Raw genomic sequence first — 144,179 nt, forward strand, 5'->3', positions numbered from 1 at the left:
TACATGAAAGAGAAAAAACATATACATCATTACAAGGTCAAGGCCACATAAAAAGAGTTGAATAACCTTGACCTTGTAAATGTGTGCGCGCACATGCGTGTGTGTGTGTGTGTGTGTGTGTGTGTGTGTGAGAGAGAGAGAGAGAGAGAGAGAGAGAGAGAGAGAGAGAGAGAGAGAGAGCACTTGCAAGCTCTTGCCTCATCCCCGCTTCTTGTTCCTGGATCTCAAATCAGTGCAAATTAAACAATAGCTAAAAATAGAAGAGGAGGGAGAGAAACGAAACTCATAATACTCATTTTATACCACATTAAATCCTCTTTTATTGCTGGTTGGCTAGGCTAGGAAGTTTTTAGACGTGGGCATGTGGGCACTAGGTGAGGCCACCCCTGGGCCTCACTTTTGTTAGACCCTTATAGAAAATAGTTTACTTGTTGGTGTAAAAAAAATTATACCCTAAACTTTGCTATTCGTGAAAACCTTCTCTTTTAATTTGAGTTCGCAAAAATTTCCATTCGCCTATAGCAATAAATCTCAATTTCTTGTGAACAATGTCTGGCTCGATTCAAGCACACTCACAACTTACAAGCACATGCATGAATGCACACATTAAAATCTCAGCTTGTTAAAGTGTATAAATCCCATCCCCACACACACACTCTCCCCCCCTCAAAAACCAAAATGCAACACTTGAAGGCTAAGCTAAACACATTAGAAAGAGAAACTAGTGTCATATAGCTATGGTGAGAGGAGATTTGAACTAAGGAGTTTGATGGCCTTAGGGAGCCAGGTGCATTTGCATGGGACTTGTTGGCAAGGGAATGATTTGAAGCCCGAAAGAGCACTTTGGATTTTGTTGGGAGGGGCCGCCGTATCAAAAAGAGATCCCAATGGGAATCATTGAAAAGGGGGGTATAATAATCAGAATTTTCGATAGACTCCATTATTACATGGGCGCATCATAATAATTTGTTTTAACACATATATATATATTTTTGAGCTATGGGGGCGAAATGATTTATGCGTGGGTGAAATGATATTTGCGTGGGTGAAATGATTTTTTGTGGCTGATCATAACGAACTCGTTAGGTGCTCACGACTCACGGGTGGGAGAATGACTTGGAAAAACCTTATAAAAATGAGTGTTAAAAAAAAAGACTTCAAAAAACGGTCAAGATATTGACAAATGTTATAAAAATTCGGTCAAAGAGAATGACCACACCTTGTGACATGTGAAAGCTGATAAATTCAATATTATATAGTTGATTATATATATAATATAGTTGATTATATATATATATATATATATACATATACTTGCCCACTTACAATATTAAGGGTGGCTTCCCATGCTCTGATGGTGATTGTATGCAACTAGTTGCATGGGTCATTTTTCTTCAATAAGGGCAGACATTGAGCTCAAGACGAACACAAAAAAGATCCAACATAGCATCCAATTCACATAAACATATGTCTAACTTGCACACAAGAGATTCTCCACCTACTCTTTCAGAAGCTTCATGACAATACCGACCCATGTGATAGTAGCAATTTCATGGCTAGTTTGCTCAAAAATGACCAACTATCCAAGCCTTGCCACCTCGATACCATCATCTAAAGCCCCTCTAAGGTAGCCATCTCGTGTACTGAGCCATATACACAATCATTAGGTTGAGCTCGAGGTGCCACTTCAACCTCTTCGTAGGCCCCTTGGGAGCGGGCTTCTTTGGGTTGGTTTTCATGCTCCCCAAAAGTGAACTCGACACATAGGATTTTAATATGTCGAGTTCAAAATTGGTTGCTTCCCCCACACAACCATGACCAATGTGGAAATTGGGCCTTTGCCATGGGAAGCTAGTATCGAGACCTCCCATAAGTGTTCTCGGAGAGCATTAGACATACTGTAGTGTATGTCTTCCCATCTCTTGACATGGACATAAGATGTTGCCAAAGTCATTAGCCATCCTCAATAAATTGGGTTGGTAGATGATTGCTTCTTTAGAGATGTCAACACCTAAAAATGGCTCTTCAATAGGATGCGCGAGCTGATAAGGAGACGACACTTGCCTCTCATTGGTAGGATGCTCTTGGTCTAGAGAAAGGTGCAAAAGCAAGATTTTTAGTGCAAGCTTTTGAGTGCAAGCTTTTGAACAATGACTTGGTCTTTATCAGTGTGGTGTCCTCCCCTCCCTTCCTCCCTACCCTCCCCTCAAAACACACACGCGTGCGCACGCGTCTTATCTGCCTTTCAGCTCCTTTGGTAACAACATTTGTTGTAATTTTTTGAACATGCAATATGGCACAATCTATACAGGATTAACTACAACCCCACTTTCTTCCACGTGGGCAAAGGAGATGGGACTATTTCAAAATAACCACTCCTCCTGCAAGCAAGCGTGAAGAAATCTCACATCTTCCAATGCAATTTTGAATTTGAATCTAAAAAGATCTCATCTCACATCTTTCAACAATGAAATCTTTGTATACATGCTTACATACTTATAGATACACACACTTATATATATTATGTATGTATGTGTATCTATAAGTATGTAAGCATGTATATATAAATAGTGTGCATGTGCATGTGTGTGCGTGTGAGAGAGAGAGAGAGAGAGAGAGAGAGAGAGATTACATGTAAGATGCATTTATTTGAGAGTGACCACTCATCCCTACCATTAAAATTTAATCTAAAATTTAATTAATTAGAATTATATATATGTGTGTAAATCTATTTAAGTGTGTGTGTGTGTGTGTGTGTGTGAGAGAGAGAGAGAGAGAGAGAGAGAGAGAGAGAGAGTTTATATGTGAGAGAGTGTGCGTGAAGAGAGAGAGAGAGTGTGTGTGTGTGTGTGTGTGCATGAGAGAGAGAGAGAGGCTGAGAATTTCTATGTAGGAGATAGTTTGTGTGGGAGGAGATAGTGTGTGTTTTCATTAGTGTATGTGCGATGTGTGTGTGTGTGTGTGAGAGAGAGAGAGAGAGAGAGAAAGAGAGAGAGAGAGACGACAGATAATTTCTACGTAAGAGATAGTTTGTGTGGGAGGAGGGAGTGTGCGTTTAGATTAGTGTATGTGCGGTGTGTACATGTGTGTGTGTGTGTGTGTGTGTGTGTGAGAGAGAGAGAGAGAGAGAGAGAGAGTATATGCATGCATGTGCGTACATCTGCATCTATGTGTAGAATGTGCGAGAGAGAGAGAGAGAGTGAGATGGGGCTGACCTGGAGGGAGAGAGAGAGAGAGAGAGAGAGAGAGAGAGATGTAATGAGGGAGGGTGAAAAGAGAGAGAAAGAGAGTGAGAGATAGAGAATAAAAAGTATCTTTTAATAAAATATAAATTAAATAAAAAACATATATGTATATGTGTGTGTGTGTGTTTCTATTTACATTTATATATACATACATACATACATACATACATATATATATATATATATGTATATATATATATGTATATATATATATATATATGTTTGTGTGTGTATGTGTGTGTGTTTAGATGTGTGTATGATATATCTATCTATATATTTAAAAGTGACCACAACATATCACCCATCTTCGCACATTAAAATTTAATCAAAATTAATTAAATCATGTCGATGTTTTTATTTATATTTTTAAATAAATGTATATATGTATAAGTATATGTGTCTATGTATAGGTTTATGTATCTAAAACATAATATTGTATATACTATATATTTACATATGTGTATGTGTGCGTGAGAAAGAGAGAGAGAGAGAGAGAGAGAGAGAGATTGAAAGAGAGAGAGAGAGAGAGAGAGAGAGAGCGCTTCTATGTGTGGGAGAGTGTAAGAAGAGAGAGGGAGTGTGTGCATGTGTGTGTGTGTGTGTGTGAGAGAGAGAGAGAGAGAGAGAGAGAGAGAGAGCAGGTGTGTATATGTGTGTGCATGTGAGAGAGAGAGAGAGAGAGAGAGAGAGAGAGAGTTTCAACATTTGAGAGTGTGTGTACGTGACAGAGAGAGGGAGAGGGCATGTGTGTGTGTGTGTGTGAGAGAGAGAGAGAGAGAGAGAGAGAGAGAGAGATGGTTGTAGAGAGGGAATAGTTCTTTTCTGGAACCTTGGTCGGCCGCAGCAACGCGCGGGTGCAATACTAGTGTTTTCAAATAGATTGTGTAAAAAAATGGAGTCTCTGCTAAAATATGAAAGGTGCAATGGGCTTCAAAGCACAATTTAGCTTGCAAAAGAAACCCACACTTTGAAAACTGAGTTTCAAAAGAAGACCATCCCAAGTAGATTTGTTGTCATCAACCACAACAATGCTGTACTTGGTGAAATTGCTACTACTACTAAAACCCCATGGGCGATGAGTGGCACAATGAAACCCATGGGCCATAGAATGGCATTCTTCATTCTGTGCCGTGGGAAGACCCTCTTATTTGTACAAGCATTTACAGGAGATTTAAAAATGTATGTAAGAGGGTTATTTTTGGGATGCAACTAACAACTTTTCACGCATTCTGAGGTCGAGAATTTTCGCGAAAAAAACGGCTGACGTTATCTGAGATTACCAGTAATTTAGTGCCATAAATTCTCATTGAATTTGTCAATTTGAAAGCTCAAATTAGAAGGCAGCTGACAAGTTAAAGGCGCCACCAAATTTGGCGCTGTCCGTTCGCTGGATTTGGCTGAGCCTGAGACCGCCGAATCTCGCCCTCGCCGATAAATCGATCAAACTTTCCGGCCCGTGGCTAGATTGTCAAACGTTGCAACTAAATGCGCACTAAAATAGCGGTTTTAAGCTAAATACGCGCTAAAAGTAGCGGCTCGTTGTTGAAACCCTAACCCTAAGGCAGACAGAACTCCTACAGAGAGAAACACAGGAACCCTAACCTTCCTAAGATCCACTTCACACGCCGCTGTCCTCGATTCCTGCTTTGCATTGCGCGGCCGGATCCATGCGACCCGCAGATTAAATTAAACCGTTAAAAGAAACGATTTTTACACCGCCCTGAGGACCTCAGGTCCTCGAGCTTGAGTTCCCATGGTAGCTGGTGCTCTAATCAATGATAATGCACATTAAATGGAGTCTGACGTGTGTGGATTTCCTCGCTTGGGCTGCGTTCAGACTTGACCCCACGTCCGGCCGCTCGTATGGAGCAGTAGAGAGTCCCCCTGCCCACCTCGATTCTGTCTCTTCTAAGCTGCTTTTCTCCGTATCTCTCACCCACGCCATCTCTGCGATTTCTGAAGCAATTGCCTTTTGGACTCTGCGGCCATGAAACCTCCGAGAGCAGCGGCTTTATGGGAACAGAAAAGCTGCCCCTCCCCCCCCGCATACTGCATTCCCAATGCTGCCTGGCTGCAGCTGGCTATGGCGAGTGGGCTGTACATTTTTTTCTCTGATCATGGGAGCAATGCCGCGTAGCCACTAGTAAAGCTCTCTATGCACAGTATGCCCTTCTTTGTACTGTAGTCCTTCTGCTATCAGCACCCTCATGAAGGAGCTTCGTAGTAGCAAGAAGAGAGGAACTCCATAGCAGCAGCAAGACGGGAGGGCTCCATTAGAGCTATTTTTTACTGCTTATTATTCTGAATTTGGGAATTAAGCAGTTTTGGCAATGTAGCAAATGCTTGGACTCTTAAAGTAGGAGGTTTTAGCAGCAGCGATGAAAGACGCAAAGAAACCTGCTGGCTCTAAGAAGCATAGAGTGGAGCTCATAAGCCCTGCAAAGGTTCAGGGTGCACGTGAAGATGGTTTCGAAAGGAATGGCCAAGCATGGTACGTCGCGTTTGTTAATCCCCTCTTCTTTGGCTGAATTAATCGTTACTGAGCAGCTGTTTGAAACTGCTGTCTGTCTTGCACGGGTGTTCAGGTGGGTCAGAGAGAGAGAGAGAGAGAGAGAGAGAGAGAGAGAGAGCTCATTTTTTTGGAACGCAGGTTTGTTGCAACGGAGCTTCAGAGTGACCTGCGAGTCGAAGTGGACGCAACACATTTCCATCTTCACAAGGTTCAAGAATTTCTCTTTTTTTTTATAATCCTATGTTTAAGCGCAAGTAATTGGGCTGCTGAGTACAGGCATAGGGATGCCCCTCATGAAGTCGCAGAACATGTGGCTAGAAGCAAAGCTAACCTAAGCTTGACAATGGTTCATGTGATTCTGCAGTTTCCGCTTCTGTCGCGGAGTGGCCTCCTCAACAGGCTAGTCTTTGAATCAAGAGACACTGAGAAAGATCACATCAATCTGGTAGACTTACCAGGCGGTGCAGAGGCTTTTGAGCTGGCAGCAAAGTTCTGCTATGGGGTTGCAGTGGAGCTCACACCGGCCAATGTGGCTGCACTGCGGTGTGCAGCTGAGTATCTAGAGATGACAGATGATTTAGAAGAGGGAAACCTGGTGAACAAAACAGAAGCTTTTTTGAGTTTTGTGGTGTTGGCATCATGGAAGGACTCCATCACTGTCTTGCAGAGCTGTGAGGAGCTGCTACCTTGGTCTGAGAGCTTGCAAATTGTGCAACGATGCAGTGAGTCCATAGCCTGGAAGGCATGCACAGACCCAAAGGGCATACGCTGGTCATACACAGGAACAGGATCCAAAAAACAATCTAGCCCTATGTCTCAAACATCCTCGGCTGCAGATGACTTAGAGAAGGCCATACCGCAGGACTGGTGGTTTGAAGATGTCTGCTTGCTCAGCACAGAGTACTTTGTGAGAACTGTTAATGCCATCAAAGCCAAGGGCATGCGAGCGGAGCTTGTTGGGGCTGCCATTACCCATTATGCCCTTAAGTGGCTGCCCGGTTTTCTGAAAGACCGGAGCCATTTCGACGAGAGCTTCAAAGGATTTATGGCAAAGAGTCCATTGAATAGTAAAGGAAATGCTATGGATGACAGCTTTCAAGGGTTTGGGCTCTTGGCTAAGAGCCCTTCTAGCGACTTTGAGGATTTCTCAGAATTGCAAAGTAACAATAGGATGTTGCTGGAAACTATCCTCAGCATTCTTCCTACACAGAGAGATGCTGTCACGTGCAGTTTTCTTCTCCGGCTGCTTAGAGCAGCCAACATGCTGCAAGTCGAAGCATCACACCGCAGAGAACTGGAGAGGCGTGTGGGTTTGCAGCTCGACCAAGCCTCCTTACAAGATCTTCTCATTCCTTCCTTCAGCCCCGCCTCCGAAATTGCATTCGATGTGGATTTGGTGTATCGCATTGTGCAGTACTTTGTTCTGCAAGACCATCCTCCTGAAGGGAGCCTCAAGTCTCCAAGGCTTGAGAGTGAACGTTCAGCTGTGTCACAAGATGCCACTCAGTCAGCAAAGATGAAGGTTGCCAAGGTACTCGATGGTTACCTCGCTGAAGTGGCAGGGGATCCCAAGCTGCCATTGCACAGTTTTCAGGCCCTCGTAGAGGCACTACCTGAGCATAGCAGAGTATGTGATGACGGGCTATACAAGGCAATGGACAACTACTTCAGGGTATGTGGAGATGCTACCAATCTATCACAATTGCTTTCATGTTGAATAGGTTTATGCAGGTATTGGTATAATTAAGTAGATTCGGCCTTAGCATTTCCTACATGATTAGTGATTTATTACGTATTTAGTGGCACGTGTCCTGCAGGTGCAGACTGGTGGGTTTGGAACCTGGGTTTCTGCCTGGTGATTCCAATCCCTCTAGGCTGCAAACCAACCAAGATTTGATGCTGGGTAGTGTACAGATAAGCACTAAATCTGTACTGACGGCTGCTTTCTCATTCTGAGTTCAATGCTAAGTGATATGCCCTTCCATTGTGCAGGCTCACCCTGACCTCACAGATGGAGAGCGGAAGAATCTATGCCGAAACATCGACGTCCCCAAGCTCTCTCTGGATGCATGTATGCATGCGTCACAGAATGACAGACTACCACTGCGCATGGTGGTGCAAGTGCTCTTCTCGGAGCAGGCAAAGTTGAGGAATGCAATCACAGGTGGGGGTCATACGGCAACCATGGCAGCCGAGGAACGCACCCCCCTCAACCTACTAATGCAGTTCGCGAGGGTAAGCACCTCGGACAGCGACCCACAGTCCTCTAGGGATGGGTGGTCCATACCCCACATGGACTTCCGGACATTGCAGCTTGAGGTCCAGCAGATGAGGTCCGAGTTTATGGGCCTCAAGAGCTACTGCTCAGGCCTGCAGCAGCAGCTGGACAAGGTGTCCAAAAGCAAGGGCTTTTTCTCATGGGGATCCAGCTTGAAGAAGCTCAACAGCAAATGGAAGGTTTCCAACCTTTTACATCAGGGCAAGTCAGCCCCTGCAAGCGTTGAAGCCCCTCCTGCTACTGTGGCTCCTAGCAGTTTCGAGGCGGGCCGGAAAACCACCACTAGGTGGCGAAGAAACTCTGTGTCCTAATCTAATGGAGGCTTTTGTGCCACAATGCCTCACTCTTGTGTTTCTGAAGGGAATGTATATAGGTAACACTTGGGTTTTTGGGGGCATACTGAGCTTCTCTCAACTTTGCTACATGGTTGCTGTGTTGTTGGGTGCTGTTAGGGTTACCATCGTACAATCCTTTGTATATTTTTCTATGTCCTGGTACACCAATTGAATGGGTTCTTGCATTTCCATGCCTTGCACTGCATGTACCACTGGTAACCCAGGTTAAGTTGTCAGAAAACCCATCACTTTTTAGGCCTAATTTGGGAAACATGACCAAAATATCTGAGGCGTGAAACAAAAATACTAACTCAACTTTAAAAAAGAGGACAACCAAAATAAAACCATAGTTATTTTTTATTTTTTATAACAAAAATTCCTATGGATTCACATTTGGTAGAAACATATTAGAAATGTCATTTATTGATCTTTCATGTGATTACAATACCAATTTTTCTTTTGTAGCATAAAGGAATTTATTCTAGGTTGTGGATGTTCTCCTCATTAAAAGCTCTTCTCAAAATGAACACCAAACCAACCTTACTCCAGCCAATTAAGTTTATAAATTTTTTTAATATATCTAAAAATATTTTCAATAAGGTGTCTTACAGCTTTGATGCAATCTTGAAACTCAAAGCCACCAAAATCCTACGTTGAGGAAGGTATGGACTGTTTCTCCCTCTAAGCGTTGTGTTGAGGCAATGATGTAGAGATAGGGCACGTTAAAATCGTGAAGGGCACGAGGCACAGGCATTATGGAAGGCACGAAGCACAGGCGAAGGCAAGACACAAGTCACAACCCTTTGACAATACGTTCATTTTCTTCATTGAATGGCCATGCATGCACTGCCCACCACCACAGCGCGGATAGATTGTATTTTGTTGCATTGGGTGGCTTCTGTCTGAAGAGCAATCATAAACTAGTAAACTACCCTTGATTGGGTGCTGAGACGATGAGAGGTTCCTCAGCGAGTCCGCACGCTGACATGGTCGTACCAAAGACGGAGAGATAGATCTGCACAAAATGCCGAGTAATCATTCTAATGGCGGCCTAACTTTGTGTTGAGCCAATGATGGTGGAGACAGAAGAGGCCTCAATGACTTCAACGGTTGCAACATTTATTTTTTAAAAAAACTATTAACAAAGGTTATCCCAACTACCCCTTATTAATTAATCAATTTTGATTTTTCGGTCATTGTAGGCCCCTATTACCAGGTGTGTCTACAAAGAAAATCTCGTCGATCTCCATGGATTGTGTAAGGTGATGCAATTTCATTACTTTCCAAATCACTGTAGGCCTTCTACTACTCATCCCGTTGCTTGTCTTTGGTATTATCCATGATGCAGCAAGGTAGTACTTGCCTGTCCGCAACATTCTCAGAAGTGTGCTCTGAAGCGATGCACCAAGTTTGTTGGCTACATAGTTGTCCATGAAAACATATGCTCTCTCGAAAAGGTTTACATGTGATAAACATACCTTATTTTTGAGATCAGCTTGACCGTACAGTGCATACAATAGTTTGGTTGTAGTTATCTCTTCTACAAAGACATTGTGCGAGAAAACTTAAAATGTGCTTTATGAAGGTCTTTCATGTAGTAACCAACCATGCCTTGGAATGTGTGCATTTGAATCTGCCGTAGACCTTTGCACATGACTATGGCACCTTCTGGTTTACAGAAGTCCCATCCTAGATAACGTCTGATCGCTTTGCCGATGTTGTTCAGCGAAGGAGCCATCATAGTTATCACCATTTGGAAATAGAGACAATTTAGAGTCCCTCCTTTTTCCAAGGCAAACAAGCCTTTGAGGCATTCCATCGTCACGAATCCTTCAAGTGGTTCCCATGAGCAAACATTGATATCTCTATTTCCTATAGCTACAGTCACAGAAACTTCAAACAATTTCATGCTTTTATCTGCTAGGAAACTAGGAATCTTCTGAACAGATGATTCAGATTTGGTATTCCTATCATTGGGCAAAGGCTTTACAAAAGGTGGGACTTTTGCCTTTCTTCCTTTCTTTGAAGCTTTAGATGAGCCTGCAAAATAAGCAACATGCAAATGTACAAATCAATCTTCAATTAAACTTCAAAGGGACAGGTTCATTGACGATATATTCATGCCTGATGATCGGGCTTTTTGCTTCACTGCAAGCAGATTGCAAACAACGAAAGAGCCTTTTGGGGGCGTTACAATTCTTGACGATGTAGAAGGTTCACCCTCATCACACAGTAAGGGAGTACAACAAGGACCAGGGCCCATCTCACGACATAGCATAGATGAAGAGCAAGGTTGTCTATCAATCTTTGTTACATTACTAATGTCATGAAATATGGTCTTCTTCTAGGAGGCATAACGAACAGAAATGACGAGTACTGCACATTTTGTATTCAGTGAACACACAAGCAGACAAAGTCCTTAAATAAGGAGAAAAACGTCAAGAAAAAAAAGGCCACACGATAGCATGCTTACAACTCATATGTACCAATCGCAAGCACATATGCTTTATGTAGGACACAAGTACTAGAACTTATAGCGTCCAGGAAAGGCAAAAGACAACACGGTATGGCAAGTGGGAGTGGCAACGGACAACACTTCGAATCGTTAGCAAATACGAGTTACTATACAAAGATGTTAATCCCTTTACTGACATCGATAATCCATGGGTATGCATGGATGCATATACAAAAAAAGAAAGATGAAGGAGGACACAAGAATAAAGGAAGGAGATGAACAGTGTATTAATCGTTTAGTGACAAGGATCCAACCATGCAAACATGCATGCGTATGCATGCATTACCAAAAAAGGAGAATAACGAACAAGGACGAACAGAGAAGAAACATTGTAGCTGTGCATATGCATACATTTCCAAGAAAGGAAAATGACGGACACGGATGAACGAAGAAGAAATAACAACACCGTGAAGATCGGAGCTTGAGCACGAACATGAAGGTCGCCCAGCCTACACATGCACCAAATCATGTTAGTAGACAAGAGAAATATGTAGATTCATCGAGCAAAAAATGCTAAGGTTCATAGAGGAATATTACAAAGAAACGATCCAGCTATGGAAGCATGCAGCAGAACGAACAGTGGTCGGAGAAGGAGGCGCCTCGGCGATGAGCATGCAAGAATCGACGATCCGCAGACTGGAAGCAACATGACCACCCGAAACGCTGGAAGCACACTGGAATGGAAGCAATCGAAGTAGCAGCTCCTAACCGCAAAACACGACCACCCAAAATGCTAGAAGCACAGAATTGAAGCAGTCGGAGCAGCAGCCCCTAATCGCCAGAACCACAAACGAATGAGAGACGACGAGAAAAAGGCAACCAACATCTACTGATACGCATGCAAACCACTTGTTTAAGCATGCGACCGCATGCCTCGTCTCTAAATCACACGGTGCATTTAAGAGGGGGTTCAAGTGGGATCGACGGCTGTGGGGGCCCGATTTTGGGCGGGCCCGATCCGGGCCGTCAGATCCCCGAAAGTAAACTAGGGCCGAAAAAAAACTCGGCCTGCGAAGTAAACTAGGGATCCTAGTTTACTTCGCAGGCCGAGTTTTTTTTTTTGTGGGATCCCTAGTTTACTTTGCAGGCCGAGTTTTTTTTGTCGGGGCTTTGCCAAATTGCCTAGTTTACTCCAGTTCCCGAGTTTGGACTTATAATTTTTTTGCCTAAGTCTCAAATTGCAAAAGAATGATTTGAACCCACGACGTGCCGCTAGAGAGGCCATAGTCTTACCATTAGGCTATAATTTCTGCTAGCTAGTGTGTTCGGCCTTTATTAATATATGTGCGCGGCAGCCCTAGTTTACTTTTGGACCCTAGTTTACTTTCGGGGATCCGACGGCCCGGATCGACCCCGCCCAAAATCGGGCCCCCACAGCCATCGATCCCACTTGAACCCCCTCTTAAATGCACCGTGCCTTTTAGACACGAGGACCGCCTGAAACCTGTATGAAAAAATAACACAAGTGTTCTACCTACTACATAGAAACCCCAAAAAAGATTAATGCTTGTCGCATTAATTATTTATACAAACCCCAAAAAACATTTTGGGTGCATATTTATTTATAGAAACCCCAAAAAACATTTTGGGTGCATATTGGCACCAAAATGTTTTTTGCATTTCTATTAAATATATTATGTGAGATTCTCAAGAATAAGAGTATTTTTCTAAGGTTTCACTTTAGTACGTAATGATTAATGCTTGAAAAAGTCAATGAAATGATGATCCCCATATCCTCTCTATTTAAGGTAATAAAATGATGATCCCTCATATCGTTTCTATTTGCATACATTCACCCATATGCTTTCTATTTGCAATCCTATCTATTTAAGGCAATAAAATGATGAGCGTTTCTATTTGCATGCATTCACGCAAATCCTTTCTATTTAGGGTCCACAATTCTCTATAAAAAGCCTCAAAGGAGTCACTCAACGAGTAGAGGGAGGGAGAGAGAGGAGAAGGAGAGGGAGGGTTGGGGGGAGAGAGAGGAGGAGGAGAGGGAGGGTTGGGGGAAACTCATCTTCTAAGGTTGAATATACGTATCAAATAATTTGTCTGAATATACATATCAAATAATATGGAATAAAATAGTTTATCTAGATTGATCGATAGAAGGCATAACAGTGCCCATTAGCTTGCATAGCAATGCCCTTGGAGCCGATTCACAAAGGGTCTATGAACTCCCCTTTGTGGGAAGTTCGGCCAATGGTGAAAGATGCCCAAGCGTTACACATTCACACAACGTCCGTACAACACACACAAACCACAGCAACCCTACCTTGCAACCTTGTATGAGGGCTTGGACTTCAAGAAGAAAACTTGCTTTTCTAGTTGGCTCTATGGGTGGAATAAAAGAACTTTTTTCATTGAAGTTCAACACTTATATTCAAGATTACAATAAATAGAGAGGTAAACATATTTCTTATGTTAAAAAACTGTAATAAGTCATTATTTTGTAATCATAGCATACTTTTAAACTTATCTACATCATTCTAAGCGCATGTGAATACGGGAATGTTGGGCTCTTGGGCTACTTAACCATGGCTACTCCTCTTAATGGGGGGCCCATAAAAGCATAAGCTAGTTGGACAATAGAGAGAGCAGAGCATTGATATTCAACAACTCCCCCTGAATGTCCACCTAAATGTGAACTACCTATGTGATTTGATGCTGAGTTGATGAAATTGTCACTCCATCTTGTCCCTACTAATAAGAGCCTTCCTAAAGATGTTTGCACAATTCTTTCTCGACCTCCTTGAACATGCAAAATGTTCAAGGAGGTTGAGACAATACTAAATCTCAATGTGTTTTGTGCGAGCATGAAACAAAGGATTCTAACATGCAACTCTCATTTGTCACATTGCAATGTTGTAGGCACCAACATGTCCTATAGACCACTTGGGACAAAACCTAACCAAATTCCTAATTGGATCCCATCACTACAGTGGTTGGGCGGTTGGCTAACCCATGGGACTGGATGGAGCTAGGCCGGACTGATGGATCCGTAAAATGAGACTCAATTCTGTTATAGTACAATAGATGAAGTAAATCCCGGATGGTAATTGTTCTATGGAAAAAGAATCAACGGACTGTGCCTCTCGATGGGGAAAAAAGAGTTGGTTTTTATGATCCAAGTGCAAGTTTCTTCCTTGATCTGACCAAGTGACTCACAGGTTTGGTCGGATCAGTTTGGTCATTAATGACCCTGACTACGTTAGAGGACAAATATCCTGGAGGAATCGTCCGTGCTTTCCGGTAAAGGGAAGTTTTTCCGGTTTCGATTTTTGAAGAACCAAGGGATTAGTCTCTTGTCCGGATATCCATGGGCGAGGCCCCGAGTGAGGGATCCTGCCCCACGCAAGAAGTGCTACTTCCGCTGCTAGGACCCCCGAATCCGTTGCACGGAGGGGGCAGGGATCTTTCATTGAGAGTAAGAAAAATCACATTTTTCGTATCGGTATGTAGAGTGCCCTTCGTAAACCTATAGGCATACTTCAACCTGGAGAGCGCCTTTCGTAAACCTACAAACTTTGCTTTCAAAATCACAAACCACAAACCCTAGTGGCTACTCCACATATACCTCCTCCTTGAGGTTTCCGTTGAGGAAAGCTAATTTTACATATATTTAGAGAACATGCCAACTACCAATATAAGGATGGTGTGGATTTTGGCCAACCTAGCTATGGGAGCAAAAGTCTACAAAAAAAAAATCAAAACCTTCAACATGTGTAAACCCACTTAGTGCCAATTAACTTTTGCCTCAAAGGGTGATCCCAAGATCCAAGTGTGGTCTTTAAAGGTGGAGCCATATTCTACTTGCATGGCTACCATCCAATTCAAATCCTTTCGTGCTTCAGCAAAGGTGGCAACCTCTTGAATCTTGAGTACCTTTGGCATGAGAGCATAATTCATAAGATACTCTTGAGCCCTATTTTTCTCCTCTAATCTTCTAGATCTAGAATGCCTTGAGGTGCATCCTCTCAATGGTGTGGCTAGAGGTTTTGTTTAGTCTAAAAGTTGCCTATACTGCTCAAGGAATCTCTTTCCCTTTTGTGGCAAAGCATGCTCTAGTTCTTCTTCACAATTTGTCTCCACAGTTACGGAATACCCTCCATATTGGAATACAAGAAAGTCCATGTTATGTGTGGCGGTTGTGTTGCTCTAATTATTCCTTATTGCATGATGAAATCCTTATTTTATGATGAAGAATGAAACTCCTCCTCTATCAACATGGTTATTCCTAGAATACCACATCATGCTATGATCTTCTTTGCCTAAGGGTCATGGAGCCGATATCCCCTTCAACTCCACGTTGTAACCCAAGAAGATGCATTTCTAGATTTTGGCATCCAAGGTGGTTCTCTAAGCATCTAAAACATGCACATAATATTCACACCCAAAAACTTTCAAGAGTGTGCGGCTAAAGATTTCTTCCCGAGTAGGCATGTAAAAATAGATCATCCCTTTGATAGCAGTCTTTGCACTCTTGTTAAGAATATTGTACATAGCCATGTTGATTGCCTCAATATTAAAGGATTCTTGTTAAGAATGTTGTACATAGCCATGTCGATTGCCTCAACCTAAAAGGATTTAGGAAGAATGTTGTGCATAGCTATGTACAACGTTCTTGTTAAGAATGTTGTATATAGCCATGTTGATTGCCTCAACCTAAAAGGATTTAGGAATAATGTTGTACATATCTATGTACAACGTTCTTGTTAAGAATGTTTTACATAGCCATGTCGATTGATTGCCTCAACCTAAAAGGATTTAGGAAGAATGTTGTACATAGCTATATACAACGTTCTTGTTAAAAATGTTGTATATAGCCATGTTGATTCCCTCAACCTTGAAGGATTTAGGAAGAATGTTGAATATACCTATGTACAACATTCTTGTTTAGAATGTTATACATAGCCATGTTGATTTCCTCAACCTAAAATTATTTAGGAAGATTTTTGCCATTAAGCATACTCCTTGCCACCATCAACACAATAGTGTGCTTCTATGCTCTACAACACCATTTTGTTTACAGAGTGTGATGAGCGGTGTGTGAGTGGTAGTGACCTATTATTATGCAAGCCTCTTTCCTTATAGAAGCCTCAAACATGAATTCTCCTCCTTGATCTATTGTTGTGGTAGTGAGCTATTGTTGTTCAAGCCTCTTTCCTTATAAAAACCTCAAACGTGAATTCTCCTCCTTAATCTATTTTGAACTACATGAACTACTTTAGAATGGTTCCTTAAAAAAACCTCATACATGAATTCTCCTCCTCAATTTGTTTTGAACTATGTGAATTGCTTTAGAATGGTCCATGTTTGAGTTTCAACCAATGCAAACTATTCCTTAAACTTTTTAAAATCTTGAGAGGAAATATACTCAAATCTCCTATAAGCATCTACTATCAGTGTGAAAAAAGTAGGAAGAAACTTCAAGTACAATAGTACAGATTTTTCCACAGAGATCAATTAGCAAAGCTAGAGACGATCCTTAGCCCAAAAACTGGCCTCTTGTGGAAAGGGTTTTTGGTGTTGCTCCTATTCATCTTGATTGTCAAAATTGGGGCCAAATACTCAACCTTACCATCTGTGAAAGAGTCTTGAGATGCCCATATCTCTCTCTTGCCAAATTTTTCTACTATCCAAATCGGCCTAGAGTGCAAATGCCAAAAGCTCGTATAAGTTGTTTCTCCAAATGCCCTTTGCATCTCTATTAAGAAAGATTGCACCATTCCAAAGTGAACGCCTGCAAGTCACAATCTATGGTGATGGCCTGGATAGAAAGGAGGTTTCTCTTCATATCTTGAATAACCCAAAGAAGATTTGAAATAATTTTTACACAAAGAACAGTTGAAAGACTTCACAGTATGTGGTGATGGCCAAGAAAGAAGGTTTCTCTTTATATCTTAAATTACCCAAAGAACATTTGAAAGACTTTTTACACAACGTTCTATGAAATAGTACTTGAACCTTTGGTTTTAGGCAAGTTGTAGCACTGTTACCATAATGTCATCTCCTAGAGGCTTTACGAAGGAATACCAATCCTTCTAATTAGTCACATGTGCCTAAAAGCTCCAATGTTGATGATCTAATACTTCTTCAATAATAATATTTCTATAGTATGATTGGATTCTTTCATTCTTCGAATCTACCTAATTTTTCTTGCATTTTCTAGTGTTATTTCTTATTAAAGTATCTCCATCCCTTTATCTCCATGCTTGGACAAGGTCAGCATTAGGAGTTACATGGTTACTATTTGTATCCATCATTGGTGGAGTGAACATCAACGCGAATAAATGTATTTCATAATTTTTTCATGCAGTGTTTGAATTGGTAGCTTAAAAGCATGCAAATCCAACAAAGAAAAAATAAAAAACACTTAGATAGTTGCATAACCACCATTAACAAGGAATAGGACCCTTAATCACCCTCCATCAAGTCTAAAAAATCTTTAAAAAAAAACTCCAAAAATGAGGCCAAACTAACTCTCGAGTTGGGGGCGTGAGCTCCTAGTCCCAAAAAAAGACGTACAAAAAAAGGAAGTAAGTACATACCTACTCATGTCTTTTAAGGAATTTCTTGTCATATAATTTGTACACTAGCTACAAATTCCAAGGAAATTTCTTGTCCTTTGCAATTATTGGGACATTAATGTACAATTATTTTCCAATAATTACACACCAACCTTGTCATAGACCTATTACATAAAAGTATTTGCCCCAAGTAGGCCTATTTCATAAAAATAAAATATATGAGCCTAGTTCATACGAAAAAAGTATGAGCCCACAAACATGGACATGAACCTATAGACGTGAGCTTGGACACGTGAGTCTAAAGGTGTGAACATATAGACATGAGCCAAAAAAATTTCAAAAATAAAAAATTCTCAAAACTTTAAAAAAATTAATTTTTTATGTTATAAGAAAAACACTTTTTTATAGTTTAAGCAGAGTAGACGTGTCTGAAATTAATTTTAGCCCTAGATTCATCAATTGGCTTTTGTAAATAGTACCATAAAAACTTCATGAAAAGGCCACTAAATCACTCTATCTTTGGGTGAATCTCTAATGAAGGAGCCAGAGTAGGGCCAAGAACCTCAAGGTTCCTTCACTCCCTCATTAAGAAGTGGTCAACAAACCATGTCGGGGGTGGACACAACACTATTTCAAACATTTGGTGTTGATCCTAAGCTGAGACCAAACATAGCCCACAACCGCAATTTTATGGCAATTGGAACATGTCTCCTTTGCTATACTATTCGGGACATGTGTTCCTCAAAACACATACACACAAAGTCCCACTTTCCATAGACTCTCATTATAGAAGTATCTTTACTAGGGAACCAAGTTCTAGTTCTTCTCTGTTCGAACGAGGAACATGGAACATAAGGAAGAGTAAAGAGCCAATGCCCAAGACGACCTCAAACCAAAGTTATCCACAATAACACACTCACATAACGTTTCCTTAGTCGCAAGGCTAGCCTGCAATCTCAAAGCTAGTCCTCTGATGGAGAACAAGTGCCATTGGAAACCACACAGTCTAACCCTATGAGGCAAGAAATCCCAAACCCTGAAACACAGAGGGTTTTGTGTAACCACTCCCTTATGTTCCACCGCCACATGAATATGTAGAAGATATGCTTAGGATGGCATTTGAGATGGGAAGGGGGATTGACACAAACATAATACCTAAAGGCTCAAAGTTAGGAAAAACAAATCCAATCCACATCTCAAGGATGATGACCAAATTTGATGGAGCTAGAGATTACATTCAGTAAATCTAGAGAAAGTTTGATCGAATTTGTGAAGCCATGGGAAGGATTGATGATCCCACCAAGTTCATTCAGGCTTTTCCTTGAAGGCAAAGCAGGCTAATGGAGGTCTCTAAGCCCACATAAAAAGGCTAGCTCTACGACGAGGTCTTAAGGCATACATTCATTATGGGCTTTTCACCTAGTGGAGCCAATGGAGCTCCATCACACAAATCTATAACCTCAAATAAGAGGGAGGAGAAACATGTGGGACTATATTTCTATAACCAAGTATCTCCACATGAGATGCATCCCCCACAAAAGACTAGATGACTTATCACTCATCATTGGTCAATTTATGATCGGTCTCAAAAGCAAGAGAATTCATGACCATCTCTATAGGTCTAGACAATATATCTTTGATTAGTGTTTCCACATGGTAATAGACCTAGTAATTAATTTGCGTGATAAGGATGTAGAAGTCATTTACCCAAACCAAGAGATAGGGGACGCATCATCCAAAGCCTCAACATATATGTTCTAGTCAAGGACATGAGCATGGATGAGTTGGCATAAAATCTTCTCAACCAAATAGGCTAGCAAAAGTGGCACGGTTAGCCATAAGGGAAACCTCAAGGCGAACCCCAACCGGCTCAAGCATGGCACCCACATTTATTTCCATGGAGAGGTATGGTTTGGTATACAATCTACCACCCAAAACCATACAAGCATGGAGTTTCCACTACTAAGGCCAAGAGAAAAACTAGTGTGCTCATTGCTAATGCCATGGGGACCACGATACAACCCATTTTTGGTATACTAGGGAAACCTAGCACCCTATACTCATGATATAACCCATCGTTTTGGTACCAGTGAAACCCAACACCAAAACCTATGCTCCCCGGTGCCTAGGCAAACCACTACCTATACCAAATGCTTCTTAATTGGCACATAATCTAATACACATTTATTAGAATCCAATACTGAGAGGTACGTACAGACCGCCACCACCGATGTCGTACCCACCTCCTGTGTATTACCACTCCACCCGACTCCTCTTGGAACTGCACCAATACAATAGTACTTGATGACTTTGTCGAAACGGACTCCAAAAGTCCAAAACATGAAATCTACAAGTCATATGAGTAGTTTGATTTATATGGATATCCAGAACATTGTCAACCCCCATCCATTGATGACTATAGATCCTTCTTGGAAGAAATGGTGCGAGACTTTAAAAACATGTCACACATGCCACCTTCCTCAATGTTTCCATTGTAAGATCCCACACCATTTTGTCGCCTATGTCCTTATAGAGCTATATCACACCAAGTGCCCCAACTCCGTCCCCAAATCCAATGCCAAATCCCAAAGCCATTCCATAAGAAGGAACATGTTATAAGTGTGGATTTGAACATGCTTTCAAGGATTATCCCAAAAAGAGTGTGTGTGGCAGAAGCATCACCCACTTTGATGAGCCTTACTTATTAAGTGTACAAGGAGGACATTCCCCCTTAATGCCATCACAAGTCTCTAGGCCAAGATGAGGACAGTTGTTGCCAAGGAAACATACAAGGTAGTTAAGAAGAAATCTCACAACCTCCAAAGCCAGCAACCCAAAGAGCCTGAGGCACCAGTCCCAAAGGTTGAAATAGCCCCTCAAAAGTCTAAAGGATCGAAATTAGAGGTCCAAAAGAAGAAAACCTCAAAGAGCACATGGAAATGCAATGCACCATCGGTTGTCAACCGTAGGGCAACAACATCATGACCATTGAAAGTGGTTTAGCCGATAGTTGTAAAGTTGCCTCTCTCTTGTAGAGACAACATGCAATCTCTTGCTCAAACTAGCTCTTCCTAAAGAGAAGAAACACATTCACTATGCAAATCTTCCAAAAAGAAACCTCAACCTTGTGTTGGAGAAGGAGAAAATGAAACAATCCCAAGCAATAAGAAGGTTGCAAGTTGAACTAGAGCCCCACTACTTAAGCACGCAGTCAAAATGAAACCACTAACCCCACTTGAGCATATCCCTGACCCCATTCAAGAGTCAATCATAAAAATAATAAAGGACCTTAGAGCATGCCAAAGGCCATAGCCAGACCCATGGCTATTCTTAAGAGTCGCAAAAAGAGCTAACTCCAGAGCCTCTATCTCTGGAACCAAACCAACTAGACTTCACATTGCTAGATGCAGTGGAGGAGGACTCATTGGGAGGTAAAATTTGGCCTTCCATGGGTCATCATAGTCACCCATAATATTTTCTTCAATGTGATAGATGTGACAACTTCACTTTGAACTTATGAGAGCCACCACCTCTCTTAGGAAGGATCAGTGCACATCCCCCACACATTGGCAGGTCCAAGCAAAGTGAGCATGAATATCGCATGAAGGCCATAGCATGCCTCACATCCTTCTTATTCTCAGAAGTTTGAAAGTACTCTTTTACAAGGAAATTCTCAACTTTGGAGAGACTTATCTAGCTTGATGACTAGGAACCTAAAAGCCCACTCACCAAACCTAAAGAGGAGGAGGATGAGCTATGCCACATTGAGATCTCTTCTTCCATACCCAAGACAAAAGTACAACCAAAATTGTCAAGGAAATTCTCAACTTTGGAGAGACTTATCTAACTTGATGACTAGGAACCTAAAAGCCCACTCACCAAACCTAAAGAGGAGGAGGATGAGCTATGCCACATTGAGATCTCTTCTTCCATACCCAAGACAAAAGTACAACCAAAATTGTCCATGAATAATTTGAGAAACTACTTTAAAAGTGAATGAACATAATGTTACATATCATTTATAATTTATAAAGGCGACGGTCTGTCAGCATAATCACTAAGGAATGCTAGAAGACCTGGGGAAGCCCGTCACTCATAGGTACAAGCCTCATGGGGTCAAGCTTGTTGATGGAAACATAGCTAAACCTTTGGGCATCCTTCATCAAGATGTAAAGATTAAAACCTTCAAGCTAAGCTTCCACCACACATTCGTGGGTCATACACTAGGATCCTCAAAAGTCCTTACATGAGAGTCACAAGGTTGGTTATGATTAGGAAACCAATCATATTTATATACTTAAGGGTAACCAGTCCTTGAATCTACCATGCATCAACAATCTAATGAACTTGACTCCCCAAGAAAAGGATTGTCATTGGTCAAGTAAATGTCAAAGAAGGCAATAAAAGAAATCAGTTGACTGGGATAAATCTTCGAGTTGGAGGAGTACACAAATAGGGGCAAACCCTCCACCCATTGCATACTGGGTACAGTCCTCACATGGGAGTAGAATCTTCTCAAGAAAGCTTGGAGTTAGGATCCATCAAACAACAAAGAGGACGGTACTCTATCATCCCAAATGTCTCCAGCAGAGCTGTTGTAAACATCTGTGCTGGCTAAGGAAAACTCCTTCAGGATTCTGATAGACCTCTATTTCAAGAAAGTAGTGAAGAAGTCCTAAATCAATCATCTCAAAAGTGAGAGCTAAATTTGACGTGAGCTATTCAATCTTGGCAAGATGAGAGCCAGTGATCAACATATAATATGATCAAACAAACAAATCAACTTGAGCAAAGACATAGATATTATTGTTTGCAAAGCATCTCTGGATGGCTAAGGAAAAGAAAGAATGCATCAATCTTATCATACCATGCCTTGGGCCTTGGGGGGTGTGCCTGTTTTTTCAAGCCATAAAGGGATTTGTGCAATCTGTACACCTTAACATCGTGTCCAGGAACCTGAAAACTTGGAGGCTATTCAACATAGACCTCCTCATGGCAAGTCACCATTGAGAAAGACAAACTTGACATCCATCTAATAAACCGGCCAATGAGGATGAGCAAAGAGAGCAAGAATTGTCTGGATAGTGGTGTATCTGGCTATAGGGGCAAAAGATTCCTCTTAGTCAATACCCTCAATTTGAGAATACCTCTTTGCAACCAATCTGGATTTGTGTTTGTCTAGAGAACCATTGATAAGAAACTTGGTCTTAAAAACAAACTTGACCCTAATGACCTACCTATGCAATTGTTGATCCACAAGTTCCCATGTACCATTCCTTTTATTGGAATCAATCTCGACCTCCATGGCTATGCCCGCCTCCACTCAAGAAGAGCAAGAGCCTCTTTAGCTATAGTATGCTCAAATGATTGCACCATTGTACTCATCAAGGCGAGGTTACAGGAATGACGAAGCTTTTGGAATCTCTGTGCCCATGTGAAAGGTGTTGTTAAGGACACAACAAGCTGATGATGAAGATCGACATCTAAGAGATGGGAGTCACGAACGGTGGCTTCCAACCAATCGGGGCATCCTGGGGGAAATCCTCCGTTGCACAAAATCAAGGAGGAGTAGGAGAAGCTAAAGGGAGGCGGAGAAACTTGGGGTGAAGAACATGGGAGTGGAGAAGTTGGGGGGGTGGGGATGCCGAGGAAGAAGAGGAAGAAGTAGGAGGATGAGGAACCTCTATGGTAAGCTCAGGGTGAGACTAAGAATCATCGGACGAGGGTTCAACAAAGTGAACATTGTGGGAAATCACTAAGGACTTCTACTGAGAAATGTGGTGACATTGAGCACAAGGAAGAGATAGGGAGTGAGTTGAGTAAGCCAAGCAAGAGCAAAGTCCCATGAGCAAAGGGAATTATCCCACATTGGTGTACAAGCCCAAGGGTGTACTTCCTCATACAAAAGGGGGCCATTTCAATGAAACATGAAGAAATCTCTTAATCCTCTATATGAGTACAAGTCTCAATCTTGTAAGCTAATTGTGCTTAAGTCTCCTGCTTAATTAGTTTAGCAATTAATCATCATGTTTATGCTTAGGTGTCACCCACCTTAGATTAGCTTAATCACTAGATTAATGTAGGATTAGTACTAATCACTATAGCCATGCACATGGTATCCATAATTTTAACATGGTATCAGAGCTTTCCCTATCCCCACATCCCTAATCTCAACTCACATTAGTTTAATTACTTTACTAATTATCTAACTACCCACTAATCTCAACCTTATCCAATCTTCCCATTTGTGGTCCAAATTTCAAGTGCTTGGCATTGCTCATTCTCTCATCCATTCGCCCAGCTCTTTTGGGAGGTTGTTGCTCAACCCTAGGCAAAATTCATAGCCTGGAGGATTTGCCGAATTTCGCACTATACGGCCAAAAATTGGTACATCTTTCTTGTTGACTGGTTTTTTTGACGGTTCTCCATGTATGCTACAAATTGCATCAAGCCCTTCTATCTAAAGTAATCCATGACCTAAGCAAGATTTTCACCAAAGGGTTTCTCATTTGGTGCAGCAGAGTGGCCAGGGCAAGCACATAAATAGTCACAACTATTCAACGGTTTTCGTCAATTTTTGACAGTTTAGTTTTTTTTTACTAAAGCCTCTTCATCTCATTAAGAGTAATCACTCTATGCAAGAAGCCCCATCAAAGCTCTCACCGTTGAGCTCACTTGAAGCCTCCAATATTCACTATGATTAGCACTTAATCACTATCATTAGCAATTAATTAGCAAAAAGTGAGCTTAATTAAAGTCAAAATTGGAAAATTAGAGTACTATTCCACTATGGAAAACCTTCTCTTGCATCAAAATCCATCTCATCCACTTGTATTACTCAATTTAAGTGAGTTTTTGTTGGAATTAAGGTTAGGGCTACAACAATGCACACACACAAGATAGAGAAGCTTGAGAGAAAAACTCACTAGATTAGAATGAACAAATGTGTGTCAGATACAAAAGATAAGTACACACCCCAAAATGAGTAGATAAGAAGGTGTACATACGCACGGGGGAAAAAACCTCCTAGTGAGGGAAAAAGTGCCCCAGCGGTCCTTAGTGTGTTCACACACATCACTACCATATAATGCTACAAATCCCCCCTGGAGTGATAATGTGAACATGTTGAGGGTATGGCCGATCAATCCTAAAGAGGCAGTAAGCCCAAAGCATTACGAAAAGCTTCGAACTTTTCACGAAAGAGCCTTCGTGAATAAATCTGCCATGTTGTCATGTGTAGGCACATAGACCAAGCTGATCTCTGCTGCGTGCAGAGAGTCTTTCCCTAACAAAGTGGTAATGCACCTCAATGTGCTTAGTGCGAGCATGAAACATTGGGCGCTCTGGCTGTCAGTGAAAATCGTAGTGCTAGATGACTGTCCAACATCCAAATCAGCCATAAGACGTCTGAGCCACACACACTCAACTGTAGTTGTAAAAGCTACCCTCTTGTACTCAGCTTCATAGCTGGAAGTGGCCACTATAGGTTGCTTCTTGCTGAGCCATGATATACATGAATCACCAAGGCGAAAGCAAAATCCGCTAGTGGACACTCGTGTATCATAACATCCAGCCCAATCTGAATCACTAAAAGCATGCAGCTATGACTCACCCCCTTTGGATAAAACAATCCAGAATACTGAGTGCCCTGCAAATAGCAGAAAACCCGCTTAACAGCCTGCCAATGCTTCGTACCAAAGGAAACAGGTTCCTCCTCATTACATAAAGTAGAAATGAGAACATGATCCACATGAGAATAATCTGCATGATGAGAACCTGCATGAGTTCTACTAGGTAAAGGAGCTGCCAACTTGCTATCCCTCAATGTATGCACAAGCCATTTTGGCATACTCCTAGATTCTTCTATGGCTACTCTCTCCTCATCCACTACATCCTCAATAATTGCCTCATCAAAAGATTGATTTGCAGGCTTATTTTGCACCTGCAAAGGCTGACTTTCAGCACTTGGTTGAGCATTCAATTGCTCTACATATGGCTGCTCTCCATTAAACAAAGGTGGAATCGAATCAAATGTCATGTGAGCACATTCTGTTGTTTTTTGCATGAAAGCATGGGCTAAACTGAGTTTTTTGACAAAAACAACATCTCTACTTACCAAAATTTGCTTTGAGGCCAGATGATAGAGTCTATATCCCTTGCTTTCTGAACTATATCCCACAAATATGCATTTAACTGCATTATCATCAAGCTTACTGCATTGTTGCTCAGGCACAAGAGCATAAGCAACACAACCAAAAACACGCAAATGAGCCACAGAAGGCTTTCTTCCATGCCAAGCTTTTCAAGGCCTTGGTAGGGCATTTGTTCAATACATAGTTTGTGCACATAGTTGCCTCTAACCAAAAACCATGAGTTAAATCTTGGGCTTTCACCATACATCGTGCCATCTCCCTGAGAGACATGTTCTTCCTCTCAGCCACACCATTTTTCTGAGGTGTGTATGGCACTGTAGATTGATGCCTTATGCCTTTTTCAGCCATATATGCATGAAATTCCTTGGACATATACTCTCCCCCTCCCCCCCCCCCCCCGATCTGAAGAACGAAGGGTGCCAACTTTACATTCACATGCATTTTCAGCCATGGATACGAAGTGCCTAAAGCACATAAAAACCTCTGACTTATTCTTTAATGGATACACCCAGCTATATCTGGAGTAATCATCAATAAAAGTGACGAAGTAGAGATATCCCCCAATAGATGGTGTCCTCATATAGAACCACATACATCACTATGTATAATCTGTAATTTCTTAACACCTCTCATAGATCCATCTTTTGGAAATGATGCCCGATGCATTTTACCAAGAATACACCCCTCACATACATGTCTAGTAGGGGTCTCAAGAGTTGGCAACTCAGACACCATATCATACCTTTGAAGGCGTAACAAACTGCCATAATTTAGATGGCCGGATTGTGCATTCCATAATTCTACATCAATCATAGCATGCCATAATTCTACATCAATCATAGCATGAGTCGTAGAGACTGAGCAAGCATCATGCTGCAACTTCTCAAATACATCCATCTTGTATAGGCCATGAAACAAGGTACCTGAGGCAATGATAGAATAACCATCATTTATATCCTGAACTGTACATCTGTCATCCACAAATTTCACCATCAAGCCTAACAAGGCTAAGGCTGAAACTGATAGCAAGTTCTTCTTAATGTGTGGCACATATAAAACTTTCGAAAGAGAAAATGCATGCCCATTTGAGCAGTGAACTCTACCAACTCCTTTGACAGGATATGACGAACCATTTGCACATGTGACGGTTCCTGCACTTGGGGACAGATTCCAGAGATGAGAACAAACCTTTTTGTGAAGTAATGTGCTTACTAGCACCACTGTCAAAGTACCAACAAGCATCCAATTCTGCCATTAACATGCATACATCTCATGAACAGAAGGGTCATAACTACAATGTACAGTTCATGCCCAATCATCTTGATTAAAACTTGCAGATTCCTTATTCTCTGCACTTGGTGTGCAGATGCATCAACCACAGCCATGCCCGATTCTTTCTTTTTCTCCTTCTCTAGCCTTTTCTTGCACTCATGTATGTAGTGCCCTAGTTTCCTACAATAGTGACACTTGCCCTTCTTTTTAGGCTTATCACCTTCTTTCTCTGCATCCTTACCTGAGGATTCTGATTTTGGCTTATAGCCACCATGCGAAGAAGCTTTACCTTTGGCTTTTTGATTGGCAACAAAAGCTTGGTCACACCAACTCGCATATTAGTTCTGTTTTGCCTAGACTGCCCTTCTTGCAAGAGTACTGAAACTAGCTCATCAAATGTAAGGACATTTGGATTTCCCTTCATCATCATAAGTCTAAGTGTAGAGACAAAACTGTGATAAGAATTCGACAATGCATTGAGAACTATGGGCACCAATGTACTATCAGGATATATCTCATCCACACTAGCAAGCTGCTCCTTAAAATCTTTGATCTTGGTTAAGAAGTTGTCCATTGAGTCTCCCTCAATTCATGTACTCAGACTCCAACTGTTTGCGCAGATATGTAACACGTGCTTCATTACGCACTTGGTATAATGCAACAAGTGCATCCCATGCCTGTTTTAAAGTCTTACGTGACCGAATATGAGGAATAATGCTTTGCTTCACAGAAAGTGCAAGCAATGCATGTGCCTATGCATCTCTTCCATCCCATCTTGTTTGAGAAGCAGTGTGGGAGGTACTGGTGGTGCATGTGGAGGAGCCACATCTGTATCAGATTCTACTTCAAATGTACCTGCAACACTTGGTTGCAGTGGTAGTTGTGAAACACGATGAGTTTCACTACCACTGACCACATTCCAAAGGCCTTTAGCAACCAATACATGCCTCATCAGGACCACAATGGGTAGGTAGTCCCATCAAGTTTGTCCTCAGCAGACAACGTGTTGAATACATCACTACTGCCAGCCACCATACTTTCTACCCAATGCAAAATCTTTCAACACACTGCAAGTACTCAGTATTCATTGAATGCAACCTTGGATGGCTGCCAACTGACTGAATCACCTCTTAAGTGTATGAAAATTAACACAGAGTGGAGAATAGAGTGCTACTGGGAGCGAAAGTATGATGGTTGATATTGTTGAAGACACTGTAAATGCTGCTGCACACCAAATCTTTACCGTCGCTACACATCCCAGACACCCAAAAGTGAGCAGAACCAATCCAAAATGATGCCTCTCCAGAACGTCTACAGAAACCTTGAGGTGCCCAAAATGTGCTCGAATCTCGCCCGGACCCCGAAAATTTGGTATACTTCGTATACATAACACTACATTATACACCTTCTTCTCCTAAGAGGGTATCTCAATCGGAGACAAAAAAATAGGGTCATGAGAAGGGAGCCAGATTACTAGATCAAGTGTCAAGGAAGCTAGCTCTAATACCAATTGTTGGAATTAGGGTTAGGGTTACAACAATGCACACACACAAGATAGAGAAGCTTGAGAGCACACAAACTCACTAGATTAGAATGAACAAATGTGTGCCGGATACAAAAGATAAGTACACACCCTAAAATGAGTGGATAAGAGGGTGTACATATGCACAGGGAAAAAACCTCCTGGTGAGGGAAAAAGTGTCACAATGGTCCTAAGTGTGTTTACACACATCACTACCATATAATGCTACAGCTTTCACTGCACTTAATTCAATTTTAGCACATAATTTGTATCTTAGTCACCTGCATCAGCTTAAAATCGTCATTGCCATGAAAAACAGAGCACATCACCAATCTTGTACGAGATTAGACACTTCCACTGAAGAAAAACACAAGCTCATTGGTAAGACCTTCTCAAATGGCAAGCATTTTGCACTTCAAAGCATCATTTGGGGAAAGGTTAAATCCTTGAGAAATTCGACATGGAAAAATGCATGTGCATAAGCATCAAATGCAAAGAAAAGATGCATTAAACACTATCCTAAGCATGCCCAAAGCACAAGTGCATGAGATGACAAAACAACACACAGTATGTCATCCACACTAAAAGCATCAAAGGAAGCATCAAAGCACCAAGCACAAAGTGGCAGCAAAAGAACCAGGTCCACATCAAAGAACTTGTCTCAAAAAGCCAAGGGTCAAGCCAAAGAGCAAAGACCAAGTGCCATGAAGCATTCAACAATGTGAGGAAGAACACGATATCAACATGAAGAATGAAGGAAGCAGCAAGGGATCTTCATTAAGAAAAAGCAAGGAGATCTCAAGCAAGCAGCAACACTGAGCAACAAAGGAGCTACCAACCACTACCCATTTCTTGAACAAAACTTTGTTGTAAAAAATACTACTTCCTACAAAAAGTGTTTGTAACCAGCCTCTGGAAGAACCGATGATGTACCCAAGTTGGAAATTCATCCCTCACCTAGAGCCAAAGTAGCATTAAGGGGGGGGGAGGGGGGGGGAGTGCAAAAGTAGCACATGAGCCAAAGTTGCTCATAGCACCTAGGGGAAGTGATGCAAATGTAAATCACTCGACCACCAGAGAGTAGCCAAAGCAGCACCCTAGGGGAGTGAAAATCAACCCGACAATATCTACAATAACCTTTGAGCTAGAGAGTAACCAAGCCAAAGAGCCTCTGAGTTACCTAGCAATAGTATGCGAATCGGGAGTAGATGAAAGAAGTGATAGTATCACAGAAAGATGAGAAAGTTTCAGACAATTTGGTGATGAACATAGTCTTTATCAGTAGCCTTGCTCCCCAAAGAGAGCTACTGCTTCTGAATGGTAACAAACTCCGTGATGGAATCCATGATGTTGGCAGTATCAAAGATCTTTAGGTTGGCAAGCTGATTCTCCACGGCAATCTTTTGAGTAGAGTTCTCTCTATGATACCTCCTTTGAATGGCATCCCACAATTCTTCTATGGTCTCATCATTATTGTCATCAAATTGACGAGCAACATAGATGGTTTAATGTTGAAGATGATAAACACATGTGCTCAAGCATCCTTATCAAGCTTGGCGTCAATCTCAGCCTGAGAAGAAGTCGCAATTGGCTCGACGTCGGCCTTGGTAACAATACCCCATAGCCGATGGTACCGGAGTCAAATCTTCATGTGCCAAAGACCGATCAAGGTAGTTGGTCCCATCTAGGATGGATTCCTTGGGAAGTTGGGGAATAGATGGCAATTGGTGTAGAAGCCATGGAATCGTCCTCTTGAATCTACAGTTGAAAGGCTACAACTAAGTACCCGGGGACTACCCACTCCTCCCTAGATGCTAGGTGAGGTGGAAGAAATACGTAGAGCTGTACTACTTCCACAGATCAATGCACACGGGTGAAGATGGGAGCCGACCCGATGCGTGATGAAAGTAAGAAAGGAAGAGGCTACTGGAGCAAGTGCATAGTGCTACCATTAGTCCGGAGTAGGGACGAAATACAAAAATTAGGGAAATAAAAACTTACATTTAAATAAATTGCCTCCTCTGCAAGGAGGGAGGGCTGGAAAAAAGAAAATGTTGGCTGATAGTCTTCCTATAGAGTGTAGAGGCAAGGCCTAAGAACTACAATGCTTTGATACCATGAGAGAATGATTGAAGGCAACAAGCGAAATTAGAGGAGAGACAATAATCATCCAACACTTCAACAAAATGATGAATGAATTAAATGGCAAAAATCATGTTCTTATATACAGCACAAGTAGCGTCAGCTAGAAGAAGAAACCCACAACTGGTTAAAAATATGTTAGGACTACTTGTGCTACGACTAAGGAAAAGTGCCTAAAAATGTTAGGAAAAAATACCCACGATTGAGGAAAATACATCAGATAAATATGATGTGTAGCATGATTCACTTATCATTAGTCTACTTGTTATGGTGACTTAGACATCATCATCTCCACATACAATCTTGGCAACCTTGTTACCTTGATCAAGGCATTAGTAAGATAATCAGTCTACTATCCCAACTAAAGGCTTGACACTCAAAATATGAAAATTGGTCATACCTCAATTATAGTGTCCACCACCAAGCTTTCCAAAACAATCTCTCTACGTTTAAGGTGTTGGTTGAGATATCAAACAAGGCATAAGGTATAAACTGAACATTTGTGAATAGCATTTCACCATGAAAACTAGCAAACAATCTGTGTATTGCTCCGTGTTTGTGCAATGCGCATATGTTTTCTTTGGTTTAGTAGTTGCACAAATCTTTGCTATTTATGTTTCAACGCAGTCTCTAGGTATATCGTGTGGCTGAGAGCAAGACATGATTTGGCTAGCACCACATTTTTTAGCTTACTTGAGATGCAGACACAATCACCCTTTACCTTCGAGTGAGTTGTAGTCTAGGTGTGGCATGGAGTTCTTAGAGTGGAGGGTTGCAGTGCTACACCATTGAAAAATGCCAAACCTCGATCAACCTTGCTTTGCATTCAATATAGAATTACATGTTGGTGATGAGGTTATGGTTCCTTTCGTGCTAGCCACAACTATCAAGCGAGCTCCTGATAGTCTTGAAATTGCTCATGAAGTGAGCACGAGGATACGATAAAGAATTTGCAAAAGTGTTCATCCTAGAGGGCTCTAGCCATCACATAATTCCATCCATTTCAACCACAAATGGCTTATATTGATTCACAATATGCAGCATTGGTGTTTTATACTCATGCTATGCTCACCAAATCCTATGTAGAATCTATAGCCATGTACTTAGTTGACTTGTACTTAGGGAAATATCCTTTCCCTCATTTCAAAGATTAATAAGAGGCAATGCAATCAATGCAAAGTTTCTTAAGACAAATGCTTAAAACGTCTATAAGAAGCCTAGAAATGACTTCACTTCCAAAAATTGTCCATATCAAAAAACTGTGATGATACGACCAATTATAACAGCTCTTGTTTAAAGGATTCACCCTTGCACTGCTTTGCGTGGTGCACTTCTTAGGAACCTTTAAAGAACTCGTAAGTGCTTCACATGTCCATGTGAATTTTGTTGTAGACAAAATCTCATCTGTTAGAGAGTCACTACCGGAAAACTCATGATGCCCATCTTCCCTTACATATATTCGGTGGTGAAATGTTCTCAAGTCAAGATGAGGTCAACTGTTTTGAACAAAGGGTACTTGCTCTTAACCTCACCTTGTGAAGACCCTTCTACAAACTCTATCCCAACCATAACACGAGTTTTCTTTGCTCCACCATATATGCCCCAATCAAAATTATTATATGACATCATCATCAAGCTCTCATTTTCTTTCTTATTGCTCAAACACCATAGCTTCGCTTAAATAGCATATAGATTCTTTAACATCAAACCTATGACCAGCAAAAACTCAATTCTATAATCAACACTCTTAGGAGATACGGAAGCTTTGGGTACACATTGGAAGGAAACCCCAATAAATCCATAAGCTTCGAAAGGTTGTTGTAGCCAAATTCATGGAGTTACAATTTGAAACTTCAAAAAGTGAAAATGAATTCCTCGAAAACCCATATCCATGAGAACCATATACTAGGTCTAGGTAACAAAAACCTCAGAATTTCTATTTCAATGGTTTTCTTTTGACACCAAGGAAGCTCATGCTTGTTTTCATGGCTTCACTGGACAGTGGATAATGCTTCTCAAAAGTTTTGATTAAGCAGTATGACAGCTTCAACAAGCTGTGAATTCTTCGCTTTTATAAGTGCTTTAATGGTTTGAATTATGATGCATAGTGTGTGCTCATCAAGTCATTTTTTTTGGGGGTGGTCCTCACTTAATACGAAGCTAAAGTAAGGGCTCAGCCTCGCTTGAAATTTGAGCCTCAAACAAACCTACATTCACCCTCATGGACGATATACGTACAGAGACCAACAATAGCTCTATCCCAGGCAACTTTGAGGCACGGGCCAGGCTGCCCACATTACCCAAACCTCAGTGTCCCACCAATAGAGCCTCATATCCGAGTCTCCAGCTAGAGCATGGTCAAGTTCCGATGTAGGTCGATCTTAGGCATCCTCCCTGATGGCAGTTATCTCACACTGTCCAGATTATCAAAGGCTAGCCTCATTATTAAAACCAGGATGGCTACAGATGTAACACAGTACAGGTCATTAAGACATCAAGAGAGTAAAAATAGAGAAAAGAAAGGCATATATACTATTGATTGAGTAGCAATGCTTTCAACTAAAGCACCACACTTCTGGGGCAGTACAACTCCCAACCGACCTTTGAATCCATTCTCACCTCCATACTAAAGAACAGGTGAAATCCCAGAAGACGACAAGGCATATCAAAATTTTGAACGAATTACTAGCCCTTTCCATGATTTCTCGACATTAACAGCTAGTCTCAACCGATTCTCTCTGCTAAAATCGCAAAGTTCTTGAAAAGAAGACCCTACCTTGGAAGGAGCACAAGAATATTAGGCTCTATAACCACCTACATGAAACCTTCAAGGTGCAGATCATCTTCTATAACCACCATATGTAGCATGATTCTCTCTATGTGATCTCTGCTCGGTATCACTGTGCAGCAGCTCTAAGACAGCATTCACCACTCCTTTGCCTTGGTCATGGATATCCAGCTGAGGCTGCTCGATTTTCCGCTGCAGAAGGCTATCAAGCTCCCTCCGGAGGTCCTGATAAAGCAAGAGTTAAAATCAAACATGACTTCTCTTCATTCCAATCAGACAAGTATTGAAGAGATCAGTGGCAAACAGGACTACTTACTTGCACTAATTGCGCAACTCTCTTTGTTGCTGAGAACTGCAAATAACCCCCTAGCATCTCCACACCATCTCCTTTATTGTTAGAAATCAGGCTGCCTCCAAACATGAGTACTGCATAGTCTGAGATATTGGTGGAGTCTCTTATATATATCCCTGTGGTCTTCACCTTCTCACTGTAGATTAGCCATGGATAGGGAAAGGAGCTCACGCGTGCATTCACAGATGCTGGGTGAAGGTCTACTTTCCCATCCTCTTTTGTAAAACATGCTGTCCGCTTTCCCCGTTGTTTACATTGGACAACACTTGGAAATAAGCCGGCGCAAAGGACTGCACGAACCATCTCCAAGTTTGCAGAGAAGCTATTGTATACCTGTGGTCATTTGATTACCCAAGAGGAGCAAATCAGAGCCAAGACCATAGCCCAAGCACAAGGGTGGTACCTCCTCATGGTTCTTTAGTGTGTCAGTTACTTCCTTTTTTTCGTGCGCACCTGTGGTGGTGGTGGTTTTTGTTTTGTATGTGTATGTGAGTGTGTGTGTGTGTGTTTTTTTTTTTTTTTTGGGGGGGGGGGATGTGATGGAGATTTTTTCCTTCTTACCTGTACACCCTTGGATCGATCATAAAAACCAGTGTCAGATAAAAGGTCCAGGAACTGATGACGCATGTCTTCCATCATGTTGAGAGTAGGTGAAGACAAGTAGTTTTGCCAGCAGTATTGACGGTCCCTCCCTTCGCGTTTAGACATCTGCCAGCCTTCAAAAGCTCGCAAGAGTGCAATATGATCACTGCAACTCAAGTATTTAGATCCAACAGCTTATCTTGAAATCATTCCAGAAACATCTTTGATGATCTCAGACTAGAAGGCAGACCTGTAGGACTCTCCTGCAAATCTTCTCTTTGCTTCATCAGCTGCTTCTTTTCTGTCAATTGGAAGAACAAAAGGATCTCTATGACCAAGAGCTGCTGCGATGGTCAGTGCAGGTCCCAAGCACTGGAAGACAGCTCCCATCAAAAGCATTTTGCCAATCCTTGGATCCATGGGAAGGGTTGCAAGATGACAACCTGAAAGCTTTTAAAGAATTATTATAGATTCCTTCCTGGAAAATATAAAAGCAATCTATTTCACCAGAACAGACAAGATGCTTGCCCAATGGTGTGAGCTCTTCAATCTCATTCAAAGCACCGATTGTCACAAGTAGGTCAACTGCATTCTGCACAGCAAGCGGCTCCGGAGGTTGAAGAGCTTTTGACAGAAACTCAGCAATGCGACCCAACTGCAAGCTCTTGATTTGCAGACATAGTTCCTGTAAAGGAGTGCGCAGGATCTCTGGCAATTGATACTGTGGCATGGCTTCAAAGATAATTTTAGGATAAAGATGGTAGCATACACCAGGCTGCACGCGCCCTGCTCGACCCTTCCTCTGCATCATGCATCAAACGTGGCATAGCTAAATTGCCCAAGTATGCATATTACCCATAAATTAAAAAGATTTGAATCAAAAGCTGCCTAATCAGAGGCTGCAATGATAGATGTAATCCTCCTGCACCTGAAGAGCAGAAGCTTTTGATATCCAGGAAGGAAGTAAACAAGCCAGCTTGTTCAATGCATCATAGCTTGTTTCCTTGGCTTTCCCACAGTCCAATACATACACAACATCATCAATGGTAATGCTTGTTTCAGCAATATTCGTAGCCAGTACAATCTTCCTGCAACCACCAGGCAAAATAAACCGATACAAATCATTCATAGTTGGGTCATACAGCACTCCAGAATAAGTTCTCTGAGACACTTCTTCCTCTTGCACTCAAAGCTCGCACTAGGTTATCAGGAAATCATAACAAAAGCAGCTATTGTAAGGTGACTTCACTTTCAGCATCTGCCACAGCTCACAGTTTTCATGCAAGGTCGTCGCCTCAACTGCTGCAGCTGGGAACACCATTAGGAGTGAAGAAATGCATCAAGGCAACTCCATGAGTATCACCAAACCCATAAGAGAGATGAAGGCCTGACACATAAAGTCCAAGACATAGACCAAAGAAAAATTTGAGAAGGGGTAGGATGGCCTGAGAGCAGCTCTCTGGCTATGCAAAAACCAAGGGCAGCTTTCTACACATTTGGAGCCTGCACCATTCTTGTATGGAGGTGCAAATAGGAGGACCCTTCTTGTATGGAAATGCAAATGAGAAGACATGGTGCTAAAGCCCCAACTGTGGCTCTTCCCCCTTCACATCCTCACATGTAAAGCCGTGAAGGAAGTCCACCCATCTCTTCAGAATTTTACCTCACTAGAGAAATTGTATCTGTTTTCTTGGCTTTAGTATACTAATGGAAACATCTTTTCTTGAAGCTGCCAGGAGGGCTCAAAACAGATTCTTTAGAACAAAGCTAAATGGTACTCACCTCATGCCACTTGGGGGTCTCTGGAAAATCTCGCGCTGATTGATGGTGGGCATTGAACCATGCAGAGGAAGAACCAAGAATTTATTGACATCTCCAAGAAAATCATTCTCTCTTAGCTTGTCAAGTAGCTTTGAGATCTCATCCCATCCAGTAAGAAAGACAAGGATAGCCCCCTGTCCCTCATGCCTGCAAATGTACTCAATACTTGCCTCTACCTGGTAAAAGCAAATGAGCCAAATATCAAGAACATAAAGGCATCAGAGACAAACAAAGATATACCAGTGGGAAGTTTAGGTTATTTCCTAAACTTAACTGAAAACCAAAGTGTGATTTCCATGCCATGAGAGTCTAGTCACAAAGCTTCAAGCCATCAACGTCAACATGCATAGCATAGACCATGTGCTATGACATCCCTACTCACGCAATCAGTGCCCAAGGTTAAGTGCAATATCATGCAAAATATATGTCCCGCTTAGTAAAAGGCAGACTTCAATCACTTCTCTGGAGGTAAAAGACAGACTCAACCATGATGAGAAAACATTCACACTCACATGCATGCACACACTTCTGTGCACACGTGCGCGCGTGCACACACACACACACGAGCGAAAGATATATGCTAACAGTAGTTTAAGTGCAGACACTTACAAGGCCTAAATCAATTTTCTCACTGTTCCACGCTTGAAGACTCTGCTTGGTAGTCCTGTTGTAGCTGCCGTATTCTTTCTCAATATCAGCCTCCTGTAGAACCACAAGCAGTCACTATGAAAAGGCGTTCCTGGCTTACAAAAACCAATCATAGGGTCAACCTACGACATCTGTAAATACCAAAAGAAGGGTTTAACATAAAACGTTTAAGGCATGCACATGTTGGCTAACCTCAAATAATTCCGACAACGCATCTTTTTTATCCTGATTTTTCCTGTCTTGATAACCCCGTCTTCCCCCTCCACTCTCTGTGCTAACCCTGTAACCTGTCTTCTCGAGGACGTCTTCTAGATAAAACTGTGTCACAGGAAAAGTAAAACCCTGCAAAGTTCCCAACAAAATCCAAGTGATTCATAGCATCCCAACTTGCAAGAACATGGGCCATTGCATTTTCTTGTACTTCTAGTCCTTTGAAACATGGGGTGTACATGCATGCATGCATGCAAGCTTTGGGGGGGATTATCGTTATGTCATAAAACTCACCGGAATGTGCATCATTGGAGCATTACTAAAATACTTCGAGAACAATTCTGCATTGATGGTTGCACTCATTAACACCATACGCAAATCAGGCCTTCGAGGAAGTAGATCTCGGAGTATGATGATCAAAAAGTCCTCATTCATCCCACGCTCATGGATCTCGTCCACGAGAACATGGCTAACTCCCCTCAAATTAGGATCTTGTACCTGAAATCAAAAGCCCCAAAAAGTAATTAATGGATTAATTAGAGATTTATGAAGGGAAGCAAGAAAATGCAGCAAGACAGACCACATCTATAAGGCCCGTAATTGATTCTGATTAATTTTCTTGCTCCATCTTGACTATTGTTCTTGATTTTTTCCTCCTGACAATCTGAGCAAGATAAAGTCTTGCCTGTCATCAGAGCCCAAGACCTCCACTATTTTTTGCACTCTTGCCATGTGGCATGCAGACTCCAGAATTGTACAGCTACATTGATTCCATCGAGACCTATCAAAGCTCTACAGACCTGCTTACTGCCGTGCGAACTACGCTGCATCAATACAAGCACTGTGCTGGCTGCCTCCACTGTTGATTCAGGGCTGTGCAATAACTCAGACGGAAACCATCCTAGACATCTAAGAGCTACTTAAGAATGACATTTGAGAAACACAAGGCTGTCCTCTCTGCATTAAGCCAAAAACCGCCATAACACCTTCAATATCAACCCCTACACTAAGCTTGCCATTGCACAGAAGATTTGTGGAGCAAACAACCTCAGGAAGCCAACACAACAAATGTGGCATTTGCACAATGATTGCCAGCACACTAAGTTCTTATCAGATGTACTGTGGAACGAGGAGATAACACAGCAGGTATGCTGCCTTGAATATGGGAGACTATGCAGCACTCTCCTGGACTGTGTCCAATTTGTCCTTGAATATGGGGGACTAAGCAGCACTCTCCTGGAATGTGTCCTGTTTGTACACACTTGCATCACGTCCTACAAGGGTTTGTTAACATCCACACATTTCTTTTGCAGTGTTCACAAGAGAAACCACTATCAGTTGTACTGTGGAACAAGGAGATGACACAGCAGGTATGCTGCCTTGAATATTAGGAAACACTTACTGGACTAGGCACATGCAGACCTAGCTAGACACTAGTTCTCTAGATATTTTACCGCAGCGGTAGCCATATGTTTGGGCGAGCTACTGCATTGCTCACGGAGCCACAGTTGGAGCCAGTGTCTTGGTGGGAGAAATACGGTATTGGGACACCCAACTTGGTAAGGTTTCTTGATTCTTGAATCTTGTATCTTTGTCTCCTGAGTCCCATTCTTTCAAAATCTACATTCAAATGCTACTCTCTTTTTGACTTAACATTCTTTTTTGTACAACGTAGAGACGGATTGCATTGAGAGTTCTCTCCCAGGATTGCAGTTCAGGGCCTTGTGAGAGAAACTGGAGTACATGGGCTCTTTTTCACACGAAAAAGAGAAATAGACTCTCCTCAGCACAATTGGAGAGGCTTGTCTTTTGTCATTGCAATCTCCGATTGCTAGAACAAAAGGGTCATCCCATTGAGCCTCGCCAAGTGAATCCAGATAAGATTGATATCATGAAGTGCAAGGAGATTCCCGACATTCCTCAGGAGGAGAGAGACATCTATTCTATGCTCTATGAGGAGATCATGGCTCCGGCTCGCACTACACGATCTTCTCAAGAGGCTAGTACTAGTGGTGCACCTGCACCTCTAGAGGATGAGGCATTTGAGGACTCGGCTACCGGCAGTGACCTTGAGAGTGAGGCTGCAGAGGCAAAAGATGCAGATGAGGATGAGCATGAGGATGCAGATGAGGATGCAGATAGTAGCTAGCAGCTGCCAGTATCATTTTATTTGGACATGTTATTTAGTTTGAACTTTGGACATGTTATTTATTTTGATCTTGGATTTTGAGTCATGACTCATCACCCACGTAGTGATCCTTTTGATTTCTGTTTAGTCATCACTGATCAGTGATCACCCACGTGATTTGTGATATCATCGTATCTTACATGTATTTTGTTTTTATTGAAATGAATTCAATGTGGTCTCTTATAAGTTATGTCAACAGTTTTTTCTTTTGTATATTTCAAGTAAAAAATATACATGTTTTTTCTATTTTGTATGAAACCTTTTTGTACCCGTTTCTTACCTTTTATGAAACGTTTCAAAACGTATGAAACCCGTTTCATACCTGCCGTTTCTGAAACGCCTGGCAACACTGGTTCAAACACCATGGTATGCCTAAATCCATTGTGGGGAACAAAGATCCCAAGACTACAAGCCTCTTTCGGAGAGCTCTCTTTGACAATATCGGCACTAAGCTGGACTTCTTGTTGACTTTTCACCCCCAAACGAATGGGCAGAGTGAGGCTGCAAATTTAGCTGTGTTGGATCTTCTCAAATGCTATGTTGCAGACCAAAAAACAGCTTGGGAAAAGTATCTACCATTGGTAGAGTTTGCATACAACGACACAGTGCATGCATCCACGAGAAAGGCCCCATTTGAAATTGTTTATGGCAAAGTGAATATTGCCGCCCATCCTACGCACTAAGGATGAGATCTTTGCAGCTCATGAGTATGTTAGAGATCTTGATGTTACCTTTGCACAAGTGCGGACAGCCATTGCTCATTCACAAGATAAGCATAAGAGGACTGCCGACAAGTATAGAAGAGAGGTAGACATCAAAGAAAATGATTGGGTATTGCTGAAATTTGAGAAAGCAAGACTCCATAAGAGGCTAGGAAAGGAGTGATGTAAGCTCTCTACTAGGTATTAAGGACCTTTTAAGGTGATCAAGCAGATCAATGAGGTTGCTTTCCGGCTTACATTGCCTCATCATTGGAAGATTCACAATGACTTTCATGTGAGTCTATTGCGCAAGTATGTGGGGCCAGAGACAGAAGAGCCTGTCACAGAAGATCCGCCAAAGGTTGATGTGCTAGAGGAAGTTCTTCAACATGAGCAAATTGTGTTTCACAAGGAGAGAAAGTTATCTGCAACAAGTAAGCTTTCTATCTGCAGGTAAGCTTTCTAGGAGATAACTTGTGAAGTTCAAAAATTATTTACCAATTGATGCAAAATTGGTTGATGAAGACTACTTCAAAGATTACCCAAAACTTCTTCAAGCATATTTGGAAGCTAGGGAGCTTCGTGTCGCCCGTAATGAGGCCAAGACTCATGTCACATACGGGAGGCCAGGCCTCGTGTCACCCATAGTGTGGCCAGGACGTGGAACCCACTGTCAAGGATCCCACTTTAGGCTTCCCACTGAGCAAGTTCCGTGCTCGAGAAGACCTGCTATTTACAAGTTCTAGGAACAGGAGATACATCCATTGCATAATGCATGTGCACGCATCTCTGCTTGCCTGAAAATGATTTCATGGTATGTGTTTTCGTGTGAATACCTGCTATGACGTGTCCAGTTCACGGGCAAGGGACGCCCACCTATGAGCCATGTGAATGTCCTGTATTCTGACATGGTTTGTGGCATGTTAACAAGTGGTAAGTATCCATTTAACCCTTATTTATTATTGTAAAGGTTTTATAACCTTAGCAGTTCACACTTTAATAAGTTGGGCATCGGCCATTGCCCAGTGCCCGGGGCCCAAGGTTAAAAGTGTGGCCAGCCCAAACTCTGGGCACCCACTCATGGCCTCATAATTGTGTGGACACTTAAAGGAGGTGCCCACCATTAATTATGGTGGGCTGTGCAAGGGGCTTGGACCCCTCCACCTCCTCCCCCCCATTCTTCTCCCACCTTTTTCCCCTGTTCCTTCTCCTGCAATCTGGCGCCTATCTCTCCCTTCCTCTCTTCCCTTTTCTGCTGGTCGACTGCTCCCTGCTGGATAGCTGTTGTACCTGCTGAAACTGCTGCACCCACCTGCTGTGGGTACCCTCTGTACCTGTTTTGTACCTACTGTGGGCACCTTCTGTACCTGCTATGTACCTACTGTTATACCTGCAAATTGCAATACCTAATGTACCTTCTGTACCTACTGTACCTGCAGTACCAGCCGTACCTTCTGTGCACTTGCTGTGGGCACTTGCAGTACCTGCTGTGCACTTGACTATACCTGACTGACAACTGTACCAGCCAAAACCCTAGCTGTACCTGCAAATACAAGCTGAAATCCTAACTGTACCTACAAGTACAAGCTAAAACCTTAACTGTACTTGCAAGTACAAGCTGAAACCCTAACTGTACTTGCAAGTACAAGCTGAAAACCCTATTTTCCCTGCAAGTACATGCTGACTATCATCCGACATCTCCACTACCAAATGTACATGCTATCTCCACTACCAAATGTACATGCTGTGAACCGGCACCAAGTGTACTTGTTTGAGTACCTACTATTGACACCACAAACCAGTACCTATTTGTTTACTCGTACCAAGGAGGCTTGAACCACGGTCTTTGCAAGGGTGTGAGCCAGGCTCTAGTACGAGAGCACCTGTTTGTGCGTGGTCTCAGAATGATAGTTCGGCGTTCACTTCCCTCCAATTGTATGAGACTAGTGGCCAGGCTATTTAGACTCATTTGACGAGTCCGGCATCGACAAACTACTCCGACATACTTCTGTTTGGGTAACTTGTCTTCATACTTGCATTGCATAGGATTATCTGGCTGGAAGGCCCTTGGAACTTTGTACAAATTTAAATACTCTAGTATTGAGGGGGGGGTCGGCCCATTCACGGCCCTAGTGATGGTGTACTGTGCAGTGTCTGTCCCTTTTGAAGATTATCTTGTGCAATGATATATCATTCAGTTGTTATGTGAAAAGTGGCTCTTACATGTTAAGTGTGACGTGTGTATTGTTCACGAGACAATGCCCAAGGATGTTCACACCTAGCCAGTGTAGTTTCAGCGGAAAAATGCACTTCTTTTCCAAAATGCAATCTATCCATCCACTGTGTGTGGGAGACTTTCCAGAGGCTTCTGGAGGCTAAAAACCAACCGTCCTAGAGACAGGAGTCACACCCAAAAAGGATGGTCCTCCAGAGTCTAGAAACCAACCACACAAGCGAGAAAAAAAAAATCTTTCTTTTTTTCTAGTTTTCTGAAGAAGGCTCTGATACCAATGTAACATGCGGAAGCTCGGTGGAAGAATTGGTACAATGCTCAGAATTCAGCAATCGTTCGCAACAGAGCACACACAACATAGAGAGAGATGTGCAGAGAGAGAGAGAGAGAAAGAAAGAAAGAAAGAAAGATTTTATTAACGTCTTCCAAAAGACCGAACTCGGCCTATGAGACAAATCGGTGTACCTGTATGGGGTATCCTCTGTCATCCCAACAAAATGAAAAAGTACTGAACTAAAAAGCTGAATCTGGGTGTGCAATAAGCACAATAAGTGGTGAAGGGGATGGAGCTCTACTACTAGGAGAATGCAAAGCTATATCCATGGAGTATACAATCATGATATGCAACCTAGCTAGCTCCATCCTGTACCATACTAGGGGTATAAAATGGTATACATCAATGAAGGGGGGTGTCCACAGCTCCCTGAAGAACATGCCTGGGTGTGCTCTGAAGCAAGCCAATCGCTCCGCACCCTCTCTGTGAAACTGAGCTCTGATCTCTGTCATCTCTCTCTGGTATAGGCGTGGTGTCCGAAAGCCAGGTGTCCTCTGTCTCATGCGGGCTCTGAGTGTCTCTGCTCTCTGGAGAGTAATTCCCTACCGTGTAGGGGCTGGGAGTGGGATGGATCTCTGAAAAAATGTAGTAATATGTCTGTCGTCCCCCCTCTGGAGCTGTCTGAGCCTGTAATGATGTCTCTCTGTGGCACTGTATGTCTAGAATGAATCTCCCCAGTATGCGCTGGTCTGCTGCCTCAAAGATCTGGCGTAGGGAATGTGGCTCTCTGAATAAAATGGGATATCTCTCTCTGATGGCTGTATATGCTCTGCATCTGCATACATAATGCTCCTCACTCTCCACCTCCTCTCTGCACAATCTGCATACCCTCTCCTCTCGGGGGATCCGTGCTGCTGTGCCAGTCTCAATCTCCAATCGGTGTGATGAAACTCTAAGCTGACCAATAGCCACGAGAGAGAGAGAGAGAGAGGGAGAGAGAGGGGGGGGGAGGAGAAGTGGACACAGTATTGGGTCCCGAATGAACACACAAGCCCTTTGTGAGTTATGAGATACTTGAACTGATTTTTGGCTGGGCTATTTATACCCTTCTAAACTATTGGTCGCTGGCTCTACTAGGGTCGGCCTGCTGTTGAAAACCCCATAACCAGTTTCCTATGCAAATAAATGCCTTTTATGCAGTCATTTCACACCGCAGTCTTCTGGCTGCCTTGCACTGTCCAGATCTACGCCTAGCTGCAGGGCAACCCCTGGGCCTGGCCAACTGGTTGCTGGGCAGCCTTTTAAGCCTGGCCACCTGGCTGCCTGGCCAAGCCCCTTGGGCTGGCCGACAGCCTGCCCAGCCCTTCTATAGGCTGGTGGGCAAGGCCTAGGGCCTTCCTGGCCCTTCTTGGGTGGCCTTAGCCTACTCAATGCCCACACAAGAGCATGACACTCTCTTCTAGGGTAGCCCTAAGGGCTCACCCCTTCTACATGCAACCTACATGCTGTTTCCTACAGATGCCAGGCATCTGCTTGTAAACCAAATGCTCAGGTCATCTGACATCAATCCAAAGGGAGACTCACAGTACGGACTGGCATTGCTTTATGTGCAAGACAATGCACACCTGACCTTGAATGCTTAGAGAGGAACCCTGGCTGACTCGTCCCAGACTAGGCTCACATGGGACTAGTTTCCACTCCTAGTCATGCACCTTCTTGTTCACATATGTCCACATGGCATCCAAGTGCAGGATGCACGTGACAAATGAATTGGCACAAATGCCCTTACATACACATGAATTTGGCCACACACTCTATATTTGATCTAGCCCATGGTTAGAAGCACGTCCACATCACACCTCAGAAGTGACATCCCCTCCTGCTTGGAGCACAAGTGCACATGATGTGCCTTTGCTCCACGCTATCAATAAAACTGGCCCCTTTGCCTCTGAATGTTGTGTTGACATGGTAGGCCCCACGGAAACCATGAGATTTGCTGAAGCACTCAGCTCATCCTCCTCCTCAACGGGTTCGGAGAGACATGCCTCGATGAATGTGATGTCCTCGTTTCGGAGTTGACGGTGGCTCTGCACAACTGGACATGTGTGCTCCTTGATCGACCTCTGAAAACTACCCTTGGTCTTCAACTGCAGCACTCTTGTCAACTTCCTTTGGCTTCACCACAACTGCTTCCACTTTTCTTGTTCTTGATCTCATTAATGCGGACCTTTGTTTGGCAAAAAACTCATCCAATACTTTCAAACATCTGACTCACTGCTCTTCTTGGAGTTGTGCCACTTTTTGAGTTGCTTCCTCATATGTTTTTCTATGAACTTCTGCCCGCTCCTTGGATTCCCGTCTTCTTTCGTCAAAGGCATGAATGCGTCAGTCTTCACGTTCCTTGGATGCTTGAAGAATATCTTCCCAAAAAGCTTTTGTGGCTGCCATGAAGATTGCTTGCTGCTTTGAATGAAAACACCTGGTTGGTGATTTGTTTCTTGGGACTGACTTGGTCACCATTATGTGGGGTGGATACGGACGGATACGAGACTTATCTGGGTTGATTCGGGCCCTGGGGCGCCAATGGGCTGTGTTTTTTTCTGCATATGACTGCCCCATTGTACCCTCTTTTGACCAGCTGTTTGGGCTGTGTTTTGCTGCCCTACAGGCTGCCCTTATGTGCGATAAGGTGTCGCCCTATCCTGGCGTTAACAGCCTCCTGGCCACCTTGTACGAGCCATTCTTGATGCCTTTGACTCAGAGAGGGGCTGTGTTTGTGTTCAGATGGCTGCCGTGATGAAGGGCGTTTGGCTGCTGTGTTTACAACCCTCTGGCCGCCCCTTGAAGACCTTGCTTGGGTGCTTATGCTCCCCCAAAAGGGCTTCATTTTGCTTTGACAAGCCACCCTGCTGATGGTGATGATGACCTTGAAAAGAACCTTGCTGAATGCTGATTCTGGGCGCACTTATACTCTCCTCCATCTTGCGTTGAGTGCCCATCGCTGGCCCCCCCTTGATGTGCCTTCTTGTGTGTGTGTGTGTGTATGTGTGTGTGTGTGTGTGTGAGAGAGAGAGAGAGAGAGAGAGAGAAAAAGATTTTATTAACGTCTTCTAAAGGGCAAAAAACGGCCTATGAGACAACCTGTGTACATCATCATCGTGTCTCGATGGACATCAAATGGATACAAAAGAAAAAAAAAATACAAAGTACTCTATAATGTGGAGATAAATCACATACAGGGCTCTAGTTAACTACTGTGGGGTGGGTGGCAGGGAGGGGGGTAAAATACATCCAATAAAGCATCTAGCTCCAACCAATGCCAATGACTGGGTGTAGGATGTCATACATCGGGTTAGGGGCAAGGTATCTCCCAATCTGTGCTAGATCAATCTGGGGTCTGTCCTCTCTGCTATGTCTCCTCAAGATCTCATCAATCTGTGCCAGGTGGGCGGGGGCATCTTGTGAGATCCCCCTGTTCCCACCGAGCAACGGATTCGGGTACTAGCAGCGGAAGTAGCACTTCTCGCATGGGACAGGGGTCCCACATTCGGGGCCTCGTCCACGGATATCCGGACAAGAGACTAATCCGTCGGTTTTTCCAAAACCGAACCCGGAAAAAAACTTCCCTTACCCGGAAAGCACGGGCGATTCCACCAGGATAATTTTTTACTCTAACGTAGTCAAGATCATTACTGATCACGCTGATCCAACTGCACCTATAAAGATACTCGGTCGGATCAAGGAAGAAACTTGCACTTGGATCATTGGGATCAACGCTTTTTTCCCCATCAAGAGGCACAGCCGTTGATTCCTATCCATAGAACAATTACTATCCGGGACTTACTTCATCTATCGTAATAACAGAAATTGAGTCTCGGTTTACGGATCCATCAGTCCAGCCTAACCCCATCCGATCCCATGGGTTAGCCAACCGCCCAACCACTGTAGTGATGGGATCCAATTTGGAATTTGGTTAGGTTTTGTCCCGGGTACCAAGGAAAAGAGTTCCAAGGCCCCCTAGCCGGAATTTCATGCAAACATAAAACTAGCCACACCACTTACACACCCAATATGAAAATTGCCTTTTTCCTAGCATCAGCTAACTTTAAAACAATCCTTTAATGAAACCATAGTACCACTGATCACAATCTCCCAATTTATCCAGTTGATTCATAATTTCCCATCATTCCTTCATCAGAGTATCTATGGCATCATTGGCAACTAGAACGCTCACCACCTGTCCACACAGAGGCCGTTTCCATAGTTCCTAGCCCATAATACTCGGCAATATAATCACTTATCAAGATGGACTCTCGTTGAAGATCAGCAAGATCAACCAACAGATCCATATAAAAGAGCCATGGACTCATCCGTTGAGGACCAGCAAGGTCAGTCAACCAGATCCATGCTCGGTTTCACAAAACAACTCTTACTCCTTGTTCCAATATCTTCCTCGACGCACGCGTGGGTATCCTAGGCGACCCAGAGCCCGAGCACCGTATGGTCAGCACCCTCTAGGATCCTTCGCAGGTGACCTAGCGCTTCACTCATAGGCCGCTTCCTTGGTCCCTCATCCACCGTACCGGAAGCTCACCATTTTAATCGAACCGAGGCTGGTCAAGACCTCGGTCGACCTTGCTACGCGAGACGTCCTCCATTGACTCTCCGTCAGCAGTTGCAACTTTATCAGTTAGGTCTCCACGACCTTAATCACAAGACGGTCAAAATGCTTCCCCAGCATTCTTGACATAAAACAGCCATTTACAAACAGCATTTACAAACAGTTTACAAATACAGTTTCTATATTAACTCTCATTTTTCCACATTATCCCTCATTAATCCACATTACTTATTCCACATTCCATGTATATGTGTACTCATCCAATCACCTCCTTTTCCATCTCTTCACTTCAGATTCCTTCACATCACATATCATATATTCACATCCATATCCACATCCATACATCCACATTCACATCCATGTTCACATCCATACATCCACATCTACATGCTTATCTCCATTTTCACATCCTCATTTATACATCCACATCCCATATCCACATTCATACACATCCATATCCACATTCACATCCATACATCCACATCTACATGCTTATTTCCATTTTCACATCCTCATTTATACATCCACATCCCATATCCACATTCATACATACACATCCATATCCACATCCACATCCACATCCACATTCACATCCATGCATCCACATCTACATGCTTACCTCCATTTTCACATCCTCATTTATACATCCACATCCCATATCCTCATTCATACATACACATCCATACATCCACATCTACATCCACATACATACATACATCCACATCCACATTCCACATTCACATCTATAATCCACATCCACATTCACATTCACATACATCCACATCCACATTCCCATACATCCACATCTATACATCCACATTCCACATTCACATCTACATTCACATTCACATACATCCACATCTACATTCACATTCACATACATCCACATCCCCATTCCCATTCACATCTATACATCCACATCTACATCCACATACATACATACATCCACATCCACATTCCACATTCACATCTATACATCCACATCTACATCCACATTCACATACATCCACATCCACATTTCCATTCACATCTATACATCCACATCCATTCACATCTATACATCCACATCTACATCCACATTTACATCTATGCATATACATCTTCATGCATATATCCATTTTCATGTTCATACATCCACACTCCCATCTCCATATCCACACATCCACATACATACATACATTTTCACATTCCCATTTATATAACCCCATATACCTTCACATCTAATCTTTTACATCACATCCATTCTCGCCCTATCACAACCCATATACATCTTATCCTATCACATACACTTCTTACCTCATCCCCCCCATACACATCTTAATTCATCTTATCACCTCCTAACTTATTTCATAAGCATCTTATCACCTCTTATCACACCTCTTATCACATCTCTTATCACCTTCTAACTTATTTCATAAGCATCTTATCACATCTCTTATCACATCCTATCACATCTCTTATCTATTTATAGAATACAAGAGAATTCTTACATTTGATATAAGATTTCTTTACACATTTATTTATGAATAAATTCTATTTAAGGAGATTAATACTTTCAAAGTAAAAATCAATCTTTTATGCATCTTCCTACGCATAAATTCATTTTTAATGAAAATGACACTTTTGAATTAAATTTTAATCTTTTATGCATTTTTCTATACATAAATTCAATTTAGATGAGAATGACACTTTTGAATTAAAAAATCAATCTTTTATGCATCTTCTTATGCATAAATTCAATTTGGTAGGAATTACACTTTTAGAATAAAACAATTTCTCTTATGCATCTAAGTTAAGCATAAAATCCATTTATGAGGAAAATCACACTTTTAGTATAAAAAGAATATCTTTTATGCATACCTATATGCATGAAATTCAATTATGATAAAAGTCACACTTTTATAATAAAATAATCAACTTTTATGCATACCTCTATGCATGAAATCCAATATGATAAAAGTAACACTTTTGATATAAAAATTTTTCCATTATGCATACTTCTATGCATGAAATAAAAATGGTAAAAATAACACTTTTGATATAAAAATTTATCCATTATGCATACTTCTATGCATGAAATAAAAATGGTAAAAATAACACTTTTGATATAAAAATTTATCCATTATGCCTAATATTAAAATTCAATTTCTCCATGATTGTAATGAAATTCTTTCAATTAATCTAGGATGATAATTCCTAGAATATGGTAGGAAGTCCTCTTTTTATGCTTTGAATGAGATTATTTTATGCATAATTTTTATAAAAATTTTGCCATAGCTCCGCTGCTATGACTGATAAATCTCAATTTTTCTAAGGGATAATGCTTATCATTAAGAAAATAATTAAAATAATCTCTAATTGGATTATCAATCCATAATGGATTGAATCATTAATATACATAAACTAAAAGCATAGAAAAAAGCCATTAATTTGGCCTCAAGCATAGCTTAATCTTGGGTTAAGGAAAAGCTTTATGAAAAGCTTGATTTGGATTGAGAACGGTTCATGAGTATGACCATTTCTTGAGTGAGAGAGAGAATTTACATAAAAATCATTAGAATTTAAACATAAATGAAAATTAACTTCAATAGCATTATGTAACTCTTCACTACTATTCAAACTTCAATAGCATTAAAAAAAAACCATACCAATTAAACTTCTCAAGCTTGAGAGGGGTTGAGAAGAGAGAAACATTGAGAAATTATAGAAAGATCAATATTCACTAATTACCTTACAACTTGCTTGATTCTTTGTTCACGGTAGAGGCCCCCAACCAATCAATTGGTTAAGTATGTTGATGGAGCCACTAATAGGGATTGAAGAAAGAGGGAAGCTCCAAAAACTAGTGAATTATTAAATGAATTCACAATTTCTGGCTTAGGTGGAGTAGAGTAACAATGCATAAACACTATATATTTTTCAACAAGGGGGAGGCTTCTATTTATAGGAAAATTTGAGCTCCTAACCAAACAAACTGATTCTAGAATTTTCTAAATCAGTTTGGTCAATATTTGACCATTTTTAGATCAGTTAAGCTAACTTTTTGGAACTAGACTTGAATGAGGAGAGAGGAGAGATGAAATATCTCAATTTTTATGAGTTTAAAACTCATTCAAGCATGTGAAATATGCACCTCCTTTAAAGAACTCCCCTTCCTTACATATGTGTCATAATGGAATCATTTTAATATTGCTCATAGTTTTTTTTTTTACTAATAAACCTTGTACATTTTCAACTCTTCATCTTATGTGAAATATGCACCTCCTTTAAAGAATTCCCCTTCCTTACATATGTCATATTTTTAATATTGCTCATAGTTTTTTACTAATAATCCTTGTACATTTTCAACTCTTCATCTTATGTGAAATATGCACCTCCTTTAAAGAATTCCCCTTCCTTACATATGTCATATTTTTAATATTGCTCATAGTTTTTTACTAATAAACCTTGTACATTTTCAACTCTTCATCTTATGTGAGCATTTAAGGGACTCCCCTTCCTTACATATGTGTCATAATAAAATCATTATACCCAAAATATCTCATATTTTTAATATTGCACATAGTTTTTTTACTAATAAACCTTGTACATTTTCAACTCTTCACCTCATGTGAGTATTTACTCATTTTTGGGTATTTTCTTTTTACAAGTTGGATTTATCTCCTCCCTACACATGGATTGATGCTATTGGTCCATAGGAACCTTAATTGGACCATAGTCTAAAGATTTCTGAAAATCTAGACCCTTAGGCTAAGGTTCTTTATAGCTATTTTCAATTAATTCCAATTGCACATTGGGAAATTCTTTTTGAATTTCTGTTTCAGGGGAACTCATCTGAATTAGAAGAGATATTTTTCTATCCAAAAATATTCAAAATCTGAATATTCTCTCTCTAGAATATTTTTCTCTCTCTAGGCTAAAACAGATAGAAACAAGGTCTTTATATTTCTGAAGAGGGATTGATTACAGGGAAAGATACTAGACATCAAAAAGGGGTTTGGGGGAGGAATCTTACATTCTACCCCACTTAAAAAACGCGAGATGTCCTCATCTCGCAAACTGGGATAATTTCGCAAGATGCACGAATTATGAGACTTAGAGAAAAATTTAAATCAGGATTAACCACCAAGAAAAAGTCTCAAAGATAGCAAGATTCAAGATAAGAACAAGATTTAAACTTTATTCATTCTCGGAACTTATACAGTAAGATAGAGGAACTCTTTACACTTCCATAAGCCCGTCCATCATATGGTCACAAAAGCAGTCCTCACAAGCTGCACAAGTATAAGGTAACTCATTTATGGGAATGATTCTGTGGGTTATTGCTGCGCATATCTCAGTGGTATGAGGTGTTCTAAGAAAAGGACCTCTGAGAGGCAAGCCAAAAACGGGGTAAAGGCATATCTTCTCATGAGGAAGAAAACACGCCAGTAAGAAGACCCGCTCAAAAAACCCAGGATGCCTTGATCTCATGACGCAGTAGTATCGGGGACCCAAACCCAAAGCTTCAATAACCATGGCCAAGCGGACATTGTTACGAAAGTGCTGCTGACCCCAGGGTGTTACCCTAGTTATGTCTTGATAGGTCCGCCATTTTGTCTGCGCTACAGAAGTTTCCAAGTGAGGGAAAAGTGAGCGCTCATACTGCTCTATAAAATCTTTCTTCACAGACTCCCTTGCGTCTCGAAGGTGAGAAATCATCATGGATAAAACTAATTCTTGTTGCCAAGCCATGAAGGAGATTAAGAAAGAAAGGAGATCGATGGAAGTAAGATTACTGTGAACGACAAGTAAAAGTTACGACTTATATAAAGGAAGGAGCTAGCGTAACTTAGAAGCCAACGGTAACTTGCCACTGAAGTTTTACCGTCTTTCCATGATTTGGGTTTGGCACATTTTTCTATAGAAGGCATTCAAACTTTGAGATGAGGAGATAAAAGAAGTTCGTAAGCTAAATCACCTACTTTCTTTGGTCCACAATATCTGGGAGATAACTTCTTCCCAAGAGATAAAGAACTTCTTTTGGGTCGTACTCGAGACCAAAACCTTGATATCCAAAACATCGATTTTCACTTCTGAACTCGTTGTTCTGAATTCTTAAAACAGGTGGGACTCTTGAGAAGTATTCAGGAAAAAGATTCTTCCTTTTTTAAACAGAATCTTTCTTTTATTATAGAGAGGGAATAATTATAAGATCAAAAAGGGAGATTCTTACTCCTGTATACCTCTAAGGCTGGGGGAGAATCTTACATTCTACCCCACTTGAAAAGTGCGAGATGTCCTCATCTCATAAAGTAGAGGACAACTCTTTTTCTTAAGATCCAATTTTATTCTGGGGTTCCTTATATTCTGGTCAACCCAACAGAATACTGGGATAAATATCCCTTAGAACTCATCATTAAATAACAATTCATTCAGATCATATCATTCATATCTTTAACATGATAAAGGTTCATTAGACCGAAAAATTTCCTTCTGAGCATTCCTCCACGGGAATTTCAGTCAAGTAAGTTCTCAATTTGTCATCCCTTAACTTGATCTAACGGTCAAGTGTTAACAGTAGCAATTTGACAGCACAATCCACTAATCTCATAGTGATTTGCTGAATCATTTTCATCATTTATCATTACAGGGACTCGTCCCAATCATCCACCTTGTGGTTTCGCTCAGCTTATTACATTTCAATCCATTTTCAGGGATCATCATTTTTCAATCAGAATCCAAATCAATTCATCGGTTTCCAAACAGAACTAAAAATCATATCAACCACATTCGAAATCATCATCTGGATAGCATTAACGCTTATAATTTCAAGTCTTAGATTTACTCGTATATACTATCAGTAAAGAGCTGCAGTTATACTCTCGGTATATACGGATAGTCACGGCCCTTGGAATTATAAGGTAAATACCATCATGTCTAGGCCTCAAGCAAGCCAAGGATTCTATATAATTGCGGTACTTCCATCTGAAGACCCAATTACCAAATTACGAATTTCAATTTGAATATCAAATTGTATGAATTATATCACACAATTACAACCTTTTTGTGTTTCTTGATAAATTTCTGACCTATTTGTCTTCTCAATTGATCTTTATTAACCAAATGCTCTGATACCAACTGTGAGATCCCCCTGTTCCCACCGAGCAACGGATTCGGGTACTAGCAGCGGAAGTAGCACTTCTCGCATGGGACAGGGGTCCCACATTCGGGGCCTCGTCCACGGATATCCGGACAAGAGACTAATCCGTCGGTTTTTCCAAAACCGAACCCGGAAAAAAACTTCCCTTACCCGGAAAGCACGGGCGATTCCACCAGGATAATTTTTTACTCTAACGTAGTCAAGATCATTACTGATCACGCTGATCCAACTGCACCTATAAAGATACTCGGTCGGATCAAGGAAGAAACTTGCACTTGGATCATTGGGATCAACGCTTTTTTCCCCATCAAGAGGCACAGCCGTTGATTCCTATCCATAGAACAATTACTATCCGGGACTTACTTCATCTATCGTAATAACAGAAATTGAGTCTCGGTTTACGGATCCATCAGTCCAGCCTAACCCCATCCGATCCCATGGGTTAGCCAACCGCCCAACCACTGTAGTGATGGGATCCAATTTGGAATTTGGTTAGGTTTTGTCCCGGGTACCAAGGAAAAGAGTTCCAAGGCCCCCTAGCCGGAATTTCATGCAAACATAAAACTAGCCACACCACTTACACACCCAATATGAAAATTGCCTTTTTCCTAGCATCAGCTAACTTTAAAACAATCCTTTAATGAAACCATAGTACCACTGATCACAATCTCCCAATTTATCCAGTTGATTCATAATTTCCCATCATTCCTTCATCAGAGTATCTATGGCATCATTGGCAACTAGAACGCTCACCACCTGTCCACACAGAGGCCGTTTCCATAGTTCCTAGCCCATAATACTCGGCAATATAATCACTTATCAAGATGGACTCTCGTTGAAGATCAGCAAGATCAACCAACAGATCCATATAAAAGAGCCATGGACTCATCCGTTGAGGACCAGCAAGGTCAGTCAACCAGATCCATGCCCGGTTTCACAAAACAACTCTTACTCCTTGTTCCAATATCTTCCTCGACGCACGCGTGGGTATCCTAGGCGACCCAGAGCCCGAGCACCGTATGGTCAGCACCCTCTAGGATCCTTCGCAGGTGACCTAGCGCTTCACTCATAGGCCGCTTCCTTGGTCCCTCATCCACCGTACCGGAAGCTCACCATTTTAATCGAACCGAGGCTGGTCAAGACCTCGGTCGACCTTGCTACGCGAGACGTCCTCCATTGACTCTCCGTCAGCAGTTGCAACTTTATCAGTTAGGTCTCCACGACCTTAATCACAAGACGGTCAAAATGCTTCCCCAGCATTCTTGACATAAAACAGCCATTTACAAACAGCATTTACAAACAGTTTACAAATACAGTTTCTATATTAACTCTCATTTTTCCACATTATCCCTCATTAATCCACATTACTTATTCCACATTCCATGTATATGTGTACTCATCCAATCACCTCCTTTTCCATCTCTTCACTTCAGATTCCTTCACATCACATATCATATATTCACATCCATATCCACATCCATACATCCACATTCACATCCATGTTCACATCCATACATCCACATCTACATGCTTATCTCCATTTTCACATCCTCATTTATACATCCACATCCCATATCCACATTCATACACATCCATATCCACATTCACATCCATACATCCACATCTACATGCTTATTTCCATTTTCACATCCTCATTTATACATCCACATCCCATATCCACATTCATACATACACATCCATATCCACATCCACATCCACATCCACATTCACATCCATGCATCCACATCTACATGCTTACCTCCATTTTCACATCCTCATTTATACATCCACATCCCATATCCTCATTCATACATACACATCCATACATCCACATCTACATCCACATACATACATACATCCACATCCACATTCCACATTCACATCTATAATCCACATCCACATTCACATTCACATACATCCACATCCACATTCCCATACATCCACATCTATACATCCACATTCCACATTCACATCTACATTCACATTCACATACATCCACATCTACATTCACATTCACATACATCCACATCCCCATTCCCATTCACATCTATACATCCACATCTACATCCACATACATACATACATCCACATCCACATTCCACATTCACATCTATACATCCACATCTACATCCACATTCACATACATCCACATCCACATTTCCATTCACATCTATACATCCACATCCATTCACATCTATACATCCACATCTACATCCACATTTACATCTATGCATATACATCTTCATGCATATATCCATTTTCATGTTCATACATCCACACTCCCATCTCCATATCCACACATCCACATACATACATACATTTTCACATTCCCATTTATATAACCCCATATACCTTCACATCTAATCTTTTACATCACATCCATTCTCGCCCTATCACAACCCATATACATCTTATCCTATCACATACACTTCTTACCTCATCCCCCCCATACACATCTTAATTCATCTTATCACCTCCTAACTTATTTCATAAGCATCTTATCACCTCTTATCACACCTCTTATCACATCTCTTATCACCTTCTAACTTATTTCATAAGCATCTTATCACATCTCTTATCACATCCTATCACATCTCTTATCTATTTATAGAATACAAGAGAATTCTTACATTTGATATAAGATTTCTTTACACATTTATTTATGAATAAATTGTATTTAAGGAGATTAATACTTTCAAAGTAAAAATCAATCTTTTATGCATCTTCCTACGCATAAATTCATTTTTAATGAAAATGACACTTTTGAATTAAATTTTAATCTTTTATGCATTTTTCTATACATAAATTCAATTTAGATGAGAATGACACTTTTGAATTAAAAAATCAATCTTTTATGCATCTTCTTATGCATAAATTCAATTTGGTAGGAATTACACTTTTAGAATAAAAAAATTTCTCTTATGCATCTAAGTTAAGCATAAAATCCATTTATGAGGAAAATCACACTTTTAGTATAAAAAGAATATCTTTTATGCATACCTATATGCATGAAATTCAATTATGATAAAAGTCACACTTTTATAATAAAATAATCAACTTTTATGCATACCTCTATGCATGAAATCCAATATGATAAAAGTAACACTTTTGATATAAAAATTTTTCCATTATGCATACTTCTATGCATGAAATAAAAATGGTAAAAATAACACTTTTGATATAAAAATTTATCCATTATGCATACTTCTATGCATGAAATAAAAATGGTAAAAATAACACTTTTGATATAAAAATTTATCCATTATGCCTAATATTAAAATTCAATTTCTCCATGATTGTAATGAAATTCTTTCAATTAATCTAGGATGATAATTCCTAGAATATGGTAGGAAGTCCTCTTTTTATGCTTTGAATGAGATTATTTTATGCATAATTTTTATAAAAATTTTGCCATAGCTCCGCTGCTATGACTGATAAATCTCAATTTTTCTAAGGGATAATGCTTATCATTAAGAAAATAATTAAAATAATCTCTAATTGGATTATCAATCCATAATGGATTGAATCATTAATATACATAAACTAAAAGCATAGAAAAAAGCCATTAATTTGGCCTCAAGCATAGCTTAATCTTGGGTTAAGGAAAAGCTTTATGAAAAGCTTGATTTGGATTGAGAACGGTTCATGAGTATGACCATTTCTTGAGTGAGAGAGAGAATTTACATAAAAATCATTAGAATTTAAACATAAATGAAAATTAACTTCAATAGCATTATGTAACTCTTCACTACTATTCAAACTTCAATAGCATTAAAAAAAAACCATACCAATTAAACTTCTCAAGCTTGAGAGGGGTTGAGAAGAGAGAAACATTGAGAAATTATAGAAAGATCAATATTCACTAATTACCTTACAACTTGCTTGATTCTTTGTTCACGGTAGAGGCCCCCAACCAATCAATTGGTTAAGTATGTTGATGGAGCCACTAATAGGGATTGAAGAAAGAGGGAAGCTCCAAAAACTAGTGAATTATTAAATGAATTCACAGTTTCTGGCTTAGGTGGAGTAGAGTAACAATGCATAAACACTATATATTTTTCAACAAGGGGGAGGCTTCTATTTATAGGAAAATTTGAGCTCCTAACCAAACAAACTGATTCTAGAATTTTCTAAATCAGTTTGGTCAATATTTGACCATTTTTAGATCAGTTAAGCTAACTTTTTGGAACTAGACTTAAATGAGGAGAGAGGAGAGATGAAATATCTCAATTTTTATGAGTTTAAAACTCATTCAAGCATGTGAAATATGCACCTCCTTTAAAGAACTCCCCTTCCTTACATATGTGTCATAATGGAATCATTTTAATATTGCTCATAGTTTTTTTTTTTACTAATAAACCTTGTACATTTTCAACTCTTCATCTTATGTGAAATATGCACCTCCTTTAAAGAATTCCCCTTCCTTACATATGTCATATTTTTAATATTGCTCATAGTTTTTTACTAATAATCCTTGTACATTTTCAACTCTTCATCTTATGTGAAATATGCACCTCCTTTAAAGAATTCCCCTTCCTTACATATGTCATATTTTTAATATTGCTCATAGTTTTTTACTAATAAACCTTGTACATTTTCAACTCTTCATCTTATGTGAGCATTTAAGGGACTCCCCTTCCTTACATATGTGTCATAATAAAATCATTATACCCAAAATATCTCATATTTTTAATATTGCACATAGTTTTTTTACTAATAAACCTTGTACATTTTCAACTCTTCACCTCATGTGAGTATTTACTCATTTTTGGGTATTTTCTTTTTACAAGTTGGATTTATCTCCTCCCTACACATGGATTGATGCTATTGGTCCATAGGAACCTTAATTGGACCATAGTCTAAAGATTTCTGAAAATCTAGACCCTTAGGCTAAGGTTCTTTATAGCTATTTTCAATTAATTCCAATTGCACATTGGGAAATTCTTTTTGAATTTCTGTTTCAGGGGAACTCATCTGAATTAGAAGAGATATTTTTCTATCCAAAAATATTCAAAATCTGAATATTCTCTCTCTAGAATATTTTTCTCTCTCTAGGCTAAAACAGATAGAAACAAGGTCTTTATATTTCTGAAGAGGGATTGATTACAGGGAAAGATACTAGACATCAAAAAGGGGTTTGGGGGAGGAATCTTACACATCTCCTAGATCGTAGCTCTCTTGCTCGCGCTGATGTCACTCCTCTACAGTAGATGTAGAGATAGTGCGTCTCCGAGTGACCCGGGTTTGGACCGAAGGAGCTTTGGAGGATGTCCCATCCTGAGTGGCTGGAAGAAGGTAGTGATCCGTGTCTAAGATGTAGTATCCCTCTGTTGTGGGAGCTGTTGTAATAGCCACTCTCTATGACGTCATAACTCCATCAAAAATCCCCCCAAGCATTTCTGATCATGAAACTCCATTAACTCTGCTGAGTGGACCGAATCCCTCCTTGAAGAGACAGTGGTATCTCCCCCAAATCTCATAGTATACTGGGCAATGGCAATCCTCTATCTCCACCTCTATGTGGCATAATCTGCAGATGCGTGTCTCCCTCAGGGCTCTTGTAGCTCTCCCTGCTTCTATCTCTAGAGTGTGTGAAGATACCCGAAGCTGACCAATAGTAGTGCACATGGCATGAGACATATATACATCCATGTAACCCGGTCTCTACACAAACCCATCCTCTAAGAAATGATCATGGTAGTGCTGCCTCTTCACAAGAAGAGGCTGTGGAGGATCAATCCATGTATGATGTGTGTATAGTTGTATCAAATCCTGACGTATCAATCAGTTCCTCTCTACACGGGAGAGTCTCATGGTTGGATGGTCCTCATCATACTGAAACGGAGGGAGCCAATCCATACTCATCCCATGTAGTGAAAACCATTGTAAAACCTCTGCATACCATGACTGTCGCCCTGATGCAGCTACTCGCTCTGATGACTCTAGGGCCTGTCTCGGTAATCTATTTGGGGGCATGTGCCTAACCCGCTAAATAAATGTCACTGTCTCAAAGAGTGCCTCCACTAGCATGGGCGAAGACGCAAACTCGGCCAAAACTATCTCATGTGGTGTCGAGGTTTTACTATCAATCATCCGTGAGAACATAAGTATCTGTGGGCACTCTAAACCTCGCCATCCGCTCGTTGATAGTCTTGGAGCCCAGATGGGGGATGCATACATCAAGGCTGGTGTGACCATGGTATCAAAAAGCCATCCTTTGTATGGGGTTCCTGAAAATGTGCCTGGTGACATTGCCTCTCAAGTAAAGCTAAAGCTGCATACCCTCTAGCTACTGTGTCCTGAACTGCCTATCTCATGAAGAACCTCCCCGCCAAGCTAGTAAAGGTGACACCCAAATATAGATATGAAGTCACTACATCCACACGTCTGCCCTGGTATATGATGTGGGTGGTCTCTCGCCCCTGCTTCGTGGTATTGAAAATCATAACCTTGGTTTTACCAAGATTGACCGTCATGCCCCTCTGATTACAAAACTCTCCCAAGGCATCCATGTGCCACTATAACCCCTGTTGTGTATCCCAGACAAGACTACATCGTCTGCGTAAAGCATCAAAGCTACATATAGATCTGCCAAAGATGATCCACTGCCCCCCCCCCCTTCCTGCACACAAAATCTGCTAGCTCATCAATGTATAATCCAAACAGGGTGGAAGATAATGGACATCCTTGCTTAACACCAATAGTGCTAGCAAGCTCCTCTGATAATCCGCCCAGGCATTGCACACGACCCACAACTCTCTCATACAAAGCAATAATCCCCCATATCATCTCTGATGGTACCCCAAGTGTTTGCAATCTCTGCATAAGTCTGTCGTGAGGCACAATGTCAAATGCCTTGCGGAAATCCACAAAGCAGCATTATAATCTACATCTCTGTGCCTTCGCCTCCTCTATAAGACTCCCAAGTGTGAAGATATGATCAAGAGTGGAGTGGTTTCGGCGGAAACCAGCCTGCCCAGTAGCTCTGAATCCAAAGATCTCTGCCAATTTACTGAGCTCATGCTCAATGACCGACCCATAAAGTTTGGCCAATATGTGGCCTCGGGTCCACAGGGTCGCCAACCTTATGGATGGGGGAAATAGTGTGTAAAGTCCATGCGGGCAGGAACCCCTCTACGATAGCCATGAGATGTGCTATAAATGGCGCCACCGTGTCGGCTGCATATTAAAAATGCTCACCTCTAAGGCCTGTGTGGTCCTCCTCGCGTCTGTGCTAGAGTCGGCGTATAGCACTCTCCACCATATCTACTGTAAAGAAAGTAGAGTGAGTGGGCCGAGGCTCTGAAGGATAGGGTATAGGCGGCTGATCTGGCACATCATATAGTGACTGAGCATACGTATGTGAGATCTCGGGGTCAGAGATAGGGGTGTGTGATCGGTGTTCCCGTAGCCTCCGCCAAGCCTCAGCTGAATCGTTGCTCAAAAATAAGTGGTACATGTCCCAGTGTTTGGTTTCATCGAACATGCGTTTCTTACGGCGAGTTAAAGATTGGTTAAATCTCTGTGCCTTGTGGCCCGAGATTTCACCTCTCTCTACCTCCCATTTGAGACGTGAACGAGTAGCCCAACACTCCTCATCATACCAACTATTTTGGGGCATCTTTCCAGTGTTACTCTTGGTGGTACTCCTACAAGAATGTGGGACGCTCAATAGGGCGGATGTATGTAATAAATCTGTAAGCTATGTAGTAAGAGTGTCAAGAGGTGAGTGTGGGTCTAGATGAAGAAGACCTCGGTAGATCACAATCATGTGCTAAATATATAGTAGGGTGAAGTGATGTACTAGTAGTAGGTAAAGTGGTAGAACTAGAAGGATGTGCTCATAACGATAGTAGCAGGTATGTATGATCCGCCCCAATAGGACAAGTAGGGATGGAAAAAGAGTCCACGAGACTCATGGTCTCTATGGGACCAAGAATGTAGTCAACAGTGCTCCTCCCTCCTCCACATGGAAAACAAGTGTAGGCTTTTGAGCCTGGCCACCTCTCAAAACCATTATAAATAATGAGCCGATGATGCACACCAAACACCAATAGCTGTCTCCCATGTTTTTTGATCTCCCCTCAATCCTCCGAAGATCTCTGTGTCCCAAGGTCCTCCTCATCCAGCCCCCTCAAATGTGGATCCTCCATGTCATACACCTCACACTGTCTACTCTGGGTCCTAGCATTAAAGTCTCCCACTAGCAAAATATCCCCTCTCCTCCTTTACTCCGTGATCCCTCCGACAATGCTATGAATATCTCCCCCTCCTCTGCTATAGCATCCTCCATCTGATCTCTATGACACTTCCCCAGAGCAAAAAGTGAGCCATCTGGTGAGAAATAGCACACAGCAATATATACCGCCCTCGTACCCGTGAGCTGCACTCTGACCCACATGAACCTAGCCGCCTCATCTCGGCTCATCACTGTAACACGTGGCCGGAGCTCCTCCCTAAAAAGTACAGCCACTCCCCCCGATCCTCGAACACCTCCTGCCCATCTAGTCTGTCCTCTAGGGGCAAACTCCCATGTATAGCCTGTCACCCTCGGCAAACTCCTCTCTTGACTCTGGTGTGTCTCTGTGAGAAAAATGATGTCCCGATCTCCAAGCACCTCCTCAAAACGCCCTGGATCTGACCACAGTGACCCATTGCAGTTCCACACTGCCATCTGTACCTTTGTCTCATAGGCCCCGAGTCCCTATTCGACGATCTTGCCATCAATGATGACATGACCATCGCGATAGAAGGCTTTTTTTCCCGCCATTCGTGTCGCCTTCACTTTGGGCATCTCTTGTTTGCGATGTGCCGCTTGTGCCTTGCTAAGGTCATCATCCAAGTAAATTCTGTCCCCAGGTAAACCTCTAGCTACTACCCTTTTTTTCAAAAATGTAACCCTTCCTGTGTCATCCTCAAACTGTAATATGAGAGGACGTGGACTAGAAGTGTCTCTACCTGCTCTCCAAGCTTTCTTGAAGGGTGTCTCACCTTCGTCATATCCCAATTTCTTGCATAGCATTTTCCCATCCTCTTCGGGAGTAGAGCCTTCCCCTTCGGGCATGCCTGTCACCCATACGTTCAATCGGCGTACCTGAAGCATTCTCTCCTCCTCAAGGGTGGCATTCATCAAAGCCGTTCGCCCTTTTGTTTGGACCACCACCCAATCCTTTTCAGCCTCTTGCTGAATTTCCTGTTTCACCTTAGCTGTCTCCACCTTCACCTCCTCCTTCACCACCTCAGCAAACCCCTTCTTGAGCTCGGCCTTGATTTCTTCGATGTCAGGGCTGATCTCACCTTCTCCTTAAGCTGAGAGATCTCTGTTTGCATGGTTGACCGTTCCTCTCGTAATGCTTTGATTTCACCTAAATACGTGTCTTCTTGCCATACCAGTATGTCTTTGATCACTTTCAACCCGTCCTTTGATAAATCCCCTAGCACACTTTTCTCCTTTGATAAATCCCCTAGCACACTTTTCTCCTCCTGTCCTGAAATGTGTTTTTCCATCTTGTCTATGATGTCGGTCAACTTGCCATACAAGCCCTCCCATTTGGATAATCGGGTAGGTGTAGGTGCCATTGTACTCCAAAAGAGGAGGCAGATGATGGCGCTCAAGCTCAGAGTGGTAGCTCTTCTGCAGAGGGCGCAAAAGAAAGAGAGAGAGAGAGAGAGAGAGAGAGAGAGAGAGGGTTATGTTGCTGCCTCCTTGGGGGCCTAAGAGAGAAAATTATGTTGCTGCCTTGGGGGCCTGAGGAAGGGTGGGTGGAATACAGGAGGCGGAGGGGCCCGGGTTCGCGTAGCGCCCAAGTGCGGAAGCCGGAAGGGTGGGTGGGGGCGCGCAGCCAGAGGGTGCAGGCGTGTAGAGAGAGAGAGAGAGAGAGAGAGAGAGAGAGAGAGCCCCAAAACGCAGGCACTAAATACAGCAATGAAACCCTAAAAATGCAAGCATGGTGAGCAGCAACTCCTAAATACAGCAGCGAAACCCTAAAAACGCAGGCATGGGTCCCAACTGAGTTAGTGTAGTGGTCAAAGCTTGCGACTTATAACCTCTAGGTTATGAGTTCAAGTCCCACTAGGCTCTCTCATGTTATAAAGGGACACCTATGCTCGCTTGATGTGTTTGGTTGCTCGGGCTCTTGCCCCTTGAACACTCGAGTGACTCCTCCTCCTCGGGTGGTGGATCACCCGAGATAGGAGGATCCAGACGAGACCCCTCCGCTGTTCCAGCGCTCGACTCATCACGGTGGTCATGGGGGATGCCTAATTCGTGGCTCTTGCCCGATGGTGCGTGGCCCTTGCCCGACCATGATAATTGGCTAATTGTTGGAAGGGGAAATCGGCTCCACCCACTTGAGTGGGCCCCAGGTGTGTACGAAAAAAAAAAACGCAGGCATGGTGTGTGTGTGTGTGTGTGTGTGTGTGTGTGTGTGTGTGTGTGTGTGTGTGAAATGAAATGAAGTGAAATGTTATATTAACGTCTTCAAAAGGCCATAATGACCTATGAGACCAAAAAGTTACATCATGGTGGATCTAATACAATGTCTGGATAAAAAACCAGAAAATGGAAAAGAAAAATGGAAAAGAGAGAGAGAGAGAGAGAGAGAGAGAGAGCACGGTGGCAGGCTACAGGGAAGAGAGGCATGAACAGCGGGCTGTAGCCTGTGAGAGGGAGGCGGGATGGAGAGAGAGAGAGAGAGAGAGAGAGATTGTATTAAGGTCTACAAAAGATGCGAAAGGTGTATGAGACCAAAAAGCTTTTACATGTGATCCATGAGTAAACTGGATGCCAAGACAACATGAAAAACTAAAAGACAACATACTATGTAGACCCCTCTGTGTACACTAGAAATAGGTAGCAGAAGAACCTCATGTGTCTGGACTCATATCGTGTGGTCCTTATGAGGACCTGGCCTCAATATCCACCACACGTGGGGCTGCTATCACCATTTGGGTCCCGAAGCATGAATAGCTGTGATGTAAGAACATCATTAAGTCCAAAAGCTCTTCTCTGGGACATGATGAATACTAGTGTGACTAGCCATTGTGTCTATCTTTAGCCAATATGAGTGGTGTTGCTCTAGGCTAGTATGACTAGTAGTGCTTCACTCTAGGGCTCTGGGCTCTGCTAGTGTGACTAGTATCCCTATCTCCTGTTTGACTGGAGCTTGCTAGTTTGACTAGCTGCTCTATTTGACTAGATGAGAGGCCAGTTTGACTGCACCAATTTGATTGGGAACACACACCAGAGTAGCCTATGCCTGTTGTATGACTGTACGGGTTAGCTCCCAGCTGTGTACGGACCATTCCTGCATGGTGCTGACCTCGACCAGCACATCTGTAGGGTCTACATACACAGTGTCCAGAACCATGCTTGCCAAGCTTGGGCAGAGGCTTAACTCTGCTGGGATTCACACTCAATGTTGTGTCCCGGGATCTCCAAGCGGCTCTGCCGCACGTGGCTGTATACCGGGCATTTGTTGGATCTGCTGGCAAGTCCTGAAAAGAACGGCTTCCAAGGGATAGTGCTAGATAAAGACAACATCACCGCCCCGTACTCCCGTACGAGCAAACCGTTTCTCTTGTTAGCTCTCTTGAAGACTGCAAGAAGGATTTCAGTGGACATGTTGCCATCCTCAGCAACTCTGCAGATTTATTTAGTAACCTGACCATAAGACTGCCTGGTGGGATGGTACAGGGTTGTATCAGTATGATCCAGATGGAAAACAGGCTAAAGCTTTTGAAGACATGCTTAGAATTCCTGTAATCTGCCATAGCGATAAGGAGTGCCAAACGCACCACATAGAGGGGGACAAAACAAACAAGGCAAGGTGGCCTGTTGGTGATTCCAACACAGCCAAACAAGGGCACACACACTAAATTATGTCATGATACATTGATGAATGTTATATTCCAACCTTATATGTATTCTTTCACCCAAGTCTCTTGTTGTTTGTGCAAAAGAGCAGATATATCAAGTAATCCTGTACTTTATAGGGCACTTCTACTACTTAATAGATGGAAAAATGCCTCTCTCAGATCAACAATGGATGAACCCATACCAATCTCCGAAGTAAAACACCAGTAGTACAGAAAAGCAGCCGGGTACTTGGGGAACGTTTAGATTCAAGCCGAATTTGATAGCCAACCGTTTCTCCCAAGCTATCGCCCCTTTCAGCTGCAACACGAGCTGCAACAGATAAGGCAGAGATACGCCGAGGCTGAGTACAGATGATGTTACAATCAGCCCCACGCCCACTGGCTATTTCATGCTCCAGAATGAACTGTGGTAGCTGAGTTGTCTTGCCACAGCCAGTTTCTCCAGACACTACCAGGACCTGTCATAAGCACACACGAAAGTCTACTTCAGCAGCTGGAAATGGGCCATTTTGTGTTAGCAACAGCTTAATCAAAGCGTCAATTCCTTGCAAAGAGACAGATAAATCCCACCATGGGAAAAAAATAGCAATAGCACACCTGATTTTTTGCAACAGCCTGTATAAGTTCAGCCCTCATCTTATAGGCAGGCAGCTTCTCTCTAAACGAGAGCATTGCTCTAACAGAGTCGCTTGCCTGCAGCTCACATGCAATGAAAAGCAGTTTGTTTGATTCAATCTTATAAAGCCCAAAACCTGCAGTTAAGAGGAGAGAATTGCAACATTTCATCTTCAATCTTTTATGAGACACAAAAAAAAAAAACACAGCTTTAGGATAGCACTTTGTACTCAACTAGGGCTGGATACTGGAGCACTAATGCTGGTTGCACATTGCTGAAGGCTGGATTTGAAGTCTAGAAGGCTAAAGCTTTGCAACGTTGTGGGTTGCTAGATCTTGCCCTCAATGGAGCTGGAGACTAAAGCTCTGTTGCCGGCTGCATCTTCCTGAAGGCTGGATCTGAAGTTTAGAAGCTTTGCAAGGTTGTGGACTGTAGAAGTTTAGCAAAATTGTGGGCTGCTAGATGTGCTAGAGGACTGCTCTCAGACCAAGCTTGAGAGGAGAGAACCCCCTTTTTACAGAAGGGAATTATCTAATGTAGTTCTTCACTGAAAAAGGTGACCCTTGGAGTTATTTATAGGGCCTTATCTCTTCATTTTATCATCGACGATGCAACCCATACGAACCTACACCACCTCATTGTTCACTTATGGCCATTTGATCTCAGCCTAACTAGCTCTATCCCATAATCCTCCCCATAGGAATATGAAGGAATGCTTAGTCCATATATGGCGGTGCCAAATATCCCTTCTGCATCATCTTATTAACTGCAACAACTGGGAAATTTTATCTGCAACCTTATTTGATACTCGAACAGTACTCAATTTAATTTTAATATTGGTACTGGCAGTAGTTCTGGGCCCAATTTTATCTTTGAGAACATATTAGTCTAGAAGTGATACATGTGATGTAGAGCAATACTTTGGAATAATAGCCTAACAAGAATATCATAAAGCACCTGCAACTGCTGTTGCTGATCCCTTAACTCCAAACTCAACTTGTTTTTGTCAAGCTTTGGAGCTTCTGTCTCATCATTGACTGGAACTTTTGACTGCTTTGACCTTGAACTAAGGTCATTTGAGCTATCCTGCCTGCCATTTGCACTGGAAGATGCAGAACCAGAGTCTCGGAACCTGGCAAGCACGTGCTCAACTCGAAGCTCAGTATCAGCAGACATTTGAATCTGTCCAAACACAACCGCATACATTAGGGTAAGTAGCCATGCAAGCTCCTGGCATGAACCTGAGAGAAATACCAGGCCAGGCTCCAGGAACATGAACATTTCTTTTCGCAGATGTTATATTGCCTCTTATAATGCACATACACAAGATAACCAAAGGCAGAAGGTAACGTTTGCCAGGAAAGGACCCATACCTCACGCTGACTAGACCCATGCCTCTTGTCCAAATCTGCACGGTAGTTTGGCAGGGGTACTTTGCTTACAACATAGACTGTGTTTGTGCCCTTGTTGTATGCATGGCTTTCTTTCACATACAAACAAAGATTATGCACGTGTCAGAAGCTGTGCAAGCATATTTCTGGCTTATACAAGTTAGTGCTTTCAATAATGCTAAGTAAAAATCCAAGACATGCCACAGAACAAGAAGTACTAGTAGGCCTAAAGTCTAAAGCTAAGGCTTCCATGAGTAGGAGATTCCTACAAGTAAAGGCTGGCTTCAGCAGCTAATCTTTCCAGCATTATTCCGCCACTGCGACCAATGTTTTCCTTCACAACAAGCTCCTGCATGTCTTTCTGTGTTTTGAGTCCTTCAATCTTGTCCAGCCACTCATCCTCATCCAATTTCACCTCTGGAGGACGCTATATAAAAGCAAAAGCCAAAAAGATGCCAAAAGTTAGCCATGATTGCCATATGCAATGAGCTTATCTAAGTTTGACTATGATAAGCTCCAAAGAATCTCTATAAACCTAGTAATGCATGCAATCCTAACATGCTTTCGCCGATCATGCAAGCACCCAGTCTCTGCCCAATCTCTGATTAGCACACATCACCTAGTCACTTTTACCCCCCAAGAAAAGTTAAGTCCAAATAAAACATCTGCTCATAAATGAAATTATAGCCCTCTGAGATCTAGATTACAATGCAAAAAATGAAGGGGGAGCTCCTTCAGTCCATGATATGGGAAATGCATGCTTGGGAGTGGCTTGACGTTGTATTCGGTTTGTAACATATGGTTGGGTGGAGAGTGCTAGCCAAACCCACCTGTGTCCTTGTAAAATTGTTCAGATGATGGTGATTGTTACGTCCCAACACGCCTAGGATTAGGGCTAGGGGCATGTGCTGATCCGAGATTAGGGTTAGAGTTAACCTAAGAATAGGGTTAAGAGCTTAGCTGGGCGGTGGGAACTTGAAGGGTTCACACGTGGGCTAAGGGCGCTAGCAAGATGAGGTCTACATTGGCTAAGAGCTTATAATCAATAGCATAGGGCTAATAATGGCCAAAAGCTTATAAATAAAGCAAGGGCCAATAATAGCCAAGTTATTACTATATAAGTAACCTCGGGATCACTTATTAGACACAAGAGGTCAAGTAGTCACATGGTGGCCTAGGGCTACCAAGGAAGCGTGCAGGATCTCATGGCCATGGAACTACAAGGTAGGTGATTCGGCCTAGTGGCATGCGGCGCTAGGTTGGGGCCATCGGTACCAAGCAAGCTTGCGGTAATTAGACCTCAGTGATTCGAGGAATTGAACCTACTGTCGGGTGGTGAATCGCTAGCCACAATCCATCGCGGTCAAGCGATGCGTACAACGATGTCGAGTCTTTGAAACCTCGTTAGGGTTTCGGTCTTGGCTGGGTAGTAGGGGGAAAGGTTGGCCATTCCACCTATGATCATGCTTAACGGAGGTTTTATGTGGGGTGAACTCGGGTGGTATGGGATGCCAAAGTATATTCTCATGTAGGATCTCCTAAGGCTTCACACGTTTCTTGTTTGAGACACTCTGTGCTTTGGCATAGTTGACCCTCTGGTCACTAAAAGGAGCAATCCTAGTCTATGAGAGTGAAAACAAGATAAGGGACTTTCTTGGTTGTCTAAGCATTATTGCCATGTCACTCATAGGGTGACAAGTTCTACAATTCACCACACACTCTCGTTATCGCCATGAAAGAGATGAGAAGGTTTGCTTTTTGGTCTTAGACTGAATGTCGAGACCAATGGACTATTGGACCATTTTATACTCCAAGGTGAACACAATTCCACGGGGTTATTTTGATTCAAGGACTTGGGTGGATTTTCCACTTGTTCGATGGGGTGTAACCCATGGTCATGTTAGTGGTGGAATACGTTATAACCATTGTCCTTCAGGATCTCTGTTAATGGGATTGCGTAGACCTTTGGTTTATCCCAATTTGGTGAAAGTGGCTGTTAGCTATATGCTTTCAGGTTGTTCAAGGACATGTAACATACGCGCAAGTTGATGGGGAGTTTTATGCTTGCCCTAAAGCAAACGTAAGTATCTACCGGTTATGTGTGAAAACACAATCTCCGTTCAGCTCAGATGAGGATTGGACAGGGAAGATCTTGTACCTGAAGTACATGGCACTAGGACTTCATTGTGCATTCAGTGGACTACTGTTTGCTGAGAACTAATGTAGTACCATCTGGTATGACAGTTGAGTTGTTTTGTGTCTGTGCTAGGGCTGTTACGGTAGAGCTTATTGCACTATGACTAGATGTCCTATTGAGATTCAGCTCGTGTACGAAAGTTGGATTAACAGTAAGCAATTGGATCTTTGCAGCAGGATCTATAAGAGGAGTCTTACACTAGCCTAGGTAACAGGCAATAGACTTGAGTAGATGCTATGGACGCATGTCCGGATCCACTTACATAGGCTTGTCTCCTTATGCATTCACGAGGACGTGAATTGAACAGAAAGGGAGAAGTATGTTACGTCCCGACAAGCCTAGTGTCACGTGCACACAGCGTGCCATGCTAATCCCTCATCTGGCAGTAGTGTAGGCATTCATTTAGGGCATGATATTCAGTAGATATATGAGTCTGCAGAATCCAGTGGTGCCACATCAACAACCCGACTCCACACGCATGTAAGCATAGCATAAAACATGTACTTTTCTCAGTCGTGTGTATTATCAGGCCGACCAACAGTTCCACAGGCCGACTTGCATCATGGGAGCCTATATAAGGCACAACCATCTTTGTACATAGGCAGTCAGTAGAAGGTCTAAAGTCAACCTTTTGGTCAGGCCAAAGGCCTCAAAAGGTGTACAGACATCATCATTTTTGTACCATACAATACATTGAACACACAGCTCATCTCTCTCTCCTCTCTCTGTCTAATCATCATTAAAGTTTGCATCATTGTTCTTTATCAGGCTTAGGGCTGAGGATCAAGTAAGCAAGGATTCCACGCATACAACATTGGTATCAAAGCATTTAGGCTTAGCCAAGTTGTCCTAGGAAGGTGCACAGAATCCGTAACAAAGTACAACAAAGGTAGCATTATAAGGTGGTCCCCAGCAAGCAAAGCTAGAGGAAAGCATTCTTTGGGAGAGTGTGCTCAAAGGAGGACACCAGTTAACTCTCAAATCAGTTCCCGAGGCAAAGCAACAAGCATGATCATTCTCGGCAGGAGACCATAGCTGTGTTAAGGGAAAGGGATTGCAAGCATGGGGACAAAGGGGAACAGATGCACGGTTCTTCAACTGGACTTGGAGTGGAATTTGAGAAGTGGCAAGGTGTTCAGGCAATCAAAGTCAAGGTCAGTGGTCCAAGGAGGTCCGAGGAAGGATGACAGGTTTCCAACCCGTCATCAAGTTAAGTAGGGATTCACAATGCTTTTCATGTGAGTCTCCTAAGAGCATATAAGGATCCCGAACCTTTGGAACCATTGAACCAGGATCCACATGTCACGTGCACGCCCCGTGCCATGGCTAAATCTCAGCATGAACAATAGAATCCCTAACTAAGTCAGCATTTAGAGCGGTACAAAAGGGTTGATAAATGCTTGTATATGGCTAGGCCCTTGGTCAACACCAAAGGGGTTAACCTCTGGCCCTACATATCCTGTACTAACTTATGAGAACGATGGAATGATGAATCTCTGCTGAATGAAATGAATATGATGACTTTTTCTTATATAGTATGCTGAGGTACAGGTCGGCCAGCTACAAATGCAGTCGGCCTATTGCATGGACAAAATACATAAAATATTCTGTTAAATGACTGCGCTGAATATGCTGCTGCCCACACTTGCTGCCATGCCTTAAGCACCTGGCCGCCTGCTGCTTGGACCTCTGTAGGCTGCCAACAATAGATTGTTGGCTGCCGATAGGGTCCCATGCCCTTATGGTGATGATGACGCTGTGGATGATGATGATGATACTGCTAATGGTACTGATTTGATGTTGAGGCTACTAATGCTATCGATCACAGAAAACCTGACACCAATCTCTCTCTTCTTCTATCTTCTCAGTCTTAATCAAGCTTAGGGTTGTGGATCAATATAGCAAAGGCTTCCGCGCATGCAACATTGGTATAAAAGCATTCAGGCTCAGCCATAGTCACAAGGGACGGGGGACGGTGACGGGTGACGGGGACGGGGACGGGGACGGGGACGGGACGGGGGACGGCCATAAGTAAGGAACGGGGACGGGGGAGGGAACGGCACTCAAAAAATACTTTTTTTATTTTATTTTTCTACTCTACACTTATTCTACTTTGGAAGTACATCAAAATGAGCACAAATTTACACTAAAATGGTAAGCTTTTGAGTCATATTAATAATTAAGTAGATACAAAATGAGTCATGACTCAAGAGTCAGGAGTCAGGACTAAGCCTTAAGGAGGCAGAATACATGGACGGACTCAAATGAGTCAATGACAAAAAAGTGCTGAAGACTAGACGCTAGAGGCTAGAGCTAAGTGTGTGTGAGAAGGAAGAATTAGGGTTAGGTCATGTGGGAGACATACACAGAGAAGAACAAGGGAGAGAGAGAGAGAGAGAGAGAGAGAGAGAGTTGTGGGGATAAGTCAACTCATCATGAGGCATGAGTGTGTGACTCCCCTATCACACATGTATATTGCACTAGTACACATAGTGCACTTAGTACATTAAAAGTACTAAGTGTACTATGTACTATAACTTATGGGCTTGTACACACTATAAGGGTGGGCATAACGTCTTTACCCCAACAACCTCCCACTTAAAGGCAAAGTGCCCTTGAGTAAAGGAAAAGAAAAATCAGCATGTACATGATAATATACAAGGCCAAATCAAGGCTGAAACTGGCCTCATCCAATGCCCATCAAGTGTCTGCAATGAGCAAACCGCTCCGGAGGCAAACTCTTTGTCAACAGATCAGCCGGGTTGTCATCCGTATGAATCTTAACAAGCTGAATTTGCTTGTTCTCTATCACCTCTCTGATGAAGTGATACTTCACATCCACATGCTTCGTCTTTGCATGAAAGACAGGGTTCTTTGCCAACTGGATGGCACTCTGACTGTCACAATGCAACAATGGAATATCCCCTGTATAGCCCAAATCAACCACTAACCGAGATAGCCATAATGCCTCCTTGCAAGCCTCTGTGGCTGCAATATACTCGGCCTCTGTAGTAGATAAGGCTGTGCACTTCTGCATCCTGGATATCCATGACACAGCACCTCCTGTGAATGTAAATACATAACCGGTAGTAGACTTCCGGTTATCTGGATGACCGGCATAATCCGAATCCGTGTAACCATGCACTAATGCATCCTGTTTGCCAAAGCAAATGCACAAATCTTGTGTGTCCTTCAGGTATCTCATGACACCTTTCACTGCTTCCCAATGCTTCTTGCCAGGGTTGGCCATGTATCTAGAAACCACTCCCACTGCAAATGCAATGTCCGGCCTAGTAGCAACCATGGCATACATGAGACTGCCACAAGCTGAAGCATACGGAATCTTGGCCATATCAACCCTGTCTCTATCTGACTGTGGACTGTCCATAGCACTGAGTTTCACATATGGAGGCAAAGGAGTACTAGTCTTCTTCCCCCCATCCATATTGAACCTCTGCAAGACTTTGCCAATGTATTCCAAAGGTTTGATGCAGCCTCTGCTTCAAGGTATCCATCTCCTTACGAGATTTCCCGGCAATCAACATATCATCAACATACAAGATGAGGATCAATAGACTGCCATCCAAAGCTTTCTTAGTGTACAAGCAGTGATCTATGTCACTTCTCCTGAATTTCTGAGATTTCATGAATGTATCAAATTTATGATACCATTCTCTTGGTGCCTGTTTGAGCCCATAAAGACTCTTTTTCAGCTTGCATACAAGCTTCTCCTTTCCACTTACTGCATAACCCTCTGGCTGTTGCATATATATCTCCTCATGGAGATCACCGTGAAGAAAAGCAGTCTTCACATCCATCTGAATCAAGTCCAGATCATCATGCGCAACCAAAGCTAACACAGCTCTAAGTGTGGTCATTTTGACCACTGGAGAGAAGATCTCCTCAAAGTCCACACCATATTCCTGCTTGAAGCCCTTAGCCACTAACCTGGCTTTGTATCTTGGCTTTGCATCTGGTGCAACTTTGAGCCTGTATACCCACTTGCATGGCAAAACCTTCTTGCCTGCAGGCAAATGCACCAACTTCCATGTTCCATTTTTATGCAGAGAATCCATCTCTGACTTCATGGCACGCTCCCATAGAGCTTTGTCTGCCCTCTGTGAAGCCTCCTTATAACATGAGGGCTCCCCACAGTCAGTAAGCATCAAGTAGTCAACCCCTGGAACAAACCTGTCAGGGGCTCTGGAGGGTCTTGTGGACCTCCGTACCCAATGACCATCATTTGCAGGTTGCTGTCCAGCCTGCATATCACCCATTGGTGGCTCCTGTTCCATGCCATAAGGCTGAAAAATCATGCCTGGTATCTCCTCTAACTGTGGTATATCCATAGGGATATCTTCTGCCATCTCTGGCTGTCCATTTGGACCATTTTCAGCACCATTTAAGGGCTGGTTTTCCTGCTGTAATGGCTGATTTACAGCCCTTTGTTGTTGTCCATGATGTCCATCATCATCAAAGATGACTCTGCCAGGCTCCTGTTCCCTTGCAGGCTCCTTATACATGCATGTTTCATCAAAGATGACATCATTGCTGCGTATAATCTTTCTATTCACAGGATCCCAAAGTCTATACCCCATTTCACCTCTGTCACCATATCCTAGGAATATGCATTTGTGAGACTTAGGATCAAGTTTGGTGCGCATTTCCCTGCGTATGTGCACGTACGCAACGCAACCAAACACTCTCAAGTGCTTGTATGACGGAGGCTTCCCTGTCCATACTTCCTCTGGCACTTTCCCACCAAGCCTCGTGTTAGGTGACCTGTTCATAAGGTGAACGGCTGTCATAACAGCTTCAGCCCAAAAACCATGAGGTAATGCAGCATGTGACAACATAGAACGGACCTTCTCCTGAATGGTCCTGTTCATCCTCTCTGCTGTCCCGTTTTGTGGAGGATCATAAGGAGTAGAGAGCTCCCTCTTGATGCCTTTAGCATCACAAAAGTCCTGAAACTGTTTGGACATATACTCTCCACCATTGTCGGAACGCAAAGCTTTCAGTGTTTTACCAGTTTGATTCTCAACATGAGCAACAAACTTCTGAAACACTGAGAATGTATCACTCTTCAAACGAAGAGGATAAACCCACACCTTGCGTGTGGCATCATCTATAAAAGACACAAAGTATTTTGCCCCTCCCAAAGAAAGCTGAGACATCTCACACACAACTGGTATCAGAGCCAAGAAGAAGGCCAGGGGTGATCAAACCTGCTGACCTGTAAGCCATGCCCACAACAAACACCAGCAGGTGACAGGCTGAGGAAACCAGCCGCTGGAAGAGAAAGCGAGAAGGCGCCAGCCAATAGAACCGGGAGTTGTCAGCGTATGCGCAGAAGCGCTGAATCCAATAAGCTGGGCAGCAATTCGTGAGCTGTGCGAACTCAGGCGATAGCACCACTGAAGCGAAAGCAGCGCCATAGGCGAGAAGCATGGAGTTCTAGCGCTGCTGGCGAAGACGGCGAAGTGAGCGTTGGCGAACAAACGCTACACGGCGAAGGCTGGCGCTAGGCAAACGAAATCGTCAGGCGAACGTGAGCAGCTCGCAGCAGCGACCAGATACACGCAGGCGAAGCAAAGGCTACCACAGCCGAATAGTCGCGAGAGGTGGCAGCTCGGGCACGTAGAAGGGCAAGCGCTAGGCGAAGGCAGGCGTGTAATCTTGAAGGGCGAATCCAAGGGGGCATTGGCGTGGTACCTCGATTCGACATTGGGAAGCGTGTAGCGCTACACGGCTTCAGCCACGCATCCATTCAGCAACATCAGCTACAGCAACCGTTGCCCTTATTGCTTCTCAAACGCCATAGCTGGTAGAGGTCTCCGCCTCAATTGTGCAGAAGCCGTTGCCCTTATTGCTTCTCTAATCCACAGCAACAAACAGAACAGCAGCAGCATCATCACCCCCCTTTCCTGCAACAGAAAATCAGAAATCAAGGTATTTGCCTCAATTTTTTTTTGGGATTTGCAATTGAGCAAGTGCAATCATTAATTGAGCAGATACAGGCGCCGAATTGCTCAATTTTTGAGCAAAATTGGCAAAATTGGGTGACATTGGTCACAATCAGGATCAATTTGCAGGAAATTGGTCACAATCAGGATCAATTTGCAGGAAATTGGATGTCGAAATTTGGGGCTTTTGATGTAATTGTGCAATTAAGCACTCATACATGCTGTATGATGTGAGAAATCGCACATTTGGGTAAAATTGCAGCAAATTGCAGCAAATCGCAGTGCAAATCAAGGGGCTTTTGTGCCGATTTGGTTGATTTGCATGCAGGCGATCGCATTTGATGCTGTGAATAATGTGTTGATGCCTTACAAGCACTCAATGTGCCTGTAAATCAAGGGGCTTTCATGTATTTGATGTATATGTGGCCAGGGGGAAGCATTGTGAACACTCTGGATGTCTTCATGTGCGTCAATGTACCATGTATGATCAGAAATTGATCTTAATTCAAGGGGCTTTTCAAGTTCGTATGCTTGTTGAGCTTGGCAAAGCAGCAGGCAAGACATTTATGCCTTGAATCCTCAAAAATCAGCTTGCAGTCAAGGGGCTTTTGCCCAATTTCTGTTCGGAACTGTTGTATGCAGTGTACGGGACTGTAAAAGTCTGATTTTCACTCATTTGGACAGCCAGGAGAACATTTATTGCTATTGTACCTGCCGGTACAGATTTGGCACAGCTTTGTGCAAGTTTTGGCATGGCTGTACACTGTTTTGAGTGACCAAAAGGTTCAATTTCAACTGCTGTACTTGCCGGTACAGGTTTGGTACATCATTGGTGAGCACTTGGTATTGCTGTACAGTACTTTGGAAGGGCAACAGAGCACATTTAAGGTGCTGTCCAAAATCTGCAGCAACCAGATTTTGGTGTTTTCATCACATACAGTGGGAGAAAAGTTGCATTCTTGCTTCCGCAGTGGGAGATAAAGCTTGGGAGAACAACAGTGAGCACTTTGTGTGCTTTTGGTGCAGTGTTTGCACATTTTGCAGGGAGTCAGGCATTGACAGGTTGCATTTTGCTATGGCAACCACAGGTGAGAGCTCTTCATTGCTTCACATCAAGAAGCTTGAAGGCTCGCATAATTATGATATTTGGCAAACCCAGTGCTACAATGTGTTGCTCCAAAAAAAGCAGCACAAGCCTATCAAAGAAAGGGGTGTAATGCCCGCTTCTCTTACTGCTGAAGAGTGGGAAGATATGGATGAGCTGGCAAGATCTACTATCATGTTGTCTGTGTCAGACTCATTACTTTTCAGCATTCGTGAAGAGAAGACAGCTTGGGGAATGTGGCAGAGATTGCAGGACTTGTATGCCCAACAAAGTGCCTCAAGCAAAGTGTATTGGTTGAAGAAACTCATAGGTCTTCAGATGAAGGAAGGGGCGTCTATGACAGCCCATCTAAATGAGTTTAATGGTATTGTCAGCCAGGTCATTAATCAAAAGTTGGCAATGGACGATGAGTTCAAAGCCACTTTTCTCTTATGCACTTTGCCAGAGAGTTGGGATACATTCAGGACAGCCACTAGCAATTCGAATGCTATGCTGTCATATGCAGATCTTGAGGGTGCTCTCCTTCAAGAGGAGATGAACAGGAAAAACAACTCTGTTGGAAAGTCCAATGCAATGAATGCACGTGGGAGATCCCAGCAAAGGGGTAAAAGCCAAGAAAGGGGAAGGAGCAAGTCTCGCTCCAAAAAGGATTTGGAATGCCATTATTGTGGCAAGAAGGGACACATTAAAAAGCAATGCTACAAATGGAAAAATGATCAAAAGGAAAAGGGAAAAGGCAAAGACAAAGAGAAAGATGAAGCCAAAGATGTAAAGCCAAAGAGCAAAAGTGGAGTCAAGATTGAAGAAATCAATGTGTCACATGCAGGTGGCAGTGAGGATGAGGTCCTATTTACTTCTTCACTTGATGCCCATTCACTTCTTACAGGTGGTCATGGTATGCACTCATGGATCATTGATTCAGGTGCCTCCTTTCATGTCACAGGTTGCAGAGACTTGTTTATCAGGTATACTGCTAGCAATGAAGGAGTGGTTTATTTGGGTGATAACCATGCATGCAAGATTCTTGGCAGAGGTGATGTGAGGCTTGTGTTTTCAGATGGCTCACAGCTTATGCTCCATGATGTCAGGCATGTGCCTGAGATCAAGAAGAATCTGCTTTCTACTGGACAGCTTGATGATGCTGATTATGTTACCACATTTGGTAGTGGAAAGTGGAAGATTAGTAAGGGCTCACTGGTTGTTGCCAGAGGCTCTAAAGAGGACACTCTTTACTTCATGCATGCAGGTGTTTGTCACCATGCTAATGTAAATGCAACCGAGCTGCCGGAAATTTCTATGTGGCATAGCCGGTTGGGACACATGAGTGTCAAAGGAATGGAGCAATTGTCTCGTTTGGGTTACTTGCCTTCTCTAAAGTTTTCAAGTTTTCAGTTTTGTGAGCATTGTATATATGGTAGGCAACTACAGTGCCCTCACAAGAAAGCTCTTGGACAGAAAGATGCTCAGTTAGAGCTTGTGCATACAGATGTATGTGAGATGCCTCAGCTTTCTTTGGGAGGGGCAAAATACTTTGTGTCTTTTATAGATGATGCCACACGCAAGGTGTGGGTTTATCCTCTTCGTTTGAAGAGTGATACATTCTCAGTGTTTCAGAATTAGGGTTAGGTCATGTGGGAGACATACACAGAGAAGAACAAGGGAGAGAGAGAGAGAGAGAGAGTGGCGCAGCGGAAGCGTGGTGGGCCCATAACCCACAGGTCCCAGGATCGGAACCTGGCTCTGATACCAGTTGTGTGTGAGAAGGAAGAATTAGGGTTAGGTCATGTGGGAGACATACACAGAGAAGAACAAGGGAGAGAGAGAGAGAGAGAGAGAGTTGTGGGGATAAGTCAACTCATCATGAGGCATGAGTGTGTGACTCCCCTATCACACATGTATATTGCACTAGTACACATAGTGCACTTAGTACATTAAAAGTACTAAGTGTACTATGTACTATAACTTATGGGCTTGTACACACTATAAGGGTGGGCATAACGCCTTTACCCCAACACTAAGTAGTAAGGCCCATGAATCATGATCCATGAATGATTCATGGATCATTCATATTAATAATTAAGTAGATACAAAATGAGTCATGACTCAAGAGTCAGGAGTCAGGACTAAGCCTTAAGGAGGCAGAATACATGGACGGACTCAAATGAGTCAATGACAAAAAAGTGCTTTTGAGTCATATTAATAATTAAGTAGATACAAAATGAGTCATGACTCAAGAGTCAGGAGTCAGGACTAAGCCTTAAGGAGGCAGAATACATGGACAGACTCAAATGAGTCAATGACAAAAAAGTGCTGAAGACTAGACGCTAGAGGCTAGAGCTAAGTAGTAAGGCCCATGAATCATGATCCATGAATGATCATCCACGTGAAGTGCTCGCCTCATGGTCATGGGTAGCTTGTGCCAAAGAAGCATCAAGCTCATCCTCAGTCTCATCCGCACTGGCATGCTGCTCCTGCACCTCATCCTCTTGAATCATGATCCATGAATGATCATCCACGTGAAGTGCTCGCCTCATGGTCATGGGTAGCTTGTGCCAAAGAAGCATCAAGCTCATCCTCAGTCTCATCCGCACTGGCATGAAGCCTCATCCTCTTGTTGCTCTTCTTGTTGACTCATCTCCCACTCGGTGAAGGAATCTGCCTTCTTGGTCACGCTCTTGCAAAGCATTCGCAAGTTCGCGCTGACGAAGACAAGGTCATTGTCTTAAGAGTTCATTTTGAGTTATTTTTTTTCAGTTTTATGCCTCTTTGGCATCGATACCCAGAGTGGAATGTAAATGGATGTACCTGATCTGTCCCATAGGTCGGATTCGGCCTCCCGTGGACGTTAATATAACTTTCTTTCTTTCTTTCTACCCCGAGTCGGTTCCTCGTCCTAGAGGCAATGTGGCTGTAGGTACTCCAAAGTTGCTCCAAGCAAGAGGAGCTGACGGCCTGGCTAAGTATGCGGATGGCAAGCTGCTGCAGCTCCGGTCCATCTAAACCAAAGTCCTCCCACCATAGAGCAGCACCAACTTTGGAGCGGTCAACCGATGCATTAGGCACAAGACGATCCAAGATGATCCTCCATCCAGCGCTCACCTCCCGGTCGCTCTCCTGCTTGTTGCCTTGGAATTCTGGATCCACCACATAAGCTGCTGCATGCAATGGAGAGTAGTAGGAATTCCACCTTCCTAGACACAAGGCATGGATCTCCTCGTATCTGTCTTCGTCAAGCACAAAGTCTTTCAACTTCTCTATCATGCAATCCATGGCCTCGTAGACCTTGCCTATGTGTGCATGATCCCGATCGACCACATGACTCCATTGTAGAGGCTTGAGTTCCTCTCCCCATCGTCGTGGGATCCACGGCCACTCATGGTGTCCTTGTCGCTTCGACCGCTTCGTAGACGCTAAGCTTGTCAAGAAGTTCCCGTCTCTTCTCGGGCGTGACATTCGTGCAAAACCTCACCTCATGCCCACTCTCATGCAAGAGGTGGGCTCGCACTTTGTCGGCGCCACCCGTTCGCCGGTACGGGCAAAGCTTGCATACCCATGGCCGAGAACCGCCTCCATGAACGGATGGGGTGTAGTTAACCTCCTCCCACCATGTCCATCCCGTTGTCCTTCTACGAGAAGCCCCGGTACGTGAGAAGGATGCCATGGTTGAAGATGGCTTGACTCTTGAGCCTTGAGGAATGAGAGAGAGAGAGAGAGAGAGAGAGGCTAGAGGCTAGAGGCTTGGAAGTTGGAAGACTCAAGAGGCTTGAAAGTTGAGAGAGAGAGAGAGAGAGAGAGAGAGAGAGAGAGAGAGAGAGAGGCCTAGAGCCTAGAGGCTTGGAAGTTGGAAGACTCAAGAGGCTTGAGGGAGAGGTGAGAGAGAGAGAGAGAGAGAGAGTCTAGATTCTAGAATCTAGATAGTAGGGCGGCGGCCCGCGGGCCTTGTGTGAGAGCCTAGAGGCTTGGAACTTGGAAGTTGGAAGCTAGAAGAAGCTTGAGCCTTGAAAGCTTGAGCCTTGAGAGTTGTGTGTGCTTGTAGCCTTGTAGAGGCTTGTTCTTATATAGATAGGCAAGAGAGAGAGAGAGGAAAGCCTCAAGGGCAAGAGAGAGAGAGGGTGTAAACCGGCCTTCAGAAAGCAAAAGGGCGGTGAAACAACATTTGCACATAAAACACTTCAACACCATTGAGGACCTAGAAAAGGAAAACAAACAGGGGGAGCTAGAGTGCTCCTGCAAAAAGTACACGGACACCGATTGGCCCCAAATCGCAGTGGCGCCCCTTGCGGTATTTCTTTAATTGAAAATAAGAGCTTTGATTACAATATAAGGCTAGCAACTCAGCCGTCCCAGTAGAACTCCTGAAGCCTGCAAAGAACCTGCATCTGGCTTCTAATCCACACGGCATCCACAAACAAGTCCAGCCATTGTTCACATCGAAAGACTCTTCTCACATTGAGTCTGCATACAGAAGCTTTCTCCCATGATCAAGGCTGCCACAACCATCCATAGCCTCTCACACTATGCACAGCATCACACCCTGATACATCCAGTGCTTCTGCATCACCACACAGACTCCCAAACTGTCTCTCAAAAGAGTATCACAGCACAGCATACCATACAGTTGACACACCTGTACAAACCCTCTCTACCATCCAAGGGTACTATCCATCTCTGTCATGGACCCCTGTCCTATCAGTAGCAAGGCTGTACCAAACATGTGTCCACTCCTGTACCTTCTGCCTGCATGTGACCTGTCTCCTGGAGAAACCCAAAAACATGTTTCCTCATCGAGAAACCTACGACCTGTTTCCACATGAAACCCTTAGGCCTGTTTTCCTTTTGAAACTTCTGTCCTGTTTCCATACATCTAGTTACCTGTTCCCTCATGAAACATCTGGTAACATAGAGATGCCCATAACTGTAGGTCCCACTGTTCCTTTCTAGCATGAAGAAAACAATCTGCTCCATGAGCACGCAGCCATGCGAGCTTGCATCACTTCCATGCCAAGAAACATAACCAAATAACCTTGTACTTGCAGCCAAAGACCCAAGCACATAGCTGAATTTGCAACCAAACAAAAACAGCCCGTAAACTGTCCCAAAACAGTCCCGAATCCAAAACAAAGAGAAACTGAAAGTTCCATCAGATGAACGCCATCGACATGATGTCTATGTTCATGGAAATCCAGCCCCTCCTTTCTGTAGAAACACGGCGTCCTCCAAAAAGCACACACCTGGCAGCCTGTGTGTCTAGAGAAACCAACCTGTAAGCATCTCTTGTGCAAAAGAGCATGAACTTCAGCCCTCTGCGCCTGCAGTCCAGCCCCGTATGCATGGAGAAAAACATGTGCTGCTCTGTCCAGCACTGCCTGCAATCCACCTGTTGGCATGGGAAAGAGAGAGGGCACACCCAGTTCTGTGCGCCTGCAGTCCAGCAGCCCCTGCCTGCAAGAAACGCAGCCTTGCAGCCCCTGCCTGTATGCGCCTCTTCTTCAGGAAACCCTCCACGCACAGCAGCCTGTATGCGCCTGCTTTCTGTCCTGTCCGTACAGCTGTCCGTACAGTCGTACAGACCTGCATAGATACTCCTGTGCGCAGCCATCATAAAAACAGTCCACTTCTCCTCCCCGCAGCCCACATGCACGCCTCCTCCAAAAAGCAAGAGAGAGAGAGAGTCAAGAGAGAGACGTGGGCCTCCAAAAGTGGTGTAACCTCTAAATATTTCTTAGTGGCCTCCTAAGGTTTTGAAACCTTTTAAAACATTAATTTTATGGCCACCAAAGGTTATAAAACCTTTTTAATTAATGTCTCTTTGCCCCCCTTCACACTTGGGGTTGTCCACACATGGGCTTCCATTTTCACTCCAACCTGATGCCATTCACACTGTCCACCATGTCCCCGTGCACACCTGCATACTGTCCAGAGAAAAACACAGGGTCGTAACAGAGGGCCAAGCCTCAAAGGCTCAAGGCTCAAGGGCCAAGGCCCAAGGCCAAGCCAACAGCCATAAACGGCTAGAAACAGCGAGAAACGCGTCGTGGGGGACGTCCGTCCGTCCCCGTCGCTGTTCCATCCCGAATCGCCGTCCCCGCATTCCAAGCAGCCGTCCCCTCCGTCCCCTGTGACTATGGGCTCAGCCCACTAAGCAAAAGAAGGTGCACAGTTCTAGCAGAAGAATGCAACAGGGTAGTAGATGGAGTGATCTGCAATAGGCAAAGCTAGAGGAAGCATTCCCTGAGGGTATGTACACATAACCACTACATCATTAAGCTCTCAGATCAGTTCCAAAGGCCTAGCAAGAGGCATGATTAGTTCCGGCAGGGGACCCGCTGCTGTGTTAAGGGTAAGGGATAGCAAACATGGGGACAACAGTGGAACGGATGCTTAGTTCTTCAGCAAGACTTGGGAATGGAGATCAGAAGTGGAAGGGATTCAAACAAAAAGAATCACAGTTAAAGTAGAGCAAAAGTCATCATATTGATTTCATTCAGCAGACATTCATCATTCCATCATTCTCATAAGTCAATAGAGGATATGTAAGCTCAGAGGTCAACCCCTTTGGGGCTGACCAAGGGCCTAACCATGTACAAGCATTCATCAACCTTTTTGTACCATATTAAATACAAAAAACCCTGAGACCAATCTCTCTCTTCTTCTCTCTCCTCTATCATAATCATGTTTAAATCAGAATCTTGTTCTCAGTCAGGCTTAGGGCTGTGGATCAGGATAACAAAGGCTTCCCCGCATGCAACACCACCGGAAGTTGAAGAGCTAGAGGAAGATCTTCAACCAGAGCAGATTATCTTTCATAGGGAAAGAAGGGGATCGTATGGCAAGGTTACTAGAAAGTACCTTGTCAAGTTCAAGAATTATTCGGCTATGGATGCCAAGTGGGTGGATGAGAACTTCTTTGCGAAGTATCCACAAGTTTTATAGGCATATCACGAAGCTTTTCAATTGAGGACAATTGCTTAGAAGCCGAGGGGATGTCACACCGGCCTTTGTATTTTGATATCCAAGGAACTAGGAACAAAGGAGAATGCTCAAGCTTTATATTCCACTGCACGGAATTGAGTATTCTAGAACTCAAGGGTTGTTGTCCCAGTTGTATCCAAAAGGAGCAACTCTGAGATTGAACAACACTAAATCTTTTGTACAAGAGTCATGGGACGAGCCATCTCATGGAGGCACTATTTATCAGTGAAGGAAATCAAAAATGAGTACATGGATATGAATACTATTAGTCTACTAGAGGCAAACACTGACATGGGTAGTTGGACTACAGTAGGAACTGGTGTACAAACCAAGAAATTAGTGTCGAAACCAAGGAATTGTTTGTGCATTCATCTGTTCATTTGATTTATGCTTGTGAGAGTATCTATGTATGTGTGCCAAGGGTCAAGGACGCCCAATTAGACCCAAGGACGAGCATGTGTGCACGTGTTTGTGTCTTCTGACATATAACGGGTGCATGTTGATCTTGACAAGAAGAGAATCATGCTCAAAAACTCCTGCCTGAGGGTGACCCTAGAGGTGCAATGTTAAGATATGTGCATCTCATGTGTCATGCGGGAATTGGGTCTTATATAAGGATTGGCATTTTATTGAGTTGTTCTTTATTATGCTAGTCGTGATGCTTCATGTAGGTCATGGTGCTTTATGGCTGCCCTATATAAAGGCCCCTCTCCCCTCTTGTTGTAATCATCCATTGTCTAGCGCATATTGCTAACGCTAGCTTTTGGTGAGTATTGCCCATTCTAGACCTCTTGCTAATATCAAGGTGATCTCTCTCTCTCTCTCTCTCTCTCTCTCTCTCTCTCTTCTTGTTCATGATTCCGCCTATGCACTCCAACATGGTATCGCTCTAGGTCCCGGAGCTTCACAATCGACCCCCTCCTTCCTCCTCCTCCTCCTCCTGCGTTTTTGTAAGGCTGTGTTTTTCCACAAGGTGGCTGCGTTTTTCTTCTCCGAGAGCCTCTCCTCATCAGCGTTTCTTTTCTCTAGCCGTGCTCCTGCCCCTGCACTCACCTGCAAGAAGGCGACGAGTTGCTGCCTAGTGGGCTGCGTTTCTACTGCTTTAAGCGTTTTCTAAAGCCGCTGCCAGTATTTTCTGCAAAAACAGCAGAGGAGGTTGGTTTTGTTCGTGTGTGGTGCTGCCCGACAAGCGGCTTTGACAGCCCTCCCTCTTCCCCGGCTTTCCTACCTTTCAGTCGGGTGTTCCCGGTGAGTTTTATGGGCCTGTTTCCTGCTGTCCAGCCCCTATCTCCCTCAGTTTTCAGAGGGGGCTGATCGGTTCTCACGGTCGATTCCGTTGGAAAGTGCTGGAAAGAAGTCGTGGAGCGCTGAGATTTACTTTGGCATTCTTGCGGGCAAAGTTCTTTTGCTGTGGATATGGGTTTGTACGAACAAGGAAGACAAGTTGGGACGGAACTAACTACCCTCGTTGGAAGCCAAATATGCGGGTCCATAGGGGTTTGTGGGATATTGTTCAAGGCAGTGAGAAGAAGCCCGAGCGTCCCCAAAACTTCAGGCGTTGGACCCAGGTTCAAGAGGATGAATTTCATGCAGAGCTTGAAGATTGGGAGACTTGTGATTCTAAGGTGCACTCGGAGCTTGTGCGGACCATTTCGAAGGAGATCTCACCAGCCGTGCAAACCCTAGGCAATGCACATGCTCGAGATTCCTCGATGCGGGCAGTTACTTTGCAAGGTCAACTCTACAATCTAGTGTTTCCAGTAGGCAGTTCTATGTAGTCATTCCTTATGAAGGCCAAGGTCATCCATGACTAGTTACTAGCACTGGGTGCTGCCTTGTCCTCCACTCAGAGGGCTACACTAATCCTCACGAAGCTTCGTCCGGAGTACGACGTGGTTTCTCAGGCTTTGTGGTGCCAGGTCACAAAAAGCAAGCTGGATTTTGATGACCTCAGCTCCCTTGTCTTGGAAGAAAAGTCCGTCCTCATCTCACAGGATAAGATCAGGGTGTCTCTTAATGGTCAAGATGAGGCACTTGCAACACTGTGTAGAAGAAAGTTTGGAGCTGGTGCTACTCTTGTGGGAAGAAAGGTCACTTGCCAAAGGATTGTTTGTCCAAGAATAAGGACACCAAGGTCAAGGACAAGTCTTCATCAAAGAAGAAGGGCAAGGACAACGAACAAGAAAGTGATTCTACTGTCACTTCAAGTGCTCCCAAGGCCCTCCCGACTCAAGAGGACCTAGACAATTGTGCTTCTCTAGCCAACTAGAGAAGACTTGTGGGCGGGGAGAGGGGGCTATTAGCATCTCCTAATATCAGTATTTTTTATTTTTTATGTTAAATCTAGCATGCAAGGTCAACTTTGGTAGTTATGGATTTAATGCGTTTCAAAATTCATTGCTTGGTGTAGCAGAGATTATGGATTGGATGTGTTTCAAGTTCATTGTCCAAGGTTTTGGGACGTGATGCATTCACAGTCCGCTTATGGTGTCCGTCGGCTCATCATTCTATACTAGGAGTTCACTGCACACTGAGTGTGGGAATTCAAAGCCAAGTAGATTTCTTTGCAGTTCAAGGTGACATTATGTTTTTAAGGAGACAGGTTGGGAGTGCATCTTCCGCAGTGTATCCAATATTTGCAATACTGGGGTGTCCATGGTCGCATCTTCATCAGCTTTTCTTCTTTAGACATTTGCACACTATGACCTGTAGAGGGGGTGTAAAATATGTGCATCTCCTGTGTTGTGCCGGGACTAGGTCTTATATAAGGATTGGCATTTTATTAAGTTCTTTATTTATGCTAGTCGTGATGCTTCATGTAGGTCATGGTGCTTTATGGCTGCCCTATATAAAGGCCCCTCTCCCCTCTTGTTGTAATCATCCATTGTCTAGCGCATATTATTCTCCATTGTAAACCTCTTGCTAATATCAAGGTGATCTGGTCTACAATCTCTCTCTCTCTCTCTCTCTCTTCTTATTCATGCTTTCGCCTATGCACTCCAACATGCAAGCGGTGGGAGTATCTGCCAAAGAGGTCAAACCCAAGGTCACTTTACGTGAAGGGTGAAAACCATGAGGGCAAGATGCTCCCTGAAGCCAAGCACAAGAGAAGAGAAGGACATTCCGCATGAAGAATCGTGTCTCAAGAGCCAAAGAGAGAAGAGCTAGGTGCACAACAAGAAAAAGCAGAGAAAAGCAAGGAAAAGCTAAGACAAGTACAAAAACGCAACGCAACAAAAAAAAAATCCCCAAAAAAAAACAACTTTGCAAAAAAAAAAAAAAGTGACATGGCACTGCCTAACATGGCATTGCCACATGGCAAGATAGCAACGCAAGGCCACCTTACAAGCTTGGAATGATGTGACTAGCTTTTGGAAAGCAAAAGATTAAAAGCTTTTTAAATACTAAAAAAAAAGAAAAGCCTTTATTATTAAAAAGATGCTTTTTGGGCTATGAGTTTTAAAGCGCTTTTCTCAAGTGCTTTTGGGCAAGAACTATAAATTCAGTTATTCTCTCGTTGTTGACATGTAAAAAGACAAGAGAGCTCTAGCTCTAAGAACTTGTACTCAAGACTCCTCCAAGGGGTTTTATCTAATAAATCTCAAAGGGGGGGGGGAGGGAGGGATTAGCCCAAGGTTATTCCGATCCCTACTGTGGTGTCTTGTAACATGCGGAAGCTTCGAAGAAGAATCGGTAACTTCAATGCTCAGAATTCAGCACTCTTTTCGCGACGGAATTAACGCACAAACTGAATGAAGATGTGCAAAAAATAGAGAGAGAGAGAGAGAGAGAGAGAAAGAAAGAAAGAAAGAGATTTTATTAACGTCTTCCAAAAGACCGAACTCGGCCTATGAGAAATCGGTGTACCTGTATGGGGTATCCTCTGTCATCTCAACAAAATGAAAAAGTACTGAACTAAAATGCTGAATCTCGGTGTGCAACAAGTACAATGAGTAGGGGGAGGGGATGGAGCTCTACTACTAGGAGAATGCAAAGCTATATGCATGGAGTATACAATCATGATATGCAACCTAGCTAGCTCCATCCTGTACCATACTGGGGGTATAAAATGGTATACATCAATGAAGGGGGTGTCCACAGCTCCTTGAAGAACATGCCTAGGTGTGCTCTAAAGCGAGCCAGTCGCTTCGCACCCTCTGTGAAACTAAGCTCTGATCTCTGTCATCTCTCTCTGGTATAGGCGTGGTGTTCGAAAGCCAGGTGTCCTCTGTCTCCTGCGGGCTCTGAGTGTCTCTGCTCTCTGGAGAGTAATTCCCTGCCGTGTAGGGGCTGGGAGTGGGATGGATCTCTGAAAAAATGTAGTAATCTGTGTCTGTCGTCCCCTCTCTGGAGCTGTCTGAGCTTGTAATGATGTCTCTCTGTGGCACTGTATGTCTAGAATGAATCTCCCCAGTATGCGCTGGTCTGCTACCTCAAAGATCTGGCGTAGGGAATGTGGCTCTCTGAATAAAATGGGATATCTCTCTCTCATGGCTGTATATGCTCTGCATCTGCATACATAATGCTCCTCACTCTCCACCTCCTCTCTGCACAATCTGCATACCCTCTCCTCTCGGGGGATTCGTGCTGCTCTGCCAGTCTCAATCTCCAATCGGTGTGATAAAACTCTAAGCTGACCAAAAGACACTCGGGAGCCGTGTGGTAAAAAGCCCTCCATGTATCTAGGCCTCTCTATAAATCCATCATCAGTGATACTCATGAAGTGATCTCTGTGGTAAAGCATCTTCGGTGGAAGAGGCTGTGTAGGCGATATCCATGTCTCTCGTGTATAGAGCTGCCATAGGTCCTGTCTCAATACTCTGTTCCTCTCACTATGAGAGAGACGGATATGTGGTGCATCCCTGTCATACTGGAATGGTTGTAGATGATCCATGTCTAGGCCATGCTATGAGAACCAATGTGTGACCTGTGCATACCATGATCCTCTGTCTCTTGCCTCAGCCAGCTGTCTAGATGCCTCAAAAGCTCTGTATGACAATCTGTCCTGTGGCATCTCTCTGAATCTGTCTAGCAGGCATATAGTCTAAAATATGTCCCAAATACCCTCTGTAGGGCCCCCACCACGGATGGTGTATTTGCTTTATTAGAATGATGTAAATCTGAAAGAAAATACAGAAATCCTTGACCTTTCTTCGCTGGAAATTCCCTGCCCTTGACCTGCAGTCCTTCACCCCTTTGCTAAGCACCTTCTTGGCTTGTCTAGCCTCTTTATGCTTGAGCTCTTGGTGAGAAATGAGATGAAATAATGGGATTATGGACTCTCCTATTTATACTACTCCACCTAGAGCAGTCGGCCAGCTGAAGTCCAGGCGGCCAGCATTAAATGTCCCACGCCTGAATAATTCAGCATTTAATGCTGAAAAAAATCACATAAATTCCATAAAATGCTGCGCATTGTTCCATATATGCTGGCCATCATGCGCCTAATTCTGGATGGGCTGGACAATGCTTTTGCAAACAATTTGAGGGCTGGGCAGCCTGTATGGGCTGCCCCATACCTGCCCTACAGCCATACAAAGGCTGCATCTCCTGAATGTCTGCCTTTAGCCTACCCCTAGGGCTGTCCTACAGCCCCTCCATGGCTGGTGGGTTCAGCCAGGGCCTTCCTAGCCCTCATGGGGGTGGTTTCACACCATCCCCATGCCCACACAAAGACCCGGGGTAGCCCTATGGGCTGGCCCCTTATTCTAAAAGCAAACCCTAACTAACTACTCAATGATCTGGCATCCAGTACCATACCAGATACACAGAATCACTGACATCATTCCAGAGGGAGACTCACAGCACGGACTGGCACTGATTCATGTGCAGGACAGTGCACACCTGGCCTTGGACTCATATGTGCAGGACAATGCACACCTGACCTCGGACGACTGAGATGGATCCCTGGCTGACTCGTCCCGGACTGGGCTCACATGGGACCGGTTTACCATCCCAGGTCCTGCACCTTATGTACAGATATGTCTACGTGGCATCCAAATGCGGGATGCACGTGACATCCCCTTCTGCTTAACTTGACGGAAGCTGCATAGCCTCCAAATAATCCGTCAATAACGCCGGATAGTCTTCGAAAAACTCTTTGTCAAGCCATACCGCTTCGTGGGTCCCTCGGTCCTGAAACCTCGTGAGGAACTGTCTTAGTCTTCGGCCTGAGCCATGCTTAAAACGGTGTAGTAGGATCTGTTCTGGAACCATAACTTCTGCTTCATCAACAATATCTTGTTCCGCTTCGTCTTTGACTTCTGAAGGGATAGGACCTGCATATGGCTTTAACCAACTGACGTGAAACACATCGTGCATAGTCCAACTCGGAGATAGCTTTAACTGCATAGACACCTCATTAATCTTTTTCCGAATGGGAAAAGGTCCGAAGCTCCTGAAAGACAACTTTGGGCATCGCTTGCCCACCTGTTTCAACCTTTGCTTCATAATCCGAAGATAAACCCAATCCCCTTCCGAAAACTTCATATCCCTTCGGTCTTTATTGACCTGTCAAGTGTAGGCCTCTAGACTTAGCCAATTTGTCTTTTACTGACTCTAAAATCTCTTGGTAAGACTCCATCACTCTGTTCGCTTCAGGTACTGAAGACGAGGTCCTGGTCAACAATGACTGGAAAGGTCTTCCAAATGCTGCCTCATATGGAATCCTGCCAATAGCTGAAGAAAAAGAATCATTCAAAACAACTTGAACTAAAGGCAAATATGATTCCCACTTACCTTGCTGATCGTGGACATAACACTTTAGCACATCGAAGGCCAACTGGTTGTATATCTCTGTCTGGCCGTCCATCTGTGGGTGGAATGCACTGGAAAAATTCAACTTAGTACCAAAGTTATCAAACAATGCCCTCCAAAAATGACTAGTAAACTTGGCATCTTGGTCTGACACTATGGTCCTAGGAATCCCGCCAATCGGGTACCAATGCCGAATGAACAACTGGGCAACATCCTCGGCGGTCACATTGGCCCTGCAAGGAATAAGCATAATAAATTTGCTAAATCTATCAACAATAGTTAAGCACTACGTATTACGCTTACTCAGACTGGGAGGCAGATTCGTGACAAAGTCCATGGAAATGTCTTGGAAAGGACCCTCAGGAATTGGCAAGGGCTATAACAACCCTATCTTCTTTCCACGAGGAGCTTTCACCTTTTAAAAATATCACAGCGTTGTACATATGTAAACACATCTCGCCTCATCTTTGGCCAATAGTATTGCTGTTCCAATTTCTCCAAAGTCGAATTCATGCCCCTATGACCACCTGTAATGGCGTCATGGGCATCATGGAGAAGAGCTACCCTGAACGACTTCATGACACATAGTCGGCCTTTGTAGAAAAGCCAACTATCGCGTATCAGAAAGTGGCATGGTCTTGTGGCATCCAATGCCTGTTCCCACTATGTACCGAATTCCTCGGAATCCGCGTACGTGTGCTTCATGTCATCTAGTTCTATACCAACAAGATCAAGTTTAGTGGTCTGAATCGTAGTCACCTGTCCCTTCCTGCTCAAAGTATCGGCCACTGGATTGGCCTTTCCTGGAAGATACTCAATCATATCACCGAATTGCTGGAATATCTAACTCCAGCAGTGTTGTCGATCACTCCATTGTGCACTTGGCATTGTCTGAATCCAGCGTAATGCCTGACGGTCAGTGCGAACCTCAAAGTCACGGCCATATAGAAAATGTTTCCAATGTTTCAAGACATGTGTAACTGCTAGGAGTTCACGATCATAGACTGAGTAGTTTTTCCTGCGGGCAGTAACATACGAGACATGTAAGCTACTGGATGACCATTCTGTTGCAATACACCTCCAACTGCGATGTTACTCGCATCGGTGATCACCTGAAATGGTTCGTCCCACGAGGCAAGTGCTAAACAAGGCGCTTCTGATAAAGCCACCTTGAGGTTCTTGAATGCCTCCAATGCTCGTAGAGTCATTCGAATCTTTTGCCTTCTAGTCTTCACTCCCTTTAGCAGATCGGTGAGATCTGCCGAGAGGTCAGAAAACTTGTCAATGTGGGTGGAATATGCCTGGCATATACCCACAAATGATCTGATGTCATAGGCTGTCTGAGGTACTTTCCAATTGACAATCTCGGCCACTTTAGCCGGATCAAGTCCAATGCCTTCAGCACTAATTATATATCCCAAGTAATGCACCTGGAATAGATAAAATTCCGACTTCTTTTCATTGACGTAAAGCTCGTTGCTTTCCAGCAACTTAAGGACTTTCTCCACATCAATGTCATGCTGCTCAACCGTAGCTGAAAATACGAGTATGTCGTCCAGAAATATGAACACACTTTCCAATCAAATCCCGGAAGACACGCATCATCATGCGGTTAAATGTAGCTGGGGCATTCGTCAAGCCAAATGACATGACCACAAATTCATAGTGGGCCCGTTCCGTACGGAAGGCTGTCTTGGGAATGTCCCGGTACCCACTCTTTAAATCAAGTTTCGAGAACACCTGCTCCATTCAGCCTCTCGAGAATATAGTCAATTCGAGGCATCGGGAATCTGCGCTTGATAGTCAGCTTGTTGAGTGCACGATAATCAACACACAAACGGGAAGACCCATCTTTCTTCTTGACAAATAAGATCAGTGCTGCAAATGGCGACACGCTGGGACAGATGAAGCCAGATTGCAACAATTCTTGGAGTTGGCGGTCCAACTCCGATTCCATTGCCTTGGAAAGGCGATACGGAAACTTGCTCGGGGGTTCTGAGCCTGGAAGGAGGTCAATCTTGTGATCCTCCGGTCTAGACGGGGGGAGCTGGGGAGGGAGGCTTTCCGAAGAAAAATCTTCTGGAACTTTTCATGGAGAACCGAGTACTTCTCGGAAGCACTGGCCACCGTCTGGGCTGTCTGGATGTAAATCATCACACACTGTCTGCCTTTCCTGACTGCTCGCTTAGCTTGCAAGTGGTTTATGAGCGGAAAGTTCGGAATTCCTGACTCACACTTAATGATCACTGGGGCATTTGACACATTCCGATTGATCTGGAACGTGTGCTTGTCCCACTTGACATCTGGAAGAAACTTGTGAAACCACTGAATGCCCAAAATTATATCTGCTCCTACAAGAGGGGCAACCATAAAATCACGCACAAATTCTATGCCGTGAATCACTAACTTAGCACCTAGAGCTTCATACTTGACGCTCGTTGTCATGCCTGTGCTAAAACCCTCAACCTATTTGTCCACCGAAGTCAGGTCGAATCGGGCACGTCTAGCGGCTTGTTCCTTGACCACATCCTCCGTGCTGCCGCTGTCAAACAAGACGACGACTCTCTGGCCACCTATGTAGCCAAAGCACTTGAGCAATTCGTTACGCTCATACTCCTAGTCATGGGTGCCCTTCTGCTTATCTTCGAGTTCCCGACTAATAATTGCTCCTGCTGAAGCACCGGGATTTAAAGAACTAGGGGTAGCCGCTGGGGTCTGTGTGGGAGCTGAGCTCACCACGAAAGCTGTGGAGGCGGCGGCGACGGGCTTTGGAGGCTTCTTCGGACAATCCCGAGAAGTATGTCCTTTCGTATGACAAAAGAAACATCTACCCTCCTCCTTGTACTGAGAAAGCTCCTAAGCACTTAACTTGCCACCTGTCTTTCCTGCCTCCGCTTTCTGGTCTAGAGTAAGCTTAGACGCATTGTTCGAGTTCTTGGAGCCAGAGGCTCCCGGGCTCTGTCCTGGGGAAGACCACGTCTGGTTCTGGCCTTTGCCCCCCCGAGGCGGTAGCCCTGGGAGAAGCCGGCTGGGAAGTCTTGGACTTGCCACCATTATGTTTCATTTCCGCACTCTGCGCAAGCGAGAGTGCGTCTTCAAAGGTGGCTGGCCTAAACATATGCACCTCCCATTGGATTTGCGTGTCAAGGCCATACAAAAACTGCCCTTTCTTGTCTGTATCAGATAAGCCTAATTGCAAACATAAGGTCGAAATTCTATTGGCAAACTGAAGGACCGGTTGCGCGTTCTGATGCGCTCCCCTAAACTCGTCTTCGAGTCGCTCAAGGTAGTGGGGTGGTAGAAACCGCTGCTCAAGGTCGCGGACAAACTCGTCCCACACATAAGCTGCCATACCTACTCTGGTGTGGGCATGAGCCCACTGAGTCCACCAAGGAATGGCCTCACCTTCCAAGTACCAACTGGCTAAGATCACTCTGTCAGTATCTGTTTTTCTAACTGCCGTAAAGTAAGCTTCAAACTGATGCAACCATGAATAGAGAGTTGTGGGATCGAGTTTACCATTATACTTACTGAAGTTCATTTTCTCGAGAAAATGATTCGAGGGCGCCGCCAGTTCAATCTGGCGTCCAAAGCTTTGAGGTAACGCTCGTGTTCCACGCGTTGCATGGCTTCGTCTTCTCGTTGTCAGATCTCCAATGCACGCATCTGCAACTCAAGCAAAGAGCTCGACTACGGCTGTGACCCCGCGAGAGGGTCCCTGTGTCGAGGATCTGGAATCTGGGATACGGAAGGAGAGGAAGGAGGAGATGGAAAACGCGACGCTGGAGAACGGGTACGCTCTTCCAGAGCCAAGATCTATGCCTTCTGCTCATCCAACTTGGTTGTCTGTTCTGCGATTGCTCCCATCATCTACTGGAACATGTCTGTAACACTCAAGCCTGGTGCCCTAGCTGGGCTGCTTGGTACACTCTGGTCCCATGGTTCTTGGTTCTCTCGTCGTCGAAGCTCGCCATAGCAAGAAAATGCACTTACTTTCCGGAACGCAATCTGACCATCCACTATCTGTGTGGGAGATGTCCGGAGGCTTCCGGAGGCTGAAAACCAACCGTCCTTCGAGGGACAGGAGTCACTCCGAAAGAGGTAGTCTGTCATATTCAAGCATGCAGAAGTTTGAATACACGTAGAGAGAGAGAGAAGTTGACGCAGAGAGAGAAAGAGAGAGAGGTTGGCGAACAACGCTTGAACTTGATTAGCAATGAATAGATTGATTATTACAATGGTGGGCATGGGTATTTATACCCTCATGCTGTGAATGGCCGACTCCTTTGTTACGACTTGATTCCACATGAGATACTATATTTTAACACCCTCTCTGTAGCTCATAGTGGGCATAGATGAAGAAACCAAGTCGATGCAGATGCAACCATGGACACCCTAGCGTGGCCTTTGCTAGGTACACCTCGGATAATGCACCAATCAACCTGTCTCCACAAGAAAATGCCATCTTGAGCTTTAGCTGCCACATAGAATAATGAATTGCAGACAACTCCACATTCATGATCCCCCATTCGTTGAACTGCGAACACATCACGTTCAAAAAATCCTCTGAACCTTGAACTGTCGACACATGACGCCCAAGATTCTCTGACAATGAACTAGGAACTCATCCCATCCATAGTCTGCTACCAATGAACTACGAACACATCATGTCCATAGATTTGTCAAGCTATTCCATGCCAGATGCATGTGCCTTGAACTCCGACACACGGGTCCAAATCACCAAAAAACGGGAGCACAGACTGCCCCTCTCTGCCACTCACATGCCTCTCTCTGGCTGAAGCACGTGGTAGCATCCATCCACCAAGCTAGAATGCTGGAGCATGTGCCAGTGTAGTCCTCGCCTAATTAGGGTAATAGTAGACTCGTCCAAGGTTATTTAAGTTCTCGTCCAAGCTCTATAGTTACTATAATTTGATGTGTGTATAGCATCCCGCCCATACATGTAGCCTACTTGGCATAATGTCAAGCCTAATCTAGTTGTCTCTTATCCATTTGGCCACAAATGTCCTCACTAAAATGTATAAAACTGAGCTTTGCCCATGCTACTCTATCCCAAGTGGCTAAATAGGAGCCTTATAATGTAGAGTAGCCCCAAGTATACCCATAAAGTTAATTATGATGAGGGTGGAGCATGGAATTCCCGAGCCAAATGCCCTCGCTTTCCGCACTTATTACAACGGCTCCTAGACTTCTTATTGGATTCCGATGCAGCATGTGCCGATTCTACATCCTTCGGAACTCGAATCTTGCCTTGGGAAATGAGCACTGCTTCCTCCTCAATGAGAAAAGAGCTGAGATCATCAAATTCCAGCTTTTCCTTCGTGACTTGTAAGCGTAATGCCCTCGAGACCATCTCGTACTCCTCAGGCAACTTCGTAAGAACCAAGGCAGCTAACTGGGTGCTAGTTAACGCACTATTCATAGCCGATAACTGATCATGGATAACCTTTGCCTTCATTAGAAGTGACTGCATAGAGGTCCCGGTTTCAAACTTGATGGAAAACAACTGGCCAAGAAGGGTTACTGCTCGCATTGTTGAGTCTCGATCAAACATTCCTGCAAGCTTTGACCACATTTCCTTGGCAGTCTTTAAAGTCTGAATGGCAGGGGAAATTTCCTTGGTGAGAGATTCTGCAATCGCCGACATCGCCTTCGCATTGTGAGCTTCCCAATCCACAAGAGATTTGAGAAACTCCTCCTCCTGAAGACGTGTGAACCGATTGCTATCCCTTCGGGGACGTTCCTCCGAGCCATCAACAATGTCCCATAAGCCTTTTCTGCTAAACCATAGCCTCATGATCAAGTTCCAATGCGCATAATTGTCGCCATTCAGTTTGTCATCCTTGCTCGAACACGGGAGTCCCATCTCGAAAACTCCGTCCACCTCTTCTCAGTCGACCCGGTCTGCCCGCTTCAAAGTTTGCCAAGCACAGAGAGCAGTAGCGTTTTTATGAAACGCTGCCCAAGCCACGTGTGTTGCTTCTTCTCCGCATACAATTCAACAGTTCCCTCGGGAAAACATGAATGATAAATCTCAGAACTCCATAGCAAGCTCTCCGGACAGCAAGACCACCTAAGAGTTTGTCGCGCAGGGATTCTGCCTGCGCAATAGCACAGAGGCCACGGTTGTTCACCTTCTCAGCCAGCCGCCTTGTTGCAGCCGCCAACACCTTCGCTATTGTGCTCTGCCACTTGAAAAAACACTGAAACGCTGCCGCCCTTTGAGGTCTTGTGTCACCTTCGAAACATGTAGCATAGACACGCGAGCTGCCCTCTGTCTCTCTTTGCCACCACAGTGCTGCAGCAGCCACCTTCTCCAACTCCTCCGTGTGCCCAAGAATCAACGAGCACTCAGCTTTGATACCATGTCAGATTCGAGCATGCGGAAGTTTGAATACACGTAGAGAGAGAGAGAAGTTGACGCAGAGAGAGAGAGAGAGAGAGGTTGGCGAACAACGCTTGAACTTGATTAGCAATGAATAGATTGATTATTACAATGGTGGGCATGGGTATTTATACCCTCATGCTGTGAATGGCCGACTCCTTTGTTACGACTTGATTCCACATGAGATACTATATTTTAACATAGTCCACCTACGTTTGAAAACCAACCACACGAGCGAGAAAAAATTATGGTTTCTTTGCTGACTCTTTGCACTTGAAGTAGGCTCTGATACCACTGTAACATGCGGAAGCTTCGAAGAAGAATTGGTAACTTCAATGCTCAGAAATCAGCACTCTTTTCGCGACGGCATTGACGCACAAACTGAATGAAGATGTGCAGAAAATATATATATATATATATATATATATAGAAAGAGAGAGAGAGAGGACACAGTATTGGGTCCACCTACGTTTGAAAACCAACCACACGAGCGAGAAAAAATTCTGGTTTCTTTGCTGACTCTTTGCACTTGAAGTAGGCTCTGATACCACTGTAACATGCGGAAGCTTCGAAGAAGAATTGGTAACTTCAATGCTCAGAAATCAGCACTCTTTTCGCGACGGCATTGACGCACAAACTGAATGAAGATGTGCAGAAAATATATATATATATATATATATATATAGAGAGAGAGAGAGAGAGAGAGAGAGGACACAGTATTGGGTCCCAAATACCCTCTGTAGGGCCCCCACCACGGATGGTGTATTTGCTTTATTAGAATGATGTAAATCTGAAAGAAAATACAAAAATCCTTGACCTTTCTTGACTGGAAATTCCTTGCCCTTGACCTGCAGTCTGTCATGTGCATGATCAATGCGGCTAATCCAGAAGGGGGCAGCCAGTAAAAGATGAGTAGAACCAGAATTTAGGAGCCTCAGGTGCAGAATCTGTGGTGGACTTGGAGCAGGGCATAGGGATCATGGAGGAGAATGCTATCGGTTGGTTCTAGGAGCTGTCGGCTGATTCCAGAGAGCAAAGGGCTGAAGCGCATCAAATAAAGGGGCTCTGCGTTTTTGTATTTATGCCAAGGCTGCTGGCCGACTGCTGGTCGGCCAGCTCTCCAAGGATTCGAAGGCCTATAAATAGGCACACATGCTCATTGTTAAGACCATTCAACCCTCTAGGGGTTTGGGTCAGTAGGAGTCCCATAGGGGGACAGTTTTGGGTGTTAACCTTATATTCAAGGCAGCCTAGGGCTGTGTGTAAGAGTACCTTTTTGTACTATAGCAATATACTGAATTTCCAGCATATATCTCTCTCTCTACTCTCTCTCTATAATTGCGTTTTGCATCAGCATGTTGCCAAGAGTGTTTAGGGCTGAAAGAAGACCCCTAGAGCTTCCGCATGTTACATTGGTATCAGAGCATCAGGCTCAGCAAAGCTAAACACTGATTCAGTCCCATATGATAGTGTACAGGTCCAAGGTACAGGAAATTACACGGATACGAAGCCCAAGGCAAGGAGCACAGAGGAAGAGCTCCCAGGAGGTTTGTTGGTGGTGTTCCACAAAGCCAAAGGGGATGGCAGTCCTGTGAGCCAGATAGGTTCTCGGGGAACGGTCCCAAGGGAGGTTTATCCTCCAAGGGTGATGTGAGAGTGCCAGACTCATTTCTCAGGAATGAAGACCAAGACAGTGTTCAGAGTCACGGCAGGAATGGATTGTGGACTAAATGGAACAGATGCAGAGACCTTCGTCTGAGACAGAGTGGTTTGGAGAATAGGCCGGGCTTTCAGAGAAAAGGGTTGCCAGGGATGGATGGATGACAGGGGGACTTCGGGAAAAGTATTGGGATGATGATAGTCATCCAAGAGCAGGTTGGATTCCCGTCATCAAGTTTAGCAGAGAGGGATGTCATGTGCATGATCAATGCCATGTACTTTCTCAGGGCTAATCCAGAAGGGGACAGCCAGTAAAAGATGAGTAGAACCAAAATTTAGGAGCCTCAGGTGCAGAATCTGTGGTGGACTTGGAGCAAGGCATAGGGATCATGGAGGAGGATGCTGTCGGCTGGTTCTAGGAGCTGTCGGCTGATTCCAGATAGCAAATGGCTAAAGCGCATCATAAAGATAAAGCGGCTGCCCACAAATAAAGGGGCTCTGCGTTTTTGTATTTATGCCAAGGTTGCTCGCCGACTGCTGGTCGGCCAGCTCTCCAAGGATTCCAAGGCCTATAAATAGGCACACATGCTCATTGTTAAGACCATTCAACCTTCTAGGGGTTTGGGTCAGTAGGAGTCCCATAAGGGGACAGTTTTGGGTGTTATTCACCTTTTATTCAAGGCAGCCTAGGGCTGTGTGTAAGAGTACCTTTTTGTACTATAGCAAGGCAACGGTCCCAAGGGAGGTTTATCCTCCAAGGGTGATGTGAGAGTGCCAAACTCATTTCTCAGGAATGAAGACCAAGACAGTGTTCAGAGTCAGGGCAGGATGGGATTGTGGACTAAATGGAACAGATGCAGAGACCTTCGTCTGAGACAGAGTGGTTTGGAGAATAGGCCGGGCTTTCGGAGAAAAGGGTTGCCAGGGATGGATGGATGACAGGGGGACTTCGGGAAAAGGATTGGGATGATGACAGTCATCCAAGAGCATGTTGGATTCCCGTCATCAAGTTTAGCAGAGGAGGATGTCATGTGCATGATCAATGACATGTACTTTCTCAGGGCTAATCCAGAAGGGGGCAGCCAGTAAAAGATGAGTAGAACCAAAATTTAGGAGCCTCAGGTGCAGAATCTGTGGTGGACTTGGAGCAGGGCATAGGGATCATGGAGGAGGATGCTGTCGGCTGGTTCTAGGAGCTGTCAGCTGATTCCAGAGAGCAAAGGGCTGAAGCGCATCATAAAGATAAGGCGACTGCCCACAAATAAAGGGGCTCTGCGTTTTTGTATTTATGCCAAGGCTGCTGGCCGACTGCTGGTCGGCCAGCTCTCCAAGGATTCCAAGGCCTATAAATAGGCACACATGCTCATTGTTAAGACCATTCAACCCTCTAGGGGTTTGGGTCAGTAGGAGTCCCATAGGGGGACAGTTTTGGGTGTTATTCACCTTTTATTCAAGGCAGCCTAGGGCTGTGTGTAAGAGTACCTTTTTGTACTATAGCAATATACTGAATTTCCAGCATATATCTCTATCTCTACTCTCTCTCTATAACTGCGTTTTGCATCAACATGTTGCCAAGAGTGTTTAGGGCTAAAAGAAGACCCCCAGAGCTTCCGCATGTTACACAGTCCTTCACCCCTTTGCTTAGCACCTTCTTGGCTTGTCTAGCCTCTTTATGCTTGAGCTCTTGGTGAGAAATGAGATGAAATAATGGGATTATGGACTCTCCTATTTATACTACTCCACCTAGAGCAGTCGGCCAGCTGAAGTCCAGGCGGCCAGCATTAAATGTCCCACGACTGAATAATTCAGCATTTAATGCTGAAAAAAATCACATAAATTCCATAAAATGCTGCGCATTGTTCCATATATGGCTGGCCATCATGCGCCCGATTCTGGATGGGCTGGACAATGCTTTTGCAAACAATTTGAGGGCTGGGCAGCCTGTATGGGCTGCCCCATACCTGCCCTACAGCCATACAAAGGCTGCATCTCCTGAATGTCTGCCTTTAGCCTGCCCCTAGGGCTGTCCTACAGCCCCTCCATGGCTGGTGGGTTCAGCCAGGGCCTTCCTGGCCCTCATGGGGGTGGTTTAACACCATCCCCATGCCCACACAAAGACCCAGGGTAGCCCTATGGGCTGGCCCCTTGTTCTAAAAGCAAACCCTAACTAACTACTCAGTGATCTGGCATCCGGTTCCATACCAGATACACAGAATCACTAACATCATTCCAGAGGGAGACTCACAGCACGGAATGGCACTGATTCATGTGCAGGACAGTGCACACCTGACCTTGGACTCATGTGCACGACAATGCACACCTGACCTCGAACGACTGCTGAGATGGATCCCTGGCTGACTCGTCCCGGACTAGGCTCACATGGGACCAGTTCACCATCCCAGATCCTGCACCTTCTGTACAGATATGTCTACGTGGCATCCAAGTGCGGGATGCACGTGACATGTCTTCTCTCTCTACTCTCTCTCCTTTGCATATTTTCAGATTTTCTTAAGGTTTTACGTGTGAATTTGTTGTTTTCTTGAAGATACCACGGCCCTTACGAAGGCCTATTTTACAAGATGTCACATGCACAACCGTGGACATGGATAACCTCATCATTAGTCCTGGATTCAGCAACGTCTTAAAGGAGGGTTACGGATAGATTTAGAGCCAACCCAATAGGCTCCCAAAATGCCCAAGACATACATCCATATATGGGACACCTTTTGGATACAATTTGGACACAAACGATGACTTTTTGAAGGAGTTTCGTGGGCTGAAAAGGCAAAAATGACTAAATTACAAATTTCCCTTTTCTTCCTATAAATAGTCAAGCTCTCATTTGTACACATCATCGAATCCCCCTTCGGGATCAGATCATAGGTAGTCGGTAGAAGGTCTAAAGTCAATCTTTTAGTCAAGCCAAAGGCCTCAGCAGTTGTCTAGACATCATCATCTTTTTGTACCATATAATACATTGAACACACAGCTCATCTCTCTCTCCTCTCTCTATCTAATCATGATTAAAGTTTGCATCATTGTTCTTTATCAGGCTTAAGAGCTGAGGATCAACTACGCAAGGCTTCCATGCATGCAACACCTAGGATTAGGGCTAAGGATGTGTGCTAATCCAAGATTAGGGTTAGCATTAGGGTTGACGGCTTAGCCAGGACGAAGGATTCACACGTGAGCTACGTCTAGACTGATTAATAGCCTAGGGCTAATAATGGCTAAAAGCTTATAAATAAAGCAAGGGCCAATAATAGCCGGGTTAGTAGAGGCACAAGGAGTCAAGTAGTCACTCAGTGACTTGGGGCTACCAAGGAACCATGCAAGATCTCGTGGAGTCAAGTAGTCACTCAGTGACCTGGGGCTACCAAGGAACCATGCAAGATCTCGTGGTACAAGGTGGGTGGTTCAGCCTAGTGGTATGGGACGCTAGGTTGGGGCTGTCAGTACCAAGCAAGCTCGCAGTAATTAGACCTCAAGCTTGGGGGTGGTTCGAGGCATTGAACCTATAGTTGGGTGGTGAGTCGCTAGCCACAATGCATCGCAGTCATGCCATACATACAACGATGATGGGTCTATAAAACCTCGTTAGGGTTTCAGTTCTAGGCCAAATAATCCTTGGGCGTGGTCAATGGAGACCTTACAATGACCATGGATTACATGTACTTGGATTGCTTCACTGATATGCTATCATGTATGTGGATCTTGGACGGACACTTAAGTGCAATTCTTGCTTTGGGGTGCAAACTCCACCACCAATTAAGACCCAAGAATTTCAAGCCTAAACTGGTAAATCAGTTGCTTGGAACTTTTAGGTGTTTGTCTTGCCCCACCGTTCATATTTTTTGTGCAGTGCATGATGGTAAGGAACAGCAAACTACCTCTCATTCCTTAACACAAAATGGGCGAGGCCACTTTGACCAGGAATGGGGGTGGCATCATGCGCGACTTTTCTTGCTTCTAAAAAACATGTACTCATAGGTACTTATAAACTTGCAGTCCTATGAAAATCATCATGGATGCACATTGATGCAACAATGGAGAACAGTCGATGCACATGAGATATAAGTGGATGTACATAAAGAGGGCTTCCCCATCCAAGCCCCCACCATCTCATAAACAGCTCACGGAATTGATAACTACCATGAAAAAAAAATTGTTGCATGTGATGCTTTATGTGAATGACTTGAGTGGAGGCACATAATGCAATGAAGAAGGAAAATGTTGGTGATGGAACAATCTATGAGTATCAATGGATACACACAATGCCTATGGGGCAAGCCAGCGCTTGGATGGGAAAGATTGCTTAGCCTTGTAGCATCAACAAATGGCTGGGATTGTTACATGTTTTTGGAATGGCATTAGAGAATACATCTCAAGCCAGATATGAAGGATTATAGGATAAAACCTATGGGCAATAAGTGTATGTGCATGACAAGGGCCTTCGCACATCAATCCCAATGCATGGGACATGCAAGGTATTAGACAGGGAAGAGTGCCCGTACATCTTCATCCTATGGATGGGATGGCCCAACCCCAGATAGGTCACATGCAGTTCTGTGTAAGGCCATCGACAAGTATAGCCATTCATATGTATAGTGTATGCACATGAGGGAAGGCAAAAATACAAAGATGAGAGGGAATGATAAAAAAAACAAGATGACCTACATCTGCACGCATTTGTTTCAGCTTTTCTGCTCGCCATTCTGGATCCCACCATCTCTGTTGGCCACCTCCTCTCCCTCCTTCACCACCTCGGCCGCCTCCTCTCCCGCCACCGCCTCTGCCTCTTCCACCCTGTCGGTTTGGACCTCCCCCTCCTCCTCGCATGGCCATGGAGAACGCTTTTGACAGCTGACTCCTATGTTGCACCACTGAAACAGGGGATGGAACCGGAGGAGCAAAGAGACACCAAGATCTACCAAGCACAACTATGTTGAGCTGCAATCTGCATGGGTAAAAGGACAATTAGGTCAAAAATCTGCAACCTGCAGCAACAACTAGGCAATCTGCAAGTGACAGCAAGCCACAATTAGGTCAAAATACGCAAGAGGATTCCTCATAGCGTCAAAAACGCCCTAGAATATACAGTGCGCTTTAAAACACGCTGTCTGAAATTCAACCATACGACAGATGGTCTACATTTGAGAGATGGTGACGGGCAGTCGATAGCAGGCTTTCGAAATGACGAGCGAAGAAGCTGGAGCACTCTCTTTACCTAGACATAAGTCTTCCAACGCCAAGGCTGCAGTTGGAGCTCTCACCTTTTTCACCCTTGGGCTTACGTTGGAGCTCAAACCTTTTTCACGCTCGAGAGAATATATATATATATATATATTATATTATATTATATATAACTTACATACATAAATAATTCATTAAAATTTATTGAATTATTTGTGTGTTTATATTGAATTAAAAAAATAATTTATTAAGTAATATATGTATATATTACTTATATACATAAATTTTTGTTAGGTGTGTATATTGATAACTTTTGTTTGGTGTGCATGGAAACTAATTAATCCATTTGAAACTAAGGTTAAAGTTATTAAAAATATCACTTACATTATTAGATGGTAGCACCACAAATATTCCATAAGACAATGATTGAATTATAGGAAAAGCATGACAACACCACCAAATTATTGGAGAATCATGGTAAGAACACATTTATTAATGGGTGAGTTTACATGTGTCACCAAGAACATTACATAAGTGAACTAAGCAAACCAACAGCACACTGACAACGAACTACAGAAAGCATCCCTCTTCCTCTCTAAGACCAACATATTTACATATGGATGGTGATAGTGGCACAAATTCATCACCATCCACGATTGCTTTTTTAAAACTTTGGGTTTTCTCCCATACAGACAAGTAAGATGCACTGTAGTCCTGTGCATGGGAGTTGTCATCATCATCATCTATAATGATAGGGTTTTCTCCCATACAGACAAGTAAGATGCACTGTAGTCCTGTGCATGGGAGTTGTCATCATCATCATCTATAATGATAGGGTTACTTTGACCTCCAAGTTGTGTATCACCATGTGCTTCATTATCCCTTTCATTCTCATCTTCATTGATGTCTGCATAATGGTACAATGGATTAAAATATCGACCACCAAGCGTGTCTACAAAGAAAATCTCATCAATGTCCATGCATTGCGTAAGGTGAGGTATTTTCATTACTTTCCAAATTGTTGCTAACCTTTTTCTACTCATGCTGTTTCCTGTCTTTGATATTATCTAGGACGCAGCAGGGTAGTACTTTCCTCTGCGGACCATCTTCAGAAGTGTACTTTGAAGTGATGCACGAAGTTTGTTGGATACATAGTTGTCCATGAAAACATATGCTCTCTCAAAAAGATTTACAGGTGTTAAGCAAACTTTATTTTTTTATCAGCTTGACAGTACAGTGCTTACAGCTGTCACCCTCTTGTAACTTCTTCCACGGAGATATTGTGCGAGAAGAATTTGAAATGTGCTTTATGGAGGTCTTTCATGCAGTATTCGACCATACATTCAAATGTGTGCATTCGAATCTAGCGTAGACCTCTACACATCACTATGGCACCCTCTGGTTTATAGAAGTCCCATCCCAGGTATTGTCTAATGACTTTGTGCTGATGCTGATGAGTGACGGAGCCATGATACTTATCACCATCTGAAAATGGAGATGATTTAGAGTACCTCCTTTCTCAAGCGTGAACAAACCCTTGAGGCATTCCATGATAATGAATTCTTCCAGTGGTTCCTAGTAACAGACATTGATGTCTTTGTTTCCAATGACCACAGTCAAGGATACTTCAAACAGCTCTGTTCTTTTTTCTTCTAAAAACTTTGGAATCTTGTGCACATATGGTTCTGACTCTGTGTGCTTTTTGTTGTGCTGCGGACATGGTTGAGATAAAGGCTGTTTGCCTTTAACAGCAGCCTCAGAGGAGTCTTAACAAAATAAGAAACAGAGGAAATCAGCTAAAGGATAAGCCAACATTTTTACGTACATCCATGCTCTATGTTGTACATAATTTTCAACTACATCAATGTTGTATGTACTGCTCATTGAGCCACTTTTTTATTCACATCAAAATCATTTCATTACAAATAATTTTCACCTACATCAATACTGTATGTACTGCTCATTGATGTACTTTGTTATTGACAGTATGCATACAAAATGTTCATTCATCAACGTGTTTTTTTATTGATAGTAATGATTTCAACTTGCAGTAAAATGTAAAAATATTTATACAGTGGACAATATCCATATCGGCACAGCAGACCTAACATTTTTAGAGGTCAAAACATTTCGAACTTCCAGTTCATTTCTCCATTTAAGAAATAAGATGATGAGGCAACAATCGATAGACAATTTATGTAGATAAGGATAAACAATTTTAAATCAAAGACTGCCCATTTAAAAATTCAAAGGACGACCCACTCACAGAACGTTTGGGCTGTATAGGCAACAACCGATAGACAATTTATGTAGGTAAGGATAAACAATTTTAAATCAAAGACTGCCCATTTAAAAATTCAAAGGACGACCCACTCACAGAACGTTTGGGCTGTATATATATCCGGTCTAATTACTACATGCATGCTATAATTAATTTAGCAACAATTGATTAAATATTTCAGAAGGTTTCATATCCAAGAGGACAAGCGATTCGACAGTCAGGCAGAAAAGTGATATATTCAAATTCTATTAGCGACATATGACTTTTGACTTAATGAACACCAGAACGTGATTACCAGAGAACCGTGCTTTCTCCTTCACTGCACAAAGGCTACGGACTGTGTGGCCACCTTCCGGAGGTGTCACAATTCGAGGGCAGCCTAGATGGCATTCAACCCTAGGCACAATCAATGCAGAAGGTTCGCTTGCAGAAGAAGAACCACGAGCATGTCCATCAAGGCAAAGCATGCACGATGATCCAATCTCATAATATTACTGATATCATCAAAAGGCTTCCTTCTAGGAGGCATGATGAGCAGAAAACAAAAGCACCTAAGGAGATTTAATACAAATTATCGAACGCAGTAATGCTCTTTAAATAACCCAAAGAAATTCCAAAAGGCGAATCATGCACGTGATGAAGCCAAAATAAGACCGGATCACCCTGACTCCAGAAACACGTAGAAGATAATTTTTGGACATGCATATGATGAGTATGGGATATTGAAATGGAGTGATCATAAAGCTCAGATTAGGGATATATCATCATGAATTAATACAAGATTAAGGATAATCTCATACAATGGCCATGATGCCTAAGTGAGTTAACCTCCCACCAAGAGGATGGCTATTAAGCTTGCCATGAGTCCTAGACCATGAGTGGCCATCTCCAAGAAAGGAGTCAAGATGTCAAAAGGTCAAAAAGGTTTCAAAAGGTAGAAAGGTAAAAAAGTACAATGATAGTCCATGAGCCCCCTTTTATACTTGAGCTCATGACCAAGGTCCTAGACCTAAACTAAAGGTGTTGCTTCATTGCAAACCATCCCTTCCTATAATGATTTCATCCTAAATCAAAGGGTGGTCATGCCCAAAGAAAAGACATATACAAGTGGCTATGTACAAAAGCCAAAAATCACATCCATGACTAAATGTCGATGAAGCGAAAAACCCATACATGAATCATATGACGTCCAGGGTCAAATGGAAAGGATGAAGGGCTCCCGTCGATGATGAGGCTATCTGTTAGATCGTTGTAATGCCACTACGGGCATTACCACAGGAGGGGACGGCCTCTGGTTCATCACCCAGCCATAGAGGAAGAATGAGGATTGCCCCTCATCCCCCAGGCTATATAGTGTGTGGCCTGCCGTCCACACTAGCCTGGCCGCCCATGACTGCATGGGCGTCCTCTCCCACTGAACCCCGGATGGCCACGTCCTTGGCCATTCGGTCTGCCCCGTCGATCACAGGTGTTACAGCCTACGTGACATTACCCCCCCTTAAGAAGAGTTTTCGTCCTCGAAAACAAACTGGGGAAACTTCTTGGAAATTGCACTACGGCGTTCCCAGGTAGCTACCTCCTCATCCCTGTCTGTCCATTTAACAAGTACCTCTTGGTACACTTTATGTCGGGTTTATCTATCACGATACTCTAGAATCTTTTTAGGTTCATGTGGTATCTTTGGTGGCTCTATCAAGTCCACCAAAATCTTTTTAGGTTCATGTGGTATCTTTGGTGGCTCTATCAAGTCCACCAAAATCTCTGGAGAAACTGTGTTCTCTAACCTGTGAACTGATTTCTTTAGTTTACTGACATGAAAGACAGGATGGACTTGAGAACTCTCCGGTAACTCAAGTTTATATGCTACGTCCCCAATCTTCTTAAGGATTTTAAAAGGACCACAATATCTCGGAGAAAGTTTATTACACTTTCCCGTTTTCATGGTTTCTGACTGCGCAGGAACCTTGAGGAATACAAAGTCACCTTCTGCAAAGGTCACCTTTCTACAACCTTTATCCGCATAAGTTTTAGCGCGATCTTGAGCGCTACGAATGCTCTCACGTGCGGCTCTGAGCATATCATTCATATCTTCAAGGAAATCCTTGACAGATTGAATCTTCTCCTTTTCTAGGTCTACAGCCATCGGAGATCTCGGCTGGAATCCATACATTAACATGAATGGTGTAAATCCAGTCGCTGAGTGTTTGGAGCTGTTATAGGCAAACTCTAATAAGGGCAAGTACTCTTCCCAATTAGATTGCTTCTTACTAATATATGAACGCAACATATCCTCTAGAATTTGGTTAACTCTTTCAGTTTGACCATCAGACTCCGGATGATCTGCCGTACTCATACTGAGAGTAGTATCCAACTTTTTGAAGACTTCCCTCCAAAAATGACTGTTGAACTTTCTATCTCTATCCGACACTATCTGCGGGGGCAGGCCATATAGCTTGTAGAGAGATGTTCAATAAAGAGTTTTGCCAACTCTGGCGTTTTAACAGTTTTCTTTGTGGCAATAAACTTTGCCATTTTAGTTAACCTGTCCACTACCACCCACACCGAGTCATTCCCTCAACTCATCTTGGGTAAACCAGTAATGAAATCCATGGAAATGCTTTCCCATTTCCCTTGAGGAATCTCCAGCGGATGGAGTAGTCCTCCAACCTTAAGACGTTCATGTTTATTGACCTGGCACTTATTGCATTTCAGCATATAAGTCTGGACGTCCTTAAACAAACTAGGCCAATAAAACTGTCTTTTTACTAGTGCATAGGTGTTCTGAATCCCGGGATGACCCGCACTTGGACTATCATGACTTTCTTTAAGAATTTGGGCCCGAAAGTCACCAGTAATTGGTACACATACTCTACCCTTGTAGAGTAAGTACCCGTCGTCAATGGAGTAATTAGCATATTTCTCCCCCCGACGAAGTTTATCACTCCTCTTTGAAGCTGTGGCAGTCAAAGGTGATGAAGGGCCTACGTCAGAGCTCTCCGGCTCCAAACTATACCCAGAAGACATGGCTAATCTCTCCGGACTAACTCTCGCTTCCCTTCCCGTTGCACCTTCGGCCAGTCTCTCCGGACTAGCTATCCGTGCCAATGAGGGAGGTGGTCGCGTCTGTGAAGAAGTGCGTACGCGTACAGCGCGCCAAACCTCTGTAAAAGATGGATCGTGCTCACATAAACCACGTAGTGACTCCAAGAAATCATTCTTGAAGACTGTGAAACTAAGTTCATTAATTTGTGGCATGCGACTAAGTGCATCTGCCACCACGTTATACTTACCTTTCTGGTAACATATCTGAAGATCAAACTCCTGTAGAATCTCCGCCCACCGAGCTTTTCTACCCTTCAATTCATTTTGACTTGAAAGCCATTTCAGACTTTCATGGTCCGTCCGGACCTCAAAAGTAGCACCATATAAATAGTGTCTCCACTTTTTCAGTGCATGAACTATCGCTAGTAACTCTCGCTCGTAAGCCGAGTAGTTACGCTGCGCACGATCTAACTTTTTACTCTCAAATGCAATTGGGCGTCCCCTTTGCATAAGTACGGCCCCAATGGTCTCATTACTAGCGTCTGTTTCCCAAACAAACAGCTCATTTGGATCAACAATAGTCAAAACAGGTGCAGCTGCTACGGTCACCTTGAGCTTATCAAAGCTCTTCTGTTGGGCTTCCCCCAACTAATATTTTTAGTTTTTGACTGTAACTGGTCAGTCAACGGGACTGCGATCTTCGCGTAGTCCTTCACATACTGTCGGTAGAACCCAGACATGCCAAGAAAAATCTACAGTTCCTCAAGATTCTTCGGCGCTGGCCATTTAAGAATAGCCTCTACTTTTTCTGGCTCCATCCGCGTACCATCGGCAGATATAATATGGCCAAGGTAGTGAATTTCTGTTTCAAAAAATTCACATTTGCTCTTCTTTGCAAATAGTTTGTGCTCTCGCAACAACTCGAACACTAGACGCAAATGCTCTATGTGTTCTTTCTGTGTCTTACTGTACACAAGAATATCATCTAGGAAAACTACTACGAATTTTCCCAGATATGGACATAAAATGCTGTCCATCAGCGTCATAAACGTCGCTGGAGCATTGGTTAGCCCAAATGACATAACCAAAAACTCAAAATGCCCGAAAACGGGTTCTAAATGCTGTCTTCGCAACATCTTCTTGTTTAATTCTAACCTGATGATATCTTGATCTCAGGTCTATTTTTGTGAAGTATCTCGATCCGTAGAGTTGATCAAACAACTCATCCATGCGTGGCATTGAATACTTGTTCTTAATCGTTATCTGATTAGAGCCCTATAGTCTATCTGATTAGAGCCCTATAGTCTATGCACATCCGCATAGATCCGTCTTTCTTCTTTACTAGAAGAATAGGCGATGCCCACGGACTTGAACTAGGCCGAATAAAGCCTTGTTCAAATATTCCGTCAATTGTTTTACCACCTCCTGTGCCTCGGAGTGGCTTAATCTATAAGCAGGTTTGCTTATAGGTTTTGATCCTGGCATAACTTCGATGCCATGGTCTACTTCACCACCTCCTGTGCCTCGAAGTGGCTTAATCTATAAGCAGGTTTGCTTATAGGTTTTGATCCTGGCATAACTTCGATGCCATGGTCTACTTCTCTAGATGGTAAACCATATGGTAAACCATCAAGAAAAACATCTTGAAATTCCTCTAATAAATTTGTTAAAGTATCTACGTACTTTTTCTTTAATGTCTCTTTCACCTTGGATTTTTTCTTGTTTGAATCACATGCATGCCAAACACGGTTTTCAAACAGTGGGTCTCGTCCAAGGCTATTTTGTTTTTCTTGTTTGTCTACGCAAATATCATTTACAGTTTCATCTATGGAAACAGAATTTAAAAGAGGGTAACAAGCATATACCTCTGCTATTTGGTCTCTGCAGACCGCTGTACACAGCTCCATGGGGAGGAAGTAAGTGGTGTGGCGGCAGGGACAGTACGGTCGCCCTGTAGGGTAATGACTCTACCTCCATGCTCAAAACATAGCGTATTATGTAAGTAATTCCGAGCTAGACTAGGGCCCAAGCCATACAGGCACTCCCTGCCTAGATATACGTCTACTCTGGCTAAGTGCATGACCTGAAAGTCAAGCGGAGCCTCGTAGTCCTGCATAGATAATGGGACCCCCAATACTACGGTATTCCATACCGTTTTGTCATGTCCGTTGGCTAGGCCAGTAATATACTCATGATCACTCCGGGTCTCAGTCAACCCCAACTTCTTGACTAACGAGTAGTTCAAGAAGTTGTGGCTCCATCATCATAGCCGTGCATTACCCATCCCATAGTTTATGTGCGCAACGGCACATCTCTACTACGTGAATTGCCCTTAAAAGAGCTAAACCAACACGAGAGGAAAAAACCGGGCGCCAAGAATAGTCGTTGCAAAAATGGGCTACACCCATGCTGGTAAAAGTGCTCGACGGCACATTGTGATCGGACTTAGGCATGAACGTGCTGAGTGGTGGAAACAAGGCTTAAGCTTAAAGCCTTAATAATGAAAGAAGGAAATTTTTTTTTACAAGGTTCATGGGCCCTATGTTCTTGCTGCGCCACGCAGCTTTATCTCCTTGAGGGTCTTCTACGACCACATGGTGGCAAGCTGCGTTAGCTCTCCTTATCTACATCAGCCCGGCACAGGTGGAACACGGCCTTCATTTCCTACAGCCCCGAATATGTGCGCACATGTGTTGACCTGCTCGGCTGCCTTTGCTCACGAGCTGCGTGGTGTTCCTTTTGCTCCCGACCTGCTACTGCTGCGGTCTACTGCTACACGGCTCTCCGCTCTGCTAGTCTCTTACCACAGGAGGGGACGACCTCTGGCTCACCACCCAGCCATAGAGGAAGAATGAGGATTGCCCCTCATCCCCCAGGCTATATAGTGTGTGGCCTGCCGTCCACACTAGCCTCGCCGCCCATGACTCCGCATGGGCGTCCTCTCCCACTGAACCCCGGATGGCCACGTCCTTGGCCATTCGGTTTGCAGGCGTTACAGCCTACGTGACACTATCTATGCAACTGCCTCGATTGAAAGAAAATCCGAGGCATGCAAAATCCAAGGCAATGGTCCCACGATAATCTAGTGCAAGTAGAAAGGATAAGGAAACATTGTCGATGACAAAGCTAGTTGAGTATCCTCCAGGATCAAATGGAAAAGACACTAGTGTGGCCCTGAAGATGAGGTAATCCACACAAGTGTGACTACATAAATGGAATGTAAATCCAAACCATGTAGGCTCTAAAGCAATGGCTCTCGAACAGCCTGGATCAAATGAAAACTGTAGAGAGCCAATGTTAGTGCCGCAGTCGGCTAATCCTCCTGGATCAAATGGATAGACACCATGTCGATGACATAACTCGCTATAACTTCGCCTGGGTCAAATGGATAGCCAAAGTGTAGACCATCTAACCACCATGAAATAAATGTGTCTACCTGGATCGAGAAGGAAGTATCCAAGATCCTTGTCCAAAGTGAAATGACCACTAAAAATATCATCAAATCCATGGCCCAAATAACTACTCAGGTAAGAATTTGGATGTGATGCATGTAAATCCACATAATGCACCATATAATCAGATACCATGCATCCCAAATAACATATAATGCATCCAAAAGTAAATGTCCTGGCTCTAAAGAGAACAAGATCGTGTCAACATATCTCAAGGTCGGCATCATGCGAGTGTAAGAGTGAACCAATGTTGTCATCCCATGTAGTATCACACAAAATGTCAAAGACATGTTTCACTACATCAATAGGTATATGGGCATGAGCCAAACCATGCACTACCTCCTCATGTGTAAAACCCTCTACGTGTGTATGATGATCTAAGATATCAATATAATTACCTCCTCATGTGTAAAACCCTCTACGTGTGTATGATGATCTAAGATATCAATATAATTACCACCATCATCATAATCATCACTGAAAATTGACGAGGTATCCTCACATGAAAGATAAATGGTATCATCTCCTAAATCACCATCTACGGCATCCCCAAGGTCTCCAAGATCATCCTCATAGACATGGTCTATCTCCAGCAATGATGCCCCTATGTGACCTATATCCCATGATAAATCTATCTCCAACAATATAGGATCTTAGGAGATGTCTAGATCAAATGCAAATCTCTCAAGATCTATGCCATATGATCTACTATGGAAATGGTCAATATGCATAATCCTACTACGATGTCTCACATCAATGAAATCATCACTATTCATGCACTATCCCTCACTGCTCAAATGCATGAACTCTATCCACACAAACGCTGCCAGGAATGCTATGAATACTAGGAGTAGTGGTCGTATCAGTGATATCCCCACAAATAGAAATCCTAGAAGAATAGCCTGATGCATCTGACATAGGAACTCAGGTCTATGCTCATAGGTGCCTCTGTCACCCATACGGAGAGTATCACGAACATCAAGTGTGCTAATGGATACATCACTAATCAAATGCACACTATCCTCTAGAATGTCACCATGATCAACTAGAGTATCCTCATGATATGTAGGAAAGATAATAAGCATAGAAGTGTCCATGCTCAGTATGCTCGTTTTGCCATCTCTACCCTCGAGATCATGCCCACATTATATGGCTCACATATAACACTATCGCATACATCATCATCGTGTGCATATGTGTCAATAGCATCACGTGCATGTCTATCACTATGATCATGTGTATCAATCAATATGTCCATATGTGTGTGTGTGCGATACAATCTCATATGTATGAATGAGATACAACATCATAGGTATGTGGGTGTGATACATCAATGTCATCACGTGTGTGTATGATCATCACCATGTGTACATGTGTCAACATCAATATTATCATCAACATGATGATCATCATCACTATCCACATCATCACCCACTGAATGCATGTCATCATGATACCCATCCTTGGGTATATAGTCATCTCTGCTCACGAGTGTAGGGCACTCGATCAAATCCCCACATACATCATCCCATGCAAGCAATCCCAAACCATCCATGTAAAGATAACCACATGGATCCTCAACAAAATCACCATGTGTAACGTCTGGACCATCTGGCGGACATCCTCCTCATCAAATAAGTGTCTAAACTAGCTAGGAAAGAATATCTCAAGCTCAAACATCCATATGTGACATGAATATGATGTGTCATCATAGCATGATGTCAGTGAAGAAGGATCTAGAGGTCGAAGCTGCGATGTGCCAAATGTATGTATGAATTGGGCAAATGGTATGCATCTCCACACCTGAAATGGTAGATCAAGATGATAGGCATGGAGCCAGAGTGATAGGATATGAGCGGATGCTGCGCGATTAGCGTATGGGGGGATAGAGTCGTCGCGTGATGTCAACGACGATGATGGTGGGTAGCACAACGATTGTAGGCGGGGTAGAGGTAGTAATGGATCTCCATGTCATCCGCCAATGCCCGAGAGTTAGGAAACACTTCTCCCCCTCCCCCAATGTACTCAAGAATGCCATACCGCGTGTGAGAAAAGTACCAATATGCTCAAGTGAACAAAGACCAAAACAATGACCAAAATGCTCAGAATGACCGCTCGCGTGTGAACAAGGGCCAAAACTGAATGCAAATCACCACCAAATGTCCAAAATAGTGTAAAAACCAATTCACAAAGTAGGGCTCACGAGTGAACACCCTCAAATGCACCAAAGTGGCCAAAAACGTGCGTGTGAGTGCCCAAAATACACCAAAGGACCAAAAACGTGTGTGTGAACGCCCAATTGCTAGGGTTTTTGGTAAGGTGTGAAAAGCAACCCAAAAAAAATGGCCCTTCTTCACTCTTCTCTTTCACTTTTCTCTTCTTCACTCTCTGAGCTAAAGTAAGCAGTGTTAAAAGCAATATTTTTTTAATAATGTCCTTCCTTCTCAAGCAGTGTTAGAGTTGAGAGCTAATTTTCTCTTCTCTCTCGCTTCAAATGGCTGGGCGTTCTCAGAAGGCTATGAAGCTGCTGCATTGTTTGAAACACTTTGTTTGCTCTCATGAGAGATCATTCACCTAGTTCTATTGTTATTTTTATGGACGTTTGTTAAGGCTAGCTACAAACTGCATGAAATTTTTGGGTGTGCCGAGCTGTGTAACACGTTGAGAAAGAGAAGTTGTGCTTGTTGTGCGCTTGCTCTGCTGCTTCGACTACCAAAGAACGTCTACTGATGCGCCCAAAAGATGCACTGACACTTGAAATGCTTAAGTCTAATTGGTGCCTTTTGCTGACCCGTGGCCATCTGCAAGCTGATGATGTTCTTCAAAGTTGAAAATTCAAGACTCAATAATGCCAAGATTCAAGCTGTAAATTGTTTTCCTTCTCATCCAAACTTTGCACTATTGTTTGGAGATCTTCACACTCAAGAAACCTTATATGTAAGTTAGGAGAATCTTGTGGTGTATGGGGCACACTGGCTCACTCTAGTGGATTGGGTTTAATTCTCAACAAGGCTATACTTGCAAACATAGTGTTAATCAATAAACTTTTGGAATTTTTGCACTTGAAATTATAAAGCTTGTACACTTTTGTATCATTTAGTTATCGACATGCTCTTTGCATAATATTGATGTCTAGATCTGTAATAGAAGAACATGCTATATTTTTTTTTTGATGGAAATCTTATAAAATGTTGTAATCCAGGATATGTGCTTTCAAACAATATAACACTTTTCTTGATGCCTTTACTTGCAAACATCAAGATTCATACTAATCTGTGCTTTCAAACAATGTAACACTTTTCTTAATGCCTTTACTTGCAATACATCAAGATTCATACTAATCTGTGTAGATTTATACGAGTCCAACAGATTTGTCATCTTTGTTCAAATTATTTTTGTAAAGAAGTGACAAGATTAGAATTATTTGATCAAGAATCACTTATTGTTCTATTTTTGTATCAAGATTTGATTTCAGCACAATAAACTTTGCATAAACTGAAAACTGCTTTGTTCTACATTGTAGATCTACAAAACAAAATTGTACTTTGCATTGTTCTTGAAATTTTGCACCCAACCTTGAAAATCTGTATCAGGGGCAGCTGCACATAAAATCTTGAAATCTACACCACTTTCTTGAAAATGTATTAAATTTCTTCATATTTTTTTGAAAATGTATCAAATTTTTGCACAACAATTTGAAATTTGTTTCTCAAAGAACTTAAGATTTGAAAATCTAGAGTTTGATCTTGAAGAAATTAGGGCTTTAAGGATTGATATTTGAAACTATAGACTTTAATTAAGATAATGTAAGAAAATCATACCAAATTGGTTGCTAAAATCTCTAGAAATTGTAATTTTAAAAATCTTTAAAATTTTAAGAAATCAAGATCAAGAAGATTAGGGTTTTGAAAATAGTGATAAATACAAATTCTAAAATGAGTAACATAAATTTTATTTTTAATCTTGTCAAAACAAAAAATTTAGTAAATCTAAAAATTAGGAAAAAGTTAATTTCAAAAATAATTAACACTAGTCATGATTAAAATAATGCATTCTAAAAAATTAGATTAATATTATTTCTACAATGATTATCATTAATCAAGAGCAAGAAAATGCATTCCAAAAATTGGATTAAGCATAGTCTAAAAATGACTTTTATTAAGGTAATGTAAGAGAATCATACCAAATTGGTTACTAAAATCTTTAGAAATGTTAATTTTAAAAATAAAAAAATTCAAGAAATCAAGATCAAGAAGATTAGGGTTTTTAAAATAGTGATTAATACAAATTCAAAAATAAGTAACGTAAATTTCATTGTTAAACTTGTCAAAACAAGAATTTAGTAAATCTGAAAATTGTGTAAAAATTAATTTCAAAAATAATTAACATAAATCATGATCAAAATAATGTGTTTTAAAAAATTAGATTAATAGTAATTCAATAATGATTATCATTAATCAAGATCAAGAAAATACATTCCAAAATTTAGATTAAGCATAGTCTAAAAATGATTATCATTAATCACTCCTTATACAAGGATCTAAGCCAAGAGTTGTGATACCAATTGAAATGGAGTGATGATAAAGCTCAGATTAAGGATATATCATCATGGATTAATATAAGATTAAGAATAATCTCATACAATGGCCAACCATGATGTTTAAGTGAGGTAACTTCCCACCAAGATGACTATCAAGCTTGCCATGAGGCTAAGACCATGAGTGGCCATCTCAAAGAAAGGAGGTAAGATGTCAAAAGGTAAAAAAGGTAGAAGAGTAAAAAGTACACTTGAGCCCATGACTAAGGTCCTAGACCTAAACTAAAGGTGTTGCTTCATTACAATGGGATATAACGTACACAACTTGGAATAGAAACGAAAGTTGGAGAAGCCAACATGCAAGATAGCCGACACCTCCACGGGGACGATGAGAGGAAAGCAAGGAACACAATAGACACCGGAGAAGATGTACAATTGTAGATGACATGAAAGGCACTTGCACATGTTTGCAGCACATCAAACGTGCACAACAACAAATCAAACAAGAACATGAGTATGGGACAGAGAGAGCTATACCAGATATGAACATACAACTTGAACGAAGGTTGGAAAAGTCAACATGCACGATATCCGAGACCTGCACATGATATTGGATGAAGACGAAAACACATGAAAGCGACGAACACAATGCAAATCGGAGGAGATAGACAACTACAGAAGACATGAAAGGCACCTACACATCAAAGCTGACCAACAAGCAAAGTGGATGAGCCATAGCAAATGGATAGTTGTAGACGACGATCTCACATGCACACTTCCTGAAAAAGTGGTAGAAGATACATCTAAGATCAAAAGACACTGCCTTCCAAGGGTTTCCAAAAGCCACGTGGCAGGAGGCCAAAAAAAAAAAAAAAGAATCATCACCTAAAAAAATGTTTAGAGTACATATATACATAAATAATTCATTAATACGTGGTCATTTAATTAATCCAAGGTATGAACGTTTGGTTTGCCACGTGAACTATTGGAGCTCTAAGAATTGATTATACGGATGCTTGCGAGCATATGCATGTGAATTTGTATTGCACATTTTTGTTATGTCTTGTATGGAATGTGGATGCATTATGATGGTGGAGCCTTGTCACCCATTTTCTTTGCACATGGATATGGAAATAACCATGTTGGATGTTTCAAGGGAAATCTTTCAAGAGGGCTACTGCTTGTAGAATGGGTCCAGTGATCATCCTTATTAGGCCCTAATTTAGAGTGTTGTGATCATGGGTCCCAGGTGAGTCTAAGTGAAGTGACTTGGGTGGTGCATATTGGACTTGTTGGTAGGCCAAGCAGGCAAAGCGACCCCCCCAAGTGCATGGGGCTCAACTCTAGGATCTCGGACACGGCTTTAGAGGGGAAAAAATTCATAAGGAAAGCACAGGGAGTTGAGTAGACTTGATTAATATGGTGTAAAGGTTAAAAAGATAAGTTTTTAATTAAAGGAAAAGGGAGTTAAGTAAAAAATAGAACCCCTAGTCGTGCCCATATAGGTGTGCCTTTTTCCAAAAATTTGAGAAAGAAAGGTGCCGCCAATTGGCATACCTTCTTTTCTTGGAGCTCATTTCCTTAGCCTATACATAGAACACCCCCCCCCCCCCCCCGGCGGCCCCAAATTCCCTCCAAATACACTTGACCCTTTTCAAAGTTCACTTCCCCAATTTTCACCTACTCGGTAAAGTTGGCCATTAACTAGGAAAGTTTTCAAACCTATGTTTACCATCCAAATGTTGTCCTATCAAGATTTTAAACTTATGGACATACTCTGCTTGTTGAGAATAATATATTTCTTCATTTTTTCCAAACTTCAACTTTCTCTCTCTAGAATCTACACACGAAAAAGAAAAGTCATGTTTTATTTACTGGCTTGAGAGGGATCTTACAGATAGGGTACGACCATACTCTCTCTCTCTCTCTCTCTCTCTCTCTCTCTCTCTCTCTCTCTCTCTCTCTCTCTCTCTCTCTCTCTCTCTCTCTCTCTCTCTCTCCTCTCCCCAACAGGATAAGGAGGATGGTAGGACTTATCTCTCTCTAGGAATAAGGTCTCACACTTTTTGCCTCTTTTCTTGTTTTAACATGGGTACGAGTTTGGATGAAGGGAAACCACATGGCAAACCCAAGGTACAAGTTTGTTGAACGGAGGGAAACCACGTTGCAAATCCAAGGTTCATACCTTGGATTAATGAAATGGCCACATATTAATGAATTATTTATCCATTTGTATGAAATATGTGTATATATTTCTCCAAAGAGTGAAATAGGTCCAATTGGTGAAAAAAGTGAGAGCTTCGATCCACTTGGCAAACCTAAGGTTCATACCTTAGATTGCTTTAACAGTTGTGTATTAATGACTTATTTATCATTTGTATAAAAATGTATATATATTAAGGTGAGTTAACATATCAACCAAAATTCATAAATTCTTTAACATATCAACCATAGTTCCATAATTGAAGGCAAACAATCTTCTTGTACTCAATTTTCATTTTTTCCATGTTTCATTAATTCCCTATCATTTACGGTCACAAGAGAGGTTTCCCACTTAAACTTCCATCTCTTTAAGTCTTCCAATCCTTAATTGGGGATAATATTTCTTAACCTTTACCAAGGTGATCCAATCTATGCTAATGAACCTCTTATTATATACTTTTATTATTTAAAGATTATACTTTTATGTCTAGTTTGATCAAGGAGTATTGAGCATCTGCGTCACCAACATTGGCACTCTATATTTTCTAATCGATCTTGGTGGTTCGAGGGCCATTTCTTTGGAGTCTACATGGCTTGGATTTCTCTTTTATATCCAGGCGGATGCGGTTATATGGATTACCTCATCTTTGACATGACACTCATATCATCTCCATTTGATATTGGAGAGGAATCGAATAGCTTTGCCATCAATCGTGATTCCCTATCTTTTCCATTCGACCCTGGAGGATACATGGTTAGCTTCATCATCGACGACGATGGTTCCTTATCTTCTCCATTCCATTACGATCGTTGTGGAGCCATTGTCTCGGAGTTCACATGCCTTGGATTTTCATTTGATTCAGGTGGATACTTCATTAGCCTCATCATTGAGACAGGAGTCCCTCATCCTTTCCCTTTGACCCTGCAGGTCATACTACTCATGTTATGGTATTTGGGTCTTCCATGATAGCGGTGACTTATGTCATGATTTTTGGCTTTTGTATATAGTCTTTGTATATGTGTGTAGGACCACCTTTCAATTTCGAGGATGAAATCATTATAGGAGGGGATGGTTTGTAATGAAGGGATTTTAGTGAGCACATACATATGGGGGATGGGCCTAGGCACATGGGGCTTAGGGACATTTACACATATGTTGTATAGGGCATATGGGGGCCTTGAGTCTATAAAAGGCACTAACCTTAGGATATTGTCACATTTGGTCTCAGTGAGAATATTGTTAAATTGTTTCAGCTTGCTTAATGAGTTAGATAGCCTCTCTTTTGATGAGATGCATATATTTATAAGGGGAGGTATGATCATGTTTCACTTGGATATCCAATTCATTGCTTGTTGGAATGACCTCATGCACTCTCCTTTAAAGTGCAAAATATGTCTCATACCTGAAAGGTGGACATCATGGTAGTGGGCCAAGAAGGGTTCCACAAGTGACATACCACCTACACCTCATACTTGAAAGGTGGACATCATGGTAGTGGGTCAAGAAGGGTTCCACAAGTGACATACCACCTACACCTCATACCTGAAAGGTGGACATCATGGTAGTGGGCCAAGAAGGGTTCCACAAGTGACATACCACCTACACCTAATACATTTATTGACCTCACCAACAATGAAGCAATAGTGGAGCTTAAAGCAACAAACAGAAAATCCTCGGTTGATGGTATTGCATGGATAGTCATGATGAGAAACCAAAGTGATAGACTATAAACCCCAATCAAAGATAATGACTCCCATCAACCAAAGCATATGTCACAAGAAATGTACTTGGCCCAAGACATGTGCATGGGGTATTTGAAGCTGAAGGAAGTGTGGAGATAAGCATCCATTCCTCTAAGTGGGATATTCGACATACCAACCCAGTAGGTTAAATGTCAAGGGTTTCTTCATGACAAAGGAAGAAAATGTGATGCATTTATTCACAAGAAAGGAAGAGTAGGGTTGATGGGTGTACAAGCTCCTTATTTTGAAGGGATGATCTCTCTTGTAGGGTATATTGAGAATTTGGTTTTCTGTAACTAACATTGATCATACTTGGGTGGTGGTCTCGACAATGTGATAGAGAAACCTGCAAGCTGTCCTTTTAAGTGGCCAATGGCATGTGACTATTCGAAATAAAGATCAAAGTTTTGATGGATGTAATAAGGCTTTTTAACCAAATAAAAAGAATTTAAATGAATTTATTTATTGTGAATATCAACTAAAGGGATTCAAATGGATATAATAAGATGTTTTTTACTAAATAGATATTTTCACGAGATTTCTCTACCATGAATATTAAAATCTTGTACTCATTATCTTATAACTAAATCAATTCTCGGGCAAGTGGAGATGCCTCGTGGTCCCCATTAGAGTGTTGAACAAAATATAATGACGTCAAGGAAGCTCTCACAAGGCTCAACCATGACCTTTTAAAGGTGAAGTGAAAATTTAGGAGAGACATTGGAGACTTGGATTGGCTCTATGGATGTGTATTTTGATGTGGCCGATTATAATGAAAGAAGTTGGCTTTTGGCCGATTGAAGGTCGAAGGAAATGCCAAAATTGGATGGAAGAATTATTGTGAGTCCAAACACTTAGACCACAATCACTTGTGTTGGTAGGTTATGAAGGAATAACTTCGCGAGAGATTTTGCCCTCCAGGATTTCGAGAAGATAACATGAATGAGAAGTCTATAGAAGAGTCTAGCCTTTGTGTGGGACTTCTCCGATTTGCTCTTGCAATGGATGAAATAACTCTTTTGTTTAGAAAATTAATATGCCCATGGATTTCTTATTCAAGAACGCAAAGCCTTTCTTGATCTCTAAAGCTATGACCATGGCACAAGATTTTATTGAGATTTTTCTAGTGGAAGAGAGAAATGTGAACCCTTCAGCTTTAGTAAAAGAGGCCCTTGCCTCACGAAATGCACCCAATCCTTCCATGCCTAAGAGAAACCAAGTCAAAGTCAAAGCTAAGGATCACAAATTGGACCAAGAAGGAGATCTTTCTCTTAGCAAGGCAAGTGCCAGATATGCCTTTTTTACTCCTAGGCAACATAACAAACTTTTTTGAGGGAATAGATGTTTCAAATGGAGTAGGGCCATCAGATAAAGGATTTCCCAATCAAGACCTAGTATTTTTATTCAGGGACCTCCTCCTTAAAGGTGAGGAAATCCCAAAGGAAGATCCCCTAATCAATTAGCTACTTCCAAAGCTATCACCATTGTTGATGAGAGGAGAGCAAGAAAGAGGTTGGATTCACACTCCAATAGAGCAGCAAGGATAGAACCAACATTTTTCTATGATTTAATCCCTTGCAAACTATGAAGGTAGCTTTTAATTCATTTTGGTAGTGATGTTCATTCATATTCCATGGATGCCAGCATAAATTAGTGTTAGATCAAAGGAAAGGAAAACTAATAAAAGTGCCCTTGCCATGAGGCAAGAAGATTTAGTTTGCTAGATGGGAACTCCATCGAATGAAAATTCAAGGTCTTACCCTTAGGATTGCATGATAGAACATTTAGAATGGATTGGCCCATTCAGAATGAAGTCGGCATCCATTGTCACAAGGGGAGTATTTCCTTGGTAGATATTAGCAAAAATAAGGTGCAGGGGAATATAACATTAGGATCTCCACTACTATAGTTGGTAAAGATTGTTGAATTGTTGAAAGGACTCCAAAAAAAGGTAATATATGTTATCAAACTAAACCTAGTAGGTAAAGAGACACATACCATAGAATAAGAATGGGTAACTAAGTATGCAAATGTATTTTCAAAAGAATTGATTGAGATGATGCCACCACTCATGATGTGGTGACATCATCTTAGTGGACCATGAAATACACTTGGTGCCCAGAGCCCAACCTACAGCCAAGCCAGCTTATAAAATGGATGTATTTTCATGATGTGGACCATGAAATACAATTGGTGCCCAGAGCCCAACCTACAGCCAAAACGACCTTATAAAATGGATGTTCCTGAAAGAAGTATAACTCAAGGAGTAGTTAAGGTAACTTTTGGAACAAGGGTTTATATAGCCTCGCATATCAACATCATGGGGGAGCACAAATCCCCTTTCAGCAGAAGAAAAAGGACGGGATGCTTAGGTTATGAATTGATTATAGGGGGATTGAATTAGGTGACCATAAAACATAACTACCCTATCCCTAGGATTGGTGAACTTCTAGACCGATACATGGTTCTCAAATGTTAACCAAGATTGATCTTTGAAATCAAAGTATTATCAAATCAGCATTAAGTAGTGAGATATCCCAAAGACGATCTTCAATACTATAGATATGGACATTTTGAGTTTATAGTGATGGCCTTTGGATTGAAAATTTCTCTTACTACCTTTAATCGACTATGCAAGGAACCTTCAAGGACCAATAGGACGATTTTGTTATTGTTTTCTTTGATGATATTATGGTCTACTCTAAGAATTCTACCGATCATGAGAAACATGCACGTAAGGTCTTAGAAGTTATCAAAAAAAGCATAAGCTCTTTGTTAAGAAAAGTAAGTGCACCTTTTTCACTAATATTGAGTACTTGGGATTTTATTGTTTCCATGGATGGAATATTAGTTGGACCCAACCAAGGTGCAAGTGTCCAAAGCCAAAGTCAATAAGTTAAGTTAGAATATTTTTAGGGCTAACAAGATGGTATCAAATTTTTATACCTAAATACACTAAGATAGCATCTTCTCCATTGATAAAACTATTAAAGAAGGATACCTCTTCCGCTCCTACTTGATGAATATGAGTGACTCTTGGTGGAGCAAGTTGAGGAGATGAAATTGGTAAAGGCATCTCATCAAGTCTAGCTCTCCTACTCCCATTACTATTGGTAAAGGCATCTCATCAAGTCTAGCTCTCCTACTCCCATTACTATTGGACCTTAAGTTCCATTACCAGCAGTTGGTGTGCTACTGGTAAAGCAAGTGTCCTTTGAGGAGCACGCAAAGCGAGAGCCAAATTAGCTTTAGGTCGGTGGTCAAATCTATAGCAATGGTATGTGTCATGATTTCCCATTCAAGCATAGTAGCCACACCATAAATTAGGTATTGGTTTAAGGTGCAGGCACTCTATTGTGGTATGATTAGATATACAATCTGTATACAAACCATATCCCTCCTTGGGTAGAGATGGTGGTTACTTGATTTTTAGGAGTTATCTTAAACTCGTCTTTCAATTGCTTCATCAATTTGTTTTGCAACAATGAGATCAAGTTTTTCTCCTTTTTTGCTATTTTTTCTTCCCCTTGATCCCATTGCCTCTCATAGAACCTATTGTGAATGATGCTCCCAAGCGGAGGATTCTTTTTGGTGAGCATTTTCTAGCGAGCGTTTTTTGGGAATTGGGCAAGCGGATTCCAAATAGAGACCCTCCCCCCCTCCATCAAGAGAGAAAGGGGAAAAGAGACTTGGAGAGAGTTTCATGACATAATTGTTTGAGAGGGAGAGGGCGATAGAGAGCTAGAGGGAGTGAGAATAGAAAACATGATAACATCACATCCTATGCATCATGGTTATTGCTTTAAATTGAAAATAAAACCAAGTTCATTCACGTACAACTTCCAAATACAGAAATGTGAAAACCATCATCTTTACTACTATGGGCCTCGCTTGTCCTCCGGGGTAAAGGCACAAAGTAAGCGAACGGTGTTCGTAGCCTTCCGTACTTCCTCTAGCAAGACACGCTCAAATGATTCATCAATAAAACCATGGGCTTCCCATATTGCAAATAAGCCCACCACTTTGGCCTTCACTTGAGAAATAGCATCATCGTTTACTAGGAAGTGGAAAGGATGCGAGACCCTTCCATGCTTGTGCACCATCTATGGTCTTTTGCTTGACCTTCACATTGGTGGCCTCTCTCTGTATACGTGCAGCAACAACTTCAATGATAATATTTAATAAGGCCACCAGAAACAATATAAAGGAGGGTTTACGGTGGTGTACTCTACTAAAAAGTCTTGGTGGGGCAATGGTGATTAACAAAGTGCTTTGGAGCTTACCTCTATATTTATAGTAGTGGGAGAGGTGTACTCTACTTTTGCAATAAACAAAATAAAAAACAAATTTTATCTTTTTGTCAATAAATGCATATTTTCTCAAGTTTCTACACCACAATAATAAAGGCATCTTTTGTTCTTTTTTGGGAAAGAGAGAGTATGCATTATTGGAGCACCTTCACGCTATCACTTCTCTCTCTAGCTTGTCGTTCCCCTCTTATTTCTGTAGGATTTCAAACCGATGAATGCTCATAATGTGAATACCATTCTTTAATACATGACCACGTTTTACAATACCAGAATTGCTTGAAAATGCACAACCCATAGGCAAGAGGGGAAAGAGGGAGGTAGGGGGGAGAAAGATATTGCACAATCAAACCCTCTACAATGAGGTTGTAGGCATTGTAAAGTTGAAGGTCCAATAAGATAGGTTGGTGGATGAACATATTCTCGTTCTAGCTTGAGCCTAGCACACACAAATAAATAAAGTAGAAGTGCTTACATGCAAGGTGCGACTTCTTCTTGGATTCTCTATTTGCAAAATCTGGACACACACAACACAGTTTGTCTTTCACATGCACATCATATTTTCCCACATGTGCATCATCCTCCTGCAATTCGATCTTGAAAACTTCATACTTGTGCTCCAGTCTGTGCACTTCTTCTACCACCATAACTTTCATTTTTAAAGTGGCATTTATTATTATTTTTTGCTGCTTCCTCTGATATTGATGTGCGGTACTTGACCCTTATGTCATTTCGCATACATGAGCCACTAGTCTTTGTGTTAGTAGTAGACCCATATGGCAGTTCTTTGGAAGTTGCAGAACACCTTCTGCATTCTTACTCTCCACCTGGTATCCACCTTCCCATTAATGAATATACCTCCTCGTCTATGAGGTAGCCTTAAAAAGATGGTGTAGGCACACCCTTTGCAGATCCGGCTATGTGTTGCCCCCACCTCTTACCCCCATGAGGCGTTCCGTTGCATGTGACCTTGTTGCCAATGCATGTCCTTTGAATTGCCCACATTGCTTCATTGACCTTGCGCTCAATGACACTGCACTCTGTGACTTTCGCTGTTCTTTCTGGAGTACTGCTTCTATTATGCTCCTTAAAAATGATCTTTCGTGGCCTCCCAGTATACTTACAGTCTCGTACACGTGCATTGTACTTTGGTCGTGTGTGGCCTGATCAATATCAATGACCGTAGCCAGATGACCGTAGCTAGCGAGCAGTCTCTTATGACATGAACTTTCTTTGTCTCACTAGTGAGAGGGGTAGGCACCTTATACATGGGTGTTCCTTCAGTTTCCTGATTAACTATTTGGACCAGTTGGGCTCGGCTTGTAGACAGTTAATCAGTTACTTGATTAATTGTTTGGACCACTTGGGCCAGGGCTTGTAGACAACTGTTCTTTTAGTTCCTCCAAGCTTGGTCCTCTCCCTATGTGCTTGCCTTGAGAGTAAGAGACCGCCTTAGTGCTTTGCAAAATTGCATCTGCCATATAGGTAGACATGCATCATAAAGAGAAATCTTGCGTCTATATCCTTCCCCTATAATCCAACTTCCATGCTTGATTTCTGCTAGGTTTGTTCTTGGGATATTTGGATCATCATTACTTCTCTTTATTGTTGTCCCACGACTGAACCCCAATGTGCTCTGCTCACCTCCCACCAGCTCAACCAAGAGTCCATTTGCTAATATATTTCTATCCATCACATGACCATTGCGCCACCATTGACATATCAATCGAGCCTCCACTGGTAGGAGCCATGCGCCACTTCTATCAGGGATCTAGAAAATACTTGATGAAGAATAATACAAAACTCAAATAATACCAAGAATATGACCATTCAATTGAATACAAATTGACTAAAAGTAAACATGAAATAAATTTGCAACAAGAGATAGAGATACAAGGTACTACACAAGACAAGATTGGTTGTAATCTCCCCCCTCAAGTGTGTAGCTCCCACTTCCATGACTTGAGTATTTAGAGAATTGTATTCCATAAAAATAGCCCAAGGAGCTAATAATAGTTGTGCGTAAAATTTACGCTTGCTTTTCCCACTTTTAGGTTTTGCTTTACATATTATTACCCATATCAAAGTTCCTAAGGTTTATACATATCAAACCTTTGCCCAAATATGAATGCTAATGGGGCTTTACACGAACTAACCTTGTGCACACTTGCACGTTAAATAACTAGCCATATGAAAGGCTATAAATAATTTTATGAAATTATAATACATGATTAAGTGATCACCATCTTCATGCCACCGCTCAATCCACTAGCTATATGATACCTCAATCGGTACCCTCGTATATTGCGACACCTCAGTTGTTGGTACCATCGCACATCTCATGCCACGACGTGACACCTAAATTGGTAGCCTCGCACATCTCGTTACCTATACTCATAGACACATTCCATGTTAGTTAAAAAATTAATTAAACACATCAATTAATCCCAATGTCCTCATGAGATATAGGCAACCCTAAAAATCAAATTACACATACCAATAGGCACAGGTATATACGAGTGTCCCTGATATAAAAATATATAACTCCTAGTAAATAAGAGTTAATTCTCATATCATTCCCTCTTGCTAGGGTTGCAACTATCCTCATTTGTGTAAATGCATGAGAGGATGGCTTCATGATTGGTTTGGGAGACTAAATTAACACATAATGCATATGCAATGAACCAATCAAATGAATGTATGTGAAATGAGTCTAAGTGTCTCATACCACAGAGGCACATTGCACATACACACATAGGATGGTAAAAGATAGAAGACATAAATGTGGCTGGAGAGTAAAATAGCATTAAACTCACGAAATTTTCCCACAACGTCGATTCGTCCATTGAATAGTAATAACACACATTCCAATCACCATATCAACAATCCACGTGCAAATCATCAACACAAATCAATAAAATAACATTTTTATTAGTAAATATTAAAATTTACTTAAAAAAATTACCAAAAATTACAATAAGAAAAAAAAATCAACAACAATTAACTAGAGATTGCTCTAATACCACTGTTAAAACCCTAAGATCTCTCTAGATAATTGTTATGCATAAACATGCATAAATCAGGCATAAACTCAACCACCCAACCACCCTTGAGCCTAAGGGATGCACACATGAAATATAATGAAATACATCATACCTCTACCTTGATGTCCCATACCATCAAGAGGTATAACTCCAATCCAATAGCATGAAGCTATAGTGTAAAATGGTAGGTGAGTAGATATGACCCTCTACACAAGAGAACATAACGTAGCCTTAGCCTCACAAGCCCAAGCCTCCAAGCCTCCCTTGAGTGTGCCCCATGTCCCTATTATATAGGAGGGCCCTCAAGTGACTCTTGACTCTCTATTTCCCATGTGTGACCCTTGGATGCCTGACCCTAATCTTAACCCTTAAGGTTAGTCCTAACCCATGCTCCACTAGAGCCTGCTTCCATACTCCCATGCTCACAAGCCTGCTTTCATGCTTCCATGCTCCCATGTGGGTTAGCCTCCTAGTATATGCACACATAATGTGCATATAACAGCTAGGTTTGTGGAGTTTCATAAAATCTTGGAGCTCAGTGATATCCTCGGAACTTATGTTAGGATATTCAATATGTGTTTTATCAAAAGTGTAGAGGACGTTGGTTAACATGGATTCTAAATGTTTGTAGATATTATGATATAGTTTTAGAATACCAAAAGGGTGATATAAGGAAGATTCACATCAATTTAAGTGCTGGGTGAGTATTATATACTTCTAGCCACCCATGGCTTATAATCCATTGATAACTCTGTGCTACCACCTCGTAGTTGGCCGGTGTTTTGAGAATATCATATGGAATAAACAAGTCTAATTTTTTGACACTATTGTCGAAGATTTCAGAGTTCTGGAGCACTTGACACCAACTACAAAGGTTTAGCACAATAGGGTGCAAGGGATAAAAATAAATATCATGTGGATTAGTTAATACTACATCCCCTTGAAAATTCCCATAATGATAGTAGGATCAACATCACGTTCAGTATTTTGCTTAATGAGGGTTAATTCTCCTAGGATTAGGTCCTTAGACAGATTTATATCATATTGAAGTAATGAGAGAGTTAGTGTAGAAAAAAAGAGAGTAAGAGTTTGAGGAGGGGCTCGAGGAGTTACTGGCAAAACTGGCCTATCTTCAAGGCTCGCTCAAGGAGTAGGCGCATTTCATCTGTAGGTTCTTGTCTTTGACTTTGGTCTTGTATGGCCACTTGATGTTCCAATTCTTGGATACAGGAGTCCTTGGTGCTGAGGAGGTATGATATATAGCTGTTTCTGTGATCATTCTCGTAGCATCTAGCTCCTCGAAGTGCCTTGTTGCTTCTTCTTGTGCACGTCTGGCAGTAGCCTCCCTTCCCTGAGCTTCTGTGATCCTTTAAAATCTTTTGGTGGCCAATCTTTGACTGTCTTGTAGTTGTTGGGTTATTTGCACCATTGCTTCCTAGTGTGCAATAATAATTCTCTGCAGGTGCTCATGGTGTCATTAAGCGCTCTTACCTTGTCTGCATATGCCTTGTTGTTATGTTCTCTTTCTTGTTTTGCAAGTGGGTCACTTTGCTTTTTGCTTCCTTCAGACTTAAGGATAATGTTTGGATCTGGCCTTGTAGCTCTTCTTCTTTGGCTAGGGAAGTGTGCTAAAGCTCTTGTACCTGCTGTAGGGCATGGATGGCTCTGCTAGCTCTTGGTTATGGGTGACTTCCTTCTAAAGTTGCTCTTTAGCCTGCCCTAGCTGTGCTTTCAGATCCATATTCTCTTTAATTCTTTAGTTTGGCTGAGAACCAAATTATTGTTTTCCAATGCTTGGTACCTGGCCTCTTGCTCTTTGGTTGCCTTTAAACTCTTCATCCCTATGTGTGGCCTCTACCGCCGCCGGTGTTAGGTGTTCTTGCAAGGTCTGTACTTGGTTGTTTGACTCTTGAACTTGCTTCCAGAGTTTGGCATTATGATCATGAAGCATATGTGTCATGAGGAGATGGCACTGCCATACTCATTGCTCCTGCTCCCACACTGATGCACTTGTTTTGCTGCCCCTTCAAGTCTTGCATATCGACAAATTTAGTGGCTCATTTAGTCCTTCCACCATCTCCTGGAAGAAATTTTCATAGTCTAGATTATGTAGGAATGACGGCTTTGGTATCATCTCTTCGTCCTGCAGATGCCTCCTTTTGCTTGGACGACTGGGTGTATCTTCAGCCCTTGGCCTTTTACCTGTATCCAATGGTGCTATTGGGACTTGTACACCACGAGCGATGTTGCTTCTTCAAGCTCTTGGGGTTCTTCCATTGGCACTGCTTCTGCTTCAATCTCCACATAGTAGAATTCTTTAGTGGAGATAGGTTTTTGAAGATTAGCTAAGCTGGGCTTTGAGGAGTCATCATTTGTTGTGCGTCTTCTTGTGTGGCCTCCCTGACCGTGGCTTCTTGCTGCTCTAGTACTTCCTGGTACGACTTGATTTCTTGTGCGAGCTCAGCTTCAATTCTTTGTGTTTCTTCAGCCACATCTGGTATAACATCTCTCATCTTTCTTTCGGTCTTCTTTTTTCTTCCTCTCTTAATCTCCTTCATTAGTGCCTTAGTCTCCCACCATGAGGATAGCTTGCCCTTCTTGCGTTTCTATAGCAGTCAGTGCTGGTTGCTCTGTGAGGAGTGCCAATTGCATTCTCTCTTCTGGCTCTAGTTATGGGAGAGGCCTCCGAGCCACATGGTTCAATACCTATTTTATCAGGTACAGGTTGCATATCTTTGACTGATGCACTTTAAGGTAGTTCTCCATCTCCCTGTGGATATAATATGCCCAATGTTCCTCCTTTTCTTCATGCACCTTTGTGATTCTGTTCAGTGGTACCCTGTTGTACCGGTCCACTGGCTTCACCTACATGATCAGTGACATAGCCCTGTATGCCTTCTCTGTGGCTTCATCACTGATGTTCTCGTATTCAACTCCATTAGAGTTGTAGGAGCTCTTCTTCAACATGGCATCTTGTCAACTTTAAGGTAGTTCTCCATCTCCCTGTGGATATAATATGCCCAATGTTCCTCCTTTTCTTCATGCACCTTTGTGATTCTGTTCAGTGGTACCCTGTTGTACCGGTCCACTGGCTTCACCTACATGATCAGTGACATAGCCCTGTATGCCTTCTCTGTGGCTTCATCACTGATGTTCTCGTATTCAACTCCATTAGAGTTGTAGGAGCTCTTCTTCAACATGGCATCTAGGGGCATCTTGTCAAAGGCATGTTTATGGATCTTGATTGGTGGTGGGAGTTGCAGAGCCTCACGTATTAACTCTTCTGTGATCAGTACTTGTTCTGTGGTACGACCGGCTTTTGTTACTGTCCCCCTCTTGGTGGCTTTGTCATACATCTTTATATATTCTTAGGGAGAACTTGTGCCATCCTACCGAGGCCCACCCTTTCTAGCTTATCTTTAACTTCAGCCTCTTCCAGAATTTGGAGGCACTTTGGGCTGTGATATTGCAAGGCCACCTTTCCATGTGCTGGTTGGATCTCCTTGCTAATGATGGCACCATGGAAAGCCTGGGCGTATGGACCTAGGTAGTTCATCTTTGAGCCCCGTGTTGGTCTTTTCTTTTGGCTCACCGGGGATCCCGTAGCATTGGCTTGTGTTACCGCGCAGGGGTCTCTGCAGCTTCTGGGTCTGAGGTTGACATCTGTACATGTAAAAAAGATTAGTCTATAGACTGGTGGGGCATGTGCCACTCCTTGTTGTTGTCTTCTTTTTCCTTTATAAAAAATAAAAAATAATTGGTAAGAAGGTTAATTGTGATGGGAAGGGTGTTAGTGGTGTGAGCAATAAACAAGGTATGTTAGCTGTGATATGACAAGGTCAATGAAGTGTAGGTGTTAAAGCTGTGAAAGTGCATGTCATCTCGTGGAGGGGTAATCTCGTGAGACGGAGTAAACCCATGAGTTAGATTTCCGTGAGAGAGATGGAAATCCGTGAGATGTAGTTTCATGAGAGTTAGTTTAGTGAGGTGGAAATCCGTGAGATGGAGATCCGTGAGATGGAAATCCGTGAGACATGAGGTGGAAATCCGTGAGACGTGAGGTGGAAATCCATGAAATGGATTTGAGACGTGAGGTGGAATTCCATGAGATGGATTTTTGTGAGAGTTATTTCCGTGAGGTGGATTTCTGTGAGACAGATTTCCATGAGATGGAAATCTGTGAGGTTTAGTTTCGTGAGATGTAGTTTCATGAGGTGGAAATCCATGAGATGGAAATCCATGAGGTGGATTTCTGTGATGTTGCAAGTTTTGGCCGTAGCCATGAGATTGCAGGTTTTGGCCATAGCCGTGAGACTGTAAGTTTTTGTCCGTGAAGTAAATTCGATTAATGCATTATCGGATCAGACCGCATAGCGGAGTTTTGTGTAAGGATGATCGATCCACAAGGCAATTAATGATGATGAAATTGATTGACAATCAAAGATCTTTGTTGAAATGTAAGAACTTGGTTTGACATGCAAAGACTTTGTTTGTCCAGCATTTAATTGATTACAATCAATGTTTGAAAAGATGAAAGAAAAGAAAAAACAAAGAAGGGCCTAAGCTCCCACCCCAACACGTAAGTGTCGATTTGAACTCGAAGAAGCAAGGAGGGAGGTGATGCAAAGAATGCGCGATTGCATTTGTGCACATGATGACATGCGATTGCAAAAGGACAGAAAAAGGAAAGAATTTCGAATTTATGGCACAGTCATCGGACAGGGTGACTGTCGTAATGAAGAATGCCATGTGTCATCCTACGATTGGTCCAAAAAAAGTAATCGTTTCACAGCGTGAAGCACTTTGGACCAGTTCACGATATGAATTGTTTTGGATCAATTCACGGCATGAACCTGTTTGTACTAGTTCACGGCGTGAACCTTTTTGTACCAGTTCATGTCGTGAAGCATTTTGGATCAGTTCACGGCGTGAACCTTTTTGGATCCTGTGTGTGCAAGATTGATACCCTATATTTCTCTTCATGCTCAGATAATTTACTCATATAAGAATTTTGCTGTTGTTCGTGCATCAGCTCGCTTAGAGGCTTTGGCTTCTACCCATTTTGTGAAATAGTCCGTGGCTTGTGTGAATGGATGCACCGCTGGACTAATAGGTCCAACAAAATCAATCCCCCATTTCTCGAAAGGTTGTCTTACAATAACAAGGGTGAGCGACATCCTACTCCTTTGTTGTGGGATAGCAAATCGCTGACATTCCTCGCACCTTTTGACAAACTCTATGGCATCCCCGAACAACGTAGGGCACCATAGTCCTACTTGAAGTACCTTGCGAGCTGTAATCTCTACAGCAAAATGTCCTCTGGCTATCCCTGAATGAGTTTCATCTAGTATCGTTTGACGAACTCATCTTCTCTCATGCATCTTCTTAGGACATTGTCCGTACCTAGCTTATATAACTCTCCCGCATTAATTGATAAGGTGCAGCAAGCTTGATAAGCCACTATATTTTATCTTTGTTCAAGGGTGTTTCTCGAAAAATCATAAGCTAGATAAGGTGCAGCAAGCTTGATAAGCCACTGTATTTTATCTTTGTTCAAGGGTGTTTCTCGAAAAACCATAAGCTAGATAATCGAATATCTCCTCACTCCATTTGGGCACCATGTCTAGTTTGAACAAATAAGCATCAGGGAGGTCATCATCAACACCAGTTTTGCTGGTTTCCCATTTGGAATTCTTGACATATGATCGGCCAACACATGTTGTGTCCCCTTTCTTACTGTAATTGTAAAGTCAAATTCTAATAGTAATAGCAACCATCGTGTGATTCTTCCCATGGTGCAAGGCTTGTTTACCAAATATAATAAGGCTTGATGGTCCACGAAGAACACAAATTTGTTGGCCAATAGGTAATGTCGATACTTCTTGACTGCATAAACCATGGCCAACCTTTCTCGCTTTGTGGTAGTGTAATTCACCTCTGCATCATTCAATTGACGACTAGCAAAGTAGATTGGGTAGTCCAATTTGAACTCACCAAGCTATGCTACGCATCCAAGCACAGTTCGATGCATTGATATGCACATGAAATATAAGCTTCCATTTGGGTGGTCTTAGAATTGGCGTGCTAGCCAAAGCCTGCTTTAATCGATCATATGCTTCCTGGCATTCCTCAGTCCATTCAAGGACAATGAGTAGCTTGTACAATGGCTTGGCGATTTCAACATAGAAGATTATGAAGCGGCGGTAATACCCAATGTGGCCCATAAATCTTTGCACACCTTTGTAATTAGTGGGTGGTGGCAGTTCCAAGATCAACTTGATCTTGCTGTCATCCATGGCCCATAAATCTTTGCACACCTTTGTAATTAGTGGGTGGTGGCAGTTCCAAGATCAACTTGATCTTGCTATCATCCGTGGATATACCGTTCTTAGACACAATGTGTCCCAATATCACACCGTGTTTGACCAAAAATTTGCACTTTAAAGGGTTTAGGGATATAAAATATAATCGACATCTCTCAAATACCTTCCTTAAGCAAGCCAGATGGTCTGCCCATCGAGAGTGTGTACACAGATCATCAATGAATACCTCCAACCACTTTTGCAAAGTAGTCTTTGAAGGCTGTGCACATTAATCGTTCGAATGTTGTTGGGGCATTGGTGAGACTAAAAGGCATGACTTTATATGCAAACATCCCCCACATTGTATTGAAAGCTGTCTTATGGTGGTCTTCTGGTGCTGGCAATCACTCTCTCTCACTTTCCAACACAAGCATGTAACATACAGGCATAGAAGAGGCACAAGTGCTAGAATGCTCTCTCTCAATCTATCTCAAGACACAAACAAGAGATCTCAATAGTAAAAAGGAGGATTGTGTCTATTCATTATGAGAAAATGCCTTATATATAATTGGCCCTTATTCATACTTGGGCGTCCAAAACTTACTCAACTAAGGCCTTATTCATACTTGGGCGTCCAAAACTTACTCAACTAAGGCCTCGGGTGGCCAATATCTCATAATGTACAACTTTTATAGTGTCTTTGCATGACACTTATTAATGTCCTCAATTGGAGTAGCATACTTGTTAATCCAAAATGGGATCAAAATTCCCCCTTATACCTGATGTAGGTTCTGTCCCTCAAAGCTTGTTACCAAGGTCGAAAGACCTGGTCATCAAACTCGTGTGACGGTAGAAGTTTCGGCATGATTGAAGATTTTTTAGGGTTCTTCGGAATGCCGAGTGTGATCTCCAGAACCTGGTGTCGACCATGTCCTCGAATGTGACATGCATGTAGGCACGAAGACACCTTAGGTGATGATAGTACAACATCATGACTCTGTTAGAGGGACCTTGATTCACACTTGGGTGCCCAAAACTTACTTAAGGCCTTGGGTGGCCAATATCTCATAATGTACAACTTTTATAGTGCCTTTGTAGTATGACGCTTATTAATGTCCTCAATTAGAGGAGCATACTTGTTAATCCAAAATTGGATTAATAGGGAGATGATGTGTTATGGGTGCCTCGGGGAAAGATGGGCATTGGAGAAGGTCATGGTGGCGGTATGTGTCAGTGGTTAGTTAGGGGTGGTGCCATCAGTAATGCATGGTGCCTGAGAGGGAATGAGGGAAATGTTATAAATGCATTTTGGGTTGTCATTGGCTCAGTGGCCAATTGCGTGGAATGGCTTTCTTGCATGTTGTCATCAAGAAAGATCGCCCATTGGTAGGCTTGATCAAAGGTGGAGGGGTCCTTCACCAACATGTGGTCATGAAGCCTTGGATTGTGCAATCCCAAGAGGAAACAGTCCATTAAGTGCTTGTCACTCAATTTTTCCCTTTCTTCGCAATGCAAATTGAGGTAATTAATGTGTGCAATGTAGTTGCATAAGGTTTCCTCTAGTTTTTGTTCCAATTCAAACAGTTGGATTACAGGGATCCATTTGGGCCCGTAGGGTGCAAACCCAAGAATGAAGGCCTCTCTTATTGCTTTGAAAGTGCCTTTGTGCTGAATTTCCCAAGGATTGGGACCATTGCATTGCCTTGCCTTCAAGGTTGAGTCCAAGGAGATGGACTTAGGTTGCATCGTCAAGAATTTCAAATGCTTGACAGATTTGGTTAAAGACCTCTAGGCAAAATACTGGGTCTCCAACTCAATGGAATTTCGGCATAAGTTTGAAATTTTTTGCCCACCTGGGTTGTGAATGTAAAGTCTGTGGTGGATGCAATTGTTGTCTCCCCATCCTATTGCTTGTGCTAAGCTCGGAATGTCAACTTGTGGAGGTGGTACATGGGTGGGGGGTGGGAATAGATCCATTGTTAGAGGTGGATATACGTGGATGTGCTTGGGATATCTATTCACGTCGGGGTGCATGTATGAAGGTGCACCATTAGATGAGGGCTCATCATAAATTATTTCGCCCTTATAGCCAAACGTGTTTGGCGTGGTGATCACATGTGAATGTGCAATGGTGGGGGTGCCGCCCAATGGAATGGAGGCAATTGGGACATGCAACCATGATTGAAAGGTGTCCATGGTGTGCGTCGAAGGTTAGAAAAGCTCAACGAGGCATGCGCAGACTTGAAATAGGAGTTTTGGCTCACTTTTGCCTCGCATGTGAATGCACCCTTAAGGTGAAAATGGTCTTTTTACGTGTTTCGTGTGTGTAAAAACCACTCTAGTGGGTCGGGGAGGTAGACCATGTTGCCATATATATAGGCAGTGATGTGTGTGAACACACTTAGGACCGCCGGGGCACTTTTTCCCTCTTTAGGAGGTTTTTTCCCCCGGCTTGTATATACGCCCATCATTCTAGGGCTAACTAATCTTTTGTACATTGACACAATCTAACATTTTGTGTTGTGTGCATTCTTGCTTCTTCTTCTCCAAGCTTTGTGTGCTTTCCTGCAACCCTAATTCCAACAATTGGTATCAGAGCAGGCATCGGCTCCCAGGGCTACACTGCCAGCACCCTTCGACTAACGTTCTCCGATTGAGGTGAGTTTTCACAAGCGCTTGCAGGTCCCTATACTCTGCAAACAAGCCCGTAGGGCAATGCGTTCTCAGAATTTGCATCTGAGGTCGTTTCGGGCTCCGTTTTTGCATTTCAAGTTCTGCACAGGTGTTTTCGTCATTTTTTGCAGAAATTTCGACAGTGCAGTTTTTTGCAAAACAGGCATACGTATTCTATTGTGGACCGTGCTACATAGCACGAGTTGCTTTCTGTTCAATCTTTGCTTCATTATAGGTAGCTTTTGCATCAGTTTCAGTCAGTGGCCATGGCTGATAACAGCAATGATGTATTTCGCATGTTATCTGCTGATGACAAATTTGATGGAGATAGCAACTACCCACTTTGGGCATACATGATGCAACATGTTTTGGTTGCAAAAGGAGTGTGGAACATTGTGCAGGGTATGGATGTACGTCCAGGTTCTGTGGATGTAGGATCTATTGAGGATGTTGCAGGTTCTAGCAGCTCTACTGTTGCTGCTATTTTACCCACTGTTGAACAAGCTCATTGGGATGGTAAAGATGCGCAAGCTCATGCCTTGATTGCACTTTCTGTCAAACGTAACATCACCCCATATATTCGTTCAGCTAAAATAGCAAAACAGACTTGGGATATTCTAGCTGGTTTGTATGTAGATCGTAACGAGGCAAAAATCGCTTACCTACGTAAAGAGCTAGAATTGAAGATTATGCAGGTTGATGATGACATGAATGTTTTTCTTGCTGAGATTAAAGATCTCAAAGAACAGTTGATTTCTGCAGGTGAGATTATTCCTGATCATTCTCTTGTGTGCAGACTGTTCTTGATGCTTTACCTGAGACATATCAGACTTTTGCTTCCACGTGGAGATTTTTTACTGAGCACAGACCTGATGCTGTCAAGTATGATACTTTAGTCAACAAGCTCTTGTAAGAAGCACAGTCCAGGCAAAACAGGGCCAGGCAGCGTGCAGCTGATCAAGCATTTATTGCTGCCCAGCAGCAGAGAAGAAGTGGTAAGGCAACCCCTTCCACTGTTTCTTCTCCTATTAGTAGGTCTGCAACTTCTTCTCCTTCCACAGGTAGCAACAATAAGTCTGAGAAGGCTCTTGATAAAGGCAAGAAAAAGACCAGGTACAACTATTGTAAGGCAAATGATCATGTCATTAAGAATTGCCCTAAGCTAAAGGCTAAAGAGGCAAAAAAGAAAGAGTCAAATGCAGCCACAATAGCGGATGCTTCTACAAATGCAGATTCTGCAAATGTTGTGCAGGATACAGAATGGGCATTTAGCGTGTATTGCCAGTATGACCCATCTATACATGATGCATGTTTGGCAGTTTCTGTTGACGCTCATGTATGGTATTTTGACAGTGGTGCTACAAAGCACATTACCTCGCATCGTGATATGTTCACTTCTCTTGAGGCTGTCCCTAATGGGAATACTGTCACATGTGCCAATAATGCTTCTTACCCAGTGAAGGGCATTGGTAAAATTATGCTTTACTACTGCAAATGGCAACGCTTTCACACTTTCAGATGCTTTGTATGTGCCAGGGATAAAGAAGAATCTATTGTCTGTCTCTGCGCTTGCTAGACTTGGACTTGTAGTCAAATTTGTGGATGACAGATATACTGTTCATGATTTGACTTCTGGTGATACAATTATTGTATCTGGCACCTTGTTTCGTGGACTGTATAGGCTCAATTCTTATGACAAGTGTGTGGAAGATTCAGCAAATGCAGTTTCTAATGAAAAGGTAGTTTCAGATGCAAAACTATGGCATGCTCATTTTGGTCATCTGAACTTTACTAGTTTGCTGCATTTGCAAAAATTTGATATGGTTGCTTCATTGCCCCCTCTTGAGGCACCATTGAAACATGTTTGCGAAGACTGTATTTTGGGCAAAATGCAGCGTTCTACGTTTCCAAAGGATGGTTCTGTGCGGGCCACTTGTACATAGTGATATATGTGGGCCTATGCAAACTCCGTCATTTGGTAAACACTTGTACTTCGTGACTTTCATTGATGATTACTCAAGGCATGCATGGGTATATCCACTAAAGGCAAAGTCCGAAGTGTTTTTGTGCTTCAAACAGTTTTTACTTATGGTTGAAAATGTATCCAATTGTAATGTGGGCACCCTCCGTTTTGATCGAGGGGGGGAGTACATGTCTAAAGAGTTTGATGCATTTCTGGCTAGTCGTGGAATAAAACACCAATGTACAGTGCCGTATACCCCTCAGCAAAATGGTGTTACTGAGAGGAAAAACAGGTCACTTATGGAGATGGCACGATGTATGGTCAAGAGTCAAGCTTTGCCACATGCGTTTTAGCTTGAGGCTGTCATGTGTGCTGCATATGTACTCAACATGTGTCCCACTAAGCCTTGCAGTCTATTACTCCATACGAAGCTTGGCATGGTAGGAAGCCTTCTATTGGTCACTTGCATGTCTTTGGTTGCTTGGCCTATGCTTTAGTGCCTGTGCAACAATGCAGAAAATTGGATGATAAGGCTGTCAAATGCATTTTTGTTGGTTATAGTGCTGAGAGCAAGGATTACAGATTGTATCATCCGCAGTCAAAGCGTATCTTGATTAGTCGAGATGTTGTTTTTGTGGAAGATGCTGTGCAGCCTTTGTTATCATGTACCAAAGAGACAAGTGTGAGCTCACGGGATGTATTTGATACGTTATTGCCTCTATTTACAGGTGGGAATTCAAATGTAAGTCCTAATGAGGCAAATATTCAGCCTATGCAGATTTCAAACGACATCATAGATCAGCCTATTTCTGATACAGATTTACAGGATATAATTCATGAGGATAGGGCTGAAAATGAGCAGGCTAGAGGTATGCCTAAATGGCTGGTGCAAACCTTGCGTGATAGTAAAATTGATGCACCTATGTCTAGTCGTACTCGTTCAGGTTTTCAGCATGCCTCTTATGCATCAGATTGTTATGCTTTGGCTGTGTCTAGTATGTGTGAAGAGGAAGAACCTCTTTCATTTGATGAGGCACAAAATTCAGAAAATTGGTTGGCTGCAATGCAAAGTGAATATGATGCTATAATGAAGAATGGTACATGGTCTTTGTGTGATTTGCCTATTGGTAAAAAGGCCATTGGATGTAAGTGGGTTTTTAAATTGAAACGAAAGCCAGATGGCAGTGTTGATCGCTATAAGGCTAGACTTGTTGCAAAGGGTTATGCTCAAGAAAAGGGGATTGATTTTGATGAGACCTTTGCTCCCACTTGTCGTATGACTACCATTCGTAGCATTTGTGCATTGGCAGCTCATAATGGTTGGAATGTACATCAGTTGGACATAAAGACTGCGTTCTTGAATGGAGATTTGCATGAGGAGGTGTATGTATCGCAGCCTCATGGTTTTGTTCAAAGAGGGCAGGAAAACAAAGTGTGCAGGTTGAAAAAGGCTTTATATGGTTTAAAGCAAGCTCCACGAGCTTGGTATGAAAAGATACATGCATATTTGACTGCACATGGTTTTCAGAATAGTCCAACAGAAAGCACTTTGTATGTTAAACATGTGGATGATGTACATCTAATCATTGCTCTCTATGTCGATGACATGCTGCTCACAGGACCAAATGAGAGTCATATTGCTGATTTTAAGGCTGATTTGAATGCCTCTTTTGAGATGTCAGATTTGGGGCATTTGCATCATTATTTGGGGATACAATTATTGCTACTCCAATGGAGACAGGTTTGAAGTTGAGTCTTTATGATGCTGGAGATCACTTTGATGTCACACTCTATCAGACAGTTGTTGGTTGCCTCATTTATGTATGCATTATGAGGCCAAACATTCAGTTTGCAGTCTCAGGTGAGCAGGTTTATGCATAGCCCAGGGTCTCAGCATTGGAAGGCAGTTAAACGCATCTTTTGCTACTTGAGTGGCACCATATATCTTGGGTTGTTTTATCCCAAGGGGGGATAGTTGCCGCTAGATTTACAAGCTTTTTCGGACTCAGATTGGACTGGTTGCTATGACACAAGAGTGTCCACAAGTGGTTTTTGTTTCATGCTCGGTAGCTCATGCATATCTTGGTTGAGCAAGAAGCAACCTACTATGGCCACTTCTAGTTGTGAAGCTGAGTACAGGGCAGCTTTCACAGCTACGGTTGAGTGTGTGTGGCTCAGATGGCTTATGGTGGCTGACTTGGGTGTTGGACAGGCATCTGCCACCTCTATCTTCACTGATAGTCAGAGCGCATTGGCGGTTGCGAGAAACCCAGTTTTTCATGCTCGCACAAAGCACATTGAGGTGCATTATCACTATGTCAGGGAGAGACTCTCAGTAGGAGAGATCAGCTTGGCCTATGTGCCAACACAGGACAACCTCTCGCCGATCTTTTCACAAAGGCGCTTCCTCGTGAGAAGTTCGAAGCTTTCCGCAAAGCTTTGGGCTTGCTCCCCTTTGTGGATTGATCTACTTCGGGCATGGCACTCCCCTATACATGAGTGCCAGCTCTCGTTCACACCATCACTCCCAGGGGGGATTTGTTGCCATATATATAGGCAGTGATGTGTGTGAACACACTTAGGACCGTCGGGGCACTTTTTCCCTCTTTAGGAGGTTTTTTCCCCCGGCTTGTATATACGCCCATCATTCTAGGGCTAACTAATCTTTTGTACATTGACACAATCTAACATTTTGTGTTGTGTGCATTCTTGCTTCTTCTTCTCCAAGCTTTGTGTGCTTTCCTGCAACCCTAATTCCAACAGACCGTAAGCACCTCTAAAGATTTAAATTTAAAAAAATGATTTTTTTTTGGGGAAGGTCTACCCATATGCTTATGAGCGTACGCTCATGGCTATAGGTGCGAACGATCATGGCAAAGTTTTTTTTTTTTGGAAGGTCCGCCCAGACGCTTATGAGCGTACGTGGCTTTAGGTGTGAACAACCGTGGGCAAAGTTTTTCTTTTTGATTTTTTTTTTGAGAAGGTTCGCTTGGATGCTTATGAGCATACGCTTGTGGCTTTAGGTGTGCACAGTTGTGTGGCAAAGTTTTTTTTTTAATTTTTCTTTCCGGGTACGTCCGTACATCGTGCGAATTTAAATTTGGAGGGAAGTGATTGTTGAGTGGGTGACAACTAGGATCCCTTCATTAATGCAAAGTAGGTGGAAAAATGCTAAAGTTAGAGGTTAACTCTAAATTAGTGGTTTTCAACTAATTTAGAGGCACTCTAACTTAACTAAATATTAATCCTTCTTAATCTCGCTATTAGTTACCTTTTAACCCTCTTCTTTGCTCTCCTTAATGGTGAAGAGTTTAGGGATGGGGATCTGATAGGTGGATTAGTAATGTTTAGGATAACCCAATGATGTGATCACTCCTAATTAATCTCTCTAATCTCTAATTAACCCACTCAAAAGAGGAAAAATTAGGCAAATGAGACCTAATTAGTGCTAATAAGACCTAATTAGTGCTAATTCTCACTAATTGTGAGCCAATGGGAATGGTTTAGGCATGGAATTAGGTCAAGGTAAGTCCTTAGAACACTAATGCCACTCCAATTACTCCAATAGCAAAGCAATTAGGCTCGATTTTTTTGATTTTTTAGCTCTCTTTAAGTTCACTAATCACACTAACCAATAGATTAATAATACTTAGTAAAAATTAAGAGATTGTTTATGAACTGTCAGTTTAGGTTTTTTGGTGGATTAGGGTTCTATCTTACATTCCTAAGCTACCTATGTACACTAATCTAACACAAAACCAAAAACACTCTATGTTTAAGCAAAACCCTCTTCTTTGAGCTCTCTAATCAATCAAATCTCTAGTTTTTTTACCTAAACACTCGCTAATCCTACTCCCAACCCCAAGCTATGCACAAAATCAAAACAAAAACAACAACTAAAAATCAACAACTAAAAATCGAATACCATAACTACTTACTTGGCACTGGGCTATGGAGAGACGGGCTATAGAGGCTCCGTTGGATTTGAATCAAAGAAGGCTTTAACAAGTAGTGGATTGGCACTCCCCAGCAACGGTGCGAAAGATGTTTAGCTAACTCTAACGTGTCATGGGAAGTTATCGATCCGCTGAGCTCAAGCAATGCTCAAGAGCTCCATCGTAGTCGCTTGTCTCATCATCGCCATTCTCCCACACTCGTTTGTCACAGGGAGGCGGCTGCTAATCCAACGGGTGGTGCAACCTCTCTCGCAAAGATTGTGGGGGCTCTGCGAAGACGATCATGATGGTAACCTAATCACTCAAGCAAGAGGGAGAGAAGAAGCAAGAGGGAAGCATGAGAGAACAAGTGATTAGCACTAATTACTCCCAAACCCACCACATATGCTAGATTAGAGTTGCACGAGAGAGAGAGAGAGAGAGAGAGAGAGAGAGAGAGAGAGAGAGAGAACACTCCAATTCTATTACACAAATGGGAGAATGAGTTACAAATAAGAGAAATTTGCTTTTATAGTTCCAAGCCTTTTTCCACTAGGCCATCCGCGAGTAAGTGACCCGATGCACCCAAAACATAGTTACAAGGCTTTTCTCTATGGTTTGGCCAATTGACCAAGATTCTCTTGTCTATCCTTCAAAGCTCAATACTTGGGAGTATCTGTAGGGCATTTCCCTCATCAAATAATAGGATTTACAATATAGTGCGGGCACCCATTACATATGTGTGCAGATATAGTTGTTATAGGAATGTGTTAACCAATATGTGGTTAACAAGAAGGCCTTACTCAAACATCATACCTTACCCTCTGAACCCTTCTGAACAAAACCAGAAGGTTGGGTGACAGACTTCTTCCTATAAATCCCCATTCAGAAAATCTATTTGGACATCTACCTGATGCACAATGACACAATGTATGGTAGTCGTATGTGAAGTGGGCACAAATGTTTCTTCATAGTTAATCCCTTGCTTTTGGGCATACCCCTTTTCGACTAGACTTGCCTTGTGTTGATCATAATGCTAGCATCTGATTTATTTTTAAGCTTATGGCATGCTTTTGTAGGTAAGTCTCAACTCCTAAGTGCCGTCAAAGACGATACATTGCAAATGGAAAATGATGCACCCAAAGGTAAATGTCATGGCTTTATAAAACATAGGGTCATGTCGACAATATACAGGAACCAAACACACATAGCTTGTAGTCAACATCATGCAAAGTTAGATTGGAACCGAGATGTTATTGTTGCCCAATGTAGCACAACTCAAACATTTGAGGCACAATCCACTATATCCGTGTGTGTGTATATGCATGACCTGAACTATATATCACATACTCATGTGCAAATCCCCTTATATATGCATGATCCTCCAAGATAAGAATATGATCAATAGGATCATCATAATTGTCATCATCATTGAAGACTGACAACGTGTCCACACATGAGAGATAAATGGAATCATGGTCCATAAAATCCCT

General features: G+C 42.7%; 3 protein-coding genes across 3 annotated transcripts; 2 read left to right on the forward strand and 1 right to left on the reverse strand.

Annotated features, from left to right (window-relative positions):
* Positions 1-4,559: 4,559 nt before the first annotated feature.
* LOC147617018 (root phototropism protein 3-like) lies at positions 4,560-8,559 on the forward strand. The gene is made up of 4 exons (XM_086776645.1): positions 4,560-5,736; positions 5,896-5,965; positions 6,122-7,429; positions 7,750-8,559. The coding sequence occupies exons 1-4, from the start codon at positions 5,624-5,626 to the stop codon at positions 8,344-8,346; spliced, it is 2,088 nt and encodes a 695-aa protein (XP_086632771.1). The 5' UTR covers positions 4,560-5,623; the 3' UTR covers positions 8,347-8,559.
* Positions 8,560-33,016: 24,457 nt separating this feature from the next.
* LOC147617019 (RNA helicase family protein) lies at positions 33,017-103,321 on the reverse strand. Its single transcript, XM_086776646.1, has 17 exons — positions 103,240-103,321; positions 102,690-102,969; positions 67,221-67,378; positions 66,934-67,039; positions 66,518-66,742; positions 65,542-65,637; positions 65,127-65,402; positions 37,203-37,406; positions 36,891-37,040; positions 36,660-36,752; positions 36,012-36,226; positions 35,158-35,317; positions 34,758-35,031; positions 34,480-34,672; positions 34,209-34,395; positions 33,612-33,980; positions 33,017-33,520 (listed from the first exon to the last, which is right to left on the reverse strand). Exons 1-17 carry the CDS (start codon positions 103,245-103,247, stop codon positions 33,347-33,349), a joined length of 3,168 nt encoding a protein of 1,055 aa, XP_086632772.1. The 5' UTR covers positions 103,248-103,321; the 3' UTR covers positions 33,017-33,346.
* On the forward strand, positions 38,274-39,153 carry LOC147617020 (uncharacterized). Its single transcript, XM_086776647.1, has 2 exons — positions 38,274-38,467; positions 38,584-39,153. The coding sequence occupies exons 1-2, from the start codon at positions 38,378-38,380 to the stop codon at positions 39,055-39,057; spliced, it is 564 nt and encodes a 187-aa protein (XP_086632773.1). The 5' UTR covers positions 38,274-38,377; the 3' UTR covers positions 39,058-39,153.
* Positions 103,322-144,179: the final 40,858 nt, after the last annotated feature.

The sequence above is a fragment of the Cibotium barometz genome, chromosome 37 (genome assembly GCF_041138505.1).
Source record: "Cibotium barometz isolate CiBa-2024 chromosome 37, ASM4113850v1, whole genome shotgun sequence".
NCBI lineage: Eukaryota > Viridiplantae > Streptophyta > Polypodiopsida > Cyatheales > Cibotiaceae > Cibotium > Cibotium barometz.

Bases quoted from the DNA above. Each gene is read 5' to 3' on its own strand.
- LOC147617018 (XM_086776645.1), top strand. From the start codon at position 5,624: ATGAAAGACGCAAAGAAACCTGCTGGCTCTAAGAAGCATAGAGTGGAG. The intron at 5,737-5,895 runs GTACGTCGCGTT...TTTGGAACGCAG, and splicing joins GAAAGGAATGGCCAAGCATG to GTTTGTTGCAACGGAGCTTC. The intron at 7,430-7,749 runs GTATGTGGAGAT...TCCATTGTGCAG, and splicing joins CAATGGACAACTACTTCAGG to GCTCACCCTGACCTCACAGA.
- LOC147617020 (XM_086776647.1), top strand. From the start codon at position 38,378: ATGTTTGGGCGAGCTACTGCATTGCTCACGGAGCCACAGTTGGAGCCA. The intron at 38,468-38,583 runs GTAAGGTTTCTT...TGTACAACGTAG, and splicing joins GTATTGGGACACCCAACTTG to AGACGGATTGCATTGAGAGT.
- LOC147617019 (XM_086776646.1), bottom strand. The intron at 36,753-36,890 runs GTTAGCCAACAT...GTGGTTCTACAG, and splicing joins CGTTGTCGGAATTATTTGAG to GAGGCTGATATTGAGAAAGA. The intron at 35,318-36,011 runs GTGAGTACCATT...TGGTGGTTGCAG, and splicing joins AGACCCCCAAGTGGCATGAG to GAAGATTGTACTGGCTACGA.